The sequence below is a fragment of the Pecten maximus genome, chromosome 10 (genome assembly GCF_902652985.1).
Source record: "Pecten maximus chromosome 10, xPecMax1.1, whole genome shotgun sequence".
Taxonomy (NCBI): domain Eukaryota; kingdom Metazoa; phylum Mollusca; class Bivalvia; order Pectinida; family Pectinidae; genus Pecten; species Pecten maximus.
In genome coordinates, this window is record NC_047024.1 from 30552616 (window position 1) to 30696794 (window position 144179).

The window sequence follows — 144179 nt, forward strand, 5'->3', positions numbered from 1 at the left end:
CAATTGACCCATTTTGTCCCCACCCTCTGCCCCCGGGGGGCCAGTTCCGTCCTTAATAAAATTTTGAATCCCGGTGTATCTTTTACTTTCGTGTGTATCACAGAAATGTGTCTTTTTGGACTATGGAGATAGGGCAATGATTTGAAAGCTACCCAGTGACTACTGTTCACAGTACATGTATACTATTATAACTTACCTGGACTTATTTATTGAATGTGCTTCCTGATATATTATATACATTTGTACACCTGAGGAAACATGGCAACCCAAAGGAAATACAGCACGGGAGGATCGTCCGGAGTCAAGACCAGGGGAACTGGTTGGGAAAAAAATATTGATGAGAGACTTGAGGAAATTACGACTTTGTTATCGACTCTCATAACAAAGTCTGATTTCGATACTAAAATGAAGAGACTCCGAGATACTATCAGAGAGGAAAACAGGGAATTGGCCGATGAACTCAGGGGTCGTGTGTTCGAATTGGAAACGGAGAATGAGAGTCTCCGACAGACAATAGGAAACCTGGAGGCACAAGTGATTGATCTGCGGTGTTCCAAGGACGATAACATATCTCGTCACAACGACCTGGAACAACATGGTCGCAAGAATTCAATCAGAATTCGCGGTTTGGAAGACACGTCTGAGTCTGAGACAACTGAAGACTGCGTGGATAAAATTGTGAACTTTGTTTCTACCAAACTCAATGTCCCTATTACGAGTTGTGACATTGACATAGCTCACCGCCTCGGGAAATTTAACCGGGATAGACCTCGGAATGTGATCGTGAAGTTCACGCATCGTCGGAAGAAAATCCAGATCGTGAAAGCCCGTTCCAAGCTGAAGAGGACCAGGTACACGATATTCGAAGATCTTACCAAGATGAACCAACAGATCTTAAAGGACGCCTATAGACTTAAATGTGTTAAGAACTCGTACAGCACAGATGGCAAGTTATTCGCTATACTGACCGATGGTAGAAAAAGACGTCTTCACGTTGGTACCCCTCTCACGGACAGTTTTCTCATGGACGAATCAAACTTTGTGTAAATATTAAGGATATACTTACTCGGTAATGGACTAGGCACGGCGGTGCCGCCAGGAGCTTTTTTATCCTGGTTTTACCGAGGCAATACATGTACAGTGTTTGGACAGTGTTTTTATGTGTCCGTGTTTGTGTCAAATTCACTGGATAATTTATGGTGAATCGCGAATTATTCTGTGTATGTGTATAGATTGGGATATAATTTTCTAAAATTCCGGTAAGTCATATCAGAAAAATACTAATTTTATATCTCTGGTTATATATTCTTGTTAATAGCAATTTACATGTATACTGTACATATATTTGTGACTTATGCGGCTGGTGCTAATTGTGATCTACTCGCTATAATGTTAAACTCATCCTGTATAGGATGAACAAGGTACGACTACGTAATATTATATAATTATACAGCTAATTACGTAGAAAAAAAATCCAATAGCCTACATTTATGTTGTGGAATATTGTATGCACAAATGTATATGTACGGTATGCATGCTTTTGATACATGCAAATATATCATATCAGCTTGAATAAATGAAGGGTCTGTTATCATCTCTTTAATTATTCAGAGTTAAAGTCCAATAAGTAAGGTAATACTAATTTTATTATCGTTCTATATGGTTTCCCGCCTTATTTTCCGGAATATTAACGGGTTTGATTTATCCTTAGTATACTACTTCCGGTGTGTAATTTACTTCCGGTGATCATGATAAAGCATGGAATGCAAGTGTGCGGATGTCAGACTGGAATGTGTTTGTACTGTGGACGGTAGTGGTTTGTTTAGGTAATGACCACTTTAATGTTATATTTTATATTATCTTTTCTTCTTTTTCTCATTTATTCCCTTATCTCTTTTCTAACGCTCTTTACTTCGGGGGTGGAACTAGATCATATGTTCATATTAAGATATAAATATGACACAAATACAATTTTTGTCAGCTAATACTCAGGGCCTAGGAGACAAAATTAAACGTAGGGATGTTTTTTCTTATTTAAGGTCGACTAATAGTAATGTTTTCTGCTTGCAAGATACACATTTTAGTGAAGAACAGGAAAAAATTATTAGAAGTGAATGGGGTTTCCAATGTTATTTTAATTCTTTTAAATCGAATTCTAGGGGTGTTGCTATTCTTTTTAAAAATAATTTTGAATTTAAAGTGCACAAAGAAAAGAAAGACGATACTGGCAATTTCCTAGCATTAGATATTGAGATTGAAAAATTTAAAATCACACTTATAAATTTATATGGTCCAAATAAGGATAACCCGGTTTTCTATGACACTCTTGTTGAAACGATTGAAAGTTTTGCTAATAGATATACCATTATTTGTGGAGATTTTAACCTGGTTCTTAATCCTAAGACTGACTATGATAAAAACTACAAGCATGTTAACAATCCTAAAGCTAGAGAAAAAATTTTGGAGATCATGGACAACCTTTCACTGGTAGATATTTTTAGAGAACAGAATGAAGATGTAAGACGATATACATGGCGGAAAAGCAACCCACTCAAACAGGCCCAATTAGACTTCTTTTTGATTTCTGAAAACTTAATTTCTAGTACTGAAAAATCCAAAATAGAACCAGGTTATAGATCTGACCACTCTTTTCCAACATTAGCTTTGAAACTAAACGAATTTTTCCCTGGTAAAGGAATTTGGAAATTTAATAATAGTTTATTACAAGAACAAGATTATTTGGATATGGTTAAAACCTGTATAGCTGAGACAAAAGAACAATACTGTACTCCAGTTTATAATTTACATAATTTGATGGATATTCCTGACAGTGAGATTGAGTTTGTTATTGATGATCAACTATTCCTAGAAACTTTACTTTTGCAAATTAGAGGCAAAACAATCTCTTTTTCTTCATTTAGGAAGAAACAACAAAATATTAGGGAAGACAATCTAAGAAAAATAATTCAGGAAATTGAGGAACAAGATGATATAGACACAGTAGAGTTAGAAGTTAAAAAAAGAGAACTACAGGAAATTAGGGATAAAAAAATAAAAGGTAGTTTAGTAAGGTCACGTGCTAAGTGGGTGGAGGAGGGTGAGAAGCCTACTAGATATTTTTTAAATTTAGAGAATAGAAATTTTACATCTAAAATTATACCTAAATTAGAACTAGATAATGGAGATATAGTTACTCAGCAGGCAAATATTTTGGAAGAGGTCAAGAAATTTTATGAAAATTTATACAGTAATAACAATGAAATAGCAGATGTAAATTTGAATGAACTTTTAGAATCATATAACATAAATAAAATTAGTAAACAAGAATCTGACAATCTTGAAGGTCCAATCACATTGATAGAAGCTGGCAAAACTTTAAGAAATATGAAAAATAACAAAAGTCCAGGTATAGATGGCTTTACAGTTGAATTTTTTAAGTGCTTTTGGAAATATTTGGTCAATTTCATCGTTCGATCTATAAATTTAGGTTATAAACAGGGATCTCTTTCTATTTCACAACGACGAGGTATTATTTCTTGCATTCCAAAGGGAGATAAACCCAGACATTTTATAAAAAATTGGAGGCCCATTACTTTGTTAAGTGTTGTGTATAAAATAGCATCAGGTTCAATAACAAGTAGAATAAAGACAGTGTTGGATAAAATAATTGATAAAGATCAAACAGGGTTTATAGCAGGTAGATATATAGGGGAAAATACCAGACTAGTCAATGATATAATGCAGTATACAGAAGAAAATGATATTCCAGGTATGTTTTTAATGATCGATTTCGAAAAAGCTTTTGATTCAGTGTCCTGGGAATTTGTTGAAAAAGTATTAATGTATTTTGGCTTTGGAAATAGTTTAATAAACTGGGTTAAAACTTTTAATAATAATTTAAGTGCTACTATTAATCAGGGTGGGAATCTGTCTTCTTTCTTCCAAATCACAATAGGCTGTCGTCAAGGCGACCCGATCGCCCCCTATATTTTCATCCTCTGTGCAGAAATACTAGCGATAAAACTCCGAAATAATTCAAAAATCAAAGGTATTGATGTTGATAACTGTCCCATACTTTTGTCACAATATGCAGATGATACGTCTCTTGCTCTTGATGGTACAGAACTATCTCCACAGGAGTACATGGTAAAATTGATAATGAAATTCTCATTGTAATTAAACATTACATATATAAAATGCGCTGTCTGCACAAGTCCTTAAATTTAAATGCTTTAATAAATACTATACAGGACTATTTTAATATACAAAGATGTGTAGCTTATAGCAAAGGAGGTATGTATAAGGAGAGATTTAGAAACGAATGGCTAAAATGGGAAAAATTAATTAGGTTATAGCTTTCATTTCATAATATATTTAACTGACATGTCTCCTAGGCTCTAAAACACTAAACTGGTCAATAATTTTGCTTTGTTGCTCTGATAATATATTGTGATTTTTCCATCCCCTTTCTCTCCCTTTTTTGTCTATTTATCTTTCTATTTATGTATGTCAATACTGTCTGTATGTCTGTGTCTCTGTTAAGTCTGTCTGTGTCTTTCGGTCTAAGTAGGTTGGTGTTAGTCTATGTATCTGTTTGTCTGTATATGTCTGTCAGTCTTTCTGTATATGTCTGTGTCTCTGTTTAGTCTGTCTGTGTCTTTTTGTCTAAGTAGGTTGGTGTTGTTAGTCTATGTATCTGTCTGTCTGTGTTCTGTCTGTCTGTGTGTATGTCTGTCAGTCTTTCTGTATATGCCTGTGTCTCTGTTTAGTCTGTCTGTATCTTTCTGTCTAAGTAGGTTGGTGTTGGTTTATGTATCTGTCTGTGTGTATGTCTGTCTGTTTGTCTGTACATGGATGAATAGCAGGATAATAGAAACAGAATGTGTGTTTAATATGCATTTTCTTATATATGTATGTATACAATAATATATACAACATGTGTAGTATGTGTGCACTTGTATGAGTATATTTGAGTTGTAGTAGGTGCGGTATGTGGATATGTTTTCATGTAAGTGCTGTGTGTACATGCCAATGGATGGATATCAAAATAGTACATGTATGTGTAGTAAAGCATGTGTGCTCATTGTCATATGCAATAGTTAGTATATGACTATATGTAGTACGTATGAACATGTATATGTGTATAGTGTTGTGTACATGTATGTATATGTACTAGAACATTCATGTGTGTGGGAAGGTGCACATGTTTGCGTGGGGTGTGTCATTCTCATTCATCAGAGTTACTTCCCTTCGTTTCATATGTCACTCGGTCAGTACGGTGGTGTAACTTAGCAGACTCTGGGGGGCGAGAATGGGGGTGTGTATGTGTGTGTGTAAGCTTGTGCGTAGTAAATTATAATAGAAATACACATCAGTGCTGAAAGGTGTGAATGACCATAAAATGTAGATGTCTTGTGTTTGTTGATAATATATGTTTAACTGAATAAAATATAAATTACAAAAAAAAAAAATTTTGAATCCCTACCCAAAAGTATGCTACCAGTCAAATATGAGCTATATCCACTGCTAAGTTTCAGAGAAGAAGTTGTTCATATCAATTTAGCCAAATTGACCTCTTTTTGCCCCACGACTCAGCCCCCCGGAGGGTCAACCCCCAACATTTGTACACTTTTGAATCCCCACCCCATAACCATGCTACCAGACAAATGTGAGTAGTATCCATTGCTTAGTTTCAGAGAAGTTGTTTATATCAATTTAACCAAGATGACCCATTTTGCCCCCCACCCTCTGCCCCCGGGGGGCCAGTTCCGTCCTTAATAAAATTTTGAATCCCTACCTAAAAGTATGCTACCAGTCAAATATGAGCTATATCCACTGCTAAGTTTTGGCCCCACGACTCAGCCCCCCGGAGGGTCAACCCCCAACATTTGTACACTTTTGAATCCCCACCCCATAACCATGCTACCAGACAAATGTGAGTAGTATCCATTGCTTAGTTTCAGAGTTGTTTATATCAATTTAGCCAAGTTGACCCCTTTTGTCCCCGCCTCTCAGCTCCCCCCCCCCCCCCCCCCCCCCCCCCCCGGGGGGGGGGGGGGGGGTCCCTGTCATTTTTTTTAAATCCCTACCCCATGGGGATGCTACCAGTCATATATGAGAGATATTCGTTACTTAGTTTCAGAAAAGTTGTCGTTTATATAACTTTAGCCAAATTGACCCCTTTTCGCCCCGCCCCTTTGCTCCCGGGGGTCAGCCCTGTCATTTGTACAATTTTCAATCCCTCCCCCAGGGGGTGCTACCAGGCAAACATGAGTGATATATATTGCTTTAAGTTTCAGAAAAGAAGTTCGGACCAGGTGAGCTAATAACACTACCATAAATTACTGACCTACCCCTTATAATATACTGTACATATCATCACCAGTTAGATAATATCTACCCCCATAAAATACTGACCTACCCCTTATAATATACATATCATCACCAATTAAGTAATATCTACTCCCTTAAAATACTGACCTACTCCCATAAAATACTGACCTACCCCCATAAAATACTGACCTACCCCCTATAATATACATATCATCACTGTTTAAGTAATATATACTGCCATAAAATACTGACCCACCCCCATAAAATACTGACCTACCCCCTATAATATACATATCAGTGTTAAAGTAATATATACTGCCATAAAATACTGACCCACCCCCATAAAATACTGACCTACCCCCTGTAATATACATATCATCAGTGTTTAAGTAATATGTACTCCCATAAAATACTGACCGTCTCCCATAAAATACTGACCTACCCCGATAAAATACATATTCACTAATACCCTTTATAACACACCTATCAACTCCAAAAATGTATACAACCACCCTATGTTTGGCTTACTAAGGAAATATCTATGAAATACATACCTTTTATTTGTAAAATACTCATATTTTCTGTTTTCATACATTTGTATGCATTTATAAATGATGATGATGTGAATTACATTATAATTGTTACTATGTTATACAGTGATGTCAAAACTAAAACCTTTCATTTCGCACAAAGAACTTTTAATTGCTCTGCAAGCAGAGGTTTGGTTTGGTTTGGTTTATTTTGTTTAACGTCCTATTAATAGCTAAGGTAATTTAAGGACGGCCTCCCGTGCGTGCGACATGTATGCGCGCGTGCGACATGTATGTTGGTGGTGAGTGCGTACATATTTATGTGTGATTTGGGAGGCTGCGGTGAAAACTTGTCAAACCTTGATGTACACAATATAAATATCATCAGTAATAATATATATTAAAAAACACGGATTCATTTAAATTGTTATATTGGTATAAAACGTGTTTCACTTAAATTAAATTGTACATACAAATGTACAATAACGTTGTCAAGTTCCTCAGTAAAGGAAAGAATTAAATCACCTTTTTTTTGGTGGGTGGGTTGGGGATGCTATATCTTTGGCAAATGAAAATTGTATTAATGTCATTGGTATATATTAAATCTCTGGAGACTATACAATAATTGTAGATGCCTGTATGGCAATCAATTAGAAAACAAATTTACCTATGTGGTCACCTTCTTGGCAGCATGCTGTTTATGTTCAGTTCTTCAATATCGAATGCATTTTACAGCCTCACCAATTAAATCAACGAAATAACCAATGATTGGTGGAATTCTATATTCTTACCATCGGTAAAAACTTATTTCACTTACACACCTCCTTCCAAAATTTGTTTAAAAATATGAAAATATGAAGGAGAAGTTTGCATTGTATACATAATTAAACATATCATAAAGCACTCATCTACCCTCATAAAAACTCATGTTTTGTTTGAAGAATGCAGTATATTACAAGATATAAATGTTTATAAAAGTAAAATTTTAGTGTATAATCTTAATTCATTTCACTTCTACAGTATTTGATAATTACAAGCTTTATAAGGCTTCAAATTATTTCTCTTCAGTAAAATAACACATCTATATATGTGTGCTGGTCAACCTGTCTGTGTCACCTGCTCACACCTGTACTGTTCTAACTATAATTAGCCCCCAGGGTCCCAAAACACAGGTACAAATTATATGACATCCTGTGTATTACCTGGGCTAACATGTGGAAAAAATAAATTGCAGATTAGATGATTTAATAATGCTTTAAATCTTGCATTGATGTAAACTGTTTCAGCACAGTTAGGGGGGGGGGGGGGGGGGCAATATTTTATGCATAAAATAATGACCCGGGTCGGTATTTCATGGGGATCAGAATTTTATAGGACACTGGGTTCGATTCCTTTTTCTTCGTGAATTGTTTTAAGTGTATCAGATGGGTCATTAAGACCACAAACTCGTATGAACTTAGACATTGTTCAATCTAATTAAAATCTAAATGGTCATTCTCACTACGTTACAAAACGTATAAGTTCATGTAACGTAGTGAGAATGACCATCTAGATTTTAACTAGATTGGACATTGTTCTTCAATAACTACTGCCGAACCACAGGCAGCTGGTAATTTGGTTGGTTTGGTTTATTTTGTTTAACGTCCTATTAACAGCTAAGGTCATTTAATGACGGCCTCCCGTGCGTGCGATATGTATGCGTGTGATGAGTGCGTATGTAGTAAAGAATTTTTATTAAAAACAATTTGTTTTTGAATGTTTGGCATTGAATTCAATCAATCGTAATGTTATTTAAAATGTTTTACCTTGTACAGTAATGGAATACATACCTATCGAATTGGACGTTCAAACTTATGAGAAGAATACATCCTGACGTATCTGTTGTAACCACTGACTGAACTCGACAATTTGGTATGAATTATCACATATTTATAAAATTCAATAGGACGAAATGTGCATAGACCGAGTTATAAACTTATATATGATTAATCTGTCCTGTTTATGATAATTGACATGTTACTAACTACTGGAATTCTCTTATTTCAAGAGACACAAACGTTCTGCACGCTTCCATGTTCGAAGTAACGATCGTATAGTAATTAAAGGGAATTAACTCTTCACTTATAACTCGTTATAATGTAGTGAACATGTTGTCGTCTTAAGAAAAGGGCGATAACTCCTACGAACATATCTACATTGTGATATTTTTTCCTGTTGCCTACTCAATAATTTTACATACCTATGCTGTTTAACTAGCATAGTTTCCTCTCGGTAAAATTAAATATGCCTTGCGAATGTGGTTTGGTTTGGTTTGGTTAGGTTTAGTTTGTTTAACGTCCTATTAACAGCTAAGGTCATTTAAGGACGGCTGCCCGTGCGTCCGACATGCATGCGTGTGGCGAGTGCGTATGTGTTTTGGGGGGCTGCTGTATGTTCGTGTTCAGTCTCCTTGTGATAGGCCGGAACTTTTGCCGATTTATAGTGCTACCTCACTGAAGCATACTGCCGAAGACACCAAGCAGCACACCCCACCCGGTCACATTATACTGACAACGCCTTGCGAATGTGTACCTGATGCCAGGCTACACTGTCTGATAACCTTTCGGTGTAGCTTTCACATGGCTTTTAAATAAATCACATAGGTCTTTCAGCATTATGTTGTTTTTTTAATTGATACTAGGACGTATCTGACTTCCACATGATTTGAATTTGAAAGAAACCAGATGGCAACAAGCTTCTTTTGCTATAAAGTTAAACTGTTATGTATTTATATCGTTGCTTCTTCCACGTAAAATGTAGGCGGGATACGTCAACCCATTTTACATAACGATTGGTTTGGTTAGGTTTGGTTTATATTGTTTAACGTCCTATTAACAGCTAAGGTCATTTAAAAGACAGCCTCCCATGCGTGCGACATGCATGCGTGTGGTGAATGCGTATGTGTGTTTTGGGAGGCTGCGGTATGTTTGTGTGAAGTCTCCTTGTGGTAGGCCGGAACTTTTGCCGATTGGTTCTACATGGTTTAAAATCCTATCAACAAGGAACTTAATTTTAAGTATTCGTAGATTGTGTATTTTCTTTGTTATAGCGGAAATCACCCGTAAAAAGATAGTTTCAAAACATTGAAAAAAAGGCCATGAATTTCCTGAAAGGGCCGAACGCGCTCAACTACAGGCCACAGGCGATGCAGTGTTACAGGATACATTAGGACTGGTTTTATTAGGAAAGCAGACCAGATAAGATCCCAAAATTATTTTCTCTCTTACTTGCACCCTTCGTCTAGGTGATGGAGGATAATAAAGACGACAAATTTATAGCTATATTTATTCATGTATCAAAATTTTCTTTCATTTGTTTTGAAGTGTTAAACGTCCTCGGAATAGGCAGCGTCATATGAGGACGGTTTTCGAGGAGACAATTTCAGAGGGAAACAAGGCTGGATCAGTGAGGAAGGAAAGGAAAAATTTAATATCACAGGTGTTTTCAGTGGGGGCAGAATGTCCATTTCGGTCTCTTAAAGTAAATCCCCGATTCCTCATGGGGACGACTTCTACGATCAGCATGCAGGGGGATACAGCGGAGGGGTCGCGGTGGCCGAGTGGTTAAGGTGTACCGACACTTCATCACTAACCCTCCACCACTGGGTTGCGAAACCTACATGGGGCAGTTGCCAGGTACTGACCGTAGGCCGGTGGTTTTTCTCCGGGTACTCCGGCTTTCCTCCACCTCCAAAACCTGGCACGTCCTTAAATGACCCTGGCTGTTAATAGGACGTTAAACAAAAACAAACCAAACCAAGGATACAGCGGTCCTTATTCTAGGGCTCTCTAATGTCCTCTGAACTAAAGTCGCCTCTTACGACATGCAAAGGGATACATTAGTCATAATATTTTTACTGAATAGAATACAGATACATTCTTATCTTCATTATTCGTTCATTCTCTTTACATGATATACAGATTCATAACTGTCCCATGCAACATGATTAATAATATATCATATGTACAATAAAGATTATACAAAATGAAGGGCTCTAGAAATGTAAATGATGAATTTAGGATATTTCCTGAAGTTTTCTATCTGTGTGGTTTCGTTCGAGCGTTGTATTGCGATGCTAGTTCTGTCTGTGAGAATGGCAGATCACGGGAACTAATTAGATTGTTAGTCTGTTTTTGTCATCGTCTACATCCCCCATTATAGTGCCGACGTTTTTATCTGGCCAACTACAACTTGCGCTAGACATAGCCAGTACCATTGATTAACACTAGACAGGCTAACGGTATGGTATTGTTCTTAAAATGATTGCGATTCCACGTTTAGATTTCATGCCCGGCTTCCTCAGTATTCTAAACATTTATTCTAGTTAATGAATGTTTCATTCAATTTATATTTGGCAAAGTGAATCAATGATACACCACATACAGTATACATAGTACAATGCACTTACTGTTTGCATATTTAATGCATATCTCATTTGTTAAAAAAATATACATGGTTATGATCTGTGGTGATGCAAATTTTTAATTCCACAACAATGGTTTTCGTTATCGTGTGCTATAAATTGTTTAAAGTACAATTGAGGAGACAAAAATAGATATGTTGCACCTGATGCAACACTTGTGATCGTTGTCTTGCCGTTTCTGTCCTGTTTATTTCTGTCTTGCCTGTCTGCTCTGCCTTTCTATATTTGTTCGTGTGTGCTCTATAGGCGTCTCATTGATACTGATATGATCATCAGGTCTAACAAATGGCGGATGAAAATGCGTATAACACGAAATGACACCAAACAAACCAAATCTGTAAACAAGAGGCCCATAGAGCCTGCAATCACCTGGATATTTCAGTAATCATGGCAAAATACTTTCATGTTTATGATAATACAAATAAGTTCTTATTTTTGGAGCCAAGTCTCCCATAAGTCTGCTAGTTTTGCTATATTTTCCTTATAGAGGCCCCTCTTCAACGGCCTCTGGGAAGTCATACGGCTTGAATACGACATCTCTAACCCTAGTATCATTATAATCAATTCAGTAATAAGGGACTAATAGCGATGAAGGATTTACCTCCGTTTTCAATATTTGACCCCACCACTCCGGCCCCAAGGCAATCACGCCCTCCGTTAATATAGGCTATCAAATTTGACAAGAGGGCCTGTATAGCTCATCTGGTTATGGGGAAGGGATATCAACTACTTCACAGTAAAAACTTATAAATGCAGTCCAGACTCCGTCTGGTTTTACAAACTGATTGTATTTAAAGAATTTAAGTCCATTCTTTGGGGAAAGATCACTGGGCCATTTTTACACCAGAATTGTGTTTATTCCTGGATGTCAAGACATGTTACATATGGTTATGGGACCGGGGATCTCAAAGGTTTCAAAACTATAACCAATGAACCACCAGTAAGTTCCCTCGACCTACATCATGATTGTGTTCATCTCTTGGTGCCCAACAATGCTATATATTGTTATAGGGTGGGAATCTAAAAAGATAAAACAAAGAATTAAATCCCTTAGGGTAAGGAAAATCCACAGGGTATATGTTTAAATCATGATCAAGAAATTCAAGTGGCGAGTGCGTATGTGTGTTTTGGGAGGCTGCGGTATGTTCGTGTTAAGTCTCCTTGTGATAGGCCGGAACTTCTGCCTATTTATAGTGCTACCTAACTGAAGCATACTGCCGAAGACACCCAGCAGCATACCCCACCCGGTCACATTATACTGACAACGGGTGAACCAGTCGTCCCACTCCAAATATGCTGAGCGCTAAGCAGGACTAGCAACTACCATTTTTAAAGACTTTGGTATGTCTCGGCTAGGGGCCAGAGCCCAAAACCTTCCTCACAGCGGCGAACGCTCAACTAAAGGCCAAAAGTGAGGCATTGTCAAGGGAGACATTAGGAAGAAAGAAGAAAGTTGTTAAGAAAGAAGAGAAAAGATAAGATCCCAAGTTTTGTCGCCTCTTACGATCATGCAATGGGTTTGGTTTGGTTTGGTTTATTTTGTTTAACGTCCTATTAACATCTAAGATCATTTAAGGACGGCCTCCCGTGCGTGCGACATGCATGCGTGTGGTGAGTGCGTATGTGTGTTTTGATGCAATGGGGACAGCAGGTACAATTCTTACGCCCTACCTGCAGGGAAGTTACGATCATGCAATGGGGGCAGCAGGTACAATTCTTACGCCCTACCTGCAGGGCAGTGGTAAAAAGAACTTGATTCTCGTAATTTTTCACATAAGTAGAAACATTTGAAGCTAGTTTTCGGCCAATAACTAGCTCCAAGTTATCCTCCATCAAGAAGCAAAATAGGTCTTTCCTCCATATATTCTTATTTACTACGTCAGCGATATATTCTTATTTACTACGTCAGCGCAACATAACGTGTATCTTTTGACCTGGTTATCACTACCATCAATTACTAAATACATGGTTCTTAAATGAGTCATCATATGGGTAGTAAATACATGATTACACTGCCTTAGAACTGTCAGTTATTTACAAAATCAGATTTCTAATTTCTATATTTTACAACTCTAAATGGTTTTTCCCTTTGCAGGACACAATTGGATTATTCGACGCTTGTTTGACTTTGATGACATGATTGAATTGTTTGTGTGTGTGTGTGGACGTGTTGCGTGTTGCCTGCGCCCTCCTGATTGAAACGATATAATTTGTATAATACCATGCCCCCTCCCCCTATCATTTATTCATTAAGGTGTGGCGACGGACAAATACATTTCCAAGGCTTTGCCATGCTTCTCGGGTGACACAAAAACAGAGATGCATGCGTGTAGTTTATGCGTGTGGGGGAGGCTGCCGTTTGTTTGTTTGGTGTGGTTTGGTGTATTTTGTTTTACGTCCTATTAACAGCTAAGGTCATTTAAGGACGGCCTCCCGCGCGTGCCGTTTGTTTGTATTTGTCTTCTTGTGATCCTAACTCAGTATAAGAACATATTTTAACATTACTAGATAAATACATATAATGCTATACCTGTCTATACGAATTCTAATGATGATATTTGTAATATAATGTGCAGTACTGGATACACAAATAGAAAATTATTCCAGAAAAATATCCTTTAGCGACGGACGTGTAGCTTTCGTCAGTCATGCAGGTAAGAATTGAACCGGCTTCCTTCATTGCATGGTCATAAAACTAGGATCGTATATTTTCTCCTCAATCTAATTAAAATCTAGATGGTCATTCTCACTACGTTACATGAACATCTAACAACATCCCATAAGGGGTCACGTCGGGACGACCTTTTGGATTAGCCAATCAAATGGCTACTTCCAGAATCTTGGAAGTGAATTTTATGTGTCCGAATTAGCATGACTAGAGTGCATAGCTTGCATAATCTATCAATATGTTTCAAGTCATTTCGTCACAGAGAGCATAAAGCTACATGTTAATACATGCTGTGCCGAGATGGTTTGCTGTGACGAACTGACTTGCTTCGATGACATCGAGAAATTGACAATTCGACCAGAGAGTGAAATACACACATCTCAAAGGTGATAAGATCGTGACCCCTTATGCGATTTCGTTAGATGTTCATGTAACGTAGTGATAATGACCATCTATATTTTAATTAGATTGATTTTCTCCTCTTTTTTTAGATATTAGTTGAAAGTTCGCCTCTGTCACAAAGGCTTAGTTTTTTCCCCTGTCAGAGACATACCAGAATCTATCAAAATGGTAGTTGTTATGCCCAAAACATGTTTAATAATAATATAGCATAGTACAGAGTGTTTCATCTGCGCATAAGCCCAGGAACCTTTTTTAATACATTTTTTTTTACTTATCATTAAAAACACATGAACGCCACATATACACTGGAACCCAGGGGAGAGCGACCTGATATTTATCCTATACTGTTAAAATTTAACCTAACCTAACTGAAATTAACAAACAACTATAAACTCACTGGCAGATAAAACATAACAACAGTGACGATACTTTTAAAAATATATTTTGTTACTTTTGAGTGTCCCAAATTTAAGCAATAGCAGACAAGTGAAGCACACACTAGCTTTCCGGGCGCACTTATTGCCGAAAGATGAATGTTTTGGAATGTTGCGTTCGGTTGATATTACTGTATTATGATGGCTTTTATCAATGCAGCAATGTCTTCGTCGATTTTTTCTTCGAAAATATAACTGATGGTACTTATAAACCTTCATAGATAGACATCTAATCTAAGAAATGCGTGTTTTAATTATGTCAAACCTACACTGCTGTTGAATTCGCAAACATATAAGTAACTACTAAAGAGTCAGGTGAAATATTACTGTACTCTTATTCTTCAATGTGTACTTGGACCTTCAAGTGGTAATGGGTTTGAAACAATCGACACATTTGCTGGCAGGAGTCATCTCTAGTGTAAATCTATGCCGATCTAAGATGGGATTGAGGTGTGATTGGGATATATTCGAAATACACAAGTACAGTACCGAATGCCACATTGGAAGAATCACAGGGGTTAGGGTGCAGCGAACTATTCTGGGACCGATGTGTACTTGGACACAGTGGTATATCTGCAGGGAATCTGATATAACAGATAATATGTCAAGTGCCACGAATTCATCATGTACTCTTTCACCTTTGTAGTATATACATATATATTTATATATTGTATCATCCGGTTATGTCTAATTATAGATAGACACACCTATTTGTTTTCTTTGGCAAACATTGTTCATTGTGATGTCAGGATTATAATTATAAGAGTTGTCTTAAATTGGTAGCAGCATGTTGATATATATTTACTACGTACCTAACTTCAATGAAGATAACATTACATGTGTTTTCAATGTTATATTCTGCCATTTCAGAAGAGGATTTCTGATTTAATGTTCAAAGGAATGTTTTTGTTATGAGCCCAATAACTGAACCTATTTATAAATGTGAATGCCATAATTATTTTACATGTGTTACCAGATAGATCAAATGGTATAACAAAATGTTTACAATGTCGATATACTAACATTTGAATTGTTTCTTTCTAACTTTTGAATTGTTTACTTTTTATATTGCGTAAGTCTTTATTGCCACCGATAGTTGATTGAAAAAACATATACCATTATATGTTAACTTTCATGAGAATTTCCAGTATAAGGTGTTAGTTTTGGATGTCCAAGTGTTTCCAGAAGCCAATTGCAAACGTTTACAAAGTGCTGTTTTTAAGGGTATTAACGTCCTCGCAACAGCCAGTGTCATATGGAGACGAGTGTCAAGGAAACACCTAAAATATACAAGTACCAAAACACAGGAAAATATTGATTATAGGCTATACCTAACTTCAGATTAAAGACAGTCGTTATCAGCTACAAAAAAAAAAAAAAAAAAAAAAGAGAACAAAAAAGGAGAAAAATGTTCTGATACTGTTGAAAGACAATTAAGAAATCGGGAAATCAGACAATATTTATGTGACAGGGTTATATTTTGGGAAAATGTATAATAATAAATTATGTATTTTTAATTTCTGGTGCGATAGTCTTTAGTTCAAAGTATTTGTGTGACTTGTTTGGAGAGTAAGTTCTGTGTGTCTTGTATGTAGGACAGGTATGAAAGGAATGTGAGTATGTATGGCATGTGACCTGACATAGACTTTTCATTGGACAGTTTTACCTAACACGCATGCTTTTAATCACTTTTCTATATTCAAAATCACTTCTGCTTTGGTATCCAAGCACATAACATCTACGAAGTCATTGTCCGAATATTCAAAGAGATCTGGTGAGTTTTTACTATTATTGGTGTTATTTTGATACTTAAATGTATATTATATTGTTGTGCTATGATACAACATGTAATTATGTTTTTTATGGATATTTTAATATATTACTTGAGTAGAGAATCTGGGGCTGAGCCACAAGATGTATCTCTTTGTCATTTCATTGTAAAAAGTATACGTTCAAATGTGTAGTTGTGGTTTGTGAATCAACCTTACAAAATTCACATAACTAGTATTATATCAATGTATTTTTATTACAGCTGATGTACAATGTATTTGTAAAATCAAATCTAAAACAGCTGTGTGTTGATGTTGAAACATCATTACGGAACCTCCGCATGATATGTGGGGTGAGTTTATAGTACATTTATTAGAGTAATAGAATATTTACATATATTTGGCATGTGCCTAAAGAGTAAAATACCCATATGGTATATATACTGAAACTAATGTCATTTGTGAAGTATACATTAATATTATTTTAATATTCTGATACACATTTGTTTGATTCTGTAGAGTAACTAGGTTTAGATACTTAAATTATTCATGTGTACATTTTAATATTGTTTAAATAGCAGATATTTCGTCTAATTGATAGATATTGCTCAGTTCTTGTTAATTTTTCATATAACATGCGTTGTGGGAGTTATGTCCCTTGATTATCACGTCCAATGTAGTTTGTATTGTATATGTGTAAGTGATTCTTTGTCTTGTTATTGTAGGGTTTTTTAATACCGTGATGAACGGTTACAATAAACCAACATGAAGCTGACAAGAGGCATTCGAGTTAAGTTTTGAACCCAGTTACATTTATACTGCTGATCAGATTAACACTGTTCGTATTGCGTTTTTAGGTTACCTGAGACGAAGTTTCAGGCGACCTATTGCGATCGCATTTTGTCCGGCGTAGTCCGTCGTAAACAATTTACATTTTTAACTTCTTCTCAATAACCAACAGGCCCAGAGACCTGCTATTGGGTGTGTAGCGTGCTGGGAGAAAGGGCTACCAAGTTTATTGAAATGGATGACCTTGACCTTCATTTAAGGTCACATGGGGTCAAATATGCTAAAATCTTTAAACAACTTCTTGATAACCAAGAGGCCCAGAAACCCAATATTAGGTCAGCATGCTGGGACAAAGGGCTACCAAATGTATTCAAATGGATGACCTTGACCCTCATTCCCCATTGCATGATCGTAAGAGTCGACTAAATTTGGGATCTTATCTTTTCTCTTCTTTCTGAACAACTTTCTTCTTCCTAATGTCTCCCTTGACAATGCCTAAGTTTTGGTCTTCAGTTGAGCGTTCGCCCCTGTGACAGGGCTTTGGGTTCTGTCCCCTGGCCGAGTCATTAAAAATGGAAGTTGCTACTCCAGCTTAGCGCTCAGCATTTTTGTGAGTGGGACGACTGGTTGGCCCGTTGTCACTATAATGTGACCGGGTGGGGTGTGATGCTGGGTGTCTTCGGCAGTATGCTTCAGTGAGGTAGCACTATATATCGGCAAAAGATCCGGCCTATGACAAGGAGACTTAACACGAACATACCGCAGCCTCCCAAAACACATACGCATTTACCACACGCATGCACCTCGCACGCACGGGAGGCCGTCCTTAATGACCTCAGCTGTTAATAGGACGTTAAACAAAATAAACTAAACCAAATACGATAAATGAGACGATATCAGGAGTGAATATCATTATTTTTTTGAAAGCGCAGCGTAAGTGCACAGTTTTATCAAATACATGCGTGAGAGATATCGGAACTGATACACAGACTTAACTTCTGTTATTTTCTGTGCATTACGCTTTTAACGGAAATTAATTTTGACAACTGTGTATACTGTATCTCTGGTGGTTATTTGTGTTAAAGCAAAACCATCTCTACATAATGGTCTCGTGTTTTAGTATATTCAAATCAACTTTGTCTTTAGAGAGGTAAACAAAGGTGAATTGACAATTAAACATTTGAGCGTCAGCTTTAGGTAACAATAAAATGAACATGTGTAGTTACCTGATATGTTGCCAGTCCTTACTTACCTATTGTTGGTCTATACACAAAATATATTGCTGTCATTTGCTTCAGTGTACTTTTCAGGGCGAGATTTTTAAAAACGGAAAAAAGTTTTCCAGATCGGTGTCTGAGAGGCATGTATTCATAAAACAATACGGCATTATTAGGAAAAAACAAACGCAATGAATAGCTAACAAATATTTGCAGAGGAAAACAGGATTCATTACTTATAATTATTACTAAAAAGTATTACTGTACTTAAATAAACATAATTTATTAATTATAAAAACTGTTTTCGTATATTTTTAGAACGGTCAGATAACCTACTTTTTAACATTAAACTAATAAAAAAAATGTAAATATTTCTGTCACTACACCTGTTGAAAATTGGTTCATAGGCGCCTAGTTAACTTGTAAATCTCGGTAATATCTATGAATGTGTCCGCCCAGACCCGGAGATAACTACAACACCGCCCGCCGGAGACCCGCTACGTGTGACGTTCAGATCCACCAACATGTGCAACACCCATAACCCTAAGATAATCTTTGCCTCAGTCTGTTATCAGTCGAACTTCTCGGCCCTCCCTCAATTGTGTACATGTTCATAGATAAAGTACATGCCTGGTAACAATGCGCTATGAGGCAATGTTTACAATTGTACCACAACCGCCTTATAACGAAACACTCTGGTTGTTACGGTTTTAACATCTACCAGAATAACAACAATACTTCTCCAGAGGAATTAAGTTGGTTTGCTCCTTTAGTCGTTTTACTCGGGTCGAATGAAGATGGTTTCCACGAACAACGATGGACACTGTTATGGTGTCAAAACATGTTAATGGGGATATAGTATGGTACAGAATATTTCATTCCCACATCAGACGTTTTCATTTTATATCCATTTCTTAACTCGCCAATTATTGGCCCTAATGACCTTTTCAGTATTAATGAGCCGTTAGAGAATGTAATAATTATCACTAATTAAAAGATAACACCACATTTTCTTTTCTTTTTTTTTGTAATATTTTTTTACACAAATTATATAGGAGCGTTGACCTACAACAATATGCCCTGCAGCTAGGACTTAAGAATTGTACCTGTTACCCCAATCGCATTATCGTTGGAGGCCATTAAATTTGGGATCTCTTGTCTTCTTACTAGAGACATTCTTTATTGTCTCTCTCGACACTGCCACATCTTAAGCCTTTGTTTGACCGTTCGCTCCGTTTAGGAAGGCTTTGGGTTTTGTCGACCTGGCCGAGACATACCAGATACCGTCTTTTAAAAATGGTGGCTCCTGCTTAACGATCAGCATATTAGGACAAGGACGAATGGTTCGCCCGTTACTATGTGACCGAGTGCTGTGATCCGTCAGTATATTTCAGTGAGGTAGCACTAGAAAGTCGACATTAGCTTTGCAAATCAAAAGAAGATAAACACAAACATACCGCAGTACCCAACACACGCATATCGCACACTGAGGAGGGAGGGTGTCCTTAAATGACCTTAGATGTTGATATGACATTAAACTGTACTAAACTAAACCTACAATTATGCGTTCAACAAACGGATAAGATACACTAATTGAGGCAATACATGTCCTTTCTTTTCATCTTTTTTGTTAACGTTATTCTGATGGAAAGGAAAGACAGCGCAGGATAGATTCGGTGTTTTTATCTAATAGTATGATCATAAATTGGAGATTCAGACTCGACTATCTGTAAACCAGTCTTGTTTCACTGGATAAGTGTATGATATTGAAACTTCAACTTCAACGTTCCCAATAATAGTATCTGCGCGTAAAGATAAAACGACGATATTTTATAGTATGTACCTGTATAATTCCTTATTATACTTGAATGAACTTAGCTGTTAATAGGACGTTAAACAAATTAAACCAAACCAAACCAATGTCATACACAGCTGATGGACGTAACTTGGAACTGGTATGTAATCTTGTACAAATTAATATATAGGGGGAATCGATAAAACGGGAAAATACTCGTAGATATTCGCCATAAGACTAAATTCATATCAGAAAGGCTAGGATTGGTTTGGTTTGGTTTATTTTTTAACGTCCTATTAACAGCTAAGGCTAGGATCATTTATGTACCTTGGTTTGGTTTATTTTTTTAACGTCCGATTAACAGCTAACGCTAGGATCATGTACTAGCCTTAGCTGTTAATAGGACGTTAAAAAAACAAACCAATCCTAGCCTTTCTGATATGAATTTAGTCTTATGGCGAATATCTACGAGTATTTTCCCGTTTTATCGATTCCCCCTATATATTAATTTGTACAAGATTGATGCTCTCGGGTCATGATCTTATCTTGTATAGATGTCAAATGCTTTACTTTACGATCGAAAGCAGGCTTTGTGGTATCAACCATAAAAGTCACTGACCAGTATAATCGGTCAGCTAGGTATGGAGAAAAGGTCAGAATGGGCTGTTACTTCCGAACTGTTGTATGCCACTCTTATGTATTTTTCGTTCATGGGGTTCGCTTGGGGAAATTTAGTTCTCGCATAACAATGTTGCTAGGTAAAATGCAGTTGTAACTGTGTATATAGTTATTCGTTGAAATCTTGTATTCTGTTCTACATGCCTCTTAGATCAGTGAAATTTGCATTTAAATACTCTCTAATGTAGTATTGTAGATGATCATTCCCGTTAATCCTTTTGATACCCTGTTCTGGGTATTGCATACGTATGTGCGAAAACAGATCAATCGTAGTATTTTTCTCGTCAGACGTTACATTCAATTAAATCTGAACAGTACCAGACCACATTGGAAATTTACCGGAAATTAAAACGAACGGTTTCTGTATAATAGGCTGGCGATAGTGAGTGTTTCCTTTTTGATTGAGTAACCAGTCCAATAGACTAGTAATCTTCCACACACTTTCCTTGCTTATCCCGAATCTCTGCCATTGACCTTTCACGAAATTGAACCGATAAGGTAGATGATCGTCTAGGTGATTCCACTACGTAGAGGGTAAATTTAAACATAGATATGTGCGGTTTTTAAAAGTGTTGATATAGATTAAGACGTTATGATTCTCCTATGACATCAATACTTCCAAAAAAAGATAATTGATGTTTAATATTTATTTTTATTTGTTTTAGAGGTTTTTAAACACAATGACATGTAAATCGGGGGTGTCAATTGACTGCATGGATAGTAACATTTGAAAGCTGTAGTTTCATAGGAAAGTGAGTGTTTATGTCAAAGTATATCATAGAACTGAAAATTTGAGGACACCTTGTACAGTGTGCCGGCACATATAGATATATACAAATGTAATTATGATGTTATGTACCAGTATAAAGGCCATTAAATATGCATTCACCTACCAGTATGTAACAGGTTGATACAACGGACCAATTTACCTACATACTTCATAGTAATGGTTTTATGTAGGGAACAATATGGATTTATCGTAATACCGGTAATTTTCTCTTTGTGTATGCACACACACCTTAAATGACAAACCAGGTGTTGAAAATACCAAATATAGCTAACATGATTTGATGCGAGACTTTCGCGTTGCCATTCTAATTAGGACATTCATTGTCAGTTGTTATATATGTGCATATATTGTTTCTGTTTTTTTCATTTGTTATTACTGTACTCCCCTGGTAGGCCGTTAACCTGCTGCCCTCATTGTACTATCGTTTTAGACGGACTTAATTGGGATATTATCAGTTCTTTCTTAACAATGTTCTCCTTTCATGTCTCTCTTTGACACTGCCCCACTTTCGACCTATCGTACTTGTGAGGTACCAGTGACTGCAATATCAATATTGGTATTTTTTGGGATTGAGATGACTGGTTCGACCGTTATCAGTATTATGTGGCCGCATTTAGTGGTATGTCCTGCTGGATGTCGTCGGTATATCACAAGGAGACCTAAATCTCCCAAAAGCAACATTTACCACACGAATGTTTATCCTACACAGTGGAGGACGTTTAAAAATTACCATAGCAGTTAATATGACGTTAAACAATGCTAAACTAAACTTTTCAATAATTGAAACCATCGCAGATCATTCCAGCATTATCGTTGTGGCTATTTTTATTGGCAAGAGTGTCTGATAGATGTTGTGTGCATATGCAGGGTTGTCCAACAATTACAACGTTACTGAACCTGTCAAGAAGCGAAATAGGCCTGCTTCATAAAATCGGATTTTTTTTGTGTCGTTCTATTTAGGGGACATTGAAGAGATCGAAATAAGATATTCTGTCCCCATTACAACACTTGTAATCAGCATTATGTGATCGGGTTGAGTGTCCTACTTTGTTGCTTCAGTGAGGTAGCACTATAAAGTCGGCACCAGATCCGCACTATCATAAGGAAACAAACACACACAATACACACATGTATTCCGCACACGAGGAGACCTTCCTTAAAACATAACTTAACCCGTGCTTTTGTGCCCCGTGAACTATAACACATGTGACCCGGCGGTTCGAGACAGTTACAATTCAATTTAATATGCCTGGTGGTATATTGGTATCCCCCCTCTCAACATTCCTGTTTCGGCCCGTTTCTATTGAATATATTATTTGATTGACCAAAAGTATCAATATTGTGATATGTCAGTGAGGTTCACTCTCAAAAATTGTGTCTTTGTTTATTTGCTTGTTTTTGTTTAACGTCATATTAACAGCCAGGGTCATTTAAGGACATGCCAGGTTTTGGGGGTGGAGGAAAGCCGGAGTACCGGACAAAAACCACCGACCTACGGTCAGTACCTGGCAACTGCCCCACGTGGGTTTCGAACTCGCAACCCAGAGGTGGAGGGTTAGTGATAAAGTGTCGGAACACCTTAAATGCCCGGTCATCTACGAATACCGTCTATATTGCTGTTGGTGAAACGAACACTAAAGTTACGGTTGATTACATTTATAGAAGAAAGTAACGACCTACAGACACTCAACTTACAATATTTGTGTTGAAGATTTAATTATCCTGCGACGATCCAGTTTATGTGATATAGAGAAAATCAGAGGAATAAAGACAGGGCAGGGGAAATTCTGCACCTGTCGCTTAACTGAAATTTCCAAATAGTTTTCTAGAAACACCTTACATCCTAAATTCAATAAAACAAATAGCAGGTAGCCATTCAACATTCCTAGTGAATGCATTTTATTTGACGTATAGCCCTTTTTTTATAAATAGGGCGTTCGGGAGTTGTGTTTAATGTTTCCGGCAACCTGTTTTACATTGCAAGCTGACGAAACTATAAAAAATATGTAACCTCGGCACGGCGAGACGAAATATGTTGTTCATCCGATCTTGTTAGTGAGAAGTTTGTACATATCTGCAAAGTATTATTTATTCTTAATGAAAAAAATGTAGTTTTATTCTCAATAGAAGAAATATAAAGCAAGTCATGAATGCATCTTCTATTGTAATGTAAATCAGGGATTATAGCTGATGAGACCGTATTGCCGTAGCGGCAGAACCTTGCTTTTATAAAGGCTTCAACTAGGCACGATTCTTTTGAAGATATCTAGCGCCCAGGGATGCATGCAAGAGGATTTTCGTGTTAAATTAAATTATTCTATTCCTTTCGGTATATTATCCATACAGTGAAAAATTAGCATAATGTATCGGATTTACTCTTCAATAACGTTTTTCGTCTGTGATGTACCAGTTTATCTACCAAGTGCTAATTCTGTATCATTCGGTAGTGTATGCATGGTTACCTTGCCTGAAACTAATCGAGTCTAGAAACGTATACACAATTATAAAGATCAAGCAAATGATATAATTGCTATGAAAAGCCGTTATTGCAAATCAGCCACGGTTTGAAGTTCGTGCAGAAATCGCATATTCTTCGATATACTTTGTAAAGTTCTCAACACTAAACATTTCCTGGACATTTCAGTAGTATTAAGTTATGATTGCAAACGATCTTCGTTTTAAACATATGTCCCTGTTGACAAATGGTCTTGTTAAGTGCTTGTCTATCGATCAAATTATCTTCTGACATATCATACACTCTCTTATCATCTGGTGTTAAAACATAACATACACTCCTCATCCCCTACCATTAATCTTAAGATTTAGCAAAAAATGTTTGTGTCCGACATTCCTTAGATCGGATCTGACATTGCATCTTTACGAACCTACCGCAAGATACAACGTTAGTGGAAGTAGGTCCGCATGTACAGTTAACACGATAAAACTGGGGTGCGTGTTTAACTGTAACACAAGGCATGTCAATGGGACTTAACCTTTACTGCCTCCCGAGTGACAAACGAGGCGTTGTTAGTTACGGAGATACGCCACCAAAACAACCAACATGCACTCGCGAGCTGTTGTGTTAAATCGTTTTGGATGAGTCACGTGTTTATCCAACACCAGATCGGCCAATAATAAGTAGTGTACCAAACGTCCTCGGGCGCGAGTGTCGTCTGCACCCTCCCGTCAACGCTAAAGGGTAAAAGGTTTGTAAGACATATACATACCGTCCCATCTTTTACGCAGGACATACGGTTTCACAGCAGTACAGCCTCATTGGTGGTTTTGAATGGAATTGTATTCATGTGTATTCGACAAAACCATGAATGGTTGTTTAATACTTTAAATACTACAGATTTCCGCGTTAGACACCAGTCGGACCCACTTCATATCGGTCTACTTGAGAGACACCGGTGATTTCCTGTTGCTGTGTGTGCAGAATTGGCTATTTGTTTCCATTATAAATGTTTACATAAATCATTGTGTTACTTTCACTTAAAAGGACATTATGATTTACATGACTCTTATGTATACGGAATACACTGTGGATATTTGATCAGGTTGTTTAAAACTTCTACTGGCACATAAAGTCCGGAGTAATGACTACAAACGGAAAATCCAAATCCGTGGATAGCAGGATTGTGGTACTTGGCCGTCCCTGTGTTGGAAAGTCAGGTAAGAATTTGTGTGCACGGATTATATCCAGTTGTTAATCTATGAACCGGTGTTAAACGTTGTGCGGTTTTTTGAATTTATGTTATTTTGATGGGCGTTAGTAAAGAAATCAAAATTTAAAAGTAAAACATTTATTAGAACTTCATACACACATACTTATAACTGTGAACTCTCCCAGGTGAGCAGAACATCTGCATTCCTGGAGAGTATATCAAAAACATAGCCATATTACAACATGGATAGGGATGCGTCGGGTATTTCCAGGATTCTGTTTAACGAGTTAACGTTATGAGACATGCGAATAAGCCTATTACTAAGTTAATATCGGCATTTATACTATAATTCTTGTGCAGAAGTATAATTTAAGTACAATGAATATTTTTTTTAAATCAATGAAATAAAACACTGGTCTACTTTTAATGTATTTACATCGCAACACGTTTTATAGACATAACAAATATTTGCCTGAACCGATAATAATCAAAATGTAGACGATATGATTGTCACACATATATCACTAAATAATGTCGAGACTGTCGATGGAAAGGGAAACCATACACATTCAAAACAAACCTTGATAATTTATCGGTTAAAGTTTTGGAGTTCTAACGAGTATTGTATATTTGATAAATTATGTAGTTTATACAATACAGAAAAACACAATGATGATCCGCATGTTATATCGCTACATACCGAAGACCAGTGTCTCCACTGGCACAAGACTCCTGTCTCCACAGGACCTGCGGATTATATTGTGATCAAGGACAGACGACCTGTGCGGAGATGTTTATGTTTTGTGTGACCACAACTGGGGGTCGCTATATCTGGTGTCTTATCAACCGTGAACTGATGGTAGTTACCGAGTGACCGCTGTCTTGCTGTACACAGCCCAGACACATCGGTATTTACGGGACACTGGCAGGGCACATTGTTGATTGTCGGGAGGTAGTTAAGATTGTCCGAGATATCGTATTGCGAGTGTAAAGTATTCACAACAAATACAATCGTTTTAATGTCAAATTAGCTTTTGTACCTAATTTATTGTAATAAGAGACCAGGAAGACCGCCCACTCAACGCCATTGAATTTGACTGCGCACGTGAGCACGTAGATGTATTTGTTCTCATTGGATTTGTATACAATGATGCCAAAACTCTTACAATCCACTTCAACTTACTTTAATCCAGGCTGTTACATGATGTATGTCATTTATATGTGCGTTGTATCTCGCAATGTCACAAAACCTCGTCTCTCATTTATAAGCATTGCACAAATGAGTAACATTAAAATGGGTCGACATCAAAGAATGTGATTTGCAATTCAGTAAAATGACACTACGAGATTGTCGTTGTCTGGCGAGGACTTTCCATGAACACGTCATTGTATGACCTTTTTGGTTGGTTTTAGTATTGTTTAACGTCCTATCGACAGATCAGGTCATTAAAGGACTATTTCTCCTGTGTAAGCGATGCATGCGTGATGTGTACGTGCGTATTTTGGGAGTCTGATGTAAGAGCAGAACTAAAGCCGACTTCATAGTGCTACCTCTCTGAAGCATACTTTATAGTGCTACCTCACTTAAGCATATTGCCACAGGCGCCCAACAGAACAGGGGAGGAACGCTAAACTAAAGGCCAAAAGTGAGGCTTTGTCAAATAAAGGAGAAATTAAGAAGAAAGTTTTGTAAAAAGAAAAGATCTCAAATTTAGTCGCCTCTTACGATCATGCGATGGGGGCAGCAGGTATCATTTTTACCCCCTACCTGCAGAGTAAACCTTTAATGTAGCAAGTATGCAAAACGCCTAATTCAAATAAATCCACATCACTTACCAACTAAATATCATAAAACGATAGCTATCTTTGTTGATATAAATTTAGGACTTGATTACAAATAATGTTACTACATTCGGAACAGTTTTGATAAAACAACTATATATAATATTTTCTGTGAAAAGCTTCTTCATCGGATTATATATGTCAGCTTATCCATCTTGGAGTCTAATTTGGAAATGAAATCAAATGCCATTTTATCAACAGATAGTACCTACTTGTTATTTACCGTGGCTCCGGTCAATTACCTTTTTTATAATCACACCATCGAGATGTGAAGCTTCGGTTGTCATATGGAGGAGTTATACTGAATATTTCCTTAAACGCTTCGAGGTGCCAACATAATCAACGTAAGAACACGGGATGTGTTTATAAACAAATGATAATAAACATCGACTTCTTCGACCCCTGGAACATTCCGTAGCCCGCAGTAGGCTGTGGACATACGTGTACGGAGAGCGATAAAGATTATATTCTATTTCAGATTAATTTAATTGTATTTTTACCTGTGGTAATTAATAAACTGGCTACAATTTCTTTGCATTAGAGTCTCTAAAACGTAGGGAAACACCCCCGCCGCTACGGTTTGTACGATACAATATATTAGACCCACCGACGTTGGATATGCACTTTATGAAACGTAGATATGTACATGTATTAATATCTATGTAGATAATTAAAGCTTCATTTCTTTTGATTTCATACGGATAACAATCTAATACACTATTTTAATCGATACGATTCATTAAGTATTTTTATCACGTCGCAATTTTGATCGTCGTATCTAACGAAACCGCACAGATTGCGCGATTTGATGTTGTTACGGTTGTTTTTGCCCATTTGCATGGCAAGCCAAGTTGTCATTTATTAGCGGAGTAATGTTGATCCAGTGTCTAACCAAATTATATAAGATATATCATATAATATATATCTTGTCAAGAAAATTATATAAGATATATCATAGAATCTGTAAAATCCTGGATCAAAGTTACTCCGTGAATAAATTACAACTTCGCTTGTCATACATTTGTAGTGTTTTAAAGTGAAGATTAAATAGCTATAACTAACTTAATGAGCCATCGGCACAGGTGCAAATAAATATATACATGTAACGACATCTATGCCCAGTACATTTACATTATATTTAATTCCATCTTATTTTTATTTGCACATATGTTACCACAGTAGTTTTAAGACAGAATATAACGTAAGCAGTCGTATTATTTTGGCGATGACTTTCACAATCTCACTGTCCCCTTTTCCAGATACTCCATAATGAATAAGGAATTTCACTGATAGGTGTAGATTATCAGAACATCGAATTGACATCTACAAGGTAAAGTGTGCTTCTTGGATGTTTAACAAATTATATCAAATAATATTTAATTACTGTGTGAACATAGTCATCCCTAGGTTGTATATAAAGACAGTTAAAGAAAAGCTGTTCTTCATTTTTAATAACTCCATATTTCTTACAACGTTTTTGACCTATTTAGTATTAGTATGTATTGAATAGCATGTACCACATTAAACATCATACAATCTTAGATCACATGTTCTCAACACCGAACAACAGCTTGTATGCTCACTTTGAACGTACCTTATTTTTATTCCTGACTTTACTTTGGTTTGGTTTGGTTTGGTTTATTTTGTTTAACGTCCTATTAACAGCTAAGGTCATTACTTTACTTTATGTAAACCGTTAACATATCGTTGTATCAGAATGATAAACAATTATATTTAATGAGGTCGGTTGAAAAGACGTCAGTTTTGGGCAAATGAGGAGGGGTATCAAAGCGGGGAAAGGGCATCGACAGGATTTGGTTTTGTTTTGTTTATTTTGTTTACGTCCTATTAACAGCTAAGGTCATTTAAGGACGGCCTCCCGTGCGTGCGACATGCATGCGTGTGGTGAGTGCGTATGTGTGTTTTGGGAGGCTGCAGTATGTTCGTGTTAAGTCTCCATGTGATAGGCCGGAACTTTTGCCGATTTATAGTGCTACCTCACTGAAGCATACTGTCGAAGACACTGAGCAACGACAGGAAAAAGCACAACCAATTCGATAGAAGTACAGTGGAATGAAATAATTTAAATATTTATACCTTAACGGTTTCCTCAATTTACATGCGATTGCCGAGTGAAGTGCAAACCAATGTCCATAAATTAACGATAAATCGAAAATGTTGACTGGTACCTTCCCATTGTCCGAACTTCTGCTTTAATCGCGATACACATCTAATCGAAGTTTACAGTAGAGCAAAAACAAACATTATCTATTTCTAAGATGACATCGTCTATACCGTGAGAATAAATAACCATTGCCATGAGAACGTCGCCATTGTTATTAAAAGTGTAGTCATTCTTACCCGCAAATAACTTTAGCTAATATAGTGCCTACGCTCTATACAGTTATGAGCGGAGCCATACCTCTACAACAATTGCTATATATCAGTCGTTTAAATGCACAATATCAAACAAAGGTTACTCTTTTACTCTTCCGTACCTTTGTTGATCATCTTGACGTACATGTATTTACAATATGCTCCGAGGAGCTGTACATTCTGTTTAGAGAGTGTAAATTCAGATATATATATAGAACAAAAGTGCCTGTCTGTAGATCTTTAGATTTAGTTATATAATTTCAGATAACAGAGATACAGAGATGAAGGTTTTGATATTAGAACGATTACGATGTCTGGATTCCTGTCGCTGAACAACGTATCAGCTCGTTGCATTTGTTTGATGTTAGAGCAGCAACTATCAGTAAATATATGACGTTAAACATTATTAAACTAAACCAGTAAATAATACAAACGAATAATTGTGTTTGTCTATTGCATATTAGTCTATGATTTAAGGCCTAGGCACTTTTAGGATATTTGAAGTCGGTTAGATAATAACGGCTCCCAAGGTTTATTTATAAAACTATTGTATATAAACTAGAATTTTTTTTAGATGTTAATAGGACCACACTAAGTTAGTTACTTCTAAACGGCCCATCAACACTATAAAAGGTCATTAGGGCCAAAAAATAGTGAGTTAAAATTGTGAATGAAATGTGCTTTAGATGAAGCCTCAAACAACGCAACATGTAAAAATGTAAGTTTAAAATAAAAAAGTGGCTATGGTTGCTCAAATCTTGTAATGCAGCAATAATAATTTCTACTAACCAAATTAGGTACGAGTTAATCACAGGTGTATACTATGATATCCTTGTACAGATTGAAGTCATCCGACATCGTAGGGGCAAGATACACACAAGGCTATGGAGGCCTTCTCTGGTATTCGGCTTGATTATCTTTGTCTTATAACACAAAAGGATACTTTTCTATTTACGAGTATAAACGATTTTTTTTTTAGCTCTCTATGGGATGTTCATGTTATGATACCAAATGCTTGCAGATAATCTTTTACATCTGCTTATTATTTTACATTTCAGTCTGCTTCTTATATATCCGATACATGCCACATCTTTCGCGACGCTGTTGAGAATTGAGTGTGCCACATGTCTGATGTGGAATGTTAGTTAAAATATATTCCATTCCGGCATCGTAATTAGCTGCTTAGAGGTTAAATAACATCAACAGTAAATTCATGGCGCCTTTATATAACAGCCATGTGCCGCACTTCAGAATGTAAAAAACACTCAAAATATATTCTAAAATTGAGTAGAAGTAATTGCTCCATAAAGATAGCAATTATACACATCATGCTGAGTTAACCACAGTTTATTTCTCTGCTTAATCCACACCTTGTTATACCTCGGCTGCTTCATTACGTAATATGTCGGGGAGCAATAGGTGTACACTATTTTTTTCCTTTGCGACGCCAAATGATACATGATGAAGCTACAAAAAGGAAGCGTTGAAGAATGAATTGACAGAGGTATATGATGTTATTAACACGTTCCTAAATAATATCAATGGCTAACAATTTTGAAGGCGGAGACTTGCAATGAATGTGACGGCATATGCATTTTTCGTGTCGTCATAATAAAATATTAACATGTGACATGAACATGTACATGTATCAAATGTATCATTGGTACACAAGGATAAAATATGTGCAATCAAAATCACTTCCTCACTTCACATTGGAATGTTGGTACAGATGTCTGTACCATGGTTTCAATTAAAACCTTATATATCGGGCTAGGTAATACCTGGACATTTTATTGCAGATGTTTTGTTACAATTTGATATGCGTGACTGATTAATATATCATTAATATAATTTGTAAAAACTCGATCATTCAACTCGCAACAGGCTTGATGATATTAATATCAGGAAATTTGGTTGAGGGATTGAGTGGGGTTGTACATCCTCTCAACAGGTAGGATCATTACAAACAACTAATAGGTGTGAATTGGTATAACGTGCATGTACTCATCATTTGCCCGTTATTAGATTTTACGTCAAAACGATCATTGTGTTATTTATGTCCATGTGGCTACGGACTCTTTTTTGAGGTGGACGTGTATATGACATAAACTTATTTGTTGTGTTCTATAGCAAGTGCGAGTATTGCATACATATAAACGAAGTTTTTCTATTCATGTAAATAGACGGAACAGGTGCCCGCTCGCCATAGACTTGTTAAAAATTGCTGATCATTAAAACGGCAGGAGGGGGAGGAACACTTTCTTCTCCCATCCATCACTATGTCTACGTGCACGCAATAGCAGTATAATGATGCCTCTCTTTTTTTTCCCTGACGGCAAACGTATAGGTAATGTATAGTGAAGTCACCTCACCCCGACATATGGTTAAGCCTGCTAATTTGCTTTACCTGTCCACCGGAAGTACACCATATCATACGTTGATTTGATCGTTGTTTCCTTTTTACTTACAAAATGAACTTCAGATGTTCCGTGACAAATGTAAAATTGCTGTCGAAACGGGAATACAAGCACTGTAACAGCTATTTATAATCCAAAATATTTATTTAACATCATGTCTATTTTACATCCTTTTTATCACGACAAGACACACTTAGATAGTTCACGATATTAGACATTACAGATGATCCCTTGACAATGCCTCACTTTTGGCGTTTAGGAACCACGGAACCAAATGATTTCCCATAGACGATAATGTTATCGTTTACCACTGTCCTGCTTAAATGGAGTTTTCAACACTGGTCCACTAGCCATAATTTTGAAGAATGCTATCTCGGAAACCTGTAAATAGAATGATTAAAAATTCTACCAATTTGAACTTTTTTTATATAGGGGCCACCATCTTGTATCGAATTCAGCACCAGAAATTCATCTAAATTTACAACAAAATACACACTTAATTACGTTAAACAAAATAAACCAAACCAAACCAAACCGATGCATTCACCTTCCTATTAAATCTTCTGCCCAAACGGGGAAAACCCACAATCTATTTTTGATTTGGTTCTGTGGTCCCTTTAGTTGAGCGTTCGCCGCTGTGAGGAAGGCTTTGGGTTCTGTCCCCTAGCCGAGACATACCAGAGTCTTTAAAAATGGTAGTTGCTACTCCTGCTTAGCGCTCAGCATATTTAGAGTGGGACAACTGGTTCGCCCGTTGTCGCACGGGAGGCCGTCCTTAAATGACCTTAGCTGTTAATAGGACGTTAAACAAACTAAACCAAACCAAATAAACATTGCAGATATATTGCTTCATACAACTATAGGGAGACAAAAACAACTGGGTTTTTTTCAATTTTAAATTGTGTTCTCCTTTTCAACTGCACACGCCAATGGCCTTTACTCCTTTCCCTTTAGGCAGCAAATACTTACGCCCCAGGGATAGGGCATGAAGTATGCAAAAGAAAGCAAACCTTGCTATTGACGATGCCATTATAATGGACAGGTAGATATGTCATATGATTTTGAAAAGAACTTTTATTGAAATTGCACTGAAAAATTAAATAGGCCCAAGGCGCGGCCCCGTTCAAGTATTCACCGTCCTCATATGACCTTGTTGATTAAAGGATGTTAAACAATTATAAACCTGATACATAGCGTCACCAACAGTCCATGTCATCATCCCTATCAGTTTAAATAAATGGTATTGGAATTACATATATATAAACTACTTCAATAGTAGTTTAATCTACACACTTAAGCCTCCTGTAACTACGCACGGACTACACTTCTAATTCATCAATACATTCCACACTTAGCAGCCATCTCCTCAGTCATAAAACAGTAAAGTGTGGTCAATGTTCCGTCTCTTCAAACCCGCAAATATTTCCACTACTTGAGATTTAATAACACCAACTATTTTAAGTTGGTGAGTCTGTCTGACGATAGCGGCCCTATGCATGTTTTTTTTTTCTTGTCGCGCGTGTGTGTGCAGCTTCAGAATAGGGAGCAGAACGTGTTCCGGATACTTGTGTTTTAATATCAAACGCGCCTCATCAATCGGACATGTGTTGCTCTCATTATCCCTGGTACTTCAACCGACATACGCTGTAAGTTAGCGGCTCCTTTATCTCGCACCATAAGATGTTATTTCGGACTTGTTGAATAAAAGAAATATATCAGTATGTATGTTCAAATGTTTAATATACAACATGGAATGACGGTATTAAAAAAACAAATGTCAAAATATAAAATAAGCTTTTTAAAATAAAAAAATATTACCTTCAAAAGAAAACTAACACGACTTGGGACTGACCCGTTACACAAAGTGCAATATCAAAGATACATTCCATGTTTTATGAGCATAGGCTTGTTTCAATAACAAGAGTCATATCAGCCTCCCCATCCCCGTAACCGCACAACGCCAGTTGGCCAAAATGCGGAATAACGATGCAAATAACAGAATACGCATTATAGCTCCTGGTTTAAACTGATCTATTAAGTTTGTATAGGACGAGCGTGTAATGTACACGTCTCCCTGCTGTTAATAAACTTTTATATGTATTGTTAGCGTATACGCGTCATGAAGACGATACATAATTATAAGCACCACATCAGTATTGTAGGCGTGTATATATAGTTAATGATGATGACCGACTGAAACTCCCATACTAATTGGCTGTTATTGTGCACACTACACGATAAACACATTTGTTGTTTACCTGATCCGTACCAGCTGTGGCTCTCCTCTCTTCATACCTGCCTGCTCCTCCTCGCTTTCACCCTCACGTCTAGACACAATTGGTATCAATATAACATGGTAATTCAGTGATCGAACTTACTATGTTATATATATTTGTGTATCACCTACTTTAACTAGTGTGCACTTTCATTTTCGTTTCAATATGTAGTTTTGAGCAAACTTTCCTTGAATCACTGCATCTCTGTTCAGTTTGGAGTTAGCTGATTTCGTGATTCACCTTCAAAACGAGTGTTGATGGAACATGAAGCAAAGCAAAAATACAAAGGCGTAGACTTGTCCTCTTATATTATTTGAGTTTTTCTGAGCTTACATTCTTGTGGAATCCATTAATTTCATGGATATTCTATGAAAAAAAGAAACTTATCGTTTCCCTTTATGCATGTGATCTCCGTTTCATTCTAAGGGTGCTACTTGGTATTCAATGCATACATTTAACCAATACATACAAGGGCAATACTTTGATTTGTTCATCGTCGAAATCTTGATGCAAAATGTGTTAAATTAAGACGTATTGGTATCGGACGAATTTTCTATCAAGTTAGGTTTTATCTTTTTTGGGGAAAAAAATGCATTTACCAAATACGTTTGCGAAAAACGAATAAAAAAACTAAATTATTGGTTAGTTTCGTATGTATTATTTAACGTCAATACAACTATGGCCATTTGAGGACGGCCTCACATATGCGAGATATGCATATTTGTAGAGATTGTGTGTATTTTGGGATGATGTGTTATGTTCGTGGCCTTCTCCTTGTGATAACGCGGAATCGATGTGACTATAAAATGCTGTCTCGCTGAACTATACACCCGAAGACACCCTGCCCGGTCACATTATACCAACAACGGGGAAACCAGTGGTCCCACTCCAAAATGTATTGAGCGTTTACAGACCTTGGTATAAGACATCTTCGGGTTTATATGCCACTCTATAGTTATATCAGACATAGCGTACAATACAGCTTCAACTACAAACGAGGTAACTATCTAATTCCGCGCTGTGCTCCCTCCTAATACTTGTGATTACTGTTGACTTGTGATTACTGGACTTATCACCTACTAAGTAAACAATAAACAAGATTTCAATGGGACGAAAATAAGGATAGCTAACGCATGTTTTATGTATTAGTGTCTATGTTGAGACGAGACGTTTGATATCCCACGACCGGTATAGGCGTTTTCATGGCAATTTAATGACCTCTGCCGTTCCAATGCCTGGTCAGTCAATTAGGACGTTTTACAACCATACAACCATAGACAGGTAGACATACAACGCTAGATGCGGGAATTCTAATAATCCGTTGTAATTGAAGAAGTAGCGATTTGGACACTAGGGAGACATGGAACGGTGCGGTGTATAAATCTGCTGAACACGACTAGGTTTTAACAGTGGGTCAGTACAATGTTCATACATGTATATCCATGAAGTTTCTCGCATATTCCTTGTACGATTATTCAACACATATTTCCTTTGTGGTCGCTGTGAAGTACTTGCTATGCCAATATGTTGAATGATATACTAGAAATAAGGTGATATATCCTGCCAATAACACATATCCGGGGTTGTGATTCAATCAACATTTGTGAAATGGTTTAAATTCTGTTTCAAGAAAATGTCAAACTTTGATGTCACTCTTAACGCATTCTGACAGGATGGAACCATTTCAAGCACTTATCCGAATATCACACGGCATGATAGCATCAACAGTATTTTTTCTAATTAAATGAACACCGAATTTCCTTCACCACTATCCTATCTTCTGATTGATTGATATAGTTCAGGTTGTCTTGGGCCTCGCTTTCCCTGCCGCTCGGGCAAGATAGACTACATATGTGTTATCATTCCAGTAAAAGTGATTCCGTCAAACAATGCAAATGTAAATTTGTCTATCAGAAAAACACTTAATTATTTTAGTGGGTTTCCTCAAAGTTCCGTTATTTTTTCTGAATTCAATTATTTTGCGTCTACTTTTTATAACAATATCCACTTTCATTAGACTCCAAGGGTCAGTTATTGCATTCTTAACATTGTAAATGTCACTAGGGCCAAAATAACTGCATACAATGAAACGTTGATATAAATTTAGAATATAAATGTGGCTATGGTACTAATAATCTTGTGGTCGAGATTGATAGCTCTCAAAATGTTTTTTTTTATGTTAACAGTTTCAAAAAGCTGTTTTTCGACTTGTTACACTGTTATAGAAACGTTCTCTTGTTAGTGAAGTTGCAGATCAAAGTATGTACTTGTAATCCGATAAAATGGGTTAAACTGTGTAAAAGGTTCATTGCATACGATGCACTGAAGCTGATGCTTTTTCTTCAATTAGTAAGAATGCGTCATATATGTATGGCCCATCCTAAGACGGACAACATTAACCTAGAGTTGCTTTAATCGAGTGTAATTTGAAGGACGGACAGACTCCATTCGGATGATGGAAACACGTGTTAATATGATTAGCACGTTAACTGTGATATGGGCGAAGCAGGATTTTAAGGAATATGTCGTATACACTTTTATCACCGCTTATCGAAATTCAACTTAACATGGAGAACATTTAACGTGTTTTTGATATGCCCACGACCTTAATATTCATCAAATTCTCATTTATTTGTCCAGGTTCTTAGTATGTATAGAGTTCGTTGATAATCAAATATATACCTGTTCAGTAGTATATCTCTGCTTTCATCATTTAATGGTTTTAGTAGGCAGACATTCAAACATGAACGATTCATATAAAATATCCCAATTCAGCTCTCATGATACCAGATATTTCGCACACGTGCTTTAACGTTTAAAGGAAACACATCCATGTTTTATTCATCAAAAAGATAAATCAAATACATGAAGATGATAAGCTTTAAACATAATACTTAACATGTATATAATACGCGTACAATAAATGAATGGGTTATTGTATATTGTCCTCAATATAACTTTGTAAAAGAGATTTATATAATGATGTTTTTTTAATATTTCGTTTGTTTGATGTTTCATTTTATACCTTTTATTAGCCATAATGACATGTTGAATATGGGTCGTTCAAGGTATAACTTTATATAATATGCGTAGAAATAATGAAGGGCGATCATCGGTAATGCAGAAATATTTCCAAAGCTAGTTTCACACTCTACTGAGTATCTGTTGTACTGCTTTCCCTATCGAGATATTAAGAGGTGTGTACATTTTCCTTGTTCGATCCGTATATCAGAATATCGACATGTAATGCTATACAGCTACAAGGCTTTATCTGTAATCGTTTCATCATATACAATTTTGTCTTTTGCCTTTTCCGCATCTCGATTATCCACACGTAATCAAACTTACGATGCGCTAAAAGTCAAGTAGAAAAACATGCAATTTGATGTGGCGAGAATCGCAATTCATCGGGTGTAAATGGGGGACCATGCAGCGTTACTAGACATATACTTCTCTTTGTGGAGCAACGGTACGCTGCTCTTTTGTGGACGTTTGAGGTAATCAACATTTAATAAATTACTTTGAACTCGTACAGGACACCGCGGAAAATATCTCTGCTCTTTTGAATATAAACAAGAGGTATACCCAAGGTGTAGCTTAAACCGAATATTATACTCAAAATCAATCAATCTAAGGCAAGTGTGGAGAAAATATACATGTATAATTTTAAGCACACATCTGGAGGGATATATGTCCAGTAATCATATGGTATAGGCTATAATAATATACGAGATATTTCTGAAACAAGAATACATATGATTGTTTTGGCTAATCGTAAAAAATACTCCATTTACGTTTGCAAACCGATCCTGTAAGAATGAATGTTTGGTTTTGTTTGGTTTGATTTGATTTATTTCACGTCCTATTAACAGCTAAGGTCGTTTAAGGACGGCCTCCCGTGCGTGCGATATGCATGCGTGTGGTGAGTGCGTATGTGTGTTTTGGGAGGCTGAGGTATGTTTGTGTTATGTCTCCTTGTGATAGGCCGCAACTTTTGCCGATTTATAGTGCTACCTCACTGAAGCATACCGCCGAAGACATCCAACAGGACACCCCACCCGGTCACATTATACTCAGAACGGCGAACCAGTCGTCTCACTCCTTATATGCTGAGCGCTAACCACGAGTAGCAACTACCATTTTTAAAGACTCTGGTATGTTTAGGCCAGGGGACATAACACAAAACCTTCATCACAGGGGCGAACGCTCAACTAAAGGCCAAAGGTGAGGCATACTCGAGGGAGACATTAGGAAGAAGAAAGTTGGTAAAAAAGAAGAGAAAAGATAAGATCCCAAATTTACTCGCCTCTTACGATCATGCAATGGGGGTAGCAGGTACAATTCTTACAGGTACGGATGAACAAGTAAAATCTCGTGTCATTCATATCGCACGAGTCACCTCTAGTAACATGAAATTGTTAACATGAAATGTTTCCTTCGAATTAGAGAACATCAAAGAGACCGAAATGTATCTGCTCCCCTTATTGCAATATTTGATATAGATGTTCTCCCTTAACTTATTCAACCCGTGCAGAAGTAAAATAATGTCTTCTGTATAACATTGCATGGCCTAATAAGCAACTACTTATGCTACATACCTACGTGTTCGGGGCTTATCTCCCTTTAAGGAGACTAAATTAAAAATGCAGCCCTTTGCGATACTTCGGATAAGCAAACTTATACTTTCTCCATTGCTATATCTTAGCTTTGTTTTCCTATAAAGATGTCTCCTTGACCTGTCCTCATACGATCCTGGATGTTTCGAGGACGTTAAAGGGGCATACATTTGTTCGGACATCAGAAACATGCACAATTTCTATTGATGGAATCTATGTCCGAACGATGATTATATGATTGTGTGTGCCTACATGTAATGAAATTAACGCCGAAATGTACAAGAAAAAAGGCGTATCGTTTACAAATACCGTATGTCTTTCCGGAAATTAGTGAGACATCGGGTCGAATTGAGAGCTTTGATTCATCCTGTGAGTAAAACTGCCTTATTAATGTAAAGATTATAATTTTTACTACTTGAAATGAAATACATATTTTCCAGGAAGTTCAATTTTGACAATCTAACCTTTATTCAAACGAAGGAATGCCCCTTTAAACCCCTACCTTCTTTCCTTTGCCATTAACATTTTGTTTCCCTTTGCTGCACATTGCTTTTTCAATTCGTGTACTTGTTTACTTGCTGTTGTGAGGACTATAAACGCGACAACGATAAATCGTTGTCGGAATCGTTAAAGATGATTTAGTTATTGTTATGAATGGCAGTCTTTACGATGTGACGTGACATTGTTCACCTTATTTTACCGATATTGGACCCATTAACCAGTTTACATCTCGTGTGGTAATAGATTCGGAAAATGTATGCCACTGAAATTTATTAACACAACAATGAAAAATACTAAACACGACCATGGCAAATGTACCCTTATGCTAATGACGATATACCAGCTGACATTAACACTCACTGACTCGACAATAGAGGCCCAATAGGTCTCGTTATCACTCCAAAACTTTGCATTATGTCTCAGAAAAGTGACAATTGATTACATCGATGCGAGATTCTTAGCCACCATAGATGTTTTTCAAGCTGAGCAGATCCATATCTTCAATACCGGTTGTTTATGGTCGGATTTCTTTAGACTTAAATTATTCAGACTATCAAATATAACATCGCTCTTTAAAACGAAACAAAATTGGAATATAATTTCCATACGATATTTTGGACAGTTATCATATTACATTGAGAGGTATAATGTAGTACGACGTCTGACGGAGTGCAATTGGATAAAATGTTTTAAACACTCTGTTAGCGTACTATTAAATCTCGCGTACTATTAAATATCGCATACATGAAACGGACCGCTTTGAAGAGCAATATACTTTAAGAATGTTATATGTTTATTTTTACTTGTGGTTATTAAAATCGCTTCAAGATTAATTGCAATGTAACAGTTTCCATCACGGTACAGAAATATCAAGTTACAACCACAAACTCTCCGTTACAAATCACCGGTATTGTGTAGCGTACGTTTTACAAAGCAGTCACATAATATTACGTCCCTTAGATCAAAGATTGTTTTTGGCTTGGGTATTTCATTAACATATTTTGATTACATTTTGATATTTTGTCTGGCTATTTATTTCTAACATTTAACTTGGTACTACCTTTCGCCCATTTGTTGAGTAGTTAGTTTTTGCTAAGAAAATTTGTTCTTCCTTCTTTCTGCCATCTTTGTAGTTGGAAATAGCGTCTGGTTCGCCTGTTGTCACTAAAATGTGACCGGAAGGGATGTCACGTTGCCGTGCCAGCTGAGACAATTCATTGAGACGACACTTAAAAAACGTAAATCAGTGTCACGCTCATTCGTGGACGTCCTAATAAAATTATTTCATTAACAGGAGGTAAACAATGACGACCTAACCCAGTGGGCACACAACGTCTGGAGAACGTTGCAGTTACGTCTGGATGCAACGTTGCATTTAGGTTGTAGTATGGTTGCAAATGAAAGTTTGGGGAACGTTTTCATACAACGTTCCCACAACGTTACTGAATTACGATGTGGCAACGTTTTATTTACGTTGTATAGACGTTTGTCACAACGTTGTATTATTTTATTTTCTACTATTGTTACCTATTATGTACAACAAAAACTCAAGTTTTTTTAAACATTATTTTAATGTCTTTATTTCCATGTGTCCATGTGCTTGCACTCCTCCCATCACTCCTATCTGATGTCTCTGATTACCTCGGTGCATCCAGTTATCACCATTTAATCTGTAAATAGAAAAACAATCAAAACAATTATTATTGATATACCGTAAACTTTTCGGTAATATATCATAACGCGCTCGGTTAACAAATATGCGTGAAACTAAACTTATGCCCGGTGATACAAAAAACGTACATCCGTTGTACGTACGTACATGAAGATAAATCATAACATGCCCGATCTGTTTGTAAATAAACACAAGTCAAAATCAAACGCAGTGTAATAAACAGAATACGAATCATATAGAACTTACCTTGAATTACTGATCTGTATTCGGGAAGAAAGCTGATTCCTTGTGTTATTTTGAAAGCAAATACATAATCCAGTATAGGAAGTCAACAGTCCGATTGAAATGTGTGTGTGTACGGCCCACGTGTGTTTGTAGAACAAAGAAGCGGAAGTTAAAATTACCGCGCAAATATCAATACTCTTTTTTCTTCTCTCTATCTATTTCTTTTCGCGAAAAAAATTGCAACGATTTCAACCAAAACATGATATTTTCATGCAGTTAAAACTGAAATTAAAGTCGTTTAAAAAAATGTTTTTGAAATGAATGTGAATGTTTGTATTGCCCCCTGGTGGATATATATTGCAACATAAAGGGAGGTAACACCGATTTGTTATCGTAACCTTGTAAGTTCGTTTGATCACATTTATTTGTATAAAAGGAGGTCTTACAGCAAAATTGGATCAGGAAAGGATCAATGATCGATATTATATCATTAGGGCACATTATAGGCGACGTAGGTTTTGTGTCCACTGGGAAGCATCTAGATATACTTGACTGACGGTGTTTTTGTTTGCAATGTCTTGCCAACACTACACAATTTTAAAACAATTTTATTTTGGGTGTTTTCATGTACTTGAGTATCTATCCAAACAGCTTCCTGTGTGGTAAATTATTAGTGATAATGATTTCAACATATAGTGCGAACGGAAAAGTTTGTAACACATTCCTTGGCTCCGTATCTATGCGAAAGGGCAACGCTTTATTAAATGTTATGCGTCTTGACGTGTGTATTGTACACTGATAAACATCTCCAAAAGGAAAATAGGTGTGTTGAAATATCTACTTATTTGTCTGACTACAGTCTATCCTTTTCTTTCTGTCATATTTTCACTTATCATCTAGCGTCTATATATTTGAAATTTAGCCACAAAAACGAATCATCCCATTTCTTTGCCATCCATAAGTACGTTTATTGTTCCCTTCAGAAATCCAGGTTGCTTTTATAAAAGTAGACGCACCATCAAAAACAGTACAAAATAAGTTTTGGGAATTAAAAATAATCTCTCTTGATAAAATACTGGCTATTCTTACTCACTGCTATACTTTAGAATTATCAGAGATCATACTGATATCACACAAAAGGCTGTAGGGGAATCGAAGTTCATCCTTCCATAATGCCGTCATACCTGATCGCAAAACGTAACAAGGGTCATTCACGGACACCCGCCGTAACTTCTGGACATCATCTAGTCTAAAGGTGATTAAGATTTAAATGTCCATTGAATCCTTGACCACATCATCTAGTCTAAAGGTGATTAAGATTTAAATGTCCATTGAATCCTTGACCTGGGTCGAACAATCTGCTGCAGGCGCTAGCTAGGTATTTATATTAAAAAATGGGAGGCCGTCCTTAAATGACCTTGGCTGTTAATAGGACGTTAAACAAAATAAACCAAACCAAACCAATATTAAAAAGGTATGATGCTAAAGGTTTACCTTATAACGGCTTGATGTTAAATGAGATCACAGTCTAGTTGATGTCTCTCTTATTTCATTAGTGGTAGCCGACTTAATTTGGTATGTTTCTTTGTACCCCGTAACAAAGTTCGAGAATACTCACTACGTTAAATGAACGTAGTGAGAATGACTATTTAGATTTTAATTAGATTGGGGATATAGTGGCATCAACGTGCCTGTCTGTCAGTATAATGTGACCGCATGCATTTCGCACACGGGGGAGACGTCCTTTGCTGTTAATCCGACGTTAAATAATACTAATATAATAATAATAAAGGATAATCTAGATTGCATTATACAATCCATGTTTCTATAAGAAGAATGAATGTTGGTGTTTATTTTAAGGAACGGGTTACCAAATGCAACTCCGTGATGTCGATATCATTTCATTTTGGCTATGATTTGAACCTGTTAGTAAAAACAGTCAAATTGAAATATCTGGTCTTATTATTTTAATGAATTGACAGATTTGTAGACATGTAAAATAATCTGGTTATATTTATAGGCGTTTTTTATTTTAATTTGTTTACCTCTCGGTTAATTTATTAGACATACGAAGTTTCCGAACTATGCCTGTACATCTTCCGCTTGGCTTCGAAACGTCATTTCAGATAGCATTTGATGATATGAGTAACAAAGATGTACTTTTAAAATATACCTTAGTCATTCAATAAAATACAGCATTTCCGCCTTAATTTCCGTTTACAGCTTAACCATGAAGTACACAACAGTTATATAAATGTTTTTTTCCTACATTTGCGGCCATTGACACAGGCCAGGTTAATCAGCGTGGTTACATTGGAGCACTTTGAGGCCTATCAATCTTCACTTTAGAAATAATTCGGTTAAAGTACATTCGTGGGTTTAGTTTGCTGGCAGCTGATCTAGAGTCTTAGATAGATAATTTTTGACGAATTAAACCAACAGTTTGGTCATCACATATGTTCCTGTGGAGATTAATAATGTGTTTGTAACTTGTAAATCATTAATATATTTTCGAAATGCATGACAATTATAATTTGCGGAAGTTAAAAATATTTTAATGCAGTTTTAATTATTTTGACATTTAAATTTTTTTACATCACGATCAAGACCTACACACTTTGCTTCCTTGTCCCCCAACAATATCTACGCCGTGAGAAATAATGGGCAAAAACAAAAGATGAAACGAAACAATTAAAATGTTAATACATATTGGTTCACGCACGTACAATGTATAGTTTTAAAAAAGTGCTCACTCAAATCTTGTGATATAGACCAACTGCTTTCAGATAATGTATTTTGTATATGCTCTTTTTTTAAAAAGAATTTTAAGACTTGCTATGCTATTATAAAAAAATCAATACAACCGAATAAAACCTTCAGTTGAGCGTTCGCCCCAGTGAGGAAGGCTTTGGGTTCTGTCCCCTGACCGAGACATACCAGAGTCTTTAAAAATGGTAGTTGCTGCTCCTGCTTAGCGCTCAGCATACAAGGAGTAGGACGACTGGTTCGCCTGTTGTCAGTATAATGTGACCGGGTGGGGTGTGCTGCTGGGAGTCTTCGGCAGTATGCTTCAGTGATGTAGCACTATAAATCGGCAAAAGTTCCGGCCTATCACAAGGAGACTTAACACGAACATACGGCAGTCTCCCACAACACACATACGCACTCGCCACACGCATGCATGTCGCACACAAGGGAGGCCGTCTTTAAATGACCTTAGCTGTTAATAGGACGTTAAACAAAGACCAAACCAAACCAAATCGAATAAAAAGAGTTTAATGGTTAATTGCTTCCGATACACTGAGGCTAGTCCTCGCGCGTCAGTAAGTAGTAAGTTAGTTAAAGTGATTAACGGCCCATCAACGCTATATAGGTCATTAGGGCCTAAACTACGAACAAGATGGGTTAGAAACGAAATGGCATTAAAAAGACGAAATATGTAAAAATATAGATATATATCGGTACACTCACGATGCTTCAGTAAGTAGTGATGTGTTATATATGTATTGCCCAACATAAGGATAATTTGATTACTAATTGGAAAAAGACTGTTTAAAGAATTATGTCAGCAATTTTCAGTGTTGATTAGTCGTTAAGCATATTGGTTGGTTGTTTATTATTGATTGCGTCCTATTAACACTATAAAGATCATAAGGACCGAACAATTCTGAGTATACATTATGAATAAAATCGGGAAAAAAACGACTTCAAACAAACGAAATATGTTAAACTGTATATATATAATGGTACACTCACGATAAGTTTAAAATCAAAGAATGTATATGGTTACTAAACAGGCCAACAGCTTTCAAATAGTTCATAATTGTGTGTATACTAACAGACCTGAAAAGAACTTTTAGACCTGCAATGCGTTAATGTAATGTAATAAAATGTTACCTATCGACAGGCAGCAGTTTGTGATCACAAGAGCCGTTTCATTTATGACTTCATGTTCACAGTGACATACATTTTACTGTAATTTATTTGGCGATAAATAAACCTGCCGATAAAATCCCAACATTAACATGCTCTGTGGGTTGTCGTTATATTTAAAAACGTACATGGCGTGAAGTGAATCCTAAGATAGTTTGTTGTGTACTTCATATCTCTTATTTTTATTTCCTAAATGAAATACTGCTCTCTAAATTATTATCATTTTACGACTCAAACATCCGTTTCTGACAGTATACACTGTTTTGCGAATCCGATATCCTCTACCACCTGCGTTTTAAGTGTAAGCGAGATAATTTTGAAATGTTCTTGCATAGTGTAACATTATCGTGCTTAAGTATATTATATACAAACGTGCTGTGGTATGCTTGTGTAGTCAAATAATTGTGTCCTTGAAAGTTTCTGAACATGTTAATCTTATCTTTTATCCAATTTCTAAACAACTTTCTTGTTACTACGTCTCGTTTGACACGGCTAACGTTTGGCATTCTGTTTAGCGTTCGCCCCTGTGAGGAAGGCTTTGGGTTATGTCCCCTGGCCGAATTACCGAATCTATAAAAATGATAGTTACTACTACTCTGTATGTTCATTATATTAGGAGTGGGACAACTGGTTCGCCCGTTGTCAGTATAATGTGACCGAGTCGGGTGCTTCAGTGAGTTAGCACTATAAAGTCCACAACATTCGCACTAATCACACGCATACATCTCGCAGAGGCGAGGCCGTCCTTAACAACCTTGGCTGTTGATATGACATTAAACAATACTAAACCAAATTAAGCCCATAAAATGATGGTGTCAATAGACTAATAATTAGTTTAATGCTAACTGATGTCCAAACACCATTGCTGACGGTTGGATATATGTAATAGTTCTGATCCCTATAGTAGTTTGACAAGCAATATGTATAGTGAACAAAAATGACATACATACATTAAATCTATTATGGTTTACAGCTGTAAAGGCGTTGATTACTTTGCGCACTCTGTACCGTGTATCTTTACACAACTGGTTCACGTTTCATTAGAATCAAAACTCATTAAATCTCCTTGCAGGTGAACATGTCAGTATTAACTTTTATAACGGTAATAGTATATGTAGCTGTAATCAAATCCTTTTACACATGCTCCTCCGTGATGTAATTTACATGTAATATCCATAATGGATTTTACATTTCTGTAAGTTATGAACATGGCCAGTTTAGTTTGGTTTATTTTGTTTAACGTCCTATGAACAACTAAGGTCATTTAAGGACGGCCTCCTGTGCGTGCGACATGTATGCGTGTGGTGAGTGCGTATGTGTTCCTGGGAGGCTGCGGTATGTTCGTGTTAAGTCTCCTTGTGATAGGCCGGAACTTTTACCGATTTATAGCGCTACCTCACTGAAGCATACTGCCGTAAGACACCCAGCCAGTTTAATAAAATAATGGTTCAGCATCCCTTTTAGTTAACATTAACATGACCAATCAGGAGGAACTTGTTATACAAAGGGTAGACCGTATTTCAATATAGGAAACATACACGTATGCATAATAGCATATGTAATCTTGAATGAGAAATAAAATATCAAATTAAAAAAAATCGTTATATAGACCGCTCGTATTGGGTGTTATGAAAGTTTCAACCTAGTGATTGAAGTAAATAAATGCTCCCTTACATTTGCGCCAAAGGAAAAAAAATTAGCCTCGAAGACGCTTACAGGAACGCTTACATAAACTAGTTTCAGTATCTCAAAATTAATCCATACTTAAGCAGGGTTAGAATACACCTGGCTGTCGCACTCCATTTCTGTTCTCTAAGATCCGAACCGAGATTTCCATGCAAGACCCGAGTAATTCTCACTAAAATTTATGCACTTATTGAAACCTACATCTTACATTTTCTTTGAAAGTCGTTAGGTATTGGTTTGGTTTGGTTTATTTTGTTTAACGTCCTATTAACAGCTAAGGTCATTTAAGGACGGCCTCCCGTGCGTGCGACATGTATGCGTGTGATGAGTGCGTATGTCTGTTTTGGGAGGCTGCGGTATGTTTATGTTAAGTCTCCTTGTGATAGGCCGGACCTTTTGCCGATTTATAGTGCTACCTCACTGAAGCATACTGCCGGAGACACCCAGCAGGACACCTCATCCGGTCACATTATACTGACAACGGGCCAACCAGTCGTCCCACTTCCAAAATGCTGAGTGCTAAGCAGGAGTAGCACCTACCATTTTTAATGACTCTGGTATGTCTCGGCCTGGGGACAGTCGTTAGGCTTTCTAAACAGTATCGTGTTTAATGTGTTGGATACTGTTCGTAACTCCTGATGACTGGTATTCCTCAAACTGTAGTAAGACCATTCAACGATTTTTACTTTAAATGTATATATTTAATTTATTGCTTACATATTGATTCCATTCATTTAGACAGTGGCTAAATGTATTCTATTACATACCATACATTGCTTTAACAATGTAAAACATGATGTTGATCTGTTCTCTAGTGAACAAGAAGCCGCAAATCTTGGCATTATCCCCCGCGCCCCGCAGTTGGTATGAAAACCCAAATACATTTATATATCAAGCTCAAAGTAAGAGTTATTAAGGAAACAGTAATTTGGTATTTTTGATTAAGTCTCCATGGTGACAGAAACATTCCGAAAATGGAAGGTCCGCAATAGCAAAAGGCACAACTAGTCTGATATATTCAGAAAGTTTCAAGGAGCTGCGTTGAACGGTTATGGAGTAATAGCCCGGAAAAGAATCTCGGACGGACGGACGGACGGACGGACGGAGCCCAATTTAATATCCCCCGCAAACGCGTTTCGCAGGGGATAACAATGTACATGATATGTCACATACAAAATGTATTTGATTATGTTGACTATAGTAAATAGGCTTGGGTCATTTGTATGCCGTTACTTTATAAACTCAACCCTTGTATAAATCCTGGTAATTTATTTTACAGGATATAAGTTTTTAACATATGTGAGCCATTGACCTTTAAAAAGGGTCTAGGTCATTAATATGAAGACATTTGCTGACAAAATAGCAGCTCTCTGGGCCTCCTGGACCTTAATGAAAATAGTGTATTGCGTCAATATAGCCAGATACAAATTAGCTTTAAATGTGCTTTCCAAACCTGTGAATTTCATGACCCCAGGGACTTACGTTTCTTCCTAAGCAGGGGATAAACTATAGTTTATATTATAGTAAAATCGCATTTCGAATACGACTTTAAAAACAAATCATTTGAATTACAAAAACAAAAAAGTTTTGGTATTGTACACATATTGGCCCACAGGGGCCGGAGGTTACATATATTGGCCAACAGGGGCCGGAGGTTGGCACCAAAATAGGGCAAATCTATGCAAATATTAGGCATTCTTGGTAGATTCGTTTGCTTGATATCGCGGAATTGATTCCGACTTTATAGTGCTGTTTTATTGGAAAATACTGCCTAGGACATCTAGGACCCGGTCACATTATACTGACAACGGGTAAACCAGTGATGCTTACAGCTAAGCAAGCAGGGGGAAAACTACCATTTTTGTAGACTCTGGTATGTCTCGGCCAGGGGGAGAAGTCAAAATTTAATCGCCTCTTACGATCATGAAATGGGGCCAGAGGAATTTTACTATATCTTATAACTGAGCACATCATGCAGTAACGAGTCGAAATTATAAATATTCAGCGATTTCATTATATCTAATTAAGTAGTTGATATAGGAAATCAATTGATCATGTCGATGGTTTAAAACGAATGCTCCAACAGCAAAGTCATTGTGTTTTACGGGTAATAGAAGTTGGATGTAATGCGCTAAAGATGTCTTTGTTTCTTTCAGCACTCGTAGTGAGGTATTTAACCAAGCGCTTCATTTGGGAGTACGATCCGACACTAGGTAAGCTACAAGAGTGAAGACGAGCAGAATCTCAGCATGTCAAACACTCCTTCAGCAGCATTAGAAAAAACATCAATTCCTGTCGGAATGCAGTTATTAACATTGCTATCTAAAGTTCCATTTAAAGGTCAATCATTGCCAAGATAAATCAATTTCAAACGTATCGCAAAAACTCTTAAACTAGCGAAAGAAACGCTGAAAGGAGACGGAAGCAAAAGGCATGCAGTTATGTGCATTTTTACAGCGTCAGAAACAGAAACTCCTGAAATATTAAATGAGTTTTTCGTATTGTAATCTTTTTTTGTCTTTGATCTTACAAATGTTTTTCAGAGTGTACATATAAACACCATACCACTGTGGACGACGAGCCTGTGGTCATCGAGATTTTAGACACAGCTGGACAGGTAAGTAGATGAACCCACTGTAACTCGACGTTTAGATGTTTTAAATAAAAACAGGTTTTACTGTTTCGTTCCTCCATAATCCCGGTGTGTTACATTATGTAAATGCCATAACATCTTCAATCAATGCTCAGCAGTGATTGTTTTCTTGATTTTGTATTGTTTTACGTCCTCTCAACAGCTATGGTCATTTAATGACGACCTCCCCTGTATGAGATATATGCATGTTGTGCTATGTGTGTCTTGGGATTATTTTGAGAACCAATGTTGGAAGAGGCAGTTCAAAACTATGAAAATATTTAAAATATAACTGAATTAAGAGTATGTTGCCATAATAACTGAAATATCCAGGTGAGCTATGCCCTCTTGGCCTCTTGTTTATTTTTCATTTATTTGTTCATTTTTTTTTCTTTTATGAAAATAGTCAAAATTGGCATTTGGTATATCAATATTCCCTATTTTCTCGTGTATATTACGCTAGTGAGTATATTAATTTGAATTACTTTAGGAACTTTTAAGCATTTCTTTATATTTCATCAGATATTAAATACATGTTTTCTGTCTTAAGAAATAGATAAATTTCTCGTGTGTACGACCACACTCCTAATAAATACACTTTCATTTTGTTGTCTTTTTAATACTAGGACGAGACTATCCACAGGGAGGGTCATGTACGCTGGGCAGATGGATTCGTCTTAGTTTATGCGATCAACGATAGGCAGAGTTTCGAAGATATTTACAGCATAAAGCAATACCTTGACGACATCAAGAGGACAAATGTGCAGTGTATACTGGTAGGAAATAAAACTGATCTTCACCATGAGCGAAAAATCAGTACATCTGAGGGACAGAAAATGGCCCAGGACATGGCGTGTGCATTCTTTGAAACATCTGCCAGTGACGGTGGAGATGAAATTTGTGAACTATTTTGTGAACTTCATCGTGAGGTAAAGCGCCGAAAGATGATTGAAAGTAAACCACGCAGGCGCAGTTCAGCCCAACAAGTTCGTCAAGTCCTGACGAAAATGTTTAATAAGCAGAACAGTAAACAAATTACATCATGACTATTATAGGCGATTCAATCCGTACATATCCGTCATTGTTTTACGTTACATACTTTACATCGTGTTGTCCTTTTAATAAATTATTTCGCTGAAAATGAAATGTACATCATTCGTGCATGTTGATCATGGTAGGCGGCTAAAAGTGGGCACCTGTAAAATCGGGGGTTCTTCTAACATATTTTATGGGACATTGCAGAGACTAAAAAAGATAGTTCGTGGCCCGCTTGTAACACTTGGGATCTTAAACATTTCCTTTAATTCCTCACGTCTCTTTATTTTTTAGATTTGTTTCCGTCTATATATGTCTCATTGACACTCGTCTTCATATGACCCTGGCTGTTGCGAGAACATTAATCCCTAACAAGAGGCCCATGGGGCCTGTATTGGTCACCTGGATATTTCAGTAATGAAGGCAAACACATTTAAGCTATATTTCAAATACTTTTCCGAATTTGGGATTTCCTCATCAGTACCAAATATCTTTGTTCCGTGGATTCGATGTTTACGTTTTGCCCATCTTTGTATCATAAGTCATCAAAAACATGTTCACCAGTGCAACCAGTGCAAATATTCAAAAATGGACCTGACCATTACATTTGACCTCGACTTCCGGTCAGATGCATTTATTTCTGGTTTAATTCAAAGCAAGGAGTATGCAAAACTGGTTCCCTTTTCCCCATGATGATTCAGACCATTTTTTTATTCTCATAGACGAAAAAAAACCCTAAAGTAATTGTTCAATGGCCCTAGGGATAAGATGGCTTAAACAAACTTCACTCTCGATTTATGGTACTACTGTAAGATGGTTTATTTTGGAGTAAGAAACAGCTTCGAATAGCGCAAGATGAAGACATATGTGATACGTTTTGAAGACGATATCACAGAAAGTGTTTTAGAATATATAAACTGAATATTTCCTATCTATATCAGATATATACATATATTTCTACCACAATATAGGTAGGTATTTGATTTTGATTGGTTGACACAGTGACGGACGACTGGTTGGCCCGTTGTCAGTATAATGTGACCGGGTGGGGTGTGCTGCTGGGTGTCTTCGGCAGTATGCTTCAGTGAGATAGCACTTTAAATCGGCAAAAGTTCCGGCCTATCACAAGGAGACTTAACACGAACATACCGCAGCCTACCAAAACACACATACGCACTCACCACACGCATACATGTCGCACGCACGGGAGGCCGTCCTTAAATGACCTTAGATGTTAATAGGACGTTAAACAAAATAAACCAAACCAAACCAAACTCTGACCGGGACATGGTTGAAGCACTTGAAGGCCGTTTAACTGAGTGGCGTTTTTGTGATAACTCATTTTTGGATAGATTTCTATCAAATTATTGCTTTGAAAAAAATATACTTGATAAATATTTGTTATGATCAACAATATTGTATTGTATGCGCACATACCCGAAATTATCAATTTTCCATATTAAATAGTGGCATTTTAATATCCTTACACCCGTTGACACAAAACAGGTCGATTCATCCTCAAAATATCTTAATCTTTTCTAAAAAAAAAACCCCAACTATCTCTATTGAAAGAAATACCGTATACAAAAATCAAACATTGTGTAACCTCTCTCTCTCTCTCTCTCTCTCTCTCTCTCTCTCTCTCTATATATATATATATATATATATATATAGATATATATATATATATATAGATATATATATGAAAACTCTAAATGGTTCGAATGGCGAAGTAATTCATCTTTATTACTGCGGAGAGCACTCAAGCTGAATGTAAAAAAGGCAATTAAGTTGCAGTTAAAAGTCTGAGGTAGCTATGCATTAGACGCTTAGAGTTGTTTCCCTTTATACACTCGTTTTTGATATAGTATTATTGATAACGACCCATTAACACTGAAAATGTCATGATGGCTTATAAATGATAAGTGAATAGGCTGTATTAAGCGGAACATTATCAAAAACGAAATATTTATACAAAACACATATACCTAGTTTATTCATATCTTATGGTATAGACAGACAGGTTTTAGATAGTTCAATTGTGCTGAATAGAAATTTAAGATATGGTTATTGTTATTTTATTCTGTTTATGTTGTTTTACGATCAATCGACAATTGGAATCAATTAGGGCCAAATAACATTAAACTAAAAAAAAATAAACAAAAAAAACGATCAATAAAATCCAATAAGATGTGTTTAACGGTAAATATTCATTGCATGTGATGAACCAAGACTGGGCATCGAGCTTCATGGCTTTATGTATGCAATATATATACATGTATGACCCATCTTGAGACAAGGGCGGCCTCGCCTCGGCAATTGTCTGTGTAGAAAGGATGCCATTTAACAATAGTTGCTTTGATCGAGTTTACACATATTAAGCCAATTCCATTCATTCTGCTGCTGCGATATTAATAATTCGGTTATGCTTTTACATTATCAGGAATTCCGGTAGATCCAGGAACCCAGAAAAATAAACATCACAATTTAAAGCAATATTATATAGAAAAATTAGTATTTTTAGCTCACCTGAGCCGAAGGCTCATGTGAGCTTTTGCTATGGGGTATCGTCCGGCGTCTGTCGTGCGTCGTCCGTTAATTTCGGCTCAGGTGAGCTTTTGCTATGGGGTATCGTCCGGCGTCTGTCGTGCGTCGTCCGTTCACTTTTTTAACCGAGAGTGTTGAAATTCGCATTGAATGATTAGTTAGAAGGCCCTGACTAGATATTTGTATTTTTTAAGTGAAAATAAAATTCAAGACGGCTGCCATGTTTGCCTTCTTTGAAATTGTTTTTCCTTATAACTCCAATATTATTTGCTTCGTAGTAAGAAGACTTTCTAGGAATGTTCTACTGACATTTCTGAACAAGAGGTGTTGTTTCAAAAATTCATTAAATTAACAAGATGGCCACCACAGCAATTATCACCTGATGAGCTATGGAAAAGTACTTAATTTTTTGTTTGTGAACAAGATAACTAATGACTGGTACATCGTTTAGAGTTGATTTTCATTAACAAGGTCCAGATAGTGATGATAAAGAGACGTATAATGAAAGTTGATTTTTAATTAATTTAATGCTATGGTTTGTACCTGTCTGTATACACTATATATATCTTCAGTGTGAACATTGCTGCTAGGGGTCCCAAATGGGGGAACTGGCAGCTGACTAGCTTGGCTGCTAGCAGCACCCACACCCACCTGGAATTTTTTTTTTTTTTTAAAAGGACCAGGATCAGGTTTTTGCAAAAAAAAAAAAAAAAAAAAATACTTTACTTGAATGATATAGTTCTCAGTTCTGTAGAACATTTCTTTGTGTAAGATAACTAGGCTTTTGGATTGTCTACTATCTGATACCAGTTAGTTTTGATGCGAAAACCTGTATAATATCTGCATGAAACCATGGTATTGCTGGTCACACAGGAAAACAATAAAATTAATTAGATAAAGGGAAGCAGAGGTCTGGGAATGGAGCCCTTTCTCCAGAGCTATTACTTCGTAATGAAATCTGCCCAGTTACCCAGTGTATAGCTTTAAATAACTGATAACTAGCTGTTGACAAATGTGTTTTGGGTATTAAGTGTACCTTGTGTAAATATGAGAAAACTTATGATAATTTAAATCAAATTTGGAGAGAGTCTATAGGTTTCTAATTCATTAGTCATATACATATATATTCTTTAGTGATAATCTGCAAGTGGAAAGCATGTCGCATTGATACTATTTATGACCAATCCGAAATGTCACCTTTGGTGACTTATATATCACTCTTCACATTGCTCTATGTTGTGACTTGTGCAAATGAAAAATAGAAATGATAGGACAACATCAATTGACATTTAGGATGAGAAATTCATGCCGATAGCAAATATTGCAAAATTAGGTCACTGACCTACTTTTTCAGTTATTATGTTTGCATCAGAAATAAACATCTTGGATGAGAAAATGCATGCCGATAACAATTGTATATTGCAAAATTAGGTCACTGTGACCTACTTTTTCAATAATCATGTTAGGGCAACATAAATTGACATCTAGGGCGAGAAAGGCATGCCAATAGCAAATATTGTAAAAGTAGGGTCACTGTGACCTACTCTTTCAGCAATTATATTAGGGCAACAGAAATGGACATCTTAGATGATCAAGGCATGTCAATATTACATATTGCAAAATTCTGTTACATGATCAGGTGAGCGTGAAGCCCTATAGGCCTCTTGTTTCATATAGAAATATGTTGTCCACATTTTTGTTACCGAAGTTCTGTAACGCAGATTTTTCGAGCCATGGACCGATATCAAGGAAACAGACGGAAAAGTAAACCCTATAGTCATATCATTTGGTTTGGTGTATTTTGTTTAACGTCCTATTAACAGCTAAGGTCATTTAAAGACGGCCTCCCATGCGTGCGACATGCATGCGTGTGGCGAGTGCATATGTGTGTTTTGGGAGGCTGCGGTATGTTCGTGTTAAGTCTCCTTGTGATAGGCCGGAACTTTTGCCGATTTATAGTGCTACCTCACTGAAGCATACTGCCGAAGACACCCAACAGCACACCCCACCCGGTCACATTATACTGACAACGGGCGAACCAGTCGTTCCACTCCTAATCTGCACTGCAGGTAGGCGTAAGAATTGTACCTGCTGCCCCCATTGCATGATCGAAAGAGGCGACTAAATTTGGGATCTTAACTTTTCTCTTTTTTCTTAACAACTTTCTTCTTCCTAATGTCTCCCTTGACAATGCCTCACTTTTGGCCTTTAGTTGAGCGTTCGCCCCTGTGAGGAAGGCTTTGGGTTCTGCCCCCTTGCCGAGACATACCAGAATCTTTAAAAATTGTAGTTACTACTCCTGCTTAGTATAATGTGACTGGGTGGGGTGTCCTGCTGGGTGTCTTCGGCAGTACGCTTCAGTGAGGTAGCACTATAAATCGGCAAAAGTTCCGGCCTATCACAAGGAGACTGAACACGAACATACCGCAGCCTCCCAAAACACACATATGCACTCACCACATGCATGCATGTCGCACGCACGGGAGGCCGTCCTTAAATGACCTTAGCTGTTAATAGGACGTTAAACAATATAAACCAAACCAAAAGGCTAAGCAGGAGTAGCAACTATCATTTTAAAGACTCTGGTATGTCTCGGCCAGAGGACAGAAACCAAAGTTCACAGGGGCGAACGCTCAACTAAAGGCCAAAAGTGAGGCATTGTCAAGGGTGACAATAGGAAGAAAAAAATTGTTAAGAAGAGAAAAGATAAGATCCCAAATTCAGTCGCCTCTTACGATCCCCGAGCACCTAACTTTGGTTTGGTTTTATTTGTTTAACGTCCTATTAACAGCTAAAGTCATTTAAGGACGACCTCCCGTGTTTGCGATATGCATGCGTATAGTGAGTGCCTAAGTAAATGGGTTTGAAAATAAACAAGAGGTCACATTTAAGACTATAAAGAACAATGTTTACGAATAAAGACGACACTGGAGGACGATAATTGACTTCCATACACTGCAATGCTAAACCTAATTCAGTAAGCAAGACTCGCCTAACGGTTACATCATACTGTAAACGGACTAAACCCAGTTTTCCGCCAATTTCAAACACAAAACAGCGCATTTGAAAACAACAAAAGTCATTGTATATTAAAAGAAACTTATTCTTTTTTCCCGCGTTAGTTCTACACGTTTTAGCCTCGCAAAACACGCATACGCACTTGCCGCACGCATGCATATCGCACGCACGGGAGGCCGTCCTTAAATGACCTTAGCTGTTAATAGGACGTTAAACCAATAAAACCAAACCAAAACCAAATTGATATGTAGTTGATAGTTTGTTAGCCAATATATCCTTTCCGGTACTTGTACTGGTTCGCCCGTTGTCAGTATAATGTGACCGGGTGGGGTGTCCTGCTGGGTGTCTTCGGCAGTATGCTTCAGTGAGGTAGCACTATAAATCGGCAAAAGTTCCGGCCTATCACAAGGAGACTTAACACGAACATACCGCAGACTCCCAAAACACATACGCACTCAACACATGCATGCATGTCGCACGCACGGGAGGCCGTCCTTAAATGACATTAGCTGTTAATAGTCTAATAATAATCTAGACTAGTAACGATTTCAAAGAAATGTTGACTGACAGACGGACGACGGGCGCTGCGCTATGGCATAGGTTCACCGGACCTTCGAGCGTGGCGAGCTAACACAACAATAAACAGCTTAAGAATAGGGCGCAACGTTGATCCAAATGCGAGAGTACCACATGAAAATAATATTGGAGCTAAATTCAGGATCTTCTCTAGGTTGAATGCAAGAATTATCACACCTTCTGCCTGCATTCCATAATCGTAAAAAGCAACCTAACCTGGAATCCTTTCTCTTTTAAACCAATCTTCCTTTAAAAATAGTAGTTTCTACTTCTGCTCAGCGCTCAGCATATTAGGAGTGGGACGACTGGTTCGCCCGTTGTCAGAATGTGAACGGGTGGAGTATCCTGTTGGATGTCTTCGGCAGTATGCCTCAGTGAAGTAGCACTATAAATCGGCAAAAGTTCCGGCCTATCACAAAGAGACTTCACACAAAACAAATACACAGATACGCAACTACCACACGCATTATAAAAGTAGGACGAGTGGTTCGCTCGTAGTCATTACAATGTGACCGGGTGGGTTATTCTACTGAGTGTCTTCGGCAGCATGCGAGGTACACATAGATTTGAAGTCGACATCACTCTAACGTTATCACAAGGAATCAAACATGAACATACTGCAGCCTTCACAAACGCGTTTCGTGGGGGATAAAAAGTGGCTAAGGTTACTCACATCTTGTGATAAGACCAATAACTTTCAGATAGTTCAAAATTTTGTATAAACTTACAGACTCGAACAGAGTCTTCGGACTTGCCATGCTGTTGTAAAAACACTCTTGCAAGTTGTAGATCAATAAAATCCAATAGAAAGTGTTTTAACAGTAAATGGTTCATTGCACACGATGCACTCAGGGTGGTCCTCACGCTTCAATAAGTAGGAATGCGTTATATGTGTATGGCTCATTCTAAGACGGGCAAGAACAACCTCGTCTCGTCGATTGTCTCTAGCAAGGACACCATTCGCCGATATTTCCTTTGGTTGTGTGTAGTTTATTGTCTGGGCGGCTGCAAAATAAATCTGTAAAACGCAGTGCTTCATCACCGGAGTGAGTCGCGAAAAAACAAATTAGTTTTTAGTTTTCTTTAAATTAAAAGCAGATACAAAGTGATACAGGATTAGGCGAGAGCGAAGAAACAGTTGAAGAGATTATTCAGGACATGGAGTAATTAACAGGCAGAGGAGAAAATGACCTGATGCGACTGGAGATGTTATATGGGAAGGATTGGGATGACGACTATTCTGAAGATTTCCAAACAGAGGGTAATTTTGAAAATATCATGATGTTTTCCAGGAGTTGTTAATTGCTGCATGTGTCATTTTCTTATCCTTTTATTGTATTTTATTGAAAATATATGCTCTAAAAACTGTTCATCTGACAACATATCTCTGCTATATTTTCTGCTGGAACTATCAATATACATATATAAAAAAAAACATGCAATGAAACATGTATTGTGCATAATGATCTTACCAGACTCTAAGGCCGTAAGAATTGTACCTGCTGCCCCCATTGCATGATCGTAAGAGGCGACTAAATTTGGGATCTTATCTTTTCACTTCTTTCTCGACAACTTTCTTCTTCCTTGACAATGCCTCACTTTTGGCCTTTAGTTGAGCGTTCGCCCCTGTGAGGAAGGCTTTGGGTTCTGTCCCCTGGCCGAGACATACCAGAGTCTTTAAAAATGGTAGTTGCTGCTCCTGCTTAGCGCTCAGCATACAAGGAGAGGGACGACTGGTTCGCCCGTTGTCAGTATAATGTGACCGGGTGGGGTGTCCTGCTGGATGTCTTCGGCAGTATGCTTCAGTGAGAGAGCACTATAAATCGGCAAAAGTTCCTATGGCGCGGGAAGGATGTCAAAATTAAATATTTTTGCCTAGGCAGCAATCGAATTTTGCCTAGGCAAAAATAATATTGCCAAGGCAAAATTCGATTTTTGCCTAGGTAGAAATAATTTTGCCTAGGTAATATTTTATTTTTGCCTAGGCAAAAATATTAAATTATGACATCCTTTCCGCGCCATAAGTTCCGGCCTATCACAAGGAGACTTAACACGAACATACTGCAGCCTCCCAAAACACACATACGCACTCACCACACGCATGCATGTCGCACGCACGGGAGGCCGTCGTTAAATGACCTTAGCTGTTAATAGGACGTTAAATTAAATAAACCAAACCAAACATTTACATACAATAACCAATCCCCAGACTCAAAAATTCTATCTCACATCTGACAGTTTACTTTAACTTCACAAGCTAAACCAATGATTTCATTCTTTCTAGTTTTTTTTCTTCCTATCAGCTTTAAGCTGTCTGAACTTTGAGATATGAGGGTCAGCACTCTGCTCCCTCTCCAACCCATCTATACCCCAGGAATCTATCCAATTAGAAAACATTGTCTGGGCTTCGATCGACGGAGTACCATCAACTGATGAGGAGACTACATCTGTAACTGCTTCTGGTATAAAGCAGTCAGGACATGCTCCCTACCACACTGCTTCTTGGATCTGCCCATCAGCATAACTGTGTTGAATACCCGGCCGATGTTGTATATTATAATCAAACATCAATAACGCTGATCCACCTAGCGAGCATACCTTCTGGCTCTTTAAAATTCTTTAACAAAGTTAAAGCTGCATGGTCGGTACGAATGGTAAAATGGGTACTCCCAATATAGTGCCTATAAGTACAATAAGATAAATGTCCTAAATCCTGCTTAGCGCTCAGCATATTAGAAGTGGGGCGACTGGTACGCCCGTTGTCAGTATAATGTGACTGGGTGGGGTGTCCTGCTGGGTGTCTTAGGCAGTATGCTTCAGTGAGGTAGCGCTATAAATCGGCAAAAGATCCGGCCTATCTCAAGGAGACTTAACACGAATATACAGCAGCCTCCCAAAACACCTAAATCCTAAATCCCCACAAATGCAACGGTGTCTCTGTGAGGTATTACCAAAATTCTTGGCTCTAGGATGAATTGTGTTTCTGGATTTTAACTTCTGTTAACTTTTCTTAGAGTCATTAGAAATAGCCTGAACAAAAGCCGGAGCTTCAGGGTTCAATTCCCTTTGGCTTCCTACCTGGAGTCTGACCTACAGAAAAAAAATTGTTCTCACGACAACCACTGATTGTCTTTTTATCATCAATATACATACTACTCATTATTTAGTTTTTGAGCGAAAGTCAAGTAAGTATAGCCTTGTATACGTGATGCATGGAGTAAAGGATCTGGGGTGGTAAGGGTCTATTTCTGCATCGAAAAAATGCCAAAAATAAAATTTTAATACTAGATAATTGCTTTAAGACATATGAATGTGGAGTATTTGGAAAGACGTCTGCGCTACTTTAAAATTTATTCTGCTGATCAGAATGACGTCATCGGCAAGTCACGTGTCCTAAAGATCCGGAAGTTGCGAAAAATGTGTTACTTTCGTGATATTATTTATAAAATTTGATATCTCTGCATTCTTAAAACAAAAAGATATAAATAGCATCCGTTTATTTTCTAAATATCTATATCTGATGCAAATTTCAAAGTGTTTTACGAATGCAGAGGTAGTTAAAACGACAGGTTTTTATACAGCGTTAGTAGGCACAATCGAACACGCCCGCCAGCAGCAGACGACATCCGGTGTTTCAGATGCAAAGAAAACGCATGCTTCCATCCGATTTTAACCATTTTTCGACGCTATAGCAAATAATCACCAATCATGTGGTAAGTAAAATACTCGTCTGCGTACATTTTTTAATTTATAAAGCTAGCTTTTTACATGGAAATAAAATTTTGGCATGGCTTGTTAGCAATGTTACGCCCGATGTTTACTGTACATTATATTAATACTGATAATGCGAACACGGCCCATTACATTAAAAAGTATCGATCCAGGTAGAGTACATAATGGTCCGAGATTGAAATAGTCCGACTTCGGTGTTACAGACCAAAGTTCCTCTGTTCACCGCCCGTTTACATTCGCTTTGCTTGCGGTCACTTCATGTTTCAAGTTAAACGATTTAGCAATTACTATAGTCGGGTCTTCTAATAAGCATTGACCACCTGTTTAGATATCTTATCTTAACATTGGTGTTATTTATTTGGCGATGGACTGATTTTCAATCCTGCAAGTTAGTATAGATTCTATACAGTAACACACACACAAAAACACACACACACATAAATATGCGTGTCCCTCTGACAGGACTAGTACTGTACACTACTATGCACTTTATTAATTTCATACATTTTTTTCAGATCTTAAATCTAGTAGCAAGACGGGCTGGATTTGATATCAATGTTGTTCCAGTGCCTGTTGAGGTTGCTCTTAAATGAGTTAACTGATGGTGAGTTGATGAATGATCACTGCTGACGATAGACTGTTTCAATCACCAATAACTCTAACTGGGAAAGAGTGTTTCCTGATATTAATTCTTGTATGTGGTTTTACTGATTTTACTGTGCCCCCTTGTTATGTTTGATCCAGCTACGTGAAACATTTCTTCAGTATTTATATATATGTCAAGCCCATTAAGGATTATATATCATGGATCATATTGTATCTTTTTCTCCTATACTGAAGTGATTGTATGCCTAGATGTGGGGAGTCTTTCAGGAAGGGTACATCTATGTCCGATATGTTCTGAACTAATTTGGTAGCTCTTCATTGGACATTCTCAAGAGTGACAATATCTTTGACTGTCAGTTGTTTGTTCTTAACGCTGGAACTTTAGTCACCAGACAACATTAATTTATTTACTTGTAAACATACAAAAATGTAATAAAACTAAAAAGGTATGGATATTTCATCAAAGCAGTAAATCATATATGAATGGTCCATTTTTATGTTAATTATTTGTGTAATGATAGATCACACAGGGTATCCAATTACGATCAAATTGCCACAATTTAAAATCCTTTATTTCAATTTAAGGGGGGGGGGGGGGGGGGGGGGGGGGGGGGGCACTCGCGGTGCTTGCTAATCAAATCCGTCGTCAGCTACGTATACGTGCCTGGAAATTTTTATATGGTCTTACACAAACATTCTTGATCCATTGTTTAATAAGTAGTAGCAACAGGCCATGTCTGACAAGAAGTAGTATAGACGTATAGTATTTAACACCTGTCATCAGATCCTCTGAAAAGATCAATATATATCTAGAATAGTGACGGTGCATGATGTAACAAAATGCTAACAATAACTTTTAAAAATCATTATACAAATACATTATACATTGTACAAATTGTATCTGTATGAATTCATTTTGTAAAACTCTATCCAGTTTTCATAATCTAAAGCATATAAGAATGCTTATACATTTATTGTGGTTGTTAGAAATTGAGTTCAAACACACATTTGGGCCAAAACGATCAATAATGTATGAACCAATTTTAAGCCTATTCGCCTGTGGTGATTGACCACTGATCCTTCTATAATTTTTCAACACATTATTCATCAATTTGCCTCCTTTTCCTCTCAACAACTGTCTGGCACAAACTTCTAACACACTTTTTAACAAGGATTATGTTCACAACCTTTCCATAGAGTTAATTTTCATATACATTGTATGTTGAATTTTTTCCACATTTCAGTTATGGATACACTGTCTGCAGTGAAGTCAGTCATTTGGAATGATTTGATGTTTCTCCTGAGTACAAGAAGCTGCATGTAGATCACAGAGCTGTAGGTATTACAATATCATTTAACTTTAATATACCTGTGATACAAAATACCATGTACACTATAACTTATACCTGTGATACAGTACACTGTATACACTGTATAAATTATACCTGTGATACAGTACACCATATACACTGTATAACGTATACCTGTGATACAGTATACCATATACACTGTATAACTTATACCTGTGATACAGTACACCATATACACTGTATAAATTATACCTGTGATACAGTACACCGTATACACTGTATAAATTATACCTGTGATACAGTACACCATGTACACTGTATAAATTATACCTGTGATACAGTACACCATATACACTGTATAAATTATACCTGTGATACTTTGGTTTGGTTTGGTTTATTTTGTTTAACGTCCTATTAACAGCTAAGGTCATTTAAGGACGGCCTCTCGTGCGTGCGACATGTATGCGTGTAGCGACCTGTGATACAGTACACCATGTACACTGTATAACCTATACCTGTGATACAGTATACCATATACACTGTATAAATTATACCTGTGATACAGTACACCATATACACTGTATAACGTATACCTGTGATACAGTATACCATATACAATGTATAAATTATACCTGCTATACAGTACACCATGTACACTGTATAACTTGTAATTTTCATTTATGTTGATTTTTTTTCTCATTTCAGTTATGGATACACAGTCTGAAGTGAACGCAGTCTTTTGGATTGATTTGATGTTTCTCCTGAGTACAAGAAGCTGCATGTAGATCACAGAGCATATAGGTATTACAATATCATCTAACTTAAATATACCTGTGATACATAATACCATGTACACTATAACTTATACCTGTGATACACTACACCGTTTACACTGTGTAACTTATACCTGTGATACAGTACACCATATAAACAGTATAACTTATACCTGTGATACAGTATACCATATACACTGTATAAATTATACCTGTGATACAGTACACCATATAAACTGTATAACGTATACCTGTGATACAGTATACCATATACACTGTATAAATTATACCTGCTATACAGTACACCATGTACACTGTATAACTTGTAATTTTCATTCATGTTAATTTTTGTTCTCATTTCAGTTATGGATACACAGTCTGAAGTGAACGCAGTCTTTTGGATTGATTTGATGTTTCTCCTGAGTACAAGAAGCTGCATGTAATCACAGAGCATATAGGTATTACAATATCATTTAACTTAAATATACCTGTGATACAGTACACCATGTACACTGCCTAATGTATACCAGTGATTCTCTACATCTTGTACACTATATACTTGATCTGATATCATCCAATGCTTTCAGGTAATATTTTAAGTACGTTTTCTGTATCTTGAGACACCTATATTTCATAGATAAAGTTAGCTTCTGCAAGTTTTCTTTTTGTTAAATAAGATTAACATTATGTCATTGAATAAGCATCTTAACAAGTATCAACTTTTATTTAAGTCATTGCTTTACAGATGTTTTTTGATTTTGAATAAAAAAAGGGACTGAATAACTTGAAATAAGTAACTTAAAGCAATTATTTGTAATTATATTTAGCTATTTAAAGTTGAATTTAAGATAGCTTAAATTACCTATTTCTTTGTTTAAGGTACAATGGAATCTGCAACAAAGCCTTATTGCTGTGTTGTGTGCTCAAAGAGGACTAAGGCCAAGGACAGAAGACCTGTAGGAGGCATAACCAACAAAGCATTTAGAAAATACCTAGAAAAATGTTTCATGATCAAAGCGGTTGATGGTGACATTACTTGTGAAAGTGTCGCATGAAATTTTATAATAAGAAGACATCTCAACATATTGTTGCCAATAATTCTATTTCAGATGTCCCCAAAGAGGTTGATGTTCTAGGCAAAGTAAAGTCTCCTCGCAACATTTCTCTAAAGTTGTCGTCTGTGGCAGGATCGTCAAACAGCACTTGTTGTGTATGTCGAAAAGGGATGAGAAAGTCCATTGTAGTGTCAACATTTACAAGATTTAACACTTTTGTAGATCATAACATTATCATCAAACAAGGTGCAAGATGTTGTCCAAAGCATTTTGAAGGAAGCATGAAGTTTACCTCTGATGCCCTATTGTTATTGCAACAGAATACCAAATCTGTCACAGAATTCAACAAGACTGATTTATTACATTTAGTTACAAGTTTGCGTGATGCTGCACTCAAAAACAAAGAAAGACGCATGGATTTTGATGGTGATTGTTTTAGTTACAAGTTTGCGTGATGCTGCACTCAAAAACAAAGAAAGACGCATGGATTTTGATGGTGATTGTTTCACAGATGCAGATTACCTGAACCTGATGGGAGTCAGCAAAGACTCTTTTGATGACATCTGTAAACATGTTAAAGACATACGTCATACAGCCGTTAGAAGTATTAGGACATGTCTTGGAATTTTCTTGACCAAACTGCGATCTGGAATGTCAAACAAAATGTTGTCCACTCTGTTTAATGTTGGTCCAGATGCTATAAAAAGAGCAATTACATCAGGAAGAAAGGCATTAATGACAGACTTTGTTCCAAAAAACATTGGCTTCAATCATGTTACAAGGGAGGAAATTATTTCAAATCATACAAGACATTTAGCACAAACATTATTTGGAGGACCCCTTCTACCAGCAATACTTGTCATAGATGGCACATACATCTACATTCAGAAGAGCTCCAAGTTTCAGTTTCCGCGTCGGTCCTACAACATGCACAAACACAGGCCTTTGGTTAAACCAATGATCTTCGTTTCAACTACTGGTTATATTGTCAGTGTGCTTGGTCCATACTTGAGACACTCCAAAAACAATGATGCTGAAATTTTGAAACATGCATTAAAAACAGATGAGGAGGCCATAAGGTCATGGTTACAGGAAGATGACATTTTCATCGTTGACAGAGACTTTCGGGATTCTATTGATTTCTTGGAGGCTATGGAAATCAAATCAGAAATGCCCTCTTTCTTAAAAAAGAATCAGAAGCAACACACAGTAGAGGAAAGCAACACATCTAGGCTGGTGCCAAAGCTGAGATGGGTAGTAGAGTCTGTCAATGGACGCTTGAAGACTTGGAGATTTCTAAATAACATTGTTCCAAATTCTCAGATACCCTACATCAGAGACTATGTACAGAGTATCCTGTTTGTGCAATAAATATTTGGCTCCGATGGTGTCAACTGATCAAGAGGATGATGTTCTGTTAGGATGCAAGATGTTGCACTTGTCAAAGCAAAATAATGAACTGATGGAAAGAGTTATAAGTGAAAGGCTAGACAAGCTTAATGCATGCTGGCAAAAGTTAGAGGATGTTGGATGTGCATTGGCTTTCCCAAGACTTGATGAGACAGATTTAAGGAACATAACCTTAGGTGTTTATCAGCTCAAACTTGCTAAGTCCTACGCCGAAGAGCACATGAATGATGACGGTGACTACGAATTGTATGTGCATAACATGGAGGAAGGCCTACTAATGGGGAAAATCCAAAGTCGCCATACATCGTCAAAAATGTACAAGATGTGGATAGGGTATGACGAGTGTAGAGTGAAAAGTTGTTACTGTCAGTGTAAGTGTTGAGCCAGAGTAGTTGGTACATGTGCCCATATAACCTCAGTTATTTGGTATCTTGGATATGGTAGAAATGAAAACTTGAAATTTGGCTGTGGGAAGGACTGGACAGTATACTTGAAAGATGCGAAGGATATCCCAGAACCAGTTCAGGTTGATGCAGATAGTGATGTGGAAGAGTGAATTATAAAGTAAACCATACAGTTGAACCTCTTTTAGAACTTGTCTCAAAGACCCTGTTTTAATTTGTAGGTCCCAACCTAATTTTTCTTGGATAATTTAAAGTTTTGTCGTGGTCCTGATGACTTAAGAATAACAAGGTTTTACTGTCATTAGTTATCATTGTTCATACGAAGCAGAGGACAGTTTTACTGATGTAATGGGTAGGCTTTGTATTATGTACACTAATACACGTTTGAAATTGTACATTTACTGATATATATACATTTATACAAATGCACCAGGCTTATATGTTTTGTGTTGAGAAAATGTGAATATGAGTAGCTATATGTTTCAATAATAACCAATGTTAAAAGGCTCTTCAGTTGTGAGGGAGCGAGTAGTTATAGATTAACAAGTGTGCATATCACATCAAGGCTAACAATGAATATCAGAAGTAGTATGTTTGTTTTAAATGAATGCTGTATTTGGCATTTCTGATACACTGAAAAGTCTTTGTCAGGCTGATATCTTTTTTTAAACTCTCTGCAATTTTACAAAATATCTATTGGAGTCATACCTTATTGATGGTTGATGTTATATCTGATAAACACTGATAATTAGAACCTGTATACTCAAAAAGCTTGCTGGATCCAATGGGGTCTTAAGAGCATATTCTTGATTTTACACCAACTGAATATATTCCATAGTTTTAAAAACTTTTCATTGCAAAGCAAATAAGTTTAAGATAGAGACTAGTAGACACTTGTTTGTGTATATATCTGTAGATCTGTGTTTACACCCTGTCAGAAGCCACATATACATTTATTTTCACTGAACATGAATGTGATGCTTTTCTCATGCATAAATATCAACTTTGGCTATAAAGTATCATTTATTTGTGTAAACATGCTGAAGAGCATTGATCCTTTGTATGAACTTCTTGATAGTAATCATGTTATTTGTCTACATTGTATCTATCTGTAGACCAAGCATTGTCCTTACTATTGATTCTTAAAAACTAGAGCACCAAGAGTACCAGTTTTGAAGTTAATTAGTGTCACCACAATGTTTAAGGAAAGTCTTTTCGTTTACATAAAGTGTATTCCTTTGTATATATATATTTCAATTTCTACTGAGTTTGATTCAATGGAACCTGCCTAATGTTGTCCATTTCATTTGCCCATGCTTTTAACAAGATTAACATTGCATGTATAAATACATATTCTCAGTATAATTATGCAACTGGACATTTGAATGTAACTCTTGGATAAAGTTGTTTTTATCTTCAAAATGCATATTAATGACTTAAGGTTAAATGTTATTAAAATTATTCTACTTGAATATTGGAAAATATCAAGGATAAGCTGTAGACTCTGAAACTACAACAGTAGTTTAGTACTATAGCACTGTTATGTCTAATAAAGGGGTAATATTTGCATTCCACAAAAATGTTCTTTGTTATTATTAAAATGTTTAAATTAGAACTTCTTGTTTTCATACTTCAATACACACTACTAACACATTTGGTTTATTTGTAACAAACATGGAAGTATGTGACATCATAATTAAAAAGAGACATAAAAAAAGCAATATGACGTCAACATTCATACCGCGACGTTGACATCATCATTCTCAAAATATGACGTTAAAACATGCTTAATGCAAAGAGGTGTATCTCAAAAGTCAGTCAAGGTATCGCTTTATGAATTTGCATGAACAAGAAATGTATCTTATATTTTATCTTGACCAAAAATGAACGGTTTTTGAGGGGATGCCAAAAATGCCCCTTACCACCCCAGGTCCTTTGTGTCTTTGGAGGCCGCGATACGTTCGCTTTGAAAGGGGAGGATAGTTTACGGGTGTAACCGAAGATATACATCGATATGATATTTTATCAGATATTGTTTCTTTAGGCAAAGAACTTATTGACCTCTTTAACAACCTGAAAATTCAGACATCATTCCCCTAACAGTAGTCCGTGCCACTCGGGCTAACGTTAGATCTAATGACGCAATGGAAGAAACAGACAAATTTCTTACCGGAAGTGCAAACAAAGACACTTCACAAAAACCGGAATCGACATGTAAATATTTAATGACTTTGGAGCCAGTGTTTAAGAACTGCGAGATCTTGCCGAAGTAGCACCAGATCAGCTAGAAAAGTAAGAAATAAATGGCGTAAATTGTACTTGATAAATTGTTTGTTTTATATTATTCTAATATTGTTGATTACATTTTTCGAGTGTTTCCATATTGATGATTTCTAGCCGACCATCATCAGCATCACGATGCTTCGGGGAAATTTAGACCAAATACTTTTATCTGTACAAAAGGATGTTAAATAATCTGCAAGGTTTCCCTTAATGGGCCCTTATTCTTTTTCATCGTTTAAACGACGTTTTAACGATTTTTAGGAATATTTGACGGGCGACAGACGCTACCTCATGGTGATGACCTAAGCTGTTGATAGGATGTTAAACAAATCAAACCAAACTATCGACTTCATGTATATTATAGTAAATAAACGCGTTATCGTTGATTCAATTATAATTCTTAATCAGTTTTTTCTCTTGTCGATCATTTATACATGAAATTATGAATAGTTGACTGGCGACGGACGCCGGGTTAAGGTAAAGACTGTATGATAGTAAATAACCCTGTTTTCGTTGATTTATTTTTGATTTTGTCTAAATTTAATTACAATTCTCTCAACCATATTCATTGCTCCTGTCGTTCTCTAACTTTCTATCAAATCCATTTCGTAATTTGAAAATATCGCGTTAATATAATCACACCGATTTATGATGTTCTCGAATAATTATCGATTTCTTACCTGATAATCATATTGGTCACCTGAAAACAACTGCGTTTTCATGCCGAGCGATAATTTGATATTTCGTACATTGCGTTGCGCGTTACCATATCTACGGGTATATCTTTAACTTGGATGTAAATAAAGGAAGTCGGCAAAGTGTTAATTTTCGACTTCGTAAAAACTGACCTGGATTGACGATGGAGATAATTATTCTTGGCGTCGATACCATATTAAAGATTGCCGCCATCTTGCAAAACACATCTCGGGACTTCTTCGGCTCTGCCGTTGCCATTGAGCTGAATATTTATGAGCGTGTGTCGGAACAGAAGCTGACAATGTCGCAAATTCATCGAGACAGCAGCAACGGTGGTCATTTTGTGACATGATCGCACAATCATGGTTTCTAGAAGAACTATTCTAAATTTCTTTCATCAGTATAATGTAACGATTTCTCTTTGTGTGTTTGGAAACCCTGTATGCTTTTCTTCAACCAGTTAAAGGAACACAAAACGTTTTTAGATGGTTTGTCTACGACCAAAGGCAAAACCAGACTTGATCAGGTTTATTTCAAGTTATTTTATTCTTTCAAAGACAATCATTTCAATGATGAATTCAACACATATGTTCTAGTGACTTAAAATACTCAATTTCTTCTTCCTAATGTCTCCCTTGACAATGCCTCACTTTTGGCCTTTAGTTGAGCGTTCGCCCCTGTGAGGAAGGCTTTGGGTTCTGTCCCCTGGCCGAGACATACCAGAGTCTTTAAAAATGGTAGTTGCTGCTCCTGCTTAGCGCTCAGCAAATTAGGAGTGGGACGACTGGTTCGCCCGTTGTCAGTATAATGTGACCGGTCGGGGTGTGCTGCTGGGTGTCTTCGGCAGTATGCTTCATTGAGGTAGCACTATAAATCGGCAAAAGTTCCGGCCTATCACAAGGAGACTTAAGGGAACAACCAACCAATTGAAAAAATATATTTTTGAAACAGCCCCTGTGTATAGAACGTTGAGCCAAGGATAAAATGTCTGGCAGCCACTGATTGGCCAGTATGTTATGAAGTGAGAAAATAGATATGTAGCCTGATAGGTAACTATCAATAAGAAATGTTGATATTAATTTCTTAAGTCCGATTGTTTTTTTCCCCAAAAGTTCACGTAATAATAGTAAACAGGTATACATTTAAGATTTTTGAGAATTTTTACTGCGAAATTCACCTATTTTCAAAATGGCTACCCTGGAGAAAATTTGAGCTGAAGGACCCAACTTTTTTTTTTGATTAGGTGTTATATCAGACCCTAAACTTTTGTTATAAACCATAATCGTCATATTCAATTCAAGAATTTGAATGAAATAATCCAAAACGTTAACACTAAGGTCTATGGGAAAACAATTGGTTGGTTGGTCTCTACATATAGCTACCGCATATGACATTTTGTGCCATCTAGCGTCCCTGGAAACCAGATGATGGGACCGACTAGCACATTTTCGGACGGGATTCTCATCTTGGAGGCATTGTAGCAGAATTTAGAGAGAATTTGAGATTCAGGGGGAATTGATGATGAAAATATGACACATGTAGTGTTACAAGGAGGACCATACACCGGACAGATACGGACATACATTCTATATTTCAATTGTAGCGGTATATATCGTGGCTCGGGGTACGGTGGTATGCTGGTTGTACTGCTGGCACTACCCCGGTTCAATGTGTGGGTGTGTGTCTGGTTGTTCTGTTGTCACTACCCCGATTCGGTATTCGGTGATATGTTTGGTTGTTCTGTTGTCACTACCCCAGTTCAGTGTTTGGTGATATATCTGGTTATTTTTTGTTGTCACTTGCGCGGTTCCGTGTTCTGTGTCTGTGTTTCGACTCTTTTATCTAAATAATGGCTCCACTCCTAATTTTTTTCTCGTTCGGCCTTTTTTTCTTCATTTTTTACAAAAAGACCAGAAATAAGGGGGTTGAGGAGATAACACTTTATTCTATATCTTATTTGTTTATATTTCTGAGTAGCACGATTTCTATACTTGGCTATTAACCAAAAGCCATTACTTTAAATTAAAAGCTTATCAAGATATTAAAATTTACATTTCAAAATTAACTCAATTTTAATGTGGTTTTCTCTTAAGAATTTCATATCCGGTACCAATAGAATAATCAACCTACCAGCCTAAGACTTGCAGTCAGGCACTGCATATTTTAATAGCATATCCTATGGTTCTATCCTGTTCCAGAAAAGTTATCTTTGAAAAATGTGAAAGATGCTATAGGGAACAACCAACCAATTGAAAAAATATATTTTTGAAACAGCCCCTGTGTATAGAACGTTGAGCCAAGGATAAAATGTCTGGCAGCCACTGATTGGCCAGTATGTTATGAAGTGAGAAAATAGATATGTAGCCTGATAGGTAACTATCAATAAGAAATGTTGATATTAATTTCTTAAGTCCGATTGTTTTTTTCCCCAAAAGTTCACGTAATAATAGTAAACAGGTATACATTTAAGATTTTTGAGAATTTTTACTGCGAAATTCACCTATTTTCAAAATGGCTACCCTGGAGAAAATTTGAGCTGAAGGACCCAACTTTTTTTTTTGATTAGGTGTTATATCAGACCCTAAACTTTTGTTATAAACCATAATCGTCATATTCAATTCAAAAATTTGAATGAAATAATCCAAAACGTTAACACTAAGGTCTATGGGAAAACAATTGGTTGGTAGGTCTCTTAACACGAACATACCGCAGCCTCCCAAAACACACGGATATCGCAAACAAGGGAGGCCGTTCTTAAATGACCAAACTTTGGTAGTTTAAGGACGGCCTTTACTGTGTGAGAGATGCATGCCTGTGTTTTTGGAGGCTGCGATATCTGCGTGTTTGTTTCCTTGTAATAGCTGATTGACGTACTGCTTAATGCATCCAGCCAGTGATTATTTTACCCCAGTTAAAGTGCCGACTTTCGGTACTTTCCACTCGTGGATTTTTGTCCAATCTGACCCTTTTTTCCCCAATTGGCTTGTAAAATAGTTCAATGAAAGATTAAAAAAAATACCTTAAATGTCCGTGTTTTAAGGCCATCGGAAGCAATAAAATATTTCAGATTGATTCATAGCGTGTTTGTTTATAATCTGTCGCTTCCACACGAATACACGCTTTCATACATCTCGGTCGAGGTTTTTAGTTAGTCGATAATCGCGGTCACCAAAACGCTTCAAATACTACTACTACGTAAATACCAAGCTTCTCTAAGACCAAGACCACCGCAACGAGTCAAGGTCACCGAGACAAAATGTCTCACAACTCTTAAGTATTACACGAAGAAAATTTAAAAAAAAAAACGTGACTCGGAAGGCCTATTGCCAATTGACCAGCTCTTTAAACGGCAGAAACTGTCTAGCACGGTATGTGAACCTAGTCCTAACGTTACAGTTACTAGTGAGAGTGATACTGATGTTTTGTTAAGAGACTGATCATGATGAGTCTGTCGCGATCGGCGTGAGTGCTTCCTGAGTTACTTCTGACGACTTGCAAAACATTGAAGATAAATTTGAAACGTCCAACAATTACATAAAGCCAGTGCCTGAGGAACCCGAACTTGCCGAATATCGTCATGACGAGTCACAGTCAATGAAAGTACACCTAGAAGCCAGTGATAAACGGACACAGGTTCGTTTGAAATATGAATCTCTGTATGACTGGCTGTACTACAGCTCAGCTAAATCTGTCTACCTATGTAAATATTGTGAGCTTTTTGGAATTAAATCATGTGGTGTAACAAGCCCATTTATGAGCGGGGGTACAAAGTCGCTAGGAACCCACCCTACTCGTATGTTGACAAGTCATAGAGACTCTGCTCCACAAACTTTCGGTTGAAATATACGTTAATGCAACTTCTAACATAAACGTATACAATCCGGTATGCCAACAGAATGAAAGAACAAAGTTAAATGATTCTCAGACCTTGAGGAATGCACTCAAAAAAATATTTGAATGTATTGACTTTATCATACAGCAGCATTGGGCGGCCTCAGAAAACACAGAACAGTTTGTACGATTTGTCGCCAAACTTGGTGTACCAGAACTTCAGAAACACTTAGAAAGTAGTGCCACACATTATCTGTCATCCACTTCAATCACCCAGATGATTGGCTGCCTGTCCTCCCATCTAGAAAAAAGGTACTTGATCAGCTTGCCAGTGGAGACAAGCCATATTCAATTCTCCTCGATGAAAGCAGTGATGTGGCCCACAGCAGTCAAATTTGTGTGATGGCGAAGTTTGCCATGGATACAGGTGTGGTTATGAGATTCCTGGGCTTTGCCCAACTCCAGAAGGGTACATCAGCACACATAATGGAAGTACTTCAACAATTTTTGGACGCAAAGGGAGTTGAGTTCGACCAAATGCGTTTCATCGCCCTGGATGGACGCAACACTATGAGTGGTGTACAGACAGGTAATTATCCTCAAACCTATGATAGCATATACTATATTTATCAAATGTATAATATACAAAATTACACCTATTCACCAGTTAATAATTTGGATCAAGTTCATCAACTTACATAAAACATTTAAGCACAGATTTGAAATACACATATCATGCTTTAAGTAAAGGTTTAACAATTTTATTAATAATGAAAATTTACTCAATTATAGGTCTTCAAAGAAGAGTGAGGCACCAAAACCCGTTTGTGGTGTATGTGAACTGTCGCAACCACAGGTTGGCACTGTGTATGGCACACCTTATCAAGAGATTTCCTCTTCTACAAGATGTTGATGGAGTTTTGATTTCGCTTTGGAAAATGTTTGAATTTTCTCCGCAAAAGATGGCAGTTTTTAAACACATCCAGGTAATGAATTATGTGCTAACGTTCTATGACCTAGGCTATTTGTTTCAGATTTAATGCTACTTCAAAAAATAGCTTAAGTCAGTTTTACAGAAGTGAAATTATACTTAATTTCATACTGTTAATACAATATGTATTATCAATAGTACAAATGTCTTTTAATTATGATGGAATTAAATAATTAAACAATGTTTTAAGTCCAAGACAAGTCAATAACACTGAAACTTTTCCTAATCTTGATTGATTTAATAATTTAGATTGATGAAAGATCAGATCTTGGCTCAACCTCCGTTCAAAATGCTACCTATAAACCAATAAATTCAAACTATAAATTTCAGGCTGTCTATGGGAAGACTCCGATGGCTATAACACGTGCTGCTGCAACAAGATGGTTGTCACATCTCCAGGCCTCATCAAGGTTTATATCAAGGTAATGTCAATATCAAAATAAGACACAATCACTGAATCTAAATTGACTTCATTTACTTTCAATTGGGAAATAGTATGATTTCATTATGATTTGAGAAACGAATTTGACAAAACACAAACAAATTATGCAGCATGATATAAAATATATAATGCACGGTTACTGTACAAGAAAAATCTTAAACAAAATGTACTTTATCTTCTTCAGATATACCTGTATTCTTGATACCTTGGACAGTTTGTATGAGGAAAGGAGAGAGCCTGATATCATGGGTGTACGCCAGTCTGTAACTATCAAGTCTGTTGTTGCAACCATTCTTCTTCTCACAGATATCTTAAAACCTGTGAACCTGCTTAGCCTGTACTTACAGGAGGAACATATCCGATTTACCATGCTTCCATCCTATGTCAAGAACACAACTGATCATCTGCATTCACTCAAAGATACCTACCAACAACATATTGAAGGAAACAATCTGTCTGAAATGGATGCAGAGTTCTCAAAGATATCAGATTTGTTCAGCGAAATTGACGATCGGACTACCCTGGCCATGCGTCGTCGCGGAAATCGAGGTCAAAACTTGACTGGGGAAGACTTCCTACGAGAAAAAGGTAATGGGGACATGTGCCGATATAGTCTTAAGTATTGATTTTCAAGTGAAGTTCTTTCCTTGATAAATTAATACTCTTTAGATGAGGTTTGGCAGTGTAACATTTCAATATTTACACTGAAGTCAAGGTAAAGTACAAAACAGTAGCAACTTTGACTGTACTAACAATAATATTCCAAACATAATACAGTACAAATGGCATGGGTATATACTTGTTTTCCTCTTGACTGAGTGACAGTACACAAATTATTTATTGTTACAATACTTTGGTTTGGTTTGGTTTATTTTGTTTAACGTCCTATTAACATCTAAGGTCATTTAAGGACGGCCTCCCGTGCGTGCGATATGTATGCGTGTAGCGAGTGCGTATGTGTGTTTTGGGAGGCTGCGGTATGTTCGTGTTAACTCTCCTTGTGATAGGCCGGATCTTTTGTTACAATACACATTTATTTATGATTTATTTTATTACTTTCAGGGATACCTCTTGTATATGATCTCATTAATGAGATTGAAGATGCCTTCAACACTGGAATGCCAGTACTTGGTTACTTTGGATTTTTTGATCCCCAGAACCTGCCAGAGTCAATGACAGATATTGAGGAATATGGCAAAGTATGTTTGAATTTTCCTATTTAACATAGATTAGTGAACATTTATGTTGATCAACCAGTACTTTTTTATTTGAATAATAATTATTAAAGCCTTTGTTCAGAAACTTCTTTTGAATTAGTACAATAACATATATCCAGTAATCACTAAAATAAGTCTAGTATTAAAACAACCGCAACAACATGTTTCTAAATTTATTTTTCTTATTTCAAGCAATAGATATGTTTATGAATTTTATGTCCAAGTCATAATTATTCTGATGTACTTTAGACAGCTATAACTGGGTTGGCAGACTACTATGGTCAAGACTATAAGACTCATATGTGGTCATGTAGGATAGGGACACATATGATTGAGTATTTTTCTCTCATTCCCCAACCTAAAATATGCAAAAATAGGCACTATCTGTCGATAGCTTTCTCAGATAGACGCCATTTTTCTCAATCCAAACTTTGTTTCTACTGCATATAATAAAAAAAGAACAGCGCCAATCGATTTACCATACCCCATATATGCAAACGACGTTTGCTGTTCTAAAAACGAAGGAAACCATTCATTTCCACAGTCTAACGTTGTTTCAGCAGCCCTGTCATTGCAAGCGAAGCCAAATCACTTGATGTCGGCCAAGCTAGTGTGTCCTTTCGCGTGAAAATATAGTTCCATGTTTTATTAATAAAAAACAATAAAAGAACGTGGTTTTTTTTTACATAATTTATATCATGAATAAAAAATATTATTATCTGATTACATATCTTAATTCAATGTATTGTTGAAATGTTAAACTCATGGAGTATAGATAGATCTACTTTCGGTTCGGCGACCTACTTTTGTATCATTGCGCGCGCGTGGCTATCCTACACCGGAAGCGAGGTAATACACACACAGCAAGCATGGGTGTATTTACCTGGACAGACCAGTATGATACCGGTAGGGATGAGAGAAAAGACTGATACCTTTCAGGGCCACACTGTCAGCAAACATGCACTTTTCAACAAAGATGTGTTGCTGACTGAGCTAAGGAATATTAAAGATCAGTTGTTCCTGATGAGGTATATTATCTTGTTATTTGTTCTAGTTTGAATTGTTCATTAATTAGTTATTTTTCATTTGACTGTTCTGTTATCCCTGTTACATATTTACTTTTTCAAGTTCATTATGACCAGTCACCTTGTTTTAAAACTTGGACCCAGTTGAATAGAGAAGTATTTAGTAAAGATCAAGGAATCAATATTTCATTGTTTGGTATTTCTTCTGGAATTACAACAGTAAAGTTGTCAATCTAACTAATTTCTACTTTCACATTTATTAGCTCACCTGGTCCGAGGACCAAGGTGAGCTTATGCCATACCGTGGCGTCTGTCGTCCGTCCGTCCGTCAACAATTGACTTATTTGACTTCTTCTTCATAACCGCTGATCGGAATTTGAACAAATTTGGTCAGAAGCACCCCTATGGGTAGGGGACTCAAAATTGTACAAATGATAGGGCTGACCCCCTGGGGGCCTCTGGGGCGGGGCCAAAAGGGGTCAATTTGGCCCTATTTATATAAACGACTTCTTCTCTGAAATCAAGCAATGGCTATCGCTCATATTTGCCTGGTAGCATCACTATGGGGTGGGGATTCAAAATTGTACAAATGATGGGGCTGACCCCCCAGGGACCTGAGGGGCGGGGCCGAATGTGGTCAATCCGGCTATATTCATATAAACGACTTCTTCTCTGAAACCAAGCAATAGCTATCGCTCATATTTGTCTGGTAGCATCACTATGGGGTGGGGATTCAAAATTGTACAAATGATGGGGCTGACCCCCCAGGGGCCTAAGGGGCGGGGCCGAATGTGGTCAGTCGGGCTATATTCATATAATTGACTTCTTCTCCTGAACAAAGCAATGGATATCTCTCATATTTTACTGGTAGCATCACCTTGGGGTAGGAATTAATTTGAAATTGTACAAATGACGGGACCGACCCCCCTGGGGGCTGAGGGGCGGGTCCAAAAGGGGTAAGTTTGCAGAATTGATATAAACGACTTCTCCTCTAAAACTAAGCAATGGATATCGCTCATATTTTACTGGTAGCATCCCTATGGGGTGGGGATTAAAAATTGTACAAATGGTGGGGCTGACCCCCCAGGGGTCTGAGGGGCGGGGCCAAAATTGGTCAATTTGTTTAAACAACTTCTCTGAAACTAAGCAATGGATATCACTCAGATTTGTGTGGTAGGATCCCTATGGGGTAGCACCAAAAGTCAATTTCATTTCATGGATTAATGCACTTTTGGCATTTTTAGTATTAAAATAAAACCGATGTACATGTTCCCATATAAAATGCTTATGATATATATTGACATAGCAATACCAGCAACAAATATACTTAAGCATCATTCTTGTTTCATATCTCATGAAACCAGGTGAGCGATACAGGCCCTCTGGGCCTCTTGTTTCTTATTTAAAGTATTTGTTATTTGAATAATGTATATTTTGTAAATTCCATTTATTTGCTTGCAGGGTTTTCATTGCATGAGTGTACTACAGTGTTACTGTTCTCAGTGTTACTGTTCTGTTTAGATAAAACTGCACGAGTGTTGGTTTATGAGTTTGTGAGGTAAGTCATTCTACTACATCATTATTATCAGATGTCCGAGTCCAACTGTTACTCAAGATTACTACTCAGATTACTGGTATAATGTTGTTAATGATGTTTGTTTTTTTATAAGAAAACTGTTTAATGATATATAATTTACATGATTACATATGAGAACTATTAAGGAAAGAAGTCCAAAATGTTATCTGAACTTAAAGTCATAATACATCAATGATAAAATTATATCACATTTTTATCTATAATGCAAGTAGTTGACACTTGAAATTCATTAAATCAGTTTGCAACTCAGTCAATTAATTTAGTAATTATCAATTAGTGTTGAATTGTTTGCTTTATTGATTTGTTAAAATAAATAACATTGCTTTATTATTATTTCTTGCAGAGGAAATGGTCACACTTCCATTGATAGTATCTACAAGGTGTTCAAGGGAGATCAGGTCCTGTCTGGCTGCTTCCCTTGTGTGTTCAAGCTACTGGAGATGGCATGTTTAATACAAAGTTCCACTGCAGTAGTGGAGAGGAGTTTTTCTCTTATGGGAAACATCTTAACAAAGAAGAGAAATCGCCTGACACAGGGACACCTCCGATATAGTGAGAATCTGCCATCATCATCAACTTGAGCAACCTCTCACCGATGCAGATTTAAAGGAGATAGTCAATCTGTTTAGAGGCATGGGCAACCGCCGTGAACAGTTTTAGAAGGAACTTTTGTCTTTCAGTTACTGTGACAGACAGTATACTTTTCAATAAAAATCTTTATCATGAATTCGTTTGTTTATTTATTATATTAGCACACAAATACAATAACTGTCTGATGGTATGCTCTAGTAACTTAGCATATTATGGTAGGTTCATCGTCGTAAAATTCCCAATTTGAACTTTTTGCGCAGCAAAATTCCCAATGAAAAAGGGCATGGGCACTTTAAATGAAAATGTAAAAAAAAATCACTGCCAGCAGAACACCCATTGGGAGATTCTGTGTATTCTTATATTCCAAACACAGTTTGTAAATCACAGTTAATGGTCTTAGGGCATCTACTCCGATTCTCTGTTTTTATCAACTTCAACATTGTACCTATAGAACAATGACAGGATAAGATTAGATAAGGGGACCATTAGCAATGTTTTTGATGGACTTTGTTTCGGTCAGATTGATATACCCAAACCTATGTAGCAGTCATCCACACTACTATGATTATAAGTGGTTATAGGTCAGACCACTTGGCTGTTACATAGTTTTGGTGGCAGCGAAACTCTGTCATTCGGTTATGTTTATGCTCCCCGCATGAAACGGAGGGGGAGTGGGCAATATAGTGTTACCCATGTCCGACAAGACAATCACATGATCTGCTGCTGCAATCCTCACCAAACTGTGGGGGTGTTGAGTGGCAGCGGGGGCATTTACGTCGTACAGACATTTTCTAGTTCAATTTTAGATAACAAGCGTAACTTGTATGCGAGTTGAAACTACATATCAATATAATTTCGGGACTTTATTGACTGAAAATAACGGTTAGCCAAATATATGTGCTTTAGGTCCACATATTTTGAGTAAATAGCTTTTAAAGGTATGTATCAGAATATCTGGCAAGTGCTGATGAGGTTAGACTCTGTCAGATTACTCGATTACAAGCAACTCATTTGTTCAGTAGTCAAATGTCAAACAGCGAATCAAATGTTAAGAATGGGATATTATATATATATATGTAGTTACACAAATCGTGGATTCTATGGATAGACTGAGTATAGAGATGTAGAACTCCACCTGTGGAGTCTCGTTAGCTTGCTACCTTTCATTTGAGAAATACCTGATATATGTTGGTTAACCAATGGTATGGAGGAGTAGTGACCTTTGTATTTTCAAACGAGAAGTAAAGATGCTTTCAGTAGATTTCATTAGAGGGAATGATGGAAAGGTGGATTCCTAAGGAATTGTGAAATGGTTATGTTATTTCGTTATCCGTTATTTTGATATTAAATGATTTTGCAGCAAGTTTCCATCAACAAGGTCAATGTAATCCTGGTACAGTTGAGTGTAGACTAAATGTAACAACCCATGTGCACTCCGTTTGGACTCCAGGTCCTAAAAGACACAATGTCTGCCCCGAGTCTATATAATCAGACTATATCATATATATATATTAATACTTCGATGCTTATCATATAATTTATACATAAGTAAATCGATTTTTACAAATTACTTTTGTTCTGTTAATATTATTATTAACATTTGTTTAGTCTACTAGGAATATTTTTGTAATTAAATTGTATTTTATTTTATTAAGGAATTGAAAATAAAATTATTTCAATATTTATTTCTGTGCATTATATCATGACTTTAAAGGAAGTTTAGATAATGTATCTATATTACATTATTAATATTGAAAGTTTACAGTATTCAATGAATTATGTGTTTTTTTAATAAGACATTCTCTACATGAAAGGAAAATATATTATATGTACTCAGTTCAGGCAAGTAATTATAAAATAAACACTAGAAATGGCCATGGACAATTTGACGGGCTTTTCACACCTTTGACAAACTTAAGGGTGCATTTACCTTTATGACCTTGAATGTATGTAAAGGTCATTAATTTAAACAAACTTGTTGGACCGTCATTCAAGCATGCTACAGACTAAATATCAACTCCCTGGGCATCTTGGTTATTGAAAAGCTGTCGTTTAGAGATTTAGCAATGACTGCCCAACCATGGACATTTTCAAAATGGCGTACAACCGGAAGTGCTAAAGAAAAACTGAAAGTACCACAATCATCATAATGACATACTGCATCGATCAATATAATTTTTTTTTTTTAAAGTTGGAAATTTGGTGACTTTTGACCTCAGAGTGAACTTTTTTTTTGACCTCCGGCTTTAAAACTAGAAGAAAGAAAGAGTTAGCCCTAGCAATTATCTACAATTAATATAATTAAAAGACCTGGAAAATGAATACTTTTTCAGTTATAGCCATTTTAATTTTTTCAATACATGACGTCATGGCGGCCATATTGGATTTCAGACAGACCCGATGATAACAACTAGGTAGCCCTTCATCCCAGTATGATACAGGCCAAACATCAAGTCCCTGGAACTCTTGGTTATTGAGAAGAAATCGTTTAAAATTTTAGACTATTAGACCCTTTGTGACCTTGAATGTAGGTCAAGGTCATTTATTATAGCAAACTTGGTAGCCCTTAACCCAAGCTTGTTACAGGCCAAATATCAATTCCCTAGGACTCGTTTGTTTGTTTGTTTGAGTTTAACGGCCCATCGACAACTATGGTCATTTAGGGCCAGTCGGTTTAGCTATTTATAAGATGGAGCGGTCACTTCATAAAATAAAGGTGGACAGATAAAACAGATTTGTTTATCTAAAAAGATGATCAACAAGCAAAATGCATTTAAAAGGTATCGAGGAATAAAACTAAGATTCAGTAAAATTCATGTTAAAAGTGATAACGAATGATGAAAATTCAAACTATGATGAATGGTTTGGAACGATAAGAACGGATGAGGTATTGTTGAATGATCATGATAAATTTTGAGTTAAATTTTATAAAATAAATCTATCTCTTTCAGATATTCAAAGATACGATCTACGCTTACAATATCAAAGAGTGTTTTCATGTCGGGAACATCGAAATGTTTGTCTGTGCAATTAATTAAAAAATGCTCCACTGTGAAAGGGGAGTCGCATGCGTGGCATATAGGCGGATCTCCCCTTTTCTTTGTTTTTGGGAAGATGTTGTTTAAAGATTTATTAATGATTGCGCAATCATGAAAATTTTCAAAATGGCCTACAACAGGAAGTGCTAAAGAAAAACCGAAGGAACCAAAATCATCGGAATGATATACTGCATTGATCAATATAGAGAAAAAAATTAGTGACATTTGACCTCATAGCGAACTTTCTTATTTGACCTCTGACCTGAAAACTTTTGGTGATTTGGTTTGGTTCATTTTGTTTAACGTCCTATTAACAGCTAAGGTCATTTAAGGACGGCCTCCCGTGCGTGCGACATGCATGCGTGTGGCGAGTGCGTATGTGTTTTGGGAGGCTGCGGTATGTTCGTGTCAAGTCTCCTTGTGATAGGCCGGAACTTTTGCCGATTTATAGTGCCACCTCACTGAAGCATACTGCCGAAGACACCCAGCATCACACCCCACTCGGTCACATTATACTGACAACGGGCGAACCAGTCGTCCCACTCCAAATATGCTGAGCGCTAAGCAGGAGTAGCAACTACCATTTTTAAAGACTCTGGTATGTCTTGGCTAGGGAACAGAACCCAAAGCCTTCCTCGCAGGGGCGAACGCTCAACTAAAGACCTTTATGAGGCATTATCAAGGGAGATATTAGGAAGAAGAAAGTTGTTCAGAAAGAAGAGAAAAGATAAGATCCCAAATTTAGTAGCCTCTTACGATCATGCAATGGGGGGAACAGGTACTATTCTTACGCCCTACCTGCAGGGCAGAACTTTTGGTGAGAAAAACAACATAATTACATGACCTCTGTAAAATGAATCCTTTTTGAGTTGTGGCCATTTCAATTTTTTCAATACATGGCGGCCATATTAGATTTCTGACCGAACCCCATGATAACAAGACTTGGTCAGTATCATCTCAGTCATTTTGTCAAAGTTTGTGCTGAACCCCACTGGTGGAATTTGAGAAGAAACTTAAGATGGGAGTTGTGGGCATACCCAAAAGAACAATAGAAATATTCAAAATGGCGTACCGCGTTAACGGCTAACGTTACCGAAAAACTAAAGACATCAAAATCATTAGAATGACATACTGCATCATACTGAGAATTTTTTTTGAAAAAGGTTGACCTCTGACCTTAAACTTGTATAAAAGTTAGCCCAAGGTATTATCTACAAATAATATAATTACATGACTTCTGTATAATGAATACTTTTTGAGTTATAGTCATTTTGAACTTTTCAGGTATGACGTCATGACGGCCATATTTGATTTTTGACCTACTTAATTATATATTTCCTGACTCCTTTAACATATGTCATACAATTAAAGAAAACTGTCATTCACATAACCTTTATCATTTTGGAGCAGTTGTGGTGACAAAATCGAGTGCAGAAGAAGAATAAGAAAAAGAAGATAAACAATAATAAACAACAAAAACAAAAGGTTTTTTCACCAGTTGGTGAAAAGTCCTAATAATTTAATTGATATAGGTTATATATTTAAATGTATCATTAAAACAAATACACATTTACAACTACATATTTACGAGCATTACCTGGTTTAATTACTGGTCTGACATAATGTTCACACAAGTATGTAGTTCTGTACTACCCATAATGAATGATAGTATCTGTTATAATTGCTATTATTATTGGACATGCATGACTGACTCTGGCCTGACACACCTGAGAACTGTGCCATGTGAGTTTTAGTAGCCAGCTACAGGTACTGTCCTGAGTTAACAGAAATACCTATGTCAATATTTGTTGTTGTATGGCTTCAAATGATGAAGCTGTGCAAAGCAGGATGTGTAACCTCAGGCCATCAGAACAGTAAGATTATCTCCTGATTTGAAGAAAAGGATTGTAGCTCTCCATCTGAGAGGCATTAATCAGACCAAAATTATCAACGAAATACAGATGTAACTCTATTGAAATGAAGTCATTCCATACTGAAATTAGAAAGTAAAAATAAGCTGTTTCTTATAACATTGTAACCTGTCTAAACAGTAAGTCATTGAGACTAAACGTATTGGCCGGTTTATGCAGGTGTCCGGTATGTAGAGGTACAATGTTGAATGATATAAGTTCAGAAAAAATAAATGCAAATCAAATTAAGAAATGATGCAGTTCTTATCTTGTTAGATTCAAAAATATAAAGACATTGCTTTAAAAAATTAATTGTAAAGAAAGAGTTAGTGTAAAAAATAATAATTTCAGTGTAATTCCCAATGTTATAATAAATATAAATTCACCACTTCCCAAAACCAACCTATAGCCTTATACCCATAATTAGTACACATTGTTCTCGTCCAAGAAAAAAGGATTATGGAGCCTGAGGTACAATTTGCCTCTGGGCAATTGGACAACAGCAACCTATGTACAATTTACCTATAAAACTGCTTTGTTTGAACTACATCGTTTTCTATTACCATTCAGTCAATATATATCATAGAAGGTGTCACTCATACGTTTTATGTAACAGATACTGGTCATGAATGTACAATGGTTGTTCAAGCCAATTATAAAATCATCAATTCAAATGTTCAAATTAAAAAATTACATAAGGCCAGCTGCAGTTAGTGTATGGAACGTTTGATAAGTTTGCTTTGGTTTGGTTTATTTTGTTTAACGTCCTATTAACAGCTAATGTCATTTAAGGACGGCCTCCCGTGCGTGCGACATGCATGCGTGTGGTGAGTGCGTATGTGTGTTTTGGGAGGCTGTGGCATGTTCGTGTTAAGCCTCCTTGTGATAGGCCGGAACTTTTGCCGATTTATAGTGCTACCTCACTGAAGCATACTGCCGAAGACACACAGCAGGACACCCCATACTGACAACGGGCGAACCAGTCGTCCCACCCCTTGTATGCTAAGCAGGAGCTGCAACTATATGTACCATTTTTTAAGACTCTGGTATGTCTCGGCCACGGGACAGAACCCAAAGCCTTCCTCACAGGGGCGAACGCTCAACTAAAGGCCAAAAGTGAGGCAGTGTCAAGGGAGACGTTAGGAAGAAGAAAGTTGTTAAGAAAGAAGAGAAAAGATAAGATCCCAAATTTAGTCGCCTCCTACGATCATGCGATGGGGGCAGCAGGTACAATAATATATATATATACGACCTTGGAAATTTATGTTGGTAGATAAAGGTAAGGTGTGATGACCAGTCCCATTTAAAAATAAACCTGAAAAAGTACATTTTTTATTGATAAATCCACGCACAGTTTAAACCAGTTTGAAATAAAATATATTTTGTCAAATATTCCTTTTATAATAATAACTTATAGCTGTTGTTGTAATAGCACTGTAATATGAATGGACAATCATATCATTTCAAAGGTGTCAGATATAGACAGTCACCAGTCTGTACCTATATTCTATATGACCTTGGTATAGGTCAGCCTGAGTTTCCTCTAGCCCTGACACCATACCAGACGTGGTGACAGGGCCAGATGAAACCCGGGCTAGGTAAAGGTAAGGTGTGATTACCAGTTTCCAGCTAACAATTAAGGGGTCTTTGTCTAGTTAGATGACCGTGTACACATGTCCAAATCTTCAAACCTTATAAGGTAAACTTGGAGGAAGAGGTCATTATTGGGATCAGTGTAAGTCTGCCTTTCTCCACATCCCTGTAATCACGCTTGATATACAGGTAAATATTGACCTGGAAGTGGGGTGGGTGGGTGGGTGGGTGGTGGGGGGATTGTATCTTATATAACTGTTAAAATAAACTCCCATGTATGACCTTGATTTGATGAGGCAGGTATAACATGAAAACAAAAAGTTGGTTTACCAAATGGAAATTTAAGTCTGATGTTAAACTGAAAATCAATACTAGACATTAGATCCGGAATATGCTATCAATGTGATAAAAAACCACTTTTGTATTGTATGTTAAGACAAATATAAACGGTTGGAATATTAAAAACAGTAGTACTTCGAGTACAAGATAGTTCCAGTCTATCTATTCAGTTATTTTATATAGGGTTTTCTAATAAAAAAATCATTTACCCTTATAAAAAATCAATTATATTAGATGCATTGCAACTAAAAATGAACCACCAAAATAATAAGATGACATATACAAAGATAAAACAGAAACACATATCTTATTGTTACATGTCTTATCAGTCTAAATGTATATGAGTATACATCTATCTATAAACATGTATATATATATGGTCACAGGTACATGTGATACATGTAGACCCAGGTATAATTGGAGCCTGATAGGACTCCAGGTAAACTAAAGTCCAAAAGGAGTGCACTCGGAGTGCACTTTGTGTAACCTTCAGTCTACACTCAAATGTAAATCATTCGATCATTCTCCGGACATTTAAATTGTGAAGAAGTGTCTTAATGTTGTTGACAGTATCTTAAATAATTATCTCAGCTGGATCCATGTTAAAGCCACATACTCCCGAACAACCTAAAATTCTAGTTGCACACGTGTATTATTGGCGTTCCAAGACGCTCATTCACGCTCTCCCAGCATTAAAATGACCACTGGCCTGGACGCTTGACCGGGGGAGTCCTTGAGACATCGGTGCATAAAAATATCGAGATTTGTCGCGGAGCCGAGAACGAGGCTATATACACATAAACTACACACATGGCCGTTGTTTACATATCGAGCATACGTGAACTTTGCCTAATAATGCTTTCATTTAAACATATTAACAGAATATTCGCGTAATACCCAGGTAACTGAACAACTTAACAAACATAGTTTTCATTTTAATACTTAATTTTAACATGTAGCAATACGCATACAACAAAACATCGATAAAATCTTAGATCGGTGAAGTTGACAATGTTCAAAAGCTAACCAGCAAGCCAATAGACGTCCGGAAAAATCGGAATTCGAGTCTATTCCATTGTCTACCCTCGTTAAGTTCCAACGAATCATTTCCTTTCCTAAGGATTTCACACACTTTTGTGTCTTTTATTTTTGGAAGTCCACGCTTGCGGCGTTCCGCCATTTTGTATGGACAGTAAAACCCACCGTTGCATTGGGGGACTAATTTTCAGAGAAACTTGGTCCGGCAGCCAGTTATTATTTTTGGGAATTCCCCGTATACTTTCAGAAATACACATTTTCCTTCAGTTTCTGATTCACGATAATCTGTTATAGGTATGTATCAAGTCCGAAAACTGTAAAAAGCTTAAAATGTAAACATTGATATATGTTTCTTCGTGAGTATGTGGCTTTAAATGTCTGGAAAAAACCAACTTAATTGAAAAAAAAAAAAAAAATTAAATTTACACAAGAAAAATATATTGTTCATTAAGGTAAGAAAATATTTGTTATTTGTTTTGATAATATATAATTAAATATGATTGCAAACTAATACTCACAAAAACTAAATAGACAAACAAATAAATACACAAGTAAATATTTTAGGAAAATTATATCATATTAACAGTTTAGGATATGTAAAAAAAATGACCTTAGCCGTTGATAGGACGTTAAGCAAATAAAACCAAACCAAACCAACCTTTAATCACGGGCTAGGCAAAACTTTAATATCCACAAAGATTTGGTTTGGTTTGGTATATTTTGTTCATTCAAGGAACATCTAACAACATCCCATAAGGAGTCACGTCGGGGTGACCTTTTGCAATCAAATGTTCGAATTAGCATGACTAGAGTGCATAGCTTGCATAATCTGTCAATTTGTTTCATGTCATTTCGTCACAGAAAGCATACAGCTATAAACTTGTTGTGCTGAAATGGTTTTCTTCAGATGCAAGCTGTGACGAAGTGTTTAGCTTCGATGACATCGACAAATTGACAATACGCCCGGAGAGTGATATACACATAAGGTCCCCCCCCCCCCCCCCCCCAACCGTGACAAGTAGGAAAACATTTGGAATATAACTTAATAGGAGTAGTATTTTATCATAATTACTGAAATATCCAGGTGAGCGATGCAGGCCTTCTGGGTCTCTTGATCAGTAAGAAAAGAAGTGTTGTAAAATAGTTTTTATATATTTTTAGGTATAGAGTATAACGGAATTGTTCAGGGTACAGTATCATGATACATAAATCATACAATGATAAACCTGTGATCGGCTACGTCGTGTTTAATGTATACTCATCAGCACTCCTTCATCGCCCTCATGTTTCTAAGAAAACGACTCCCTCAGTTGGTTTCCGTTAGAGTGGTCAATGCCCGGGATCAATATGAAAAATCCAATTAATTTTAGCGAGCCATGTTTAGTAACATTATAATTTAAGACTCCTAGACCATTCATCATGATGATTTCTTTGATGTCATTATATCTGACATAGAAATTAAAAGTCATCTTGATTAGCTGACGCATTCAAGGAGGGTCATCATCAAAGACATCCTGATGAGGGGGAACACGACACCTCCAATCCTTACGTATAATCATATTATATTAATGCCACACATTTTAGAGGTGTTCACAGGACATACCAATAAATTAGTCCATATATGATATAGTTATAGACAAATAAGTTTCATTGATAAATATCTTTTCCAACATTAAAATAAGTTCGTGCTTTGGTTTGGTTTGGTTTATTTTGTTTAACGTCCTATTAACAGCTAAGGTCATTTAAAGACGGCCTCCCGTGCGTGCGACATGTATGCGTGTGGTGAGTGCGTATGTGTGTTTTGGGAGGCTGCTGTATGTTTGTGATAAGTCTCCTTGTGATAGGCCGGAACTTTTGCCGATTTATAGTGCTACCTCACTGAAGCATACTGCCGAAGACACCCAGCAGGACACCCCACCCGGTCACATTATACTGACAACGGGAGAACCAGTCGTCCCACTCCTAATATGCTGAGCGCTAAGCAGGAGTAGCAACTACCATTTTTAAAGACTCTTGTATGTCTCGGCCAGGGGACGTATACATAATATTGTTACGGCTGGTCTGTTTCTATCATTTAGATATGTGCCGGCTGTAACAAATGATTGCAGCTCCAACAAAACACTATTATGAAAATCATATTTAATTTTACATGCGTCTTCTTATGACCCTGGCTGTTTCGAGGACGTTAAACCCTAAAAACAAATACTTTTACCTATGACATTAAAATCAATTTGAAGAATTTCTAACCAACCCTCACATTCACTCAAAAATGATCCTTCGATCATCAGCATCATCATTACACATTTCATCATCATCATTTTACACATTTCATCATAATCGTATCATCACCACATATATCACCATCATCATAATCATGAACAGAACATTCATTGCCACAAATAAAAGATCCATTATTTTATCATCCAACATGACGGCATGAACAATTGTAATATTTGACAGTACATTCTTGTTTGTCAAAATGGTATTTTACAGTACTGCACCAAGGTACTTTAACTTCAAAAATCTATCAATCAAATTTAAGTAGCATTTACATTAATATTCTTGTTATATGGTCTGTCTTCAGAACATCTTCGGTAGCTCTTTTCTGAGAAATGTTTGCATTTTCAGCAGGAGCATCATCTTATCATTTTTAAGAATGCACCCATTATGTAAAACACAGCAGGCCATAATGCTGTCAACTGCTGTAGGCTTTAGATATTTTTGTTGTGTCAATAAAATCAAGGCATCTGAATCGTGACTTTAACAATGCAGCCGTCCTCTCAATCACAAGCGGTTACTTGAATGGTGGTGATTGTACTTCTTTTGTTGTGGAGAGAGATGTCAATATCACGAAATAACCAGCGCCTCGGAGGATATATCCCATCTTCTGACAGCAAGACCGCTCTCATACAGTTTTTTTCATTACTCTTTCATATTAGCAACTAACTGGAAATCTTGCCCATTTTGCTCGTATTTTTAATCACATTTGTTTGGCTTTTATGGTGTTGATTGGCCGTTAAGCACTTTAACTAACTAACTATCTTGTGACAACATTATGCTTTGACGACAAACAGATTGGAGCTGTCAGGAATGAAAGTTTTCCATTTAACATACGACTGCGAGAGTTTCTAAGGAACTGGGTTGACATCGGTTCCATTTATGGTGCCAACAATATTTGAAAATCAATTCCTTTTCGTAAACCAATTCTTTCCTCAGTCATTTATTTTCTTGTTGACTAAGCCAGTTGTTCAGTTGATCTAATAGAGTAATCATTGACATAATTATATCTCTTAATGTCACAACTATTGGCTCGTTTTGATAGTCCAAATTAGTCCGCAATTTTGGCAATATTATCTGTGAATCCCAAAAACGACCTGCTACATTTTGCTATGTTTAAAGAATAAGTTCAGCTACATTAAAGTCTGAAATTTTCCCCTGTAATGTAGAACTGATAACTTCCGACTTTTTGGATTCTTTTTCAGTACGATAATTGTTTTACAAATCATAATTTCAACTAATTCTATTGATCCAAAATTGTACAAAATACGCATCCTCGTCGTGAGTGGTTACATCTCAGAAATTACTGCATGTTGTTTATTTTGACAGATTTTATCATATACTTCAAATAAAGTTGGCATTGCTGCCATAAACTATGAAATCGCGGTTTCATCTTTGATATTGTCCTTATTTTCTTCCTCGTCAAATAACAAGTACCTTGACAAGCGTCTCGGAATGACCAACGAGACAATTTAACACGGAACATATGCATCCAGCTCGTGTTGGGTCAAGGTCAGTTTTCAGAAAATCCAGTATAATGTGACCGGGTGGGGTATCCTGCTTGGTGTCTTCGGCAGAATGCTTCAGTGAGGTTGCACTATAAATCGGCAAAAGTTCCGGCCTATCACAAGGAGACTTATCACGAACATACCGCAGCCTCCCAAAACACACATACGCACTCACCACATGCATGCATGTCGCACGCACGGGAGGCCGTCCTTAAATGACCTTAGCTGTTAATAGGACGTTAAACAAAATAAACCAAACCTTTATAAGCGTTTCAGCTGCTTGGCTTCATTCCTGGGGGAATCGCACAATCATAAAGGAGCATAAAATCCCGAACAAGTGTAAATTTCTGGGGCAACTATTTTTGGAAAATACCTGTCGGTGCTCTACCTGTTTCATTTGTTGACCTCTAGTGGAGATATTTATTCACACACTCGCATAGAGCCGATTGGTTGTAAGGGATATGTAACCAGTACTGTTTAATATATATGGGCCCTACAGGTAGGGCGTAAGAATTGTACCTGCTACCCTCATTGCATGATCGTAAGAGGCGACTAAATTAGGGATCTTATCTTTTCTCTTCTTTCTGTAATGTTATTGTATATATTATGAAACAGACTATAGTTACTGTATACTTGTGTGTGTACACATATTTGTATGACGTCGACCACAGGGTCACGAGAACGTTCTAAATACAGTACCGGTGATGGCGGAACACAGCCAAGTGTGTGTGTTGTTATTTACACAGATGGCACAGAACTAATATAACACTTTCTTCACAACTTTCGTCTTCCCTTGACAATGCTTCATTTTTGGTCTTCAGTTGAGCGTTCGTCCCTGTGATGAAGGCTTTGGGTTCTGTCCCCTTGCCGAGACATACCAGAGTCTTTAAAAATGGTAGTTACTACTCCTGCTTAGCGCTTAGCATTTTGGGATTGGGACGACTGGTTGGCCCGTTGTCAGTATAATGTGACCGGGTGGGGTGTTCCGGCCTATAACAATGAGACTTAACACGAACATACCGCAGCCTCCCAAAACACACATACGCACTCACCACACGCATACATGTCGCACGCACGGGAGGCCGTCCTTAAATGACCTTAGCTGTTAATAGGACGTTAAATAAAATAAACCAAACCAAACCAAACCTGCTGGGTGTCTTCGGCAGAATGCTTCAGTGAAGTAGCACTATAAAACGGCAAAAGTTCCGGCCTATCATAAGGAGACTTAACACGAACATACCGCAGTCTCCCAAAACACATATTCGCACTCACCACACGTCACATATGCATATCGCACGCATGGGAGGCCGTCCTTAAATGACCTTAGCTGTTAATAGGACGTTAAACAAAATAAACCAAACCAAACATCGAAAGGACCAAAATAGATCTTCAGCTCCCATTGTAACGCTTGGGATATTAAATCCTTACTTTATTTCCTCAATGTTCTGTTCATATGCGCTTTGTACGATATATACTTACATTCTGTGTTGCATTTGCCTATATGTCGTTAGTAAACCAAATTGTATTCATGAGACTGTACACTACAATTTACAGTGATTCGGTCACTGTAGGAATACAGTAAAGCCCCAGGTGTTGCAGGTCAAAACAATGGCCGCCAGTTACTTTTGGTTTGGTTTGGTTTTGGTTTATTTTGTTTAACGTCCTATTAACAGCTAAGGTCATTGAGAACTTTCGAATATATGCAAGGTCTAGCATTTATATATAATCTAATCCACAACAAAAAATAAAGCAAATTTACAAGTTATGAGAGTAATATTTTATAATGAAAACAAAATCTAGTCAGCACAAAATAACTGTAAGCGCCGTTTTTGATCTAGAAATTGTCAATGTCGTCACATTCACAGGGGCTCGTTTCTGAATTTTCAGAAATGCAAGACACGACAACATTAACAGTCCAGTATCTATGAAAAAAACCCTGTAAAAATCGAGAGTATCGACATGGTTTCCGGTTGTGTATATATATACTGGATTTTAGTTTTGTGGTTTTTCACTGATGTCAAAGGCCTACTTTACAAAATCGAGCCCCTGTGAAGTTGAAAATCGTCTGCTGTCTGATGTGACCGGTTAGACTGGAATCTGTTTCGAACGAAATATCCTTGGAATCGTCTTCACCTACTGTCAAGACGACTTCTGAAAATAACGTAAATCCAGTCGATAGAAACTCGTGTTTCCGAAAAATCGAGTCTGTCCTGTGCAATACCCGTTCAAAGCCGCATCACTTCTAAATGTAAACCGTATAGCATTGCGCCAAAGAACGGCTTGGATTTTAAACAATCAGAAATTATGCAAATGTGAATAATTTGACGATATCCACAAATACATATGAAATAGAAAATAGAGCCAAATTTGTGCAAAACCATTTTATGTGTTTGCTATTAATAACAACACGAGGGACTATATTATTCCTTCTGGAAATTTTGGCTGTCTCGGTATTCGAACTTGATGACGTCAGTGATATGGTAAGCGGCAAATTTAAACGCGTCAAAACCTAGAGTAAATAAAAAATCTTTATGAATGTAAATATAAGCGTTAACTGTAAACAAATGGTAGTATACAGTCGATATGAATACAATTTGGGTGACAGATAAATATTTCGGCAACATTATATTGATCTGTCGCCCAAATTGTATTCATATCGACTGTATACTACCATTTGGTAACAGTTCAATGCTTAAATGAATACAGAAAGTTGATGTTTTTAACATAAACAAAGTAATGTTCAAAGCGTCAAAGACAAGAAAATAAGAATACTTTACCAACCCAAACTTAAGACTGTTGAGTAGTTGATTCCTTATATACATGCCGGAGGAAATCAGAGACCCCAGGATTATGAAATCGTAATGAACCGCAAGACCCTTCCATCTGATTTTTTTTACCATATCTGGGTCTTGAGAAGAAGATTTTTGAAATTTTAGTCAATCTTTTTTACCACCCATTGTGCCCATGCAAAGTTTGTGCAAAATTCACTGAAATCGGTTCAGGGTTTGTTGGGTTTTTTTTTTAGAAAAAGATGAAAATGGAAATTGTTTAATTTACACGGACAAAGGTCGATTAGAATAGCTCACTTACGTTCTCGTCTCAGATGACCTTATTAAACCAAACTAAGCCAACGACCTCTTGCTCATTTTTTAACCTGATTAACAGAATTACCGCACGTGTGGAAATCAACAAATATCTCATCTTTGACGTCAGCGAGACCATCTGTTGATACATAAACATGTATGTATGCTCCCTTTTATTAAATTCATTTCATTTGGTTGAGTTCAATCTAATAGGTGATGGAAACAATCTTTTATAGCAAAATGTCAAACAGTTCATAATATTGATAATGATGTAGTCAAGGTAACGCTTTACGTAGGAAATTAACTACTTAAGAATTGGACATGCTTGTCGTTTTGTTGTTTGTACTGAAAAAAAATTAAATGTACAATATAAGTCTCTACTTTCTTCATTTCTTCTTTTTATTTCTATATATGGATTAAGTAATTCGTTGTCTGAAGGACATTCATGATGTCGTTGCACTGGTTTAGTTCGTGCTTGTTTCTGTAGCAAGGAGAGCAGTCAGCGATAGTTGCTTTAATCGAGTAATGTATTGTCTATATGGTGACTCCATATATTTTGCCACTGTGATAATAAAAATCAAATTTGTTTGAAATCCGTAAAATGAAGTTTAAAGTCAATTTTAAGAAAAGCGTTTTAAGTACAACATATCTGGGTAGTAAGCCATTTTAGGTAACGACTTATGAAATCATTTGTTTATATTTGTATAAATAACTTATCTCGTCATTTGATGCTTTGCAGAAGGAAATTTCATATCTGTAAATTATTTTTTCGTTGTGCTTTGCCTTTCATGTGTGCTTTGCCTTTCATATATCTTCTTTTTTTTAAATTTATTTTTTATTCATTTTCAAAATTTTTTACACAAGACATACAATACATAAAATAAACACCAAAGTTTGGTTTGGTTTGGTTTGGTTTATTTTGTTTAACGTCCTATTAACAGCTAAGGTCATTTAACGACGGCCTCCCGTGCGTGGGACATGCATGCGTGTGATGGGCGCGTATGTATATTTATACAAGAAAAAAACAAAAACAAACAAATAGAAATAGCACTTAAAGCTTTACGCGTTAAAGCTTAACGCGTTAAATGTATCTCGTTTTTGACATGAACGGCCTTTCATAGTTCGGATACAGGTTCGGGGCGATTCGGACATACGATACTAGTACTAAGTCCAGATTGTATCAATATGTTGGTGGATGTATCGATTAATAGTAATTGATTACTAATATTGCAATGATGAATATCACTTCGGAAATATGACCAATACATGTTTCGGGCCTACGATTAACACCCTGCGCATGCGTAACTGAAATGTTACGTGAGGACCTCATGATCAGCTATGATCTCGACTGTCACTGACTGCTCAATATTAATTAATTTCCCCTCGAGTTGCTCACTCGGCCGGGCACGGATTTAGAACCCTGGCTGGTGACCACACGTGTTGGTTGGTGCTCCATATTGATCCCGGTCTCGTCCATGTTCCAAATGGATGTCGGATTTAGGTTAGAAAAATCTTTGAGCTCCTTCATGTAGTTTCCAACAGTAACCGCATTCAGCATACGTGAACGGACTGTGGACAGCTTTTCGGGACGCCGCAGTACCACTGTTGGATTCCTCTTCTTGAAACCATCCCACCAATCCTTCCCTGGAATTCCATTTTTGAACGGTGTTTGTATCTTGAGATCTTTGCAGACCGTTGCGGTTCTGGGATTCAGCTGCCGTCTGCCAATTTCAAAACCCTTGGCTTGGATCCCAACTGCAAAGCGTCTGGCTTCCTGCCACTTATTCGATCGCCCACGGTAGATGTGGGTACCTTAGAGGTGCTGGCAGCCTTACGGACGGACATTTGGCCGTTTCGGACAGCATCCAGCGCCTTCTTAAGATTTTCCTGGTCATACTGACCATAGATTCCTTTTCCGGTGTGAGGCATTACTGTAACTCAATTAAGGATATTAATTATAAACGACCACGTGCATTCATAATGCGGACACGTGAATATTAATGAAAAACGATCAGGTGATATCGCTAAAACCTTTATGCGATGTTAAAACGCCAATGACATGTCGCTAAAACACCCATGAAATGTCGCTAAATCGCCCATGAGATGACGCTAAAAGCGTCCATGTGATATCGCTAAAACGCCCATGTGATACCACCAAGACTTTGTTATAACGCTAAAACAATGCCACGTATGCGACGGTCACCATGTGATTAAATGTGAAATAAAAGCAGTGACCATACCAAGGTTACATACAACTTGTTACTTTCAAATTGTTTATGCAGATTGAAAAGTAATCATGTGAGAATATACTTCCCAACAATTAGGAAAAGTCATGTAGGCGATAAATCTATGTATATACATGTACATGTGTGTGCACTAAGTGGAAAACATACTACTTTAATTCCTTTGTAACAATTGAATATATTTCACAGTGAAAATTTTATTTCTTCCAAAATTTGACATAAATATGACATCGTCTGTGAATGTATGTCCCTGCAACAGTTGTCTTTCGTTATTACACTTCCGAGAATGACAATACTGACAATGTCGTTGTCGCCATCCAAATAACGGTCCATCACCCTTCGTACGCTTATGTAGGTGGTGATCTCCAAAAGTACATCCAATAATGTATCGATCAAAATATGATTATACAGCCATTCCTTTTTGAACAGATGGGTGAGTTTAAAATAAAGAAACAGTTTTTAAAGATTAATTAAAAGTTCCGGCCTATCACAAGGAGACTTAACACGAACATACCGCAGCCTCCCAAAACACACATACGCACTCACCACACGCATGCATGTTGCACGCACGGGAGGCCGTCCTTAAATGACCTTAGCTGTTAATAGGACGTTAAACAAAATAAACCAAACCAAACCAAACCAGACAGCATTTTAAAAACATTTATATCTATACATGTAAGTTCTTATTACCGGTTAATTTTCGATATTGATTAAACATAATTTTGAACTTGAAGAGGGGGTTTTGCCTGTTGCTTAAATTCGATTTTATTTCATATATATATGAACAATATATTGAAATGGTATTACAGAATTACTAGTTTTTAATTTGCAAGTTTTATTTATGAGATATTTCAACTCTTTAAGTGTGCGTTATTTAAATATCACTGTCTGTATGATTTTACGCAGGCAATTGTTGCAGTTGTTAGTTACTATATAAGTTAACAATCTGTTTGATATCGAGTATTAAACACTTATCAAAATTAGATAGAGTACACGTTTACATGTTTCATTATGTATATTCGCTGATCCATGTAAATCCTCTTGTGTTCGATATACCTGTCAATTACCTTAATTGATTGTAACAGTTAAATGTACTGTTGTCGATATATATACATAACTACTTCGGTGTCAATACACCCCTCCTACAGAGGCTAACCATGAATGACATAGTAGAATACAATGTTCAGGTTTCCATTACAGAATCAGAATTATTCAATACTTTGTATGCAGCCTAATCAGTCGTCACAAAGGCAGCTCGTTATGACCGTGACCTGTATAGAAAACTACCAACCGTAACAGTATTGAAGTATTCAAAACGCTTTATAACAAATCCTTTAAGTCAATTCCCCCACGAGGGGTCTGGTATGGGATCTGTGCTAACCTATGGTAGATATTATATACTAACTATAGCTTATTGGATTAATTTCATGAAACATCCATATGTCGATTCAGTTTTTGTTCTACTATATGTATACATTAGATTCCATTTTAGTAGATAATTATACCACGTTGAGTTTTATTACGACGTACCTTGTGACTATTATTTGATTGATTGTTTACTCAGAAGCAGTTGAAGTCATTTAGGATCATATTAAACAGAAACATACAGTATATATAGACCATTTAGTAGTATAAATAGACTTGAAATAAGAAAATAACGGGTTGAACTTATTTCAATAGCTAATTTGTTGAATAATTATATATTTTTAAATATTCAAATTGAATAACATAACTACATTTAGGGCCAGATCTAATAAACATATATATTAAATACAACACATTAAACTTCAAATAACACAATTACCGATTGAACTTAATTCAATAGCTAGTTTGTTGTAGAGTAATGACATTTTTGTTAAGATCAATTGTACATAAATATTCAAATTTGAACAACACGGAAACTGTACGGAGCAAATTTTTCATAGATGAACCACACGTATTAATTGATGATGAAATTGCTTCATAAAATAATTTCAGCTTTACAGATTAAACTACAGCTGCAGAGGACTGACAACTACACAATAAAGTTCAAGTATTTGCAATTTTATAGAAATACTTGATTTCCCTTTACGTACCTCTCTGACCATTTGAATATCAATTATAGTCTACACTCATATCATAACAATCCAAAGACCCAATACACAACATACAGATTTTAACTTCGTAAAACGATAGACATATCGATACTGAATACCCGGACACAGAACCCGTTCTTTGATTCGAAACTATCACCATACTGAGGGAACACGCCATATTGATAAGGTAAGTTGACCAGTATTTAAAGGGACTATGACCTATTGACTAAATACTAAATGGTTACTGTGGTCACATTGCTGTCTACCTCTTACATATCTACAGTCATAAGTCATTTATATTTGTCATTTTCGATGGTGAGCTATGTTGTAATATGTCTATGCATATACATCCGAAGTGTATTATGTATTAGTTTTATCGTAGTGTATATGCGTTGCTGCAAATATATAAATATTGGTATCTTGATATGAATACGTAGTGGAAAAGAGTGTGTGTGTGCGTGTGTGTGTGTGTGTGTGTGTGTGTGTGTGTGCGGGTGTGTGTGTGTGTGTGTTTGGGTGCGCGAGGGGTTTCACTTCTTACGAAATCCTGATGTTTATGTCGATTGTGTATTTAAGTTTGTATTATTAATTTTCGGGGCCATAATCAGTGTAACCTAATATTGAATTTTGTGATAACTTAGTAGAGGATTTATCAGGAGTGTTCATGTGATATTGTATTTATTTATCAAGTTTATAATTTCAGTGTAACATAATTGGGTGGATGTTTTAAACTTTTTGTAACATTGCTTTTATCTAAAGACCTACAAAATACAAAATGTAGCAAGTTTGAAAATCTTTTGAAATCTATTAGCATATACAAATTAATATAAAAGTTGTTGCTCTTTATCACAAGGTTTGAGTGACCGTACCCCCTTATTGTGATATTAAACAATACGTGAGTGTACCAATATATATTTACATTTCAAATGTTTCGTTTTTGCCAATATTAATCACCGTTTTTAGGGTCGATGGTTCGAGAGTTCATTTCAGGACGGTGTCCATATTTCATGGATCAAGACTTTATGACTCGCTGACCGTTTTGAATATTTGACATATTGAGTACGTTGCCGCTATTAATTAGTTCTTATGCATACGAAATTTTGAAACAGATCGAAAAATAAAATGACCATTTTGAATTTGGACTGATCGAGTTTGTGACTTTTATCTTAAAAGAGAGTATTAGTATATCTTCTGTCCCCATACCAACACTTTGGTCCTAAATCCGTCCTTACTTTCCTCACTGTTCTTGTCTTCTATAGGTGTCTCCTTAACATCCGTCCTCATATGACCCTGGCTGTTGCGAGGACTTTAAAACCCTACAACAAACTTCCTCAGATTTCATGAGTATATGTAGGATTGCCCTTAATTCTCGTGTTTTTAATGCCCATGAGGTAGGCCATGATAGTTTTGCTACTTCTGTTTTATGATTATTACGTGACGACTTAATTTGAGATGCTATATTTATGCCCCCGCCATAAAATAAGGGGGGGGGGGGGGGGGCATATGTGTTACATCGCATCACGTATCGTCCCGGTGCAATGTAACTAGCTAATCTAAGGAACTGCTGATGCGATCCTTGGTTTGGTTTGGTTTATTTTGTTTAACGTCCTATTAACAGCTTAGGTCATTTAAGGACGGCCTCCCGTGCGTGCGACATGCATGCGTGTGTTGAGTGCGTACGTGTTTTGGGAGGCTGTGGTATGTTAGTGTTAAGTCTCCTTGTGATAGGCCGGAACTTTTGCCTATTTAAAGTGCTACCTCACTGAAGCATACTGCCGAAGACACCCAGCAGGACACCCCACCCGGTCACATTATACTGACAACGGGCTAACCAGTCGTCCCACTCCAAGTATGCTGAGCGCTAAGCAGGAGTAGCAACTACCATTTTTAAAGACTGGTATGTCTCGGCCAGGGGACAGAATCCAAAGCCTTCCTCACAGGGGCGAACGCTCAACTAAAGGCCAAAAGTGAGGCACTGTCAAGGGAGACATTAGGAAGAAGAAAGCTATTAAGAAAGAAGGGAAAAGATAAGATCCCAAATTTAGTCGCCTCTTACGATCATGCAATGGGGGCAGCAGGTACAATTCTTACGCCCTACCTGCAGGGCAGTGATGCGATCCTCACCAAACTGTGTTTCTTCTTGACAATTTTTCTCTAATGCCTTCCTTGACAATGCCACATTTTGGCCTTGAGTTCAGCATTCGCCCCTGTGAGGAAGGCTTTGGGTTTTATCCCATGGCCATGACATACCAGGGTCGTTGTAAAATGGTAGTTGCTACACCTGCTTAGCATTTTGGGAGTAAGACGACTGGTTTTCCCCTTGTCAGTATAATTTGACCGGGCGGGGTGTTCTGCTGGATATATTCGGCAGTTCCAATGATATAGCACTATAAATCGGCAAAAGTTCCGGAATACCACAAGGAGACTTAACACGAATATATCGCAGCCTCCCAAAAACAGACATACACACTCACCACACGCATACATCTCGCACACACATCTCGCACACATGACCTCTTTAATGTGTTGACAGGACGTTATACAAAATTATAACCAAATCGACTACTTAAAGCTATTATGGTTCATCATTGTTTACTGCATTTATGGAGCTAAATGAGACATATTGTCTGGAGTCGTTATCTTTACACCATTTTTCCTTAGTCCAGTTTAAATCTGGTCAAATGGGACTTTTTTCTTCCTAATGTTTCCCTTAACAATGCCTCACTTTTGGCCTTTAGATGAGCGTTCGCTCCTGTGAGGAAGGCTTTGATTCTGTCCCCTGGCCGAGACATACCAAAGTCTTTAAAAATGGTAGTTGCTACTCCTGCTTAGCACTCAGCATATTAGGAGAGGGACGACTGGTTCGCCCGTTGTCAGTATAATGTGACCGGGTGGGGTGTCCTGTTGGGTGTCTTCGGCAGTATGCTTCAGTGAGGTAGCACTATAAATCGGCAAACGTTCCGGCCTATCACAAGGAGACTAAACATGAACATACCACAGCCTCCCAACACACACATGCGCACTCGCCACACGCATGCATATCGCACGCACGGGAGGCTTGGTTTGGCTTGGTTTTATTTGTTTAACGTCCTATTAACAGCTAAGGTCATTTAAGGAAGGCCTCCCGTGTTTGCGATATGCATGCGTGTGGTGAGTGCGTATGTGTGTTTTGGGAGGCTGCGGTATGTACGTGTAAAGTCTCCTTGTGATAGGCCGGAACTTTTGAAGATTTATAGTGCAACCTCACTGAAGCATACTGCCGTCCTTAAATGACCTTAGCTGTCAATAGGACGTTAAACAAAATAAACCAAACCAAACCAAATCCTTGAATGACCTTGGGTGTTGATAAGGCGTTAAACAAATAATCATTTCCATTTAAGACACTAGGTGTTTCCACAACCGTTTATATGGGAACATAACGGGGACTGCTGATTTGTCAAAAGAGAAAAAGTTTATTAAATAGATATCATTTGCTTGCCGAGGTTGCAAATGGGGACGATAGTTACCCATTGCCTTACAATTCTAGTTTGTAGATTTTAGTAAACATCCTTGTGTATATTCTAAAGCGGCATGAAGAGGTTGAGACATTTAATTCTAAGGTTCGTTTTTTTCTGTCGATTGCACTCCTTCTAAAAATTGCTTGTTAGTTTCTCCTTTTTACGGCTGATCAATTTGGTGTTTCATATAGTTCTTGCTATGTTACAAAAGCAAGAGAAACCGCCATGATAACTTTTTTAATGCAAAAGATAATATCTTAGAAATTTTCCCAATTATGTTTTACTCGAATTTGATGTTATAGTACATTTATTTGTTGTATGGAGTCCATCACTGCGAAGGTCATGTGTATACTTAATTCCTTTTTGTTTTCAAGATGTCTCAACGCGAATCCCGTCCTGACTCTTTTATCAGCACTTCCTCACACCATTCTTCAGTACAGCTGCCTGGGGGTCATGCAAATGCTATAGGATCTTCTTCCAAAGTTTCCGCCTCAAGCCATCAGATGTGGACTGCGTATCAAGGTCCAGTGCTATTTACAGGTAGGTGTCGTACCCGACTTATTAATGTTGCCGTCATGACAATAAAAAGGCAATCCGGAAAGCACCTTCATGACCGAAAAGAAATGAATTGGATACCGAACAGACATTTAGATTTTATGTTTGATGTTTCGTTTTTGCTCACCATTTTTTTTACCTGTGAAGTGTTGATGGGTCGTTAAAATCCAATTAGCAAATAAGCTCTTATTTCATATTTTCATTTTTTATGTTTATGAGCGAAGCGACTAAAAAACTTATATAAATACACGTTGACAGAATTAGACGATCTGACCACATGGGGACATTGCCGAAATATACGCAATTAAAAGGCTAGAAGGCTATCTGTTCAATCACTTTTTTTTTAAAAATTCATTTTTTAACTCATTTTCAAATTTTGTTTATAAAACATGACATATACAAAATACATGAGTAAAGACAAAACATGCACACTTTATATATCAACAGTTACACTTTCACTCCACCCAAATAAATTATGTGGTCGTTGTATTAATTATACCCCCGCAACGAAGTTAGGGGGGTATACTGGAATCAGGTTGTCTGTCCGTCCGTCTGTCTGTTGACACATTTAGTCCGGACAACTCCTCCTAAACCGATGCGCCGATTTCAATGAAACTTCACACAAATATAGAGGACCATGTCACTTTCTTTTTCTCAAAATTATGGTTGATATGGCAACTGGACACTATAAACAGGTTTTCCGATAAGAACCATAACTTTAAGTTTGTCCGGTCGACAACTCCTAAACCAAAGGGCCGATTTCAATGAAACTTCACACAAATATAAAGGACCATATATAGATGTGCATGCCACTTTCTTTTTCTCAAAATTAGTTGCTATGGCAACTGGTCACTGAATTATCTTTGTTGTGAAGAACACATATTTCAGACATTCTGAATTTAAGAAATAGCGGCATGCACGGGTTATCTTAGCCTCTAATTAACAGTTCCAATTCACCATTGACTCGTGCAGATTGCGGGGGTATTAGTCAGCCATCCTGGCGACAGTTCTAGTTAAACTTTGTTCAAAAGGCAAAAGGCATTATGTCATTGGAATAAGAGCAAGAGAGAGAGAGAGAGAGAAAACAAGTTAGAAACAGACAAACAAAAGAGTATACAAAATCAACTGAAAACACACAGAAAGAACACAATAAACCTAGGTCAGAGATGTTGTATTAACGTTTTAGATTTGTAGCAAATGCTGTATTTGTGTGTCAATATGTATTTTGTTTTTAATGTTACTTTTGGGTATTAAAATTGTATGCGCGTTTAACTCTAAATTAATATGATTTAATATAGATTGTTTTGATTAGGTCCTAATTCCAAGCATTTAGATTTGTAAATATATGGTCTTGTAATTAGTAATATTAGGTTATCTAGATTGAACTTAGTAAGTTTATTAATTTGCTTGCCAAAGATAAATTCCTGTTTATCGAATCTAAGACTAAATGATGATTTATATTCACAATCCCATAATAAATGGGTGATTGTTTCAGGGTAAGGATTACAAAATGTACAAAAGTTCTTGTCTATTTTTTATTTATTTTATTTAGTTTTTCATTTTGAATCAAAACAGTTTTTGTAGTCAGAATTCTGTGGTTAATTCTAAATTGCAGCCATTGAAGTTTGGAACTTAGTACAGGTGTTAAAAGGATATTTGTATCAAATATATTTCTTTCCATTTGTCTTCATCAATATTGAAATTTTGATTACATTTGTTTTGAGCGATGGGTTTACTTACATTTTTTTTTTATTAAAGTAGTTTATATTTCTTGAGCACCTTTCTTACACCTTTTTACATCTTAAAATTCTGCCCTGCAGGTAGGGCGTAAGAATTGTACCTGCTGCCCCCATTGCATGATCGTAAGAGGCGACTTCATTTGGGATCTTATCTTTTCTCTTCTTCTGAACAACTTTCTTCTTCCTAATGTCTCCCTTGACAATGCCTCACTTTTGGCCTTTAGTTAAGCGTTCGCCGCTGTGAGGAAGGCTTTGGGTTCTGTCCCCTAGCCGAGACATACCAGAGTCTTTAAAAATGGTAGTTGCTGCTCCTGCTTAGCGCTCAGCATATTAGGAGTGGGACGACTGGTTCGCCCGTTGTCAGTATAATGTGACCGGGTGTGGTGTGTGCTGGTTGTCTTCGGCAGTATGCTTCAGTGAGGTAGCACTATAAATCGGTAAAAGTTCCGGCCTGGTTTAAAAATTAATACGAATTTTTAATTTTTTTACAATATTCATCGAAAGTGTATAGAGATTTATCTGTTTTCATGATGTTATGAAAAAAGTATAACCTTTCTTAAACTATGCATTATTAAAAACTGTTTTTTTTTTTCCTTTTTTAAATATTCAATTCCAAAATTTGCTAATTTCTGTTTATCTGATAATGATTCTAGAACAATATCCCAATTCCCTACTTGATATATACGTCTGATCCAAGTTGCTATAAGAGCGGCTATGAATGATTTTAAATGAAGCATCTTGAGCCCCTCTTCTTCGTAGATTTTGTATAAGTATGTCTCTTTTTGCTGGACCAGGTTTACCATTCAACAGAAACTCATAAAACATATTGTTAATTTCCTTAGTATATAATTGTTTAGGATTAGGAAGTGAAATGAAAAGATGATTAAATTGAGATATTAGTAAAGTTTTGATAACAACTATTTTACCTGTTGGTGTAAACACTCTTTTGTTCCAAATTTATATTAAAGACTGAAGTTTTGTAAGTTTCGCTCAAAATTTGTAGCAAAAGTGTTTTCACTATATTTTTTACTGCCACTCCATACTACCTGGGTCTTGAAAAAGTTCATTTCCATTCCAGAAATACTAGCAAAGAAGTTTAGAGATTTCAGGGTTTCATCTCAAGATTTCCTAGGTTCCATCACTTGGTACCAACACCCTTTAGTCATTATAATGCTCTTAATTCTCCTTGTCTAATGCTCAGCACAGAAATGGCTTAGTATTCTTTCACGGCCTTTTAACAAATAAGGTCATTTCATGTCGTCTGGGACCTACCACTGGCCAATCCTCCCTGACTAGGGCGTACCTATAACTCCCAGGTAAAATGTAAGGTAGTGCCAACGAGATACTGGGACAAATATTTTACGATGGGCTGCATATATTTAAAATGTATTACAATATATATATTGTGCAACAAAGCTGGGCATTTGTTGTTTCTCTCTATTACTTGTGCATTCCATAATGACCGTTATGTTTTGATAATACGGGAATCCGTTATTTTTTTAATGTACTTCACTTCTTGCAATTAGTATATTCACCTGCAGAAGGTACTTTATGGATTCCACTTATGTGAACTAACAAGATGTTCTGTTCTACCGTTGAATATTCAGGACCAGATGGAAACCGTCAACATCGTACGACCACACATGAAAGGTTTCAAATGGTGGGAGAAGGCGATCGTTCAACGGAGGTTACGAGTCAGATGAATTACCTCAACAGACCCCCTCCCGGCCAAGCATTCCCTAAGGCCAAAAACGGACAGATTGGGGAGATCGGTTGGCCCGTGGAAACATTTAAGCTGTACAATGGCATATAACTGAATACATTTCTGAACATATAATATGTTAACTATTTATTGTCACAATCAAGGTTTCTACAATTATGGTAGTAAATTCGTGATCAATATATATGTAATAAATATCAAATACCTAGTCAGTACAAATGTCAAGCTAATATGATTTCGATGGCATTCAAAACAAGCAGACTACGCAAGACTTTCCGCGTGTACCATTAATGACAATCATAATAAAGACTTGCATGTTTATCTCCTTGTTTTGAAGCCTAGTCAAAACGTGATCTGTATGCACCATTAAATTCTTTGATCAGACGTACATCCGGAGAAAATTGTGTTATCCAATTAATTATTCTGATTCTGTATTGTGAAGTACGATTGCCTTTTTTTCTTCGTCAAGATATGTTTTCTTTACAATATGCACTTCAATAAAATTTTTAAAAAAACCTACTATTCGCTTGTTTTCGTTTGGGTTTAGGGGTTAAACGTCCTCGCAACAGACAGGATCAAATGAGGACGGGTGTCAATGGGACACTTAGAGTAAGAAAATAAATCTCAGACAGAAAATGCAGTGAGAAAGGAAAGGAAATTCATCATCCCGAGTGTTTCAATGGGGACAAAAGATATTTTATTTTATTCTCTATTCTCTTTAATGTCGAGCAATGCAGGCATGGCGTAAAAATAATACTTGGCGCCCCCACTGCATTCATCATAAACAGGCGACTAGATTTGGGATCTTACCTTTTTTGTTCTCAGTGAGCGTTCTCCAGTGTGAGGAAGACGTCGGGTTTGTCTCTTGACCGAACCGAGACAGATTATTGGTTTGGTTTATTTTGTTTAACGTCCTATTAACAGCTAAGACAGACGATAGACTATAAAATGGTAGTTGCTACTCCTTAGCGCTCTGCAATTTTTTGGTATAGGACAACTGGTTCGCCCCTTGTAAGTATAATGTGACTGGGTGGGGTGTCCTTCTGGATGTCTTCGGCAGTATCCTTAAGTGAGGTAGCACTATTAAGTCGGTATCAGTTCCACGTTACATGATCATAACGCAGCCTTAAAAAAAAAACACAAAAATATATTCACCACATGCATGCATCTCGAACACATGGGAGGGTCTTAAACGATTTGGTTTGGTTTGGTTTATTTTGTTTAACGTCCTATAACAGCTAAGGTCATTGTTCTTAAACGATAGATGTTGATAAGAAATTAACACAAGACTAAACCGAACCTCTTAAATGTCTCTTTTATAGAAGACAAGAAATTCCTTGATTTTTGAGAGGGCCCAATTTCAGTCCCTCCTACGATCCAAATCAATTAATAGCATCTTACGACATGCAGTCAGACCTTAGCTGTTTATAGGACGTTAAACAAAATAAACCAAACCAAACCAAACATGCAGTCTGAAGATACGGTAGGCATATTCCTTTCCCGCTCCTGCACGGGTTACTCTTCACTTACAGTCAATCGAAATTAATAGATTTTGTTCCTTAATATACCAATGTTCATGCCAACGCTTTGTATACGTCGCATTATTCCTTTAAGAAGATGTCAATATTAAGTCGACACAATCGAAACCTTCCGAACAATAGAATTCGCCAGAAGTTTTTGAATTACCAGATATATTGACATTTCATAATCAAATCTAACACCTACTTATTTATTTTCATCAATCTAAAGTCCAAATACAAGGACATTCGATTGTTCTACATTGATTGTTCGAAGAACAATTATAAAGAAGCCGCAGTCATGATTACGACAGATGCAGCCTTAAGATGTCGACAATATAAATTATGCGGCCTCAATATTCTCTGCAGAAGCCCACGTTATCTACCTCAATGATGAACACATTTAACAAATGATTGTATCGAGAGCAATTATCTATTCCGACTCCCTATACAGAATATTAACAACAGCAATTTTAGACAATACAAGATTATACTTTAAATTTACTCCACAATCTTACCTCGGTTTACCATGTTATATTTTGCTAGGTTCCTGTTTGGGTTGTTTTACTATTGATTATCGCCCTATCAAAAGCTAAGGTAATTTACGAACGGTCCCCCGTGTGTGCGACATGCATGCGTTTGGTTAATGTGTGTGACCTACGGGAATACCCGGTAATGTAACAGCAGATAGCAGATCGTGCCGCAAAAGCGGCAACACTACTTCCACCATCTGAAGATCATCTCAATTTTATCGATTTTAAAGTATTTGTTAATAAAGTTTTAATATCACAGAGGCAAAATGAATGGAATCGTGTGGACAAAAACATTACACTCAGAGCAACTTTCCTCATGTCTCCCTTTTGGTCTTTAATTGAGCGTTCGCCCTTTTGAGATAGGCTTTCCCCGGGCCGAGACATATCTTTGAAAATGATGATTTACCCATTGTCAATATAATGTGATCAGGTGTCCTGCTGGGGTACTTCGGCAGTATGTTTCAGTGAAAAAGCACTATCATAAGGAAACGCACTCACCGCGGCCTCCTTCAACACAATCACCAAACGCCACACAGTGGAGACTGTCCTTAAATCCTTAGCTGTTGATAGGACGTTAAATAATACAAAACTAAACTAAATGCATCTATAATAACAAAACTGGTCTTCTTTTCGAAACTATATTGTTAATATAATTATAGAAAGTTTGGAACTATCCAAAAGCTGCTGCTCTGTACCATAAGATATGCTTTGAAATATACAAGTGTAGCATGATATCTTAACATGTTTTTCTATTTCGTTTGTTTGATAATAAGTAACATGGTTGCTGACTTTTCTACCGCAGTCCCCAAAAACACGCACACACACTCACCACACGCATGCATGTCACACACGGGAGAACGTCCTTAAATGACCTTAGCTGTTAATAGGACATTAAACAATGATTAACCAAAAGTTTCTGTCATGGTATGTTGCACCAGTTGCTAACCTCGATATTTTGTTATCTTTTCTTACATCGTAACAATCTAAATTTGTCAGTCTAATATTCGATTCCAAATTAGCATTTTACCTCATATTAAATGTTTAGAAGATAAATGTTAAACTGTTCTTTATATAAATATGATTGTGAAATCATGTTCTATAACGACTGGGGTGAAGATGGAGAGTTGCTTCTTTTATCGATTTGTTATTCGATCAAGTGTTGATTACTGGTTCCGATTTAATTCGCACATCAGCACCCGCAAGCATTTGTTTTAAAGCAAACAAACTGCCGCTGTCTCCACAAAGAGCAAAATTATCCCTCCATTTGCGATAATTTTGAATCCATACTATACTGAACTTATCAAAAATGAGCACTTAATTCTACCTTTTGACATCAGACTCGAAACAACTGCTTGAAAATTGAGATTTTGGTCGTTCTTTTTTTCATTTAAATAGAAAAAACTACCTGGAAATGCTGCACCATTGATATTTCGGTTGCCTGATGCAAGAAGCCTTTCTCTGAGGTAACCTCACAAAACCCCTCCTACACCCTCATATACACCGATGACCTAAGATAGAGAAGAAAGTAGCCGCATCATGTGTTGTTGGTAATGTATCCTCTTCGTGCCGTCTACCTTTTTTTTTTTTACATCGGAAACCGTTGCGATTCATTTGGCTTCAGATGAAATAGAAAACAACAGTATTACCAAAGCAGTGATCTGCTCGGATTCTTTGACGGTACTTGAAATTATCATTACTCTGGTACAAAATGTACTTTTTCGCATCCCTAACATTTAAATGACATGTCAACTTATCCTTTTTTCGGATTCCAGGTCCAACCGGAATTACTTGAATCTAACATGATTGTTAGGGCAACACTTAACCTACAACACACTGCGCGATACTAAAACTAAAGTGAGCACGTGAAGAAATCGTCGAGAGTAAGTTATCCTCTCGCGTTTGCTCATTGGCCATACATATAAAGTTTTATTTTAAGAAAGGACAATCCCCTCCTTTTTGTCATGTTTGCGATCAACATTTTACAGTCAAGCATTTTATTATACAGCGCTCAGATTTCAAACTGACTCGTGACGTGATTGAGTTTTCGCCGTGACATCATTTTGTTGTCGCTGTGACGTCATGGTATTGTGAATGCGACAAAAATGCAATTGTTCGGATCTTGCAAAAAGCACGTGAATCCGATATATTAATTTGTAAAGAATAAACACTTTAATTAGCTGTTGCTAAGTTGTCTCACTAGGCCTTCATAGTTGTCTTTATGGCTACATTGTGCATATCATCAATAATGGCTTACGCCCTACCTGTGGTAAGAATTTACCTGCCGCATCCATTGTATGATCGAAAGAGTCAACTAACTTTGGGATATTATCTTTTCTCTTCTTTCTAAACAGCTTTCTAATGTCTTCCTTGGCAATGCCTCACTTTGGATCATTTAGTTGAGCGTTCTCCCCTGTGAAGAAGGCTTTGCGTTCTGTTCCCTTGCCGAGGCATACCAGAGTCTTTAAAAATGGTAGTTTATACTCCTGCTTACCGCTCAGCATATTAGGAGTAGGACGACTAGTTAGCTCATTGTTGGTATAATGTGACCGGTTGGGGTATTCTGCTGAGTGTCTTGGGCAGTATGCTTCAGTGAAGTAGCACTATAGATCGGCAAACGTTCCGGACTATCACAAGGAAATATAACACGAACATACCGCAGCCTCCCAAAACACTTATACGCACTCGCACCACACATGCATACCGCACGCACGGGAGGCTGTCTTTAAATGGCTGGCCTTAGCTGTTGAAAGGACGAACAACAATAATAAACCAATAATTATTTTTATATACGATCTTATGAACAAAATGCTGATGTGAAAACATTATTATCTTCATAGTGCTTCTTAGTTATTGATCAGGCAGATTGTCGCTGCAGTTAATACACTGCCATTAAAAAATCAAGATTTCCAGAAATGCATGAAACTTTTTATATATAATATAAAGATGTACCAGAAAAACTCCCACTCGATAAAATATAATTAAGTTACTAGGTGACAGTCTACTCTCAATTAAACAAATCCTTCTAAAATTGCATAACATTGCAAAAAATGTTTCATTTTGAGGTTTTGTTGATCAACAATAAATTAACCGACAAAAAATACAATATACAATATTTTGATATATACTGAATTCAAAACATTTTCTGCAAAGAGTATATGAATTAATGATGGCAGTGTACTTTTATTGTAATAAAATACATTTGACTGCTTTTGATACGCGAGTCAAATTTTAAGGGAATGTAATGGTTGTCCGTCCGTCCTTGAATGACCTTAGCTGTTGATAGGTTAAACAATAATAAACCAACCAACCCGGAGGTCTACATATTTTACTGATGTGTTTGAAAATTGGTATACAGTATATTCATGTTACGAAGATGTGTTTTTCAGAAAAGATTTCTGATTAAGCTAAGATAATACCCTTTGATTATTTCAGTATTTTATTTTAATTTGTTTCCGGATATCTCACATTTTTTCGACTAATCTCTTTGAAACTGGGAATGCATTATAGTCATGATATTCAGTTTCATTTTATCCCCAAAAATATTTTTGCAGACGTTTTCTCTGGATATCTTAGAAACACGATAGGCTTTAAGTTCAGTGACCAGTTGTTGAAAAGATGATAAGCCCTTACGTGTTAAGGGAAAAACATATTTATCCTTTCCTTCAAAGCCGAATGTATTTCTTAAACTAAGCAAGTAAGTGTCAATTTAATATTAAAAATGAGTGTGTCAGGACTTTGAATCTGCCATTAAACTGTGATTAGCCTGGACACCTTTTGAACAACAGGGTCCCAGATATCAAGTTGTGTTTAACGAGGTAGGAGACTTGGGATTTGTTTTCCTCAAACTGTAAGAAAATTAAACTTTGACTTTGTAGTGAAAGGTAAGATTGAAGCAAGCCAGCTAGTCACTCTTATTGTGATGCAAACCTTGTTTTCATGTAAGATCGTATGTAAAACTATATAGCATTCGACGTATATATATATATTGTTCGGCCCCACGGTAGTCTTTTCATTTGCGTATTATTGATAAAATCGAGAAAATTCGAACTTTTTCCGCATAAGTCCATGTGTTTGCTTTATTTTTCTGTATACCGGGGACTCAAACTAGTGCTTGCGTACTTTTACACGGGCCGATAATGCAGTTCCAGTCTTTCCAAAATGGTATTAAAAACAGCTCATACATAATATACAACTTTTCATTCAAAAGATATATTTGTTTTAACTGTGAATCTAGTGAAATTGGCACTTACCGCACCAGGGTCATTATATACGTATGTATATATCAATCAATTAATCGTGTCAGTTGTATACACCCAACATCAGAAATTGACCTTTAAATATGTCATGGAAAATCAAACTTTCTGTGTGCGCATGCCTGAAAGGTAAATACCATGGGTCAAACAGGTAAATACAGGTGAATGTTTATAAAAGGCGATTCAGAATAGAATATCAACCAGGAGACAATTAGGCCAACATCAGTTTCCTAGCAGCTATATCTCGAAATAGGCTTGATATCATTACTGCGAGTGCCGTCATTGATTTTTAACTCAATCGGGAAGAGTACTAAGCGATTTAAATCAGTTATTGTATATATAGGTTTCCAGTTAGGAGGATATTCGGATTTCACAACTTAACTGTCACCTTGCAACAATGCGGTATCATGTCATTATGCTATTTTGCGTTGCTTTGTTCACGTGCATGACGTTAGTTAGGTCCTCATCGGTGAAGACACGACAAATATATAGAACAATAAGAGGTAAGTCACTTTCATTCTCTTGTCAGGGTTTAATCTACATCGCAACGAATATTACTGAAAAGGACTATTGGCAAAAGGTTTCCCGGTGAACAATTTCATGTTCATCGGCATGAAATTGTTCACCGGGATGGTTGTAAGAATTTTGTAATTACACTGGAAATACCTACCCTCTATCCTTCGGGCTGAACTTGGATAGATTAATATTGTCTCGGAAAGTATCTTGTAACATATATTTTACAGTTTTTAAAGTATTTTACAATATTCTTTTGTCTATTTTTAGTTTAAATTATCTGCTATAAAAAGTTTGCGCTCTATTTCATCAATGTTATTTTTTATCTTATAGAGCATAACATTTGACTATATCGACGTTAATATCATCATTGTGCATGCGTATTAACATTTACATATTTATATATATCAGATGATCGTGCGCTCTCAACACAATACATGTAATGACTAGGCTTGTTAAAGATATACTATATAATGTGTAATGTCTGTGAATACAGTTAATCGGTATCCAATTAACAGTTTCAATAACTTTCTGCATATGTACAAATAATTGGTCTTCGTCAGCTTGAGGATATTTTATTTCCATCAAACACGTATGTCGCCATGTTTTAATGTGGTCGCACTATAATGATGAGCAATAAATTTAATTACATTTTAGTCATTGTGAAACAATATATAATGTGTTCATCACTATATCTAAGTTATTAACCTCGATACGGAAACACTATACGTCAACCATGTGAAACAATATATAACGTGTTAATCACTATATCTAAGCTATTAGCCTCGATACGGAAACACTATAGGTCAACCAGGAAACCCAGCCAACCCGACAAATGAAATCACACCCTGTGTGCTTATGACCTAGGTGAAAGACCAGTATTTAATCGTCTGAAGTGACCTGATGTATATTTGTTAAAGATGCAATGTAACTAACGTTCAAAAAGCATTCACAGCAACGCACTAACAGATGACATTGAAGCTAAACATTGCAACACTTTATAAATTAAGATTCTTGGTATTTTAGAAAAGTAGGCGGCTTCGTCGTTATAGCTGTGGTAAATTTAGTCACTCGGCGATAAATACCAAGGATTGTGTAAGAACAAAGGAATGTGCAGTGTCAGTAGCTCTGTAGCATACTCCGATGCAAAATCAACTGAATAATATATTATCTTACGGCTCATCGACAATGTGTATTATTCAGGGGTCAAACAACACGAGTGGAAAAGACCTTCAAAAATAAATCTAATTAAAATATAGATGCTCATTCGCACTACATATTTTCATGTAACGTAATGAGAATGACCATCTAGATTTTAATTAGATTGCTCAAAAACAAATCCACACAAGTAAGTCTACCCATGTTTTTTCATATATTTGAAATGGTTCGTTGTTGTTTTTTTTAAATAAGGAAGCAAACACACGGTTCTACCGCAGTCATTGAAAAGACAAAAAATAGATTAAGTATATGTGTATGTGTTTAGGGAAACTGCGGTATATTAGTGTTTATTTCCATTGTGATGAGCAAAACTGTTGCCAATTTTATAGTGCTACCTCATAGTGCTACCTCACTGAAGCATACTGCCGGAGACACCCAGCAGCACACCCCACCCGGTCACATTATACCTCGCTGAAACATATAGCCGAAGACATGCAGAATGACATTGCAACCGGTCATATTATACTGAAACGGCTGAACCTTTCCCTCTTAGGATTGGCCATACATATAAAACGCATTCCTATATATAGAGAATACATGGTCAGTGTCTTAATATATAATCTGTATTTTGGCGAGGGTAAAGAAAAGCAAAAGTGGGTTGTTTTTCTGTCCCGAGACTTGCAGCTGTTTTCCGTCACTGCCGTATACAGCAAATATATATACGGTGGGTGTATTCCGACAATGCGGTGGCAGTTGCAGGATAAATGAAGCGTGTGGACCATATTCAGTGCATTGATGTACCATTAACCGTTAAACATTTTTATTGGATTGCATTGATCTGAAAAATACAAGAGAAAGTTTTTTCTTTCTGAAACTATTAACATCAACACAATTTTGAACTATCTAAAAGTTATTTGTATTACAAAATTTAAGTAACCATAGCCATTTTTTCTTTGTAAACTGTACGTTATTGTACCTATATATTTATATTTACATTAGTTATACCCCTCGTAACGAAGTTAGGGGCGGTATACTTGAATCGGCCTGTCCGTCTGTCTATCTGTCCGTACTCGCTCAACATCCTTGTGGGGTGCATTCACCGAATCATTGCGTCAAAATATCTTCGTCGCTTAAAGGAGACGAATTTTAAGTATTTTTCTTTTTACCCATAAATCAACATTAAATCTCACTGCGCATGTGCTTTTTTAGCGAACCGAAATAAAAACAGATTTTGAAATTCTGATCGACATGCGCCGTGCACCCCCATTAGTTTGCAGACAAAACACTGCCACCCCACTAGTCCACCCTGGCCGTTCGTCCGTCCGTCTGTCGTCCAATAATCTTTTCCAGACAACTCCTACTAAGGTACTGTTCCGATTTCAACAAAACATGGCATGTTTAATCAGTACAACATGTAGTTGTCCATCCCGATTTTTTTTTTTTACGATAATGCATTTTTTTCAAAATGGTCGCCGACTTCTGATTGGCTGAGGCTTGTCCGTACAACCCCTACTAAAGTACTGTTCCGATTTTAACAAAAAATGGCATGTATAATCAGTACAACATGTAGTTGCGCATCCCGACTTTTTATTAGTTATCCCTTGGGATACAACTCTAGTTATTTTATGTTTTGTTTTTGTCCATTTAACCTTTTTTGGCGCTGATGGCTGTTAAGAATTTATGACTAACTGAAATGTCATCTCGCAGGCTTATTTGAATGGCATCTCTCCCGCTCCATTATACGGACACCGGAAAGAGCTAGTTTTGATTCCCTTTGAATGGATATGCAGTGCTGAGCATAACCAAGCTTGAGACAACAATTGTTATTTTGATTTTTTTTCTTTTTCTTTTTGTATGTTACGTTAGGAAGACAACCATGTTCTACCTCACGTGGGCAAACGGTCAATTTAAGACAAACGATGAAAGTAATGAAAAGAGACTCCAGCAGAGGTAGAAAATACCATTGAGGAGAATGGTATGTCTCAACCAGGGAAAGTCGCGAACGCTCAACCAAAGGCAAAATGTTGGGGAGTGTCAAGGAAGATATTAAAGTGTACCCGGAACGATTTGCTATATTAAGCTTATAAAATGTTATTTAGGATGAAACTAAAAAAGTGTGACTTTCATAGCGACTTTAGTTTTAGAGTAATTGCGATTTTTCTTGAAAACACACCTGAAGCCCAAAGCCGTTGACCTCGTTTCGGTGACCTCTGACCTGACAGGTTAACGGGATCAGAGCCGCCATATAGAAAATATATAGAAACAAACATGAACACGTGCCTGCAATTATTGCGAATTAGACAACAATCGTGTAAATGCTGAATACACTTTTTGAAATATATTTGTGAATAAGTTACTAACAAGTGCTACCCCATTGCATGATCGTAAGAGGCGACTAAATTTGGGATCTTATCTTTTCTCTTCTTTCTTAACAACTTTCTTCTTCCTAATGTCTCCCTTGACAATGCCTCACTTTTGGCCTTTAGTTGAGCGTTCGCCCCTGTGAGGAAGGCTTTGGGCCCTGTCCCCTGGCCGAGACATACCAGAGTCTTTAAAAATGGTAGTTGCTGCTCCTTGCTTAGCGCTCAGCATATCTGGAGTGGGACGACTGGTTCGCCCGTTGTCAGTATAATGTGACCGGGTGGGGTGTGCTGCTGGGTGTCTTCGGCGGTGTGCTTCAGTGGGGTAGCACTATAAATCGGCAAAAGTTCCGGCCTATCACAAGGAGACTTAACACGAACATACCACAGCCTCCCAAAACACACATACGCACGCACGGGAGGCCGTCCTTAAATGACCTTAGATGTTAATAGGACGTTAAACAAAATAAACCAAACCAAACCAAGCATGTAACATCTTGCTAATTTTCTAAAATAACGGGCAGTATACAACATGTATCATCTTACTTCTTTTCTATAATAACCGTAAACGGGTCGTAGATTTTCTATTATAACGGGCCGCTACAACATGGAACGACTTACATTATATCTTTTATTATGACTGCCCCTGCAGGTAAGGTATAAGAATTGTACCTTCTGCCCCAATCGCATGATCGTAAGAGGCAACAAAATTTGGGATCTTATCTTTTCTCTTCTTTCCTACCAACTTTCTTCTTCCTAATGTCTCCCTTGACGATGTCTCACTTTTGGCCTTGAGTTGAGCGTGTGCCCCTGTGAGGAAGGTTTTGGGTTCTGTCCCCTGGCCGAGACATACACTGTATCAGAATCTTTAAAAATGGTAGCTGCTACTCCTGCCTAGCGCTCAGCATTTTAGGAGTAGGACGACTGGTTCGCCCGTTGTCAGGATAATGTGACCGGGTGGGTTGTCCTGCTGGGTGTCTTCGGCAGTATGCTTCAGTGAGATGGCACTATAAATCGGCAAAAGTTCCGGCCTATCACAAGGAGACTTCACACGAACATACCGCAGCCTCCCAAAGCACACATACGCACTTACCACACGCATACATGTCGCACGCACGGGAGGCCGTCCTTAAATGACCTTAGCTGTTAAAAGGACGTTAAACAAAATAAACCAAACCAAACCAAATCCTGCTGGGTTTCTTCGGCTGTATGCTTCAGTGAGGTAGCACTATAAATCGGCAAAAGTTCCGGCCTATCACAAGGAGACTTAACACGAACATACCGCAGCCTCCCAAAACACACATACGCACTCACCACACGCATGCATGTTGCACGCACGGGTGGCCGTCCTTAAATGACCTTAGCTGTTAATAGGACGTTAAACAAAATAAACCAAACCAAACCAAACTCTAACGACAATTCAATTTTTAATTCAATTTCTTTATTTCCAAATACTTCTTACGACTCATGCGATTGGGGCATCATGTTCATCCGTACGTCCTTCTTGCAGAGACTACAAAATGAACAATGCTATAGGACACAGGCGTGTGATAGGACCCAAGAGAAACTTATCACAGCCTTACACACATTCGCACACCTTAAGCACTCATCAGATGCACCGACACAACTCGCACACAGGGGAGGCGTCATTAATTGACCATAGCCGTTAAACAACACTAGAGTTGCCTAAATTATAGAAAATACAGGAAAGACTAAACTTAAAACTTATTAAAACTTATTGTAAAGAAGTCATTCGATCGATCATTCATACAATACATGTATATCGTAGAAAATAATCCAATATGGAATTAATGGTGTACGTACTGTAAATGAATTCGAAAATAACTCCTTTACGTACGCGAACATATATTTATTTAAATACGGACCAGCATTGCTGTCAGTCACGCCGGTGAGCAACCGTTAACAGTTACACATAATTTTTTATCATGACAGATAATGCAGATTTTAATAACTTCAATAAAAGAAAAGTTTCTGACATGAATATTTAAATAGCTGCATGAGATTGCCACTTGACTTTCACATAAGTTATGTATTATTGTGTTTTTGGCTTTACATTTGAATGTACTAACAGGATTTTGAACCGTTCTAGTTTTTTATTTGCAAATTCAGTTTTTTAACGGTATTTTCTGGTATTGTTTGGCCCTAAATGACTCTGAACTGTCGATCGGCCATAAAACAATACAAAACCAATTCGAAAATGCTTTACTGGGGAAGAACAATCACGCTAAGAATTTTTACGTTTAAATTATGTGATAGAAAGGTAAATTAACCCATTTCTACATGGATACACATGTTCATGAATGGGAATGATATGTAAACTGTCTCTTACTGCATGCCAAAGGGGTGGCTTATTGTGTCCTCAACTCCCTTCCTTCACCTGTCTGTGGGTTTCTCTGGTGTCCTGTGTTTAATTGGTATTGAAGAAACACATCATATGATATGCGTTCCGTCCTGCATTGGCATAAGGGGATGAGGTTTTGTTTGATTGGAGCAAAAACAAGATGGGTGTAATTGCCCGTTGTCAATATTACGCCACCGGATGGGGTGTCTTCAGTATGCTTCAGTGAGGTAGCACTATAAATCTGCAAAAGTTCCGGACTAACTCTAGGAGACTTAACATGAACATATAACAGCCTCCCAAAACATGCATTCGCACTCACCACACGCATACATGTTGAACTTAAATGACATTAAATGTTGATAGGACGTTAAACAACTATAAACCAAACCAAAGTCTAGGGGGACGACACCAGTAAAACTACATCTTAGCAATACGGGGTATTCAAATTGCTTTCAACAAAATGATATATTAATTGGATGTAAAGAAAAAGAAAAGATAAATGATAATATCTAACTAGAGACATTTGTAATACTAATTTTACTTTGAAAACGAATGTTGTACTAAGAAAATAGCAATGAGATGCTCTTTCAATATTTTTATCTTTTCAGAATGTCAGTGTCCTTTGCGGTGTATCCTCTTTTTACGTCAGTGTTTGATCAGTGGCATGTGTCGACTGTGCTCCCTCCCTAACTACGGCAAACGACAGGTACTCATTCGGAAATAAGTCTTAAAATAGTTTTAACTACAGAAAATATTCTTAACTGGACATTTTGGCACCATTCTTAATTGATAAGCACACATATCATTGTTTTTTTCGTTCTTTAAATACTTTGCATGTCAGGTGAAGTAATATTGATACATAAATTTTATCTTTAATAATCATGTTATCGAAAAATCGTAAAGCAGTTGGAATTTCGCCGTACAGTTTAATCAACGAAAAGAGTTTGATATATATATTTGTACAAATCGTAGATGATGATACTTTCTTCCATCTTCACTCTTCAGATGATTCACGCTGTACAAATTGTACTACATGTACATCATAACCTTGTCACTCTGTGACATCATGAAAATCAACGGAAAAATAATATATATGTTCGATGAATTTATATTATCTCCTTTTTTAGCAGGTGAATGACCAAAGTCGTCTTCATTCGGATCAGCTTGAGGGCGAGCAATCAGCCTCCACACTTTTCAGTATGTGATTGGTCCTGATATTGCGACAACATTCATCCATTCTCCACCTACACAATTAGACTGCATTCCCTCAGATATATATGTATATGCATTAGCATTACGATTTGTTAAAATTGTTCAAGGTGATGTTTCACAGATAAATATTTGAAATGCGTTCACGTTGTTGTTTTTATTTTATTGTTATTGATATCTGCCCTGCAGGTAGAGCGTAAGCATTCTACCTGCTGCCCCCATTGCATGATCGTAGGAGGCGACAAAATTTGGGATCTTTTTTTTTCTTTTCTTTCTGAACAACTTTCTCCTTCCTAACGTCTCCCTTGATACTGCCTCACTTTTGGTCTTTAGTTGAGCGTTCGCCCCTGTGAGAAAGGCTTTGGGTTCTGTTCGAGACATACCAGAGTCTTTAAAAGTGGTAGTTGCTGCTCCTGCTTAGCCCTCAGCATACAAGGAGTGGGACGACTGGTTCGCCCGTTGTCAGTATAATGTGACTGGGTGGGGTGTGCTGCTGGGTGTCTTCGGCAGTATGCTTCAGTGAGGTAGCACTATAAATCGGCAAAAGTTCCGGCCTATTACAAGGAGACATAACACGAACATACCGCAGCCTCCCAAAACACACATACGCACTCGCCACACGTATGCATGTCGCACGCACGGGAGGCCGTCCTTAAATGACCTTAGCTGTTAATAGGACGTTAAACAAAATAAACCAAACCAAACCAAACCAATTCGAGACATACCAGAGTCTTTAAAAATGTTAGTTGCTACTCCTGCTTGGCGCTCAGCGTATTTGGAGTGGCACACAATGTTTAGAAGGCAAGAACCGAATCATTCAGTACTCCTTATAAAATCCAATTTTGCATATTTTCCCCAACAATACGCGATGAGTTCAGAATGGGACCTTGTATGTTTTTGGAAAGTTATCCTTTTGAGCTTCCTTGCGAGGTGATAAAATTAGCCCACATCTACCAATTTCAATTACATATTAACCATAGTAGCCATCCGGAAATACAAAATTGTTTAAACGAATAGAAGTGTCTTCCTATTTCCAGACATTTTATTTCTATTTACTTCTGGTTTTATCCCTTTGTTTCAATAATTCGTGCACAGCACCTATGAGTGGCCTTGGCACCTTTTCACATGGTTTACCAATAGTCGCTGATGGAACATCTTGCTACCAAACTCAACGAAGATATAGAGATGAAATGCTCTGACTTAATGTATATTTATGACAAGAACTTCCAAGTTACAGATATGAGAACTTAAAATTTATTTTCTACTACGGCGTTGGACCAAATATTCGACTACAATATTATGACTCAACAACCTTCAATCCACCACCTTTTTTTTTTTTAAATTTCCGCACTAATTTAAGGTTCATGTAATTAGCCTATATAATATAATTGTTTCATATTATTCCCAGTTGCCATTTGCATCTTAATGTCAATAAAGAATCGATGTTTATGTTTTCATAAAGTCAAATTCGGTCAAACAAATGTCCATACCACCTTCTATAGACACTTGTAAGCATAACGGCATGGTTATTTTGTGAAGAATACTTAATCCAAATGATCCTACTGTGTTCTCCTGAAACTTGCATTATACGAAAGTTTTGCCAAAATCAATAGACAGCTTTAGACATGGCTAGCCATGGTGCATATTAACAATTAATCAAGTTACTTTGTGTTTAATTGAAACTGACCTGAGCTGTTAATAGGACGTTAAACAAATCCAACCTAAACCAAATAATTCAAACAGAATAGTGATTTATAGGCTTGTAAATCACCATTGTATTTGCAAATTGCATGAACCTTAACTCCCCTTTATGTACATAGATGTCTTCATTTATCATGTGATTTTGGACCCCAACCGTTTTACTATTCGTACTCCCCGGTCCATAGTTTAATATTGTTTGGCCTAAAATGACCACGGGTGTTGACGGGCCGTTGAACATCATCAATTAATCAAACTACTAGAAGTTTAATTATTTCACCTTGATATCGTGTTTTATGAAATATGACCTAATATCAGTTCCCAACAATTTATATCACAATTAAAAGTAATAGGTAAAATAACTAATCGTAACTATCTAGAAATCATTGTCATTTAGCCGAAAATACACACTGCAATGCCTGAATCCCTAGTTTTGTATCAGATTTGACCTTTTGCCTATTTAAACGGACTGGATTTGATCTTAGCCGCATGTTCTTTCAAACAACAAGTACCGATATTAAGCCAAACCGTGATTCGTTCTGCGACATCTTTGCCAGGGCATTTTGGTGATAATGAACGTAATTGCCAGTGCGTTATACTACCATCTCCTTTGCAGGAGGGTTCAATGTAATATGCGTATAGGTTTACGTATTAACAACCACTGAGGTATTTAAAGACGGTATCCATGGGGCTACGGACAGACGTCACCACAGTGAAATTTCATACCTGGGCTCGGTAGCTCGAAACACCACCTTGTCACATTTATTGGTACCGGTCGAATTAGCCATATCGTCAACTTTAAAGCTAACATCAGTGTAGCTTGTTTAATTTTTTATGTACTGGTGATCTGTTGGTCAATTAATTGAATTTGATATCTCCGCAACAAAGTTAAAAGAGGTTGGGGTAAATTGGAATCGGCATAATCCGAGGAGGAGTAGACATTGTGTCGACAACCACGCCGATTCCAATATACACCCTGACACTCCCAGGATTATGCATGGATATAAACGAAACTTTACATACATTCCAGGGATGTTTTAAAAATTAATTACTATGACTAGAGTATTAATAAAATTATCAACTGTTCCTGGAGTATTAATGAAATTATTCTCAACTGTTCCTGGAGTAGCACTAGAAGATATTCACTTGACTTGCCTGGCACTATTTATATAAAATTTGTAACAAGTCAACTGCTCTGTCTCATATTCCTTTCATACCACTATCGAATTCATCTGTCTTCCAAATCAAAACTCTTTCATAGCTACCTTCCTCCTCTTACCCTTACATCCACAATTCTCCTTCTCTTCCAACTTCCTCTCCAGCTCTCGTCTCTCCTTCCTCTAACTTTCCAGACTATCTCTCAACTTATTAACAGCTGCTGTATTAGCTCTGACGTGTCTGGACAAGTCTAGGATTACTTCCTCCTGTGATGCCATGATCTTCTGTTGCTGCTCCAGGAGCGTCACGATTGGGGCCATCCAAGCAGGAGTGGGATCCTGTACTTCCTCCTTGGTTGAGGCATCCGGAACCTGGTCCAAGAGTCCCTCCAGGGCGGAATCCAACTCCACCAGCTCCTCCAGCACATCCACATGGAGTGGGGACACAGGCGGTGGCAATACAATCTCCGGTAAGGGGGGAGCTGGTTGAGTGGATTCCGGTGTCTGTGGCTTAAGGGCGTCCGGAATTGGATGTGGCGTAGCCTCCACCTTCACCTTCCTGGCCGAAGCTCTGGCTCTCCATATTCCATCAGGATTCCTCTTTGCTAAGTTGTGTAAACTCAGATCCCACCTGTAACTCTCTGAGGCGACTATTCTTCTTTAAGTAATCATCTGACGGCACTAAGCCCTGGGCCTCTCTCTGAGCTAGCTTGATATTGTGATCATGGTAATGATCTATGTGTCTTTTCAGTTCGTGCTCGCGCATACACCTAAAAAGGCATAACTAGCAGTAGAAAGGAGACTCCTCAAGAGGAACGTGGTACTTGTAGACGTGGTAAACCACTCTGCGTTTCTCGTCCACATAATCGCACTAGCCACAGCGGTAGGCCCTACCTCTGCTGTTCTCGGCTTTCTCCATTTCTATAAAAAAAATTAATTTAAAAAGTTTCTGTAATGATGAACTCCCATAACTAATATCTGATCTATTCTACTTGAATCTTGAGTATCCATACATGTCTCCTCTCGCATTCACACTGTTACAGATGTTTATAAATAGCAAGTCTGTAATTCTTTAGTTTTCGTTTACTTTTCTTTTGTAATCGTAATATCCAATGTACAGTACAATCCCCTTCAAATGGTTTTAACTTGTCGTGATGTAGTAGTCGAGTCTTTCCTCGATCATCCATTTGGATAACATAGTTAACATCTGTCGGCTGCTCAATGATGATGCATGGTCCGAGGTATATACATGTAGGTTGAAGCTTCGGAGCGACTCCAACTTTCCTTTCTTCATTAAGGTACCATACATATCTCCAGGATTGAACTGGTTGTATGTCAGGTTCACATGCAGGTAGGGCGTAAGAATTGTACCTGCTGCCCCCATTGCATGATCGTAAGAGGCGACTAAATTTGGGATCTTATTTTTTCTCTTCTTTCTGAACAACTTTCTTCTTCCTAATGTCTCCCTTGACAATGCCTCACTTTTGGCCTTTAGTTGAGCGTTCGCCGCTGTGAGGAAGGCTTTGGGTTCTGTCCCCTGGCCGAGACATACCAGAGTCTTTAAAAATGGTAGTTGCTACTCCTGCTTAGCGCTCAGCATACTTGGAGTGGGACGACTGGTTAGCCCGTTGTCAGTATAATGTGACCGGGTGGGGTGTCCTGCTGGGTGTCTTCGGCAGTATGCTTCAGTGAGGTAGCACTATAAATCGGCAAAAGTTCCGGCCTATCACAAGGAGACTTAACACGAACATACCGCAGCCTCCCAAAACACACATACGCACTCATCACATGCATGCATGTCGCACGCACGGGAGGCCGTCCTTAAATGACCTTAGCTGTTAATAGGACGTTAAACAAAATAAACTAAACTAACTAAACTAAACAGGTTCACATCATACTTGTCTTTCCTTCTGCGAGCACTAACTGTAAGGTGTTCTCGAGCAACATCATGTGCATACGGTCTCGAAGTATGGTCACATATTCTCCATAACTGCTGACTTCGTCTGAATCAGGGGTTCTACTTCCAAATATAATTTCAGCTGGCAGGCGTACCTCTCGGCCCATCATCAACATATTAGGTGTCAGTCCTGTAGACTCATGAGGGGTAGCTTTGTATGCTGCCGCTAAACATCCTAAATTTCTCTCCCAATCTGTCTGCTGACCTTTTAAATAGGCTTTGATCATGCGAAGAAGTGTACGGTTAAATCTCTCCACCTGGCCATTACACTGGGGGTGACGAGGCGACGTTCTTGTCTTTTTAATCTCAAAAAGGCTACAAAGTTCTTTAAATATAGTGCTCTCATAGTTTCTTCCTTGATCCGAATGTATGGATAGAGGACACCCGAAACGACTGATTACATCGTTTAGTATAGCTTCAGCACATGTTTTGGTCGTCTGGTCAGGAACTGGCAATATATCCACCCACTTGAAAAAATAGTCTGTATTTAGTAATATGTAACGGTTTCCTCTTGGCCTAAGTGGTAATGGTCCTAATACATCTGTAGCAAGGCGGTCTAATGGGGCACCCACTAGCATATTGCCTAATCCAACTTTTGGTTTCTTTACTGGTGGCTTGGTTTGAGCACAGGTAGGACATCTTAATATCCACAAGTTTACATCTTCCCTCACTACATACCAGTAGTATCTCTGTATGGTTTTCTCACGCGTTTTCTTCTGTCCCAGGTGACCTCCAAGTAGGTTATTGTGCATCAGGTGCGAGATTTCATTTCGAAGGGTACTAATAACTGAATATGGGTTCCGGTACTATCTTGACGATAGAAAGTTCTGCAAAGGACACCATTTTTTATCAACAATGACTTAAAAATGTGCCAATAATGACGAACAGCTAAACTGGACTGTGATACTTCAGAATGAGGTGGTCTGGACTTTTTCTTGACCCATCTATATACGTCTTTCATAGTGGCATCGGCTAACAGGAGCTTCTTTATTTTCTTGGTAGTACAGGAATCCCTCCAAGGTGTCCACATACAATCTTCTTCTGAACCAACTTTCGTTGTTTGAGATCTTGTTTTAACCGCTCGGACTTCCTGACTAACAAATGAACTCCTCATTTCTTTACCTCGTTTGGTACACTTTGTACAAGGTCCACATTTCAGGTATTCAGAAGTGTCGGTGTCTGGACAATCACACTCATATGGGTTGTGGCATCTTGACATAGCATCGGCATTGCCATGCTTTGGCCCAGGCCTGTATCCTATGGAGAAATCGAAGGAAGACAATATTTCTAACCACCACTAGAGCCACACTAAAGCTTGGTGATCTGTTATGACTACAAATGTCCTTCCCAGAAGATACTGTCTGTAATAATTGACAAAATATTTCACAGCTAAGAGTTCTTTGTCGGTAACACAGTAGTTACGCTCAGCTTTGTTAAGGGTTCTACTACCATAAGCAATGACTCTTGACACTCCATCTTGAACTTGACTGAGAACAGCTCCTATTCCATAATCACTGGCATCTGTATCAATTTTATATTCTCCTTTGTCTTTAGGATATGCCATTATTTCTGGACTGGTAAGCTTCTGTTTCATGGTCTCAAAACTTCTTTGGTGAAAGTTGTATCTTTCCTTGTTAACTTCACCATAGGTTTAGCTATGTCAGCAAAATTCTGGATAAATCTTATATAATAACTTGCTATCCCCAAAAACTGTCGAACTTGTTTGATACTGGTAGGTACAGGCCACTGACTTAACTTCATCACATTGTCAGGGTTTGGTTTCACACCTTCAGCAGCCACTACGTGTCCTAAAAAGGTACCTTCTGTCTGCAGTAGTTGACATTTCTCCGGTTTCAATTTCAATCCGTCTTCTCTGATTCTCTGTAAAACTTCTTCCACTTGGTTCATGTGTTCGAAGGTAGTTCCAAATACGATGATATCATCCAGATATATTAAACAAGTCAACCATTGAAGTCCACTCAAGGCTAACTCCATCAATCTTTGAAATGTGGCAGGGGCATTACAAAGGCCAAATGGCATAGTTCGGAATTCATATAGTCCATACCTTGTAACAAATGCTGTTTTAAGAATATCTTCTTTTACAGGTATTTGATGATAGCCAGATGTCAGGTCGAAGGTTGAAAAATAGTTTGATCCAGCAACAGAATCTATGCAATCTTTTATCCTTGGTAAGGGAAACGCATCTTTCTCCGTTACATCATTCACCTTCCGGTAGTCTACACATGGACGGATCTTCCCATTCTTCTTCTTTACCAATACAATAGGCGACGCCCAGGGAGATGAAGACTTCCGGATAACTTTCTGCTTCTCTATTTGTTCAATTGCTTTCTTCTCTTCCCTTGCATAAGCTATAGGTACTTTACGATCTCTCTGTTTGATAGGCCTTGAATTCCCAGTGTTTATACTATGTTCTGCAATCCGTGCTCGTCCTAGGTCTGTATCATTCTTAGAAAATATATCCCTAGACTTGGCCAGCATCGATGATACCGCTGCACGTTGTGTAGGTGTCAAGTCTGGACAGGTTCGCTTGTACAAATCGTTTAAATGGTCTGGAATATCTGTAACATCAACTTCATCAAAGGTTGTCTCAGTATTGTCCATATTATCTTCTGTACATTGACGGATTCACTTAATTGCCTGAAAGTTATGTAATTCTTCGGTATCTTCTGTTTCTACTAAAGTGGTATAATCTTCAAAAGCATCGGCCTTGCCTATCACTGCATCTTGATTAATTGAAGCCTCAGTACGATAAGGATAAGGATTCATGACTCTAACTTTCACTGTGACTGTTTCGTTAATATCAACAAGACTTGGAGCTATGGCCAGAGAGTACTCATCAGAGAAATTTTCTGAAGGTTCAATTATGAGGTAGCCACCAGCTACTTCATCTTCACTTTGGCCAACAAATACATCTATGATTGCTTCAGAGTGTCCTGGTACCCGATAATGGTCAGCTGATCGTACTTTTCTGATTCCCTCACATGCTCCAACTTGATAACATTGGATGGTAGCTCCACCTAGATGAATAACTCCCTTGGTGAGAAGTATGTCTGCCGGACCCATAGCACTGTTCTGTAAGACGTCCATGCCCAACAGACAATCATCTGATATTTCAGCTGCAATGATTTCTTCAACTTCAACGAGTCCAATTCTATTTCAAATTCTGCTATACCAAGCTCTACTAATGGTGAGTCATTCGCTGTCCTCAATTTTATGGCAGGTTTCAATATTGGCTGCTTCTCCTCAGGAATTCTGTAATATATATGATCTGATATCAAAGTCTTTGTTGCCCCGGTATCAGTTCAGGTTGACTATCGTATAGGGCAATTTCTGGCTAAATGTCCGGGTCCACCACATGAGTAACATCTACCCGCTGTCTTCTTTGTTATTCTATTTTTAAACTCTTCACATGCTTTCTCTATAAGATCCGTCAATTCGTGCACTTCAGGGTTCTTCTGGTTCTGTGTGTTGTTCTTCTGGTTATCAGATTTCTGAGGTTTACTGGAATCCTTTTTAACTTCTTGCTTTGGTTTATTCTTCCCATTCTTTGCAGTGTCCACAGCTCTAACGGAGCTACCGTTCTTCGTCTTTACCAAATCTTCCCACTCATCATCACTAGAAGACTCTGAGAAATGTATGGTCTTAACTTTCCTCGTCTTTCTTGCATTCTTCTGATTATCAGCCATGTCACGGTTAGGCGCCCTCTTTGTCTCAATGTAGTTAACAATCTGGAACACAGCTTCATCAATGTTTGCTGGATCTTTATGGAATTCCACTTCAAAGCTTGCCTTCTCGTGATATACCCTATCAAAGAATTTTCTAAGCAGATCTCCATTCCTTGTATGTGTATCTCTTCTCTTGTGTGCTTTGTCATATAGTCGTTTCAGCTCTGCCGCATATTCTTCCACGGACTCGCCTGGTTTCTGAGTTCTTCGACTAAACTGGGCTGCGAATGTTTGAGACGATTCAATAACCCGATAACTGCTGTTCAGCTCTTGAACGAGTGTCTTATAATTGTTACGCTCTCTCTTGGTCAGTTGATCAAAAACAAAGTCTCCGGCTTTCCCCTGTAATCTAGGTAAAAGTTGATCTAGACGTTCTTCGTTACTCCATCTACATCTGTCAGCTACCGTCTCAAATCTGCTTAACCATGTCTTCCAGGTTTCCTTATCTGTAAAAGGTGGTAATTTCAGTGCTGTTGTTCTTCCTGCGTGGTCTCGAGACATAGACATATCCGCTGTGTAGGTTACTGTCTGAATCAGTGCCAGTGGATACCCTGGAACGACAATTTCCTCTCTCCTCTTCTTCTGAACTAGATGAAGAAGGCTCATCAACAGAATGAAGGTTAGAACTTATGGAAATCCTCTGTGAACTTGTCTCTCTATGATCTACCCTTGGATTCTGAACTAGTGGTGGTACCAATTTATCCACCACAGTCCTCAAGGTTTCATTCATACTGGATACTGCAGTGTTAATAGTTGTCAAACTATTTCCAAAAGTAGACTGCATGGCGATCATGTTCTCTGCAAACTTGTTCATGGTTAGGTCTTAGGCATTATCAGCAAACATCGGACCCTGTTCATCCCTGTGATGGCCCATGGTCAGCACTGGATTGCATGCAGAAGTATTCTGTGATGTCCCTGGTTGGTCATCAGCTACTACAGTGACGTCATCAACATCTTCATCATCTGAGTAATTTATATCAAGTTCTCTTTTGGATTGTCTTGTTCTTACACCAGGCATCTTGAATGACATTTGTTTCAGTTATATGTTGCCAACTGTCAATTCAGTGGAATTTATTTTTTAAAGGATATCTGAAAACTCACAGTTTATCCCTACCTCACGTACTATAGAAACACACCAGCGTTATGGAAATATGATACCCCTCTTTAACAGTACGTGCAATACTGAATTGAGGATAAAGCCCACTTAACTAGTGAAACACACTAGTTTGTGAAAATATATTACCCCTCTTAAACAACACGTGCTTATGTTGATTTGATGGGAAAAAAAACAACACCACTTAACTGTATAATACACCAATGGTGTTGTGGAAATATAATCTTTTAGTGTATCCCGTCTGCGATAAACAATCTACTTCTATTTTGTAGATATTACTTCAGGATCCATGTATCAACAATGTAATTATAGGACAAATTCACTGTTGGTTGTCACAATTCTGTCATCGATTGGCTGGTACAGTTGATCAATGTCTGGTATCTATACAAATATTAAACAAACAGTTCAATACTGTCCTCTTTAGCAGCATCAAGGTATTCTTCAGATTCGTAAATAACTTCAATATTAACTTATTACTAAACCAGGTGTAACAGAGAATCCATTATAGTCAAAACCCTTTCACTATTTACTCCAGCAGTCTACTAATCTCTGTTTATCCTCATAGTAAAAGTAATAACTGTGGCCATCAGTTACATTACTTCGCAAGTTTTAACTAATATATAATTGTCTACTTCTACAATTCTGTTCACACCATCACCACAGCCTAATTAGACTGATCACAAAAAAATAGGTAGTTGATCATGAGTTTCATAGCAATAATTTTGTGGCCCCAGGCTCTACAAAAAATTATACCAGAATAACCAACTCTATGCATAAAGAATCATGTACTTTTCGCCTTCACCTCATATGAATGTATCAAAAAAAAACGTTAGGTCGGGGGTAATGTGACAACACGGGGTTTTGTCATACATGCGATATGAATATATTTCTCTCAATATTGTAGGTTTGCTATAATCAGTTGGACACTTAATACTCCCGTTAATAATCTTACTTACGGAGTTTTTATCGTGTAAGTCGTACAGGTAATTCGTGTATTGAAACACATGTTCCCGCTCCAGAGCGCAGCCATGATGTTTATATGACAGCCGCAAAGCTAGCATGTTGTGAACTGTTTACGTATGCGTAGTTTCGTATTTTGTACTGCCGTAATATTTACAAGTTGCAGACGATATTTCTTCTGTGCGTGGTAAAGGTATGTGAGTTAATAGAGTTAGAGTGTTGAGTTATTGCAGGGTTTATAGAACTTTCAATTATATTTGTTATACCATTATTTATATGTGTTCGACACTATCCAGCGAATTCCAGCAGTTACCAGCGAATACCAGCAATCGCTTCACGCGACTTTATTCCTATTTTAGCGGGCGATTCAAAACAGTCGGTCTGCGTTCGTCTGCGTCTGTTGTCAGTCGAGTTTTGGTTAGATGGGTGATTTATCACCTGTGGGTCGCGAGTTCGAAACCCACGTGGGGCAGTTGACTGGAAGTGACCATAGGCCGGTAGTTTTGCCGGGTACTCTGTTCAGAGGACGTTAAACAAAATACACCAACGAAAAAATAATGGAAGCTTCTGATTGGCAAAAATTGAAATACTGACTTATTAAGCTTATTAAAATTGGTATGTAAGTTTTTTGGGGATAGCAAAGAAAAGGGTGCTCGTTGTCAGTATAATGTGACCGGGTGGAGTGTCCTGCTGGGTGTCTTCGGCAGTATGCTTCAGTGAGATAGCGCTATATATAAATCAGCAAAAGTTCCGGCCTATCACCAGGAGACATAACACAAACATACCACATCCTCCCAAAACACACATACGCACTCACCACACGCATGCATATCGCACGTACGGGAGGCCGTCCTTAAATGACCTTAGTGGGACGTTGAACCAATAAAACTAATATTTTCCAGAACAATAAATATCATTATTTTCGGTTGTTGGTTGTCATGGTTGCAAATGAGAGGTAGTCGCGGTATTAGTTAATTATTGTCTTAAGATTCTAGTTTAGACGTTTTCGGTCAGGGGGATAGAACCATAACCTTCCTTTTCCGGGCAACGCTCAACTAAAGGCTAATTATATAAAGGTGAGGCAGTATGAAGGGAGACATTGGGAAGAGGAAAGTTGTTAAGAAAGAAGACAAGAGACGCTAAATATTACCGCTTCTTATGAATCCTGCTATTGGTGTATGATGTTCGTACGATTCGTACGCCCTCACTGCAGATCAACACTGCTATTCAGTTGTGTGTCTTAAAAAGTGCATACAAGTACTTAAAATTACAGTAATATGAAACGCAAAGAAACCACAATATGAAAATAATTGACGTGAGGTTGATACATTTAAAGTGACATCAACGTTGTTTTATTCTATAACCTTCATAATATACACATCTAAAATTATTGAATAATCAGCGTCCATTACGGTCACCTCTGAACGCATATCAAGATTTTTTTGAAAAACAAACTTCCGCCACATCTTTTCGTGATGTAATCTGTTAACATCTGTAGATCATAACTCGCGTTCTCCTTCCAACATACTTTGAGATGATGACAACACACGACGTGTTTCACTAGCAATCCTATCAAGGAACTTCATCCTGGACATTTTATGATCTTTTTTAAGCAATTCAAAAATGTTCCTTTCACAATGGTTACTATTCAAATTGTTCAAATTGGGACACGCCCTTTTAATATAACAAGAGTTCCACGGGCCTTAACCGCCCCTGACTATACATACTCACAAGCAGTAGTGGCTCTGAAAACAAATGGGATCCATGTGTTGACCAGTTGGAGATGAATCCACATCTGACCAGGAGCATCTCGGTATTATAACTTGTAAGTTACAAATGAATCCACCTGATGGAACTGCAGAAGATTTTTTTTTAATTGCAGTCAAAACGACTATATTGAACGATGCAAAAGACAACACTCTTCGGGCAAGTGTGAACTGAATCTCACTGGTGGACATTGAGTATAAATCTTAAATGTGTTTTATTGCAAGATGGAGACATTGGCAGCCATCTTGGATTTCGGAATCACCAGAATAACAACAAAGGTTAAAGGTTAGGATCAGTTAAAGATCATTCAAGTTTAACTACCACTGGTGGAACTTTAGAAGTATGAAATAGGTGTTGTATATTATTCTCATCTGGTATTGTTTGGTCCTAAATGACTCAAATTGTCGACGGTCGTAATACATGTGCAATTCAATGCACAACGCGATACCATCCGCAATACAATACTGTACAGTGTCGCTGCATTGTCAGAGTTTACCTACAGACGTCACACTGAACTGACCATTAACTACCAGGTTACGATTAAAGTGACCAGGTCAATGTCTATCGTATTACATTTAACTGCATGTATTTAGTCGAATTTGCTATGTTATAACGCTCATGTTCAATATAAAAGAAAATAAAAATTTGCTATTAATACTGCTAGTGTCCGGTTTTCTTCGATGACAAGTTACATGTACTGCTTTACTGCAAATGACCGGTACCATATGTTGTTATTTGTACCATTCTCTATATGCGTCGTTCGTGCATGAGGGGAAGCCGGCAAGCGGAAAACGATCAGGAATACGTGATACATATATAGGGATTTATCGATATATGACACGCGTTATTATAATTATCTTTATTGCTTCCAAAAAGTAAGAGTACAAAGGAATGCAGAACATATATACAAAACATCCAGTTTAATTACATAATAGACATTACATACCTACATTTTGTAAGAATCTGTATATATAGTGTAAAATGAATAGAGCATACCTAAAGATTTACACTTAATTATAATATATTGATACGGGATACACAATATACTTACATAGGACAATGTATAGACAATCCATACAGGTGTCCCCAAATGTATATATATATTTAACTGTAATATACAGACCGTAACTGCGGAGGATACATTTGTGGGTCTGGGTCACACAAGGGTAAGGGAGATCCCGACCTGCCCACACACTTATACTTCCATACATTGAATCTGCAGTATAGTTAATACTGATATATCATGTCATATCGTATATGCACATAGTTTATACAAAATTATACATGATCATTATATAAGTTCTTTTTTTTTCAAACTATTGTATATTGTCTATGGTATAGTTTACACATAAATGGCTGATTTTGTTCTGAAAACATTCATCTCATCTTCACTAATTTCGTAGGGTTATATTTCCTCAAAACAAATATGTAACTTTTCAGAATCTGGAAGCGAGTGTTAATAGACACAAAACTGTATATCATTGATGTTAATTATACAGTACCAGAGCTGGTCCCTCAACTCGGAGGTATAAATCATATAATATTGTAGCAATAAATTGGGTCTTCATAAAAAATCCACATTTATGACATAATTCCATTGTAGTCGAGCTTTGAGTGGTAATAACTATTTTCAACATACATTGTATATATTCTCTGTGTTGAGGAAATCGTAGCGCTATTTTCAATGACACGTTAGTTTGAGGTGATATTCCAGTTTCAACAAGTGAATAATACTTATTTTTAGATATTTTGACTGTGACAGAGATAAATCCGTTTCGGCACGGTTTAACTAGTCTAATAAATAAAATGAGTTTGGAAATATATAAACAAGAGTCACTGGATTCATTCCACACAATCAACCTAAGATACAATACACAGTACGATACAACACACTATACAATGTAATACTGTACAGCGTCGCTGTAGTGTCAGAGTTTGGACTTCACACTTAACTGACCATTAACTATATCCCTGGTTAAGTGACTAAGTCAATGTCTGCCTTAATACATAGTTTACCTACATGTACATGTATGTAGTCGGATTTGCTTTGTTATAACGCCCATTCTCAATAGTTAGGATTTTTTTAAAAACCCGCAAGAATATACAAAATTGTTATTTTGATAAAGTGTCCGATTTGCTCTGATGACTAGTTACACGTACTGTTTTTTTTTTTTTAAATGACCGTGTGTTGACATTTGTATACGTCGACCGTACATGAGGGGAAACCGGCAAGCGGATAACGATAAGGTACTTGATACAACCAGGTATTTATCGATACGTGACACGCGTTATGTATGTGTGAAGTTGGTGTACATAGACTGCATCGGAACACCTCGCCTCCGTCCCCTTAGCTTCTGAGAAAATAACGAGGGCTCCGACTGTAAACACTGGTGTAAAAACGGGTAGCAGTCTGCTTAATCAGCATTACATATTCTATATATAGGCTTTACAGTAGGCCGTATTGACTTGATTCTACATGTTCAGGCGAGTTGATGTGACGTAGGCAGGTCGCTCTATATATAAGTAGACACTTCCCGAAAGAACGACATAACACTAACTCGTACCTGGCTTCGGTGGACAGGTGTCACTGACGAATCGGGATCCTACCAAAACGTGAAGAAAGGACATACATATATATCAAGTTGACAATACAGTGTCTAGTTGTATCTGCGATTGCTAAATGAGATCAATACAGGTAATGAGGCATACCATGCACACTGAACGGTTATGTTGATGAAAAGTGTCCTACACATGTATTTATCTTTTGTAACATTTGGTCAGACTTGGATTATTTTACAGAATCAAAGTACACTTAGGGGACATATCTGTGTTTAAGTGACATGGAAGCTTACAATTATCTGTATGTGCTATTTTTTAATCATCCTTAATAAATACGTGTGTGGTATAGGGAAGGTAGATATGTAATCATACTGTACATCCTGATTGTCTATCTATCCATATTCCAAATATAGCAGGTGCCATGGTAACCTTCTAAATTAATTATAAGTATTGGCTCGCTGAATCCACCGGCAGATCGTACGTTATGTATGTGGCCATATCTACCAATATTTATGTAACTATCGTCACATATCAGGCGCGGGTCCAGGAATTTGAAAGGGGGGAGGGGTGGTCCATTATATTATATTAGTGGTAATGCGAGCGCCGTAGGCGCGAGCCGAATTTTTTTTTGGCGAGGGGTCTGGGGGCCAAAATTTCGGAAAATGATTTTTTTTTTGCAAGATTTTCGATAAGCAGCGGGGAAGGGGGGGGGGGGGGGGGTGTCATAGGTTTTTTTTTAAAGGCTATAAAAAAAAATTCAACCCCCCCCCCCCCCCCCCCCCCCCCCCCCCTTGATCCGCTGGAACATATACAGTTGTAAGGCCAATGAAGAATACTGCATGCACGTGTGGTCCAAAGTAATATCTGTTTCTGTATTTTACTATTTCGCCAACATCTGACTACAGTTCAAAACATATTTCAGACCTTTGTATTTCATCTTGATTGGCATCTGTTCCTGATGTCGTTCTCTTTTTTATTCTACTATCTCCTCTGTTATTAACGCTTTAGGTTCTGTCCCCGTCCGAGATATAGCAGAGTCTGGTTCTGTCCCCGTCCGAGATATAGCAGAGTCTGGTTCTGTCCCCGTCCGAGATATAGCAGAGTCTGGTTCTGTCCCCGTCCGAGATATAGCAGAGTCTATCAAAATGGCAGTTACTAGTCCTGTTTAGCGCTCGGTATTTTTCAGGTGTGAGACGACTGGTTCGCCCGGTGTCTGTTAAAAAAATATTGTAACCGGGTGAAGTATTTTGCTGGGTGTATTTGGCAGTATGCTTCAGCGATGTGGCACTTTATAATCGGCATCAGTTCCGCGCTATCATACAAAGACAAGACACACTAACCCTCTCGCACACAGACGAGGCCTTCCCTGAGACGACAGTATGGTTGTTGATCAGGCATTTTTAAACAATACTAAGCCAAACCCAAACTTCAGTTATTGGTGTTCTCCTAACTGTGACCTTTGACCTTCACCCAACAATAGATTTGATTTTTTTCCGGTTTATGGTACATTTTTAGCATATTCATATAAGAAATATATCGGATTGACAGTGCTTAAAATTATATTTTTGAATATTAATTATAAGACTTTTAACACATGATTGCCGGAGATGTATAGGGATTAAGTGTGTTGATCATTTCAAGTCACTTTACCACGATAAAGGCAGCAAAAAAATATGCTTTATTCCTTTATGCCTTACCTATATTTCTGCTTATTTGTTTCAGAAAAAGTCATCTGAAAAGATGACAAAACAAGCTTCAAGATACAACTTCCGAAAATATCGGCAAACAAACTGGGAGGCCTACTTTGATACATCTTATGACAAAATGCAGGCAAAGAAACGTCCCAGTGTCCCTTATGGGTTGAAGGTCCACAATTACAAACGGATCATCGGACAGAAATTTACAAAGGTAAACAGAAAAAGAAAGGAACTATATGTAATTTGCTTAGTATGATATATGGATTATCATATCGGGATTATCATTTAGGGATTTTGGAATTCGGTTTTTATTTACAGAGGAGTTATTGTTTTATTTTAAAAGGAGGTTGGGTATTGCATTATGGTTACGAGTGTGTAGACAAAGCGAAACAAACGCCGAATGAAATAAATAGTTTCTCATTCTCAAGACGAAATCATTGATAGCGTAGGTACGTAACAAAGTCTGTCTGCGTCCTAGTTTCTTTATTCCATGAGTGATTTTGATCCAACATTTCGGACAAATTTGCGATTTGAGGTTCTTGGGTCAAGGTTACCGTTACTATTTATATCTTTGTCAGCTTCATTCCTTCAGATATTTGAATCAAAATTCATACACTTACATATGACGATACTTTTTCGTACAAGTTTCTAGTTTCGGGGTTGTTGGGTCAAGGTCAACGTTAAACATTTACAGTAGGATATTGGATTTCAGCACTGCAGTGGCTTCTTACCTTGATAGATTTTCTTCAAACTTCACACAATTAACAAAGGACCATAATATCTCGGTCAGATTCGAGTTTCAGAGTTGGTTGGTCAAGGTCGCGGTCGCCGTTACTATTAGAAATAGTTAGAAAATCTTCAGCGCTCTGGCGTCTTCCTTCTGTGGAGGGATCTGATCAATTATCAAACTTCAAACAATTACAAAGGGCGTGCTTCCTTTTCATAATGTTGGGTCAAGGTCAAGGTCAGCTATTGAATTATAGGTCTTTTGCACCTCCCTATCCAGATTTTGGCTTTTCTTTTGATCTATTTCGATTTTTGTTTTCCGTCACCTCTGGACAACACGGTTTAGGAACTGAAGGACGAAACAGCTGTATGGTTTCTGATTCAACTTGTTCTGAGATTTGTTAATAATGTCTATTTTTGTACAACTATTCTAAAGAAATGATATGTGCTTTACATCAAAAACTTTATAGATGTTTAATTACTTTGTGATTCAGAAGATGTTTTCCAGAATATCACAATAACTACATATCTTTGTTCAGGTTGTATTATTCCTCCAGTTAAGTACTGCAAAAATCCATTATAATACATGTTAATGTGTTACCTTTTTTATCATTTCATGTAAAAAGGATAATCTAATGTACCTCTTGGAATGGGATAATTACCAACTAGCAGAATCATCATGGGAACCCCGATCGATATTACCAAAGGATATGGAGACCATTTACATGTACCCAGATGTCAGTCATGAGGCCCTCACTCTCGTGGCACGCCAGTTCGAATCAGCTGTACAGCGTTCTCTGGCACGAAGTATCAAGTACAGGTCGGTAAGCACTTCCTCGTTCACTATGACCTTTCCTCTGGACCTATTCCGGTATGTGTTTGGTAGTAGTGACTCCGGCCGAGTATACAGCATCGCCAATATCAACGGCTTTAGTAGGCTACCAATGAGCAGTGGCTGGTGGTATTACATCGATAAAGCCTATAATCGGAGTCAGCTGACATTCCCAGTGTGTATTGAACCTAAACTGTATATGCGCAAAGTGTTCAAGGACATTAATGGCAAGTTTGAGTGGCGGAAACAACCAGTAGAGAAGGTCAAAGTAACCCCCTCCTGTAACTTGGATAGATATTCAAAGACTGCTGAAACAACAAAACCAATCGAGCAGGCTGACGTTAAGCCATTATCAACATCTCCCGTCTAAGATAAATTACTTTCTGTGCTTAAAACATCTACCTGTAGCTTTTCGATATCCAAATTCGTACCGCTCTGTCATGTCCTTCCGTCTGTCCAGTTTGACAGTTATTCCATACGGGTCCATTTTCATTTTCACAACAGTATACATCTACGTGTAACTACATGCGTATAAGTATGTGGCATGTGATGTTCGCTGCAATAATCAGTTATATATTGAGTAAAATTACTGTAAATTAATCTTACATTGTAACAATATAGTGCAGTTTTCTTTTGTTGTAAAATGAATGAATACAGTCGTGTTCATTCTCCCAGACCTATGTTCTGGTTCGAGCACAGCACCCATATTGGAACAGTAATTTGTTTTGCTACATGTACCTGTTTACAGATGTAAATCGAATGTACAAGTCAACTAAAGGGAGACAACTCTGTTTATAAGACCTGGTTAATCACGATGCTGTCGCGTGGTATAATTATGCACGTTTGATGGAGATCAAATAGCATCGGGTTATTAAAAGTAAATCGTTGTCAGTATTTGTTGTAGAAACCCCGAACATGTTGTTCTACACATTCTGACCATTAACTGAGATTACATAAAACATACTTTAGCCGAATGAAGTCTTTTTTTGAAGATTTCTTTGAATGAATTTCTAGTCAGCTAATATTGTACGTATATTATATATTATTTTTCCGTCAATGTTATATGAAATATTGTTTATTGTATATATTAAAAGTTATGGAAAAAGAGAAAGAGGAAAAAGTATAGATTGAATTATTGTGTCAATTTAAAGAAATGATATGCAAAGTATTTAAGGAACTAATGCAGAAACGTATTGTATGTGTATGTACTGTAAATAATCCACATTACGCATGTATATGCCTGTCCGGTTGTGTGAGTGTGAGGGTGTGTGAGGGTGTGAGTGTGAGGGCGTGTGTGTATGAGTGTGTGTGAGTGTGGGGATGTGTGAGTGTGAGGGTGGACATGCAATAATGTCGCTTGTTGTGTATTTTGGCGTGTGTATATATGTATATAAAACAAGAGAAAGTTGAATGAGAGCCTTCTTTATGAGGTCAGTGTTCCAGTAATGGCAAAAGCTATAGACTAGACAATAAAATCGTTTCAAAATATTAGTGTAAATATGTCTCGTTCAGATATTTGATGAATGTACCTTATAATGTTTAATGAATGTAAATGTACATAATGCTACGTCATCCACGGATGAGTGCACTACACTACCAAACACTAGTATGTACAGCGTGTATTGAAGTGAGATTAAAAAATATATAAGTGTAGTGTATTGTAATCAACCGTTGGTCTCCTACAGTGATAATGAGAATGAAATAAACTTTCGTCGATAAAAGTATTTCTTCACAGGCTTTCTCTTTGTTAAATCTGTATTGTATTTTTGAGGAGGGGTGTATTTATTACCCATTCTTGTTACATTTGTACGGGATATAATGTTTTAACCAGTATTAAGCACTATTTAAATTATTATGATTTAATTAAAAAGTTAATATTTACGTTGAAATAAACTGGGTTAAACCTCCTTATTAACCACTGCCCGACTTGTTCTCCGTTCCATTTTGTGTTGTGACTCGGTAAAGTTAATCAAATTGATAATTTCTGATATTTGAGGTATTTTGTCCGTGGGGTTAGTATCGATCATACCATATGGGGATAGACAAGTACATTTTCTATAATAACCTCACTACTTCCCTGTGGTGTTTTCTGAAGACATGCAACAAAAATAAATATATAGCTGTGTTTGTTAGTCTTTTTAAAAAAAATCTAGAGGGTCATTCTCACTACAATACATGAACATAGTGAGAATGACCATCTAGATTTTAACTAGATTGCTGTGTTTGTAGACTGTGATTTCCATGTTCCAATATAATATACACATTTTATATATATAACTTGTTGATGACAATTGTGTATATTATACGACAAAGACAATATCACAATGCCATAATCGACTACCGACAGTCACACACCACATGAGCTTGCATAGAAAATGTGAATTAAAAAAAAATGATATGGCATTGGCAATTACAAGGCAGACAACTCCGTCACCAGCAAAACGGCACCCCATCCCCACTTCAAGGACTAAAATACATTTATTCAAACTGACACGGTGCATACCATATACAACCGTCATTTAGAAATACAAATGTATTCATCTTTAACATGCTGTGTCACTCAATACGAACTGTTACATCCAAAACACAATAATCCCGAATATTCCCGAATTCTTCCATCAGGACACGTAGTCTATTATTAAAAATACTTGAAATAATGAGAATGAATTAATTTAACATTTGATGTGACTGTCCCTAATCCAATGTTGACAGTTAACGGGAAAAGATTACTGCTTTGTCAAAACGTAACATGATTTAAATACAATTTTGCTTAGCTCGAGTCATTTCAGGACGGCCTCCCCTGCGTGCGAAATGCTTGAGTGTTGTTTATTTGTGCTTTGGTTTAATCTCCTTATGATAGTGTAGAATTGATCCGACTATATATTGCTAGCAATCTGAAGCATACTGCCGATAATTATACCGACAGGACACCAGTCGTCCCACTCTTAAAAATGTCGAGCGCTAGGCTAGATTTATAGTGTAACTACAAGTTTTAAATTCATTTTGTAATTGTCATTCTGAACACAAAGTTGAGAGAAACGTGTTTGTACTAAATCCATTATTAAGTAATAACAGGTAAACTATTGAGCGAAGCTGTGTTCTCCACAAACTACCAATTTTGGTTAATAAAGTGAAACGACAATTATTTCATATTACTATTATCCCATACGTAAAGTCTCTTTTCTCTATCTTCTTAATAATACGTTAACATTTTGATCGGTTTTTAATCATTCTAAATGACTTGTTATATTGCAAAGTATTTTGAAAAAAATCTAACGTATATATGTCCCTTTACAATAAGAATTTGATAAAAATTACCAGGCGAACAACTTGAAATGCAACGCCAAGGGAGATAAATGTAACCCACCAACAAGTTTGTAATGTTTTATTTCTTTTCCTTTAAATGAAAAGTAAACGCTTATCAAAACATCGTGTAATTCATCATATATATCACTTTAAGACCTAAAAAGACTTACAGGATATAGAATATAAGGCTTACTGACCGGTGTTTCGGTAGGCCTGATCCGGTAGGTGAAAGCTGTTTGTGTGACTTAACTTGTTCGTTGCTGCATCTTAATACACATTTACTCCACAGAAGAAGCGTTCAGCATATAATATAGCAAATTATTTATTACTTTGGAAAATATATGTCGAGACAAACATTTTTGTATAATAAATGACAAGTTTTGTGCAAATTGGTGGATATTTGTTTGTGTTAAATTTCAATATTATTTTCCTGAGATGACTTATAAGAAATCATGTCGGCGATATTGAAGTATGATATCGACATGTTGCTGGATTTGAACTTTGTTTTTAATAAAAAAAATTGTCACAATCCCATCGTTTCATATTTTTTTCTTTCGTAGAAGGGAAATAACTGCGGTAGAGCTACAACTGCTTGGATGACTTCTCGAGTTATCTCCCTTATACCTGTTTCCGATACCCTGCACGGCGTCGTCAATGTTGATGTACGGTGACGCACGGCCAAAGTCTCGGAATTATTTCTAAAATTTATGCCATGCCTTCAGATAGTCCTCAATGATTCTGATTTCTGAAGCGATTTAATCACCTACGAGACAGGTTAACATTACACATATTGTGTAAAGATATTTTCAGTTGTGTCATCCTTCAGCGGGAATCTCCTCAGACTCTTCACTGAGATTCTATCCAAACGGTACCAAATATATGTATTCAATATTTAAATAGATCAATTTCGTTCTCTGAAGACTCGCCCGTTGTCAGTTTAATGTGGACGGGTGGAGTGTTCTGCTTGGTGTCTTCGACAGTATGCTTCATTGAGGTAGCACTATAAACCGGTATCAGTTCGCTTTACCAAAAGGTGACAAGATATGAACATAATGCATCCTGCCAAAACACACACATTCACGACAGCCATGCATGTCATGATTATAGCTGTTGATAGGACGTTAGATACCACACAGGGGAAGCCGTCCTGAAATGACCATAGCTGTTGATAGGACGTTAAACAATACACAGGGGAGGCCGTCCTGAAATTACCATAGCTGTTGATAGGACGTTAAACAATACACAGGGGAGGCTGTCCTGAAATGACTACTACACTGGGGAGGTCGTCCTTAAATGACTACTACACTGGGGAGGTCGTCCTTAAATGACTACTACACTGGGGAGGTCGTCCTTAAATGACTACTACACTGGGGAGGTCGTCCTTAAATGACTACTACACTGGGGAGGTCGTCCTTAAATGACTACTACACTGGGGAGGTCGTCCTGAAATGACTACTACACTGGGGAGGTCGTCCTTAAATGACTACTACACTGGGGAGGTCGTCCTTAAATGACTACTACACTGGGGAGGTCGTCCTTAAATGACTACTACACTGGGGAGGTCGTCCTTAAATGACTACTACACATGTTTAAACAACACCAAACAAAACCACTGATTTTAGTGGCGAAAAGTGTGAAAATCGAGAAGAGAAGTGATGGAAATTAAGCCTGCCACAATTTCTATAAAGGACAATTTGAGAACACGTACGACGATGAAACACGTTCGTATTCGACTGCGTTATTGACCTTTCAAATTGTTTTTTTTTTATCCGCGGGACGCAGAAGGATGAAGATTATGTGGAGAGTTAAAAGTCCGTTATCCTGATCTCATTTAGAAAAAAAAACCGGATGTCTCCAATGCTGTTTCAAACAAGTCTGGTGGTTTCATTATCACTATGTCTTGTTTAGAATGTTATTACATTTATTTTACCTAGACTCACATGGCAGGTGTTGTCTGTGAAGCAGAAACACATGCCCTTATACTTTTACGAAGATAGGAATGCGAATATACATTTTGTTCATATTTTCGTTTTGTTGATTTGGAGTTAGAATTGCCGGAGTTGCGGTTTCATCAGCATACTTGTCTTTCGTTTAAGAACGCGTTAATGTACTAAATGACATAAGAGTATGCAAACTATATATCAAAACTTTTTATATTATCTTATCAGAATCTTCCTACGCCATATGGACTCGGGGAACATTAATACACCTATAATAACACGATTAACTTACAACGTTCGTCATTTGATAACATTGTTCATTATCAAGGCATCTTGTTTTGTAGTGGCCAATCATTAACTCATTAAAAATATTGATAAGAGTACAGATACTACACAAGGTGATCAGGTAATTGATAATTAATATAGCGGAACACAACAAATAAAACTGTTAAAAGATCTTGATTACCGCGGGGATCTATGTCTACGGATATAGATTAAAGACGTAACTGCAGTCGTTATCAGATATGTATATATCAATATAACATCCGATCTCGTTAGCGACAGTCGTAATAGCGTAACATTTGGCGATGCGATTAATGGTAATAACTTGGTATATATATATATAGAAACAGTTTGTATTAATTTAAATTATATCCCTTTGTGATTAAGTGTTTGAAATACACTATCCGAAATAATATAATAGATATGTATAATTGTATCTCCATCTGTTTCTCTCGGATTATTATCATAGGGCGATAATTCCCCGTTACATCGCTGCAACAGCTGACAGAACAATTGTTACCTCGTATTGGATGACAATAACACGATTGTAAGCTATCGATTGTTAGTTATTGCGGCCTATTTGATTATCATAAATACTATTATGATGTATGTAGTATTAATATTTATACTCGTACAAATCGGTATAAATTTTTGCTGCGAACTTAATTTCTCAGCGTGAATCTATCCAAGTATTGCACACCACCTACAACTACCTGAATTGAACAGCGAATAGATGTGACATGTGTCTTTCATCACACAAGTATAGTCAATATACGTAATCAACCGATATCTTCCAAAGGACAGATACACAAACTTGTGTAGAAAACGCCTAGAATGGTTAGTATTGGAACAATATAGAGCCGTGTTGACAGAGTTTTACGCTTTGAGTTCATTATGTTGTGATATAAAGCGACCAATAATCGATTTATTTTATCGCTACTTCCTAGACACGGCAGGCGTGTGTACAAATGTACTTTGTGAATCACAAACACGAGTAAATACAATTACGTGATCGGTCGTTTTTGTGCTGCTAACTATCTAATCTATATGAATATCAACTGTTGCAGA

General features: G+C 37.2%; 4 protein-coding genes and 1 long non-coding RNA gene across 5 annotated transcripts; all 5 read left to right on the plus strand.

The window, feature by feature from the left end:
• Nucleotides 1-24917: 24917 nt before the first annotated feature.
• LOC117336467 (ras-related and estrogen-regulated growth inhibitor-like) lies at nt 24918-51212 on the plus strand. The gene is made up of 4 exons (XM_033897017.1): nt 24918-25542; nt 49236-49292; nt 49623-49696; nt 50338-51212. Exons 1-4 carry the CDS (start codon nt 25467-25469, stop codon nt 50755-50757), a joined length of 627 nt encoding a protein of 208 aa, XP_033752908.1. The 5' UTR covers nt 24918-25466; the 3' UTR covers nt 50758-51212.
• Nucleotides 51213-61131: 9919 nt separating this feature from the next.
• Nucleotides 61132-67751, plus strand: LOC117336747. The gene is made up of 5 exons (XM_033897368.1): nt 61132-61223; nt 62470-62560; nt 63241-63336; nt 63672-63766; nt 64188-67751. The coding sequence occupies exon 5, from the start codon at nt 64748-64750 to the stop codon at nt 65732-65734; it is 987 nt and encodes a 328-aa protein (XP_033753259.1). The 5' UTR covers nt 61132-61223; nt 62470-62560; nt 63241-63336; nt 63672-63766; nt 64188-64747; the 3' UTR covers nt 65735-67751.
• A 4664-nt stretch (nt 67752-72415) lies between these two features.
• LOC117335439 lies at nt 72416-78986 on the plus strand. Its single transcript, XM_033895418.1, has 7 exons — nt 72416-73576; nt 73780-73973; nt 74309-74400; nt 74605-75008; nt 75483-75619; nt 78124-78220; nt 78603-78986. The coding sequence occupies exons 1-6, from the start codon at nt 73390-73392 to the stop codon at nt 78181-78183; spliced, it is 1074 nt and encodes a 357-aa protein (XP_033751309.1). The 5' UTR covers nt 72416-73389; the 3' UTR covers nt 78184-78220; nt 78603-78986.
• Nucleotides 78987-98015: 19029 nt separating this feature from the next.
• Nucleotides 98016-105629, plus strand: LOC117336509. The gene is made up of 3 exons (XR_004534638.1): nt 98016-98141; nt 101826-101991; nt 105353-105629. It is a non-coding gene; the product is annotated as an uncharacterized LOC117336509 (long non-coding RNA).
• Nucleotides 105630-134315: 28686 nt separating this feature from the next.
• On the plus strand, nt 134316-139307 carry LOC117336422. The gene is made up of 3 exons (XM_033896935.1): nt 134316-134464; nt 136051-136236; nt 137378-139307. Exons 1-3 carry the CDS (start codon nt 134450-134452, stop codon nt 137951-137953), a joined length of 777 nt encoding a protein of 258 aa, XP_033752826.1. The 5' UTR covers nt 134316-134449; the 3' UTR covers nt 137954-139307.
• The last annotated feature ends 4872 nt before the right edge of the window (nt 139308-144179 follow it).

What these genes read in the sequence shown, in the direction of transcription:
- LOC117336422 (XM_033896935.1), top strand. An exon ending in TCGGACAGAAATTTACAAAG is followed by an intron (nt 136,237 to 137,377) that starts GTAAACAGAAAA and finishes TCATGTAAAAAG; the next exon opens with GATAATCTAATGTACCTCTT.
- LOC117336467 (XM_033897017.1), top strand. Translation starts at nt 25,467, where the DNA reads ATGACTACAAACGGAAAATCCAAATCCGTGGATAGCAGGATTGTGGTA. An exon ending in TCCCTGTGTTGGAAAGTCAG is followed by an intron (nt 25,543 to 49,235) that starts GTAAGAATTTGT and finishes TGTTTCTTTCAG; the next exon opens with CACTCGTAGTGAGGTATTTA. An exon ending in GGAGTACGATCCGACACTAG is followed by an intron (nt 49,293 to 49,622) that starts GTAAGCTACAAG and finishes AATGTTTTTCAG; the next exon opens with AGTGTACATATAAACACCAT.
- LOC117336747 (XM_033897368.1), top strand. Translation starts at nt 64,748, where the DNA reads ATGCTGCACTCAAAAACAAAGAAAGACGCATGGATTTTGATGGTGATT.
- LOC117335439 (XM_033895418.1), top strand. Translation starts at nt 73,390, where the DNA reads ATGGCGAAGTTTGCCATGGATACAGGTGTGGTTATGAGATTCCTGGGC. An exon ending in TCATCAAGGTTTATATCAAG is followed by an intron (nt 74,401 to 74,604) that starts GTAATGTCAATA and finishes TATCTTCTTCAG; the next exon opens with ATATACCTGTATTCTTGATA. An exon ending in ATATTGAGGAATATGGCAAA is followed by an intron (nt 75,620 to 78,123) that starts GTATGTTTGAAT and finishes ATTTGCTTGCAG; the next exon opens with GGTTTTCATTGCATGAGTGT.